This window comes from Puma concolor, chromosome C1, assembly GCF_028749965.1.
Source record: "Puma concolor isolate L17-30 chromosome C1, mPumCon1.1.hap2, whole genome shotgun sequence".
Taxonomy (NCBI): domain Eukaryota; kingdom Metazoa; phylum Chordata; class Mammalia; order Carnivora; family Felidae; genus Puma; species Puma concolor.
The window spans coordinates 138,987,047-139,131,225 of record NC_141674.1 but is presented as its reverse complement, the minus strand read 5'-3'; the positions used below and the strand labels follow the sequence as shown (position 1 = coordinate 139,131,225).

The 144,179-nt window shown below is 36.0% G+C and overlaps 2 long non-coding RNA genes across 2 annotated transcripts; one reads left to right on the top strand and one right to left on the bottom strand.

The window, feature by feature from the left end:
* Positions 1-96,693: 96,693 nt before the first annotated feature.
* Positions 96,694-121,556, bottom strand: LOC147578462 (uncharacterized). The gene is made up of 2 exons (XR_015254286.1): positions 121,434-121,556; positions 96,694-97,947 (listed from the first exon to the last, which is right to left on the bottom strand). It is a non-coding gene; the product is annotated as an uncharacterized LOC147578462 (long non-coding RNA).
* LOC147578463 (uncharacterized) lies at positions 107,762-110,416 on the top strand. Its single transcript, XR_015254285.1, has 2 exons — positions 107,762-107,892; positions 110,181-110,416. It is a non-coding gene; the product is annotated as an uncharacterized LOC147578463 (long non-coding RNA).
* Positions 121,557-144,179: the final 22,623 nt, after the last annotated feature.

The following is a 144,179-nucleotide window of genomic DNA, read 5'->3' as shown; positions in this document are numbered from 1 at the left end:
GTGTGGGAAAAGAAAAAAAGTAATTATTCTATTTTCTCTATTTTGCTTCTAGCTGGCCACACATAGTGAGGAGAAACTGGAGAAATTATGTAGGTAAGTAGCAGAAGGAAAAAATCTGGAAGAGAGACAATACAAAGTACAACATATTTTTATACGTCTTTATACATACTGATCTTCCTCTTTTAATACTTACTTGGTTTTGGATCAGTTAGGATCTTGCAGTGGCATATGACAGAATATCTAATTCAAACCAGCTTAAACCAAGGGGAGAATTTATTGGCTCATTTGTATGAAAAGCCCAGGGATATCCAACCGTAGGCACTACTTAATGCAATGATTCTACTGGGGTTATCTATCAGCCTTTCTCCATCTCCTGGTTCTGCTTTCCTCCACGTTCATTTAATTTCTAGGCGTTACAGAGTGGCAAGAGGACTGCCTTAGCTCTTAGTCTAATTTCTCCTTCATTCAAGATTAGCAGAGAAAAGATGTTTACTCTTTCCAAAGTTAAAACAAAAATCCTTGTCCTTACTATAACTGGTTTGAGTTCTGCCATGAGTCTACTTCTGAAGTACTCACTGCAAGTAGGGTATACCATGTATTTAACTGCAAAAGGATAAATAATGTGCCCATATCTGGTCTAGAGATTAGAATCGGTTTCACCAAGCCAAGTTGTTTAATTATGGGGAAAGAATGATATTCAAGAAAAATTTTAGGAGAATTAGTATCAAAAAATAGGCAAAAGATTTTGGTAAACCAAAATAAATATGTAAACAATAAATAAGCAAACAAATCTATATCCTTCAATGTTTGGGCATAAAATTCCAAGTACAAAATTGTTCTCTCACAGGACTGGCAATGAGAAGTCTCATGTTACCTTGATTTTATTACTTCAGTTTTAAGAGTTAATTTAGTATCATATCTAGAGCATTTTAGCATGCTTTCCTTTTTAAAAAAATGTTTGTTTATTTTTGAGGGGCGGGAGGGGCAGAGACAGGGACAGAGGATCTAAAGCGGGCTCTTTGCTGACAGCAGAGAGACAGATGCGAGACTCATGAACCATGAGCTCATGACCCGAGCTGAAGTTGGATGTTTAACCAACTGAGCCACCCAGGTGCCCAAACATGTTTTTATTTATCCAAGGTCCTCTTCTGCATGTAATAGATCCTTTCAGATTGATTGAAGATGTATGTCTTTTGTCAGCTCAGGGAATTTTCCTGGGTCATTTAATTATTATTTCTTGGGGCGCCTGGGTGGCTCAGTCGGTTGAGCGTCCGACTTCGCTCAGGTCACGATCTCACGGTCCGTGAGTTCGAGCCCCGCATCAGGCTCTGTGCTGACAGCTCGGAGCCTGGAGCCTGCTTCAGATTCTGTGTCTCCCTCTCTCTCTGGCCCTCCCCCCGTTCATGCTCTGTCTCTCTCTGTCTCAAAAATAAATAAATGTTAAAAAAAAATTTAATTACTATTTCTTTTCTTCTATTTCTTCCTGCCATCTTTTTCTATAATTCAACTTAATATGATTACTTTCAGTAATTCAATATAACAAACTTCTGAATTTATGCTTCATTTCTCTGAACTTTTCTGCCACAATTCCTATGTTGTTCTATATTTGTGTGATATTATGGAAGTATAGCACAATGAAATCTTCCCACTTATATATTTATTCTTCAGTTGTGCATTTTCTGTCATTCTACAGATGTCATCTATGGAGGGGTTTATTTTATTTTTATTTTGGCAATCACATTTTTCATTTCCAGAGGATAAAATTAGTTACTTTTTAAAAGTAGCATTAGTATTCCATAATTAGCTTTCTTTGAGTTTACAATTAAGAAGAGATAATTGCTCCCACCCTCACAACTAAAGCAAGCCAGATAATCTACAGAATCATAGTTTGTTTGGTTTTGTTTTAACCATAACAGAGTGAGAATGCAAAGAAAAATAAATAAATGAAATTGAACAAAGCAATGAATATTCCTTGGCAGAGTAGAGAAGCATGGCTTCTTTCATCCCTAGTGAAGCTGGGGGAGAGATTACTATGACAGATGGGTGTAAGGAGAAACTGGCTAAATTGTTAATCAACTATTATTTGTCACATGTGGGCTTGAAAAAGGACAGTAACCATCCACTGCCATAGAGGAGTCTGTGTCAATCTACCCACTCTTTTTCTCTATAAGCCTTCAATTAAGTGCATAGGTCATATGCTGAAGGTTGAGGGCAGGGCACATTAGAAGCATATGGAAACTTTATCAAGTGCAAGGCAGTAGCCCCTTGAAGGATAGGTATAAAACAACAGAGCTGAGAGAGATTTCTCCAAGGTAATACACGTCTTCACCAAATTCTGAAAACTGGAAGGAGGGCGGTAGAGCAAAAAAAGATGTTTCAAAGCATAGTAAGAGACCTATCTCTCCTGGTTTGGAAAGTTTACACTAAGCGTTAAAGCACAAACAGAACACCAATCAAGTTAACAATAATGACAGAAGTAGGGGCATGGTTTATACTGGAAGTAAATCTTACTTCTTTAATTTCTACTGTGCTTTATTTTTGTCATAAAATGGCTTGTATCTGATCAAAAGTTGAAAGATGCACAAAAATGCACAATGAAAGAGAGGAAGTAGTCAATGGCAGTATGCCCAGAGATAGACCAGCTATTGTAATGACCAGACAGAAATGTTAAACTATAAGTTATTAGGGCCTAGTGAAAAATTTAGACATCATGTGAGAAGAGGCAATTTCACTAGGGAATAAAAGTATAAAAATGAAATACAAATACACACTTATCAGAAATGAAGCATATATTGATGGGATTAACAGTAGATGGAACACAAAAGAGAGAAGATTCAGTGAATTTAAAGATAGGTCACTTGAAATTTCCAAACAAACATTGAAAGTTTAAAAAAAAAAAAAAAAAACAGGGGCGCCTGGGTGGCTCAGTCGGTTAAGCGTCCGACTTTGGCTCAGGTCATGATCTCAGGTCCGTGAGTTTGAGCCCCGCGTCAGGCTCTGTGCTGACAGCTCAGAGCCTGGAGCCCGTTTCAGATTCTGTGTCTCCCTCTCTCTGACCCTCCCCTGTTCATGCTCTGTCTCTCCCTGACTCAAAAATAAATAAAATGTTAAAAAAAAAAAATTTAAAAAAAAAAAAAAAAAAAAACAGGAACAAAGCATCTGGTACCTGTATTTGGAATCCCAGAAATACGTATTTAGAGTCCCTGAAGGGGAAGTGAATAATGAGGCAGAAGAAATATTTTAAGATATAATGGGTAAAATTTTCCATAATTAATAAAAGATCAACTTGCAAATCCGAGAAGTTTAACAAATCCCAAACATAATAAATACAGAGAAAACCATATGTAGCCTCACTATCATCAAACTGCTGAAAACCAAACATAAAAGGGAAATTTAAAGAGCATTTAGAGAAGAAAAAGCAAAATATATATGGTGGAGAAATGATACCAATGACAGCTGGTTTCTAATCACAAACAAAGGAGACCAAAATAAAATGTAATAACATCTTTAAAGTGTTTTTAAAAAAATAACTGTCAGCACAAAGTTCTGTGTTCAGCAAAAATATCCTTTAAAAATGAAGATGGGATAAGTAGATTTTTCAGACAGACAAAAGTTGAAGAAATCTTTCTGTAGATATTGTCTATAACAAGTAGTGAAGAAATTTATTCTAGCTATAAGGAAATGAGGTGAGAATGGAAGTCCATATTTTGGGAAGGAATGAAAAGCATGGAAGTGGTAAATATGTAGCTAAATAAAAAAATATTTTTGCTATTTTTTATTTCTGCATGTTTTAATTTACCTTATTATTTATTGATTAAGGCAAATAACATATTTTAGAATTTACAGCACATGTAAAATATATGACAAAAAGAACTCAAAGTTAGAAGAAGAAATAAAACTTATAATACTGTAATGTTTTTACATTTCTTTAGGTATATTATTTGAAGGTAAATGTGAAAAGGTAAACTATATATTATAATCATTCAAATAACATTTAAAAAGTAACACAAAGAAGTACAGCTTAAAAGTCAATAAAGGAGATAAAATGCTTTAAAAAATGCTGATTCACCAAAAAAGGGTGAAGAAAAGAAACACAATGGAATAAATAACAGATGTCAGAAGTATAAAATAAATATGATAAAAGGTACAAAACTATCAATAATTATGTTAAATATATAAATTTATAACACTATGTAAATAAGACAAATGCTTTCAGACTTTCTAAGGCAAGATCAACTCTATGTTGTGTACAAGAAATACACTTTACATGTAAAGATAGCTTCACAATGAAAGCAAAAGTTTTTGAAAAGTAAGTATACCAAAAATAAGAAAGTTCAGACAAAGCAAATTACAAGATAAAGTGTCTTAACAGAAATAAAGATAAAATTTTTATAATAGGGTCAGTTTATTGAGAAGACATAATAATCCTAAATGGACATACACCTAATAACAGGACTTTAACATTGTGATATTGTTACTTATAATAAATATGTGGTCTTTGCCATTTCTGTCACAGAGCTCCTAAAACACATGTAATTTCCTAAGTGATAAAAGCAATGAGAGTGTTTTGTGTTAAAATATTTGACCTTTTGTCCTGAAATAGCTCCAAAGCCATAAAGGTAAAAGTCGTGTCTTGTTATTCATAATAAGCTGCTTTTAATCACACTTGAGTTTATGTTAATGGGTAGACTTTTGAAAAGTCTTTACAGATGGGGGCTCATTGCCACAGGAACCAACCATGATTAGATGGTTGGAACTTTCAGTGCCACTCTTCAATCTCTGGGCAAGGGAGAGGGGTTGGAGGTTAAATCAATCACCAATAGTTAATCACTGAATCATGCCTATTTATTAAGGACTTTGTTAAAAAACAAACAAACAAACAAACAAAGGAATGGGGTTTGGAGAGTTTCTAGGTGAACACATGGAGGTCCCGAGAGAGAGGTACATCTGGAGACGGCATGGAATCCCTGTGCCACTTCTCATATACCTTGTCCTATACATGTCTTCTGTCTGGCTGTCCCTGAGTTATACTCTTTCACAATAAACCGGTAACCTATTAAGTAAAGTGTTTTCCTGACTTCTCTGAACCACTCTAGCAAATTAATAAAGTAAGGGCTACAGGAGCATCTGATTTATAGCCTGTCAGTCAGAAGCACAGGTAAAAAGCTGAATTTGTGATTGGCAACTGGAGTCAAAAAGGAACAGTCTTGTGGGACTGACCCTTAACCTATGAGACCTGACACTATCTCCAAGTAAATAGTGTCAGCACTGGGTTAAATTATGGAACACCTAGCCATTGTATGAGAATTGCTTGGAGTGAGAAACCTCCACATACACATTTGGGGACCAGAGATATCAGAATTAAAGTGTTTTATGAATTGTGAGTAGAGTGTTCACGTAAAGGAGAAACAGGAGCAGTGTTTCCCCCTCTACATTCAGATCACAAAACTTAATACAACTAAAAGGACAAATAGAACAAATCCACAAATATTTAACACCTCTTTATCAGTAATTGCTAGAATGCAATTACGATGTTTATACATTGTAGACCATTTCAAACCATTTCAACCAATTTGATTAATATATAGAGGACAGCATAATCGACAATTGCAGATTACGCATTCTTAGCCATTGCAAATGCAACATTCACTAAAAGTATATGCTGAGTAACAAACCAAGTTTTAATACATATCAAAGGATTGAAATCATATGTAGTTATTCTTTGACCAGTATGAATTTAAGTTAGACATCAGTAGTGGTGAATTATCTGCAAAGGCCAAATATTTTCAATTTAGAAAATGTACATCCAAATAATCCAGAGGCCCCTGGGTAGCTCAGTCGGTTAAGTGTCAGACTTTGGCTCAGGTCATGATCTCACGGTTCATGAGCTCGAGCCCTGCATAAAGGATCTGTGCTGACAGTTCAGGCCTGGAGCCAACTTCAGATTCTGTTTCCCTCTCTCTCTGCCCTCTCCCAACTTGCACTCTGTCTCTGTCTCTCTCAAAATATAAATAAGTATAAAAAATTTTTTAAAAATAATCTATGAGTTAAAGAAGAAATTAGAAATGGAAATAGAAAATATTTCAGACTGAATTATAATGAAAACATAAAAGTTTATGGGATGCTGCTACTGTTAAACAATTACTTAAAGAAATATTTATAAATTTAAATAAATGTATTCTAAAAGAAAAAAGGTAGAAAGTTAACTCTAAAATTCAACCTTGCAACACTAGGAAAAAAGAAATTAAGCCCAAAGTAAGTAGAAAGAAGGAAATATCAAAAATAAGAGCAGAAATTAATGAAATAGAAATGGACAAACAAATCTGGTTCTTTGTAGTCATTAATAGAATTGATAAAGCTGTGTGGCAAGATCGATCAAGAAGAAAGGAGAAAAAACACAACATACCTATTTGAGAAAAAAGGAGGCATCACTACACTTGTAATAATGTATTACAACTGAATCAAGAAGAAATAGAAACTATGAATAGTTGAAAATCTATCAAAGAACTTAGTATTTCAAAAACTTCCCACAAAGAAAATCTTAGGACCAATAGCTTCATTGGTTAATTTTATCAAATATTTAATGAATATATAACCCCTAACTTAAATTCTCAGAGAATAGAGTAGATGGGAGCACTTTCTTCCTTTTTTCATGAGGCCAGCATTACCCTGATACCAGAACCTGATAAAACTATGACCAAGAAAATTAAATCCAATATCCCTTATGATTATAGATGAAAATGCTTAGCAAAATATTAGCATATTGAATCCAACAGTACATGGATGCTGAAGTATTACCTCAGAAATGCAAGTTTGATTTAACATTTTTTAAATGTTCATTTTAATTATATTTTAATTTAATTTTCAGTAAATGTAATTCACAACACTTCAGAATAAATCAGAAGAATGATGTCATCATCTCAATAGATGCAAAAAATTTTTGACCAAGTTCATTCCTTCATAATACAAAGTGTCAGCAAATGAGAATTATAGACAAATATCCTCAATCTGATAAAGAACACCTATTAAAAAATCTTTCAGATAATTTCATTCTTAATAATGGAATAGCTAAGTTTTCCCCCTAAGATTGGGATCAAAGTAAAAATACATGCTTTCACTACTTCCAATTGATATTGAGTTATAAGTCCTAGCCACTGTAATAAAGTGAGAAAAAAAAAAAGACACAAGAGTCAGAAGAGAAGTAAAAGTGTTTTTATTTGCACACAGTATGATTGTGTACGTAGAAAATCCAAAGGAACCAGCCAAAAGCTGTTACTAATAACTAAATTTAGCATGGTCATAATATTGAAGTTCATAATCAAACTTATGTATACTAGCGATGAACAAATAGAAAATTAAAATAATTAACATTTATAATAGCCTTGGAAAACATTGTATAATAGTAGTAAGTTTAGTGAAAGGTTCAAGCAAGACCTCTACACTGTAAATTACAAAACAATGGGAGAAAGTGAAGAAAACCTAAGTAAATGCAGACATAGAGCATTTTTATGGGTTCAAAGACAATATTGTTATAATACCAATTTTCTTCAAATTCATCTTTAGATTAAAAGTCAGCTCATTCAAAACCCCAATAGATATTTTATCCTTATAAATTTATAAGAACATAAAGAATCTAGACTACCCCAACCAATCTTGTAAAAGAAAAATGAAATGGCAAACTTTACAGTATCTGTTTTTAAAGCTTACTATATTTAGTATAAAGCCATATTCATAAATACAGGGTGATTTGGGATACTTGTATATAAATAGAGTCAAAAAATATCTACATATACACAATTGATTATTGAACAAGATACCAGGTGAAATACATACACATACCCACTAGAACTGTTAAAATAAAAATGATTGACAATACCAAATGTTGGTTAGGATGTGAGGCGAACAGACATCTAATACATTGAGTGTTGGAGTGTAAAATGGTACAGACATTTTTGAGAACTGTTTAGCATTTTTTAAAATAGGGTTAAACTTCTATCTACCCTATGACCTTAAAATTCCATTCTTAACCAAAAATACTTCCACAAGAATGTTCATAGCAGCTCTAGTCACAATAGCCTCATATGGAAACAAGTCAAATGTCCTTCAGCAGGAGACTAGATCAGTAATATATGTTGTAATTATATAACAGAATACTATTTTTGACTAAAAAGGTACACAACATAGATGAATGTCAAAAGCATTTGGCTGAGAAATTATATCCTTTATGATTTCATTTATATGACATCAAGAGCAGGTGAAATTATTCTATGGTGATTTAAATCAGAAAGTTGTAGCCTGCAATGTGGAAATTGAAATGAGCAAGAGAACTTTCTGAAATGTTGTAAATGTTTCAAATCTTGTTTTGGTGATAGTTATACAGTATATATGATTATCAAAATTCATCACTGAATTCTTAAGATCTAGGTATTTATTTAAATAAATTATACCTCAATTTTCAAAAACTTGTAGGAGGGTCTCCTGTTTGCTCTATTAAGTTTGTTTCTTCAGGTGTTAATTCTTGTAATTATTAATTTGGTGCTTTTATTTCATGGAGTTGGTTTTCTTGAAATCTTTCATGCTTTGTGGTTTGATAACATCTTTGTATCACAGTCTTTATTTACCTGTATGTACTCTGATTCTGTTTACTATCACCTGATTAATTGTAGGGCAATGATAAGACATGCTGTTGGTGGTATATACTAGCTGCTCATTTCTCAAGAATCTCATTTGAGATTCTCATCTCCCCATGACAGTAATGATTCTGCACTGCCTCTTTGGCCGTCCACACAGTCAATGTTGCAGTCTTCCAAAGATATCTGTTGTTGCTGTGTGTGTCTGTGTTTCTGTGTGTGTTTATTTGTTGGGGGCAAAGAGCAATTGGTTAATCTTCTAAACTTCTTCAAATGTGTTTACACAACAATTCACCCTGATGGTTGCCTCAGCTCTCTGGGTGTGAAACAACCTTGAAGCTCCTTCTACCTTCTGTAGCAGTTTTCTTCATGCATATTTATTTCAACTGCTTTCCATGTGGTGCAGATTTCCTAAAATTTCTGGCTCAAATTAACTCCCTTATGCTTTTCCAGTGCTGTAATGAACTTAAAATTAAGGAAAATGGGTGTGTTTTCTGTCATTTGTGGAGATTTGGATTAGGACGTACAGACAAACACCTTTGCTCTATTTGCCATCTTGATCCAATTCCCCAAGTCACTTTTAATTAGCAGCTTTGTTGTTATTTTACATACTGATGTACCTTAATGACTCTCATCATTACATTTATGTGGCCCTGTATAATGGTCTATTGATCTGGCAGTGACCTGAACTCTTGCTATTTGTAAGGTAGATGTTTGACAAGTTCACAAAGGTAGACGATAAATTGATCTATACGGTACAGTTTGAAAAAGAGAAAATTACTTCAGCATGCTTGTGTTTGCAAGAAATGGGATTGATATTTCAGAATCTCTACCTGGAGATTCAACTCTACAGACAAACAACCCCAAAATGAGAATATAGAAGAGCCCTACTCAAAATCACCTAAAATCTTCCTAAGCAACCTGGCCCCTGACTATTTATCATTCTAATGTTGACTTAACACTTTAGGAGGCTGTGTCTATAAATGAAGGATGTGTTTGTGTACTAAAGTCAAGTGCTATTTGCTGAGTATACTATGACTTTGGTTTGACTTTTTGGCTGATAAAAGTAGATGGGCAAGGTTTTCTTTTATTGTTTGCTTTCACGTTGAAAACAAATACTGCCAAAAACAAGGATTGAAGTACCACAGTTCCCTCTCTGAGCTGTTATTTCAAGGTGGTCCAAAACTCTTATCCAAACATTGGATACTACAAATTCATAGAGGCCAATAGTGAAAAGAGTATTTGGTAGTTCTATATCTTCCCACTGTACACAGATTGTAATATCAAGAGCTGATAGGATACTGAATTCATGAAGGATGCTATTCTATTGACAGCTTTCCATATTGCAGATCATGAAACTGAATGAAGCACAATTAGCAACTTAGGTTTATTTTTAAAAGAATATAGAAAACATTTAATGAAAATGTAGAGCCTTTACAATATAATTTAAAGTAAGTCTATACTTTGGTTATTATGATAAATTGGACTTAAAATCATTTTATCTAATAAAATGTTGGTACTATATTTATAGTTTCTACAAAGTAGTATAACAGACTTCTCTGACCTGATTAAACATGATTCATTGTAAAAAAAAAGGTTAGAAATCCTATATTTCTACAATTCAGCGGTCAATATCTGATGCACTGTAGTATTCCTGCCTAGATATATTATGTTGTAAGATCATATACTCTTACTAATAGATTTTATTTTTATTTAAATTTTTTAAACATTTATTTATTTTTGAGAGACACAGAGCATGAGCAGGGGAGGGGCAGAGAGAGAGGGAGACACAGAATCTGAAGATTTCTCCAGGCTCCAAGCTGTCAGCACAGAGCCTGATGCAGGGTTTGAACTCAAAAACCGCGAGATCATGACCTGAGCCGAAGTCTGACGCTTAACTGATTGAGCCACCCAGGCGCCCCAGATTTTATTTTTATTTAATATCATATATTTTAAAATATACTTAATAGCCCTTTAATGTGTATTAATATGAATAGACACTTGTCCCTTCTACTGGACAATTTTTTCTTTTCTCTTAAAAAATCACAGTGCAACTAACATCTTTGCAAATGAATACATGGGGTATAGTCTGATTATCTCCTAAGGAGTTATTCAGAGAAGTAGAACGAACAGTTTAAAAAGGGGTTGTATAAATGATCTAGTTGTAGTTTCCATCTCTTAAATTATATCCAGGATTCTGCTGGCTATTTCTTTATTCCCTCATCAATCCTTAATGGCACTTCCCTAAAAGTTGAAGATGATCATTTTTCCTTCAGGGTTATATGAGTAGTTGTGCTCCCTTACTGGAACCTATCAACAAATTCCAAGATCCATTTGTATGATTTGAACATTATTTTCAGGCTCCTGAAAACTGTAATCAAGTTATTTCTAGAATTGTTGCTCGAATTTATACTCCCACCCGTGTTACTGTAACCATTATCAGATATGATTATTTCTTTAGAAGTTTTGATTATTGACATTTTTAAATGGCATCTGTGTAGTCTCATTTTAGTTCACATTTATTTGTTTATTAAAATTCACCAGCCATTTGTATTTCCACTTTTATGAAATATATATTTATGCCATTCATCCATTTATAATTTCAGTGGTTTATCTTTTATCTATATATAATTTAGATTAATTAAAAACATGTATAAATCGACATAGATCATTGCCCATTTGTTAAAAATGTTCTGTTTTGATATATTTTAAAAATTGGTTTTATATTGTTTTGTGAAATATATATATATATATATATATATATATATATATATATATATATATATATATATATTGTAGTCAAATGCATAGATTTTCTTTCCAGTTGCTTTTAATCATAAGGAGCATTTAAAATTATTTAAAAATTTTAAGTTATTATTAAGGGATACCTGGGTGGCTCAGTTGGTTAAGTATCTGATTCTTGGTTTCGGCTCATATCCTGATCTCACAGTTAGTGGGTTCAAGCCCTGCATCAGGCTCTGTGCTAGTAGCACAGAGGCTGCTTGGGATTCTCTTTCCCTCTCTCTCTGCCCCATCCCTGATCACTCTCTGTCTCTCAAAATAAATAAATAAGCCCTTAAAAATATTATTAAAATATTTATTGTTGAAGTATATTTGGCATACAATGTTATATTAATTTTGGTGTATACATTATGCAAGGCTCACCAGAAGTATTACAATATTATTGACTGTATTTCTTATGCTTTACTTTTCATCCCCATGACTTACTTATTTTATAACTGGAAATTTGTACCTTTTAAAGCCCTTTACCACTTTAAACCACCCCCCCCACCAAACACACACACACCTCTGGCAGCCACCAATTCTCTATATTTTTGAGTCTGTTTCTGTTTCTGTTTGTTTTCTATTTTAGATTTCTCATATAAGTGAAAGCTTATGGTATTGGTCTTTCTCTGACTTATTTTACTTAGAATAATACCTTCTAGGTCTATCTATGTTGTCACAAATGGCAAGAGTTCATTCTTACTTATGGCTGGGTAATATTCCTTTATATGTCCATCTTTTAATGAACACTTAGGTTGCTTCCATATGTTGGCTATTGTAAATAATGCTATAGGGGAACCTGGGTGGCTCAATCAGTTAAGCATCTGACTCTTGATTTTGGCTCAGGTTATGATCTCACAGTTTGTGGAATTGAACCCCACATTGAGCTCTGTGCTGACAGCATGGAGCTTGCTTGGAACCCTCTCTCTCCCTCTCTCTCTGCCCCTCCCCTGCTCATGCTTTCTCTCTTTCTCAAAATAAATAAATAAACTTAAAAAAGTAATAATACTGCAATAAACATAGGGGTGAACATATCTTTTTTAATTAATATTTTCATTGTTTTTGAATAAATACTAAGTAGTAGAATTAATGGACCATATGGTATTTCTATTTTAATTTTTTTGAGAAATCTCCTTAGTGTTTTCTAGTGTTTAACTAATTTGCATTTCCACCAACAGTTCATGAGGGTTCCTTTTTTTCATATCCTCACCACCACATGTTATTTATTGTCTTTTTGATATCAACCATTCTGACTAGTGTGCGGTGATATGTCATTGGGTTTTGATTTTCATTTCCCTGATGATTAGTGATGTGTTGAACATCTTTTCTTGTGTCTTCTGGCCATCTGTATGTCTTTGAAAAAATGTCTCTTCAGGTCTCTGCCCATTTTTAATAGGAATATTTGAGGGTTTAAGGTGTTGAGATGCATAAGTTCTTTATGTAGTTTGATATTAACCCCTTGTCATGTATATCATTTGCCAATATCTTCTCCAATTCAGTAGACTGTCTCATTCTTTTGTTGACGGTTTCCTTTGCTGTGCAAAAGCTGTTTCTTTTGGTGTACCACCGACAGTTTATATTCTCTTTTGTTTCTCTTGCCTGAGGAGAAATACTTAGAAAAATATTTATATAGTCTATGTCAAAGAAATTACTACATGTGTTTTCTCCTAGGAGTTTTGTGGTTTCGGATCTCACATTTAGGTCTTGAGTTTGTTTTTTGTATGGTGTAAGCAAGTGGTACAGTTTCATTCTTTTGCATGTAGCTGTCCTGTTTTCCCAGCACTGTTTGTTGAAAAGACTGTTTTTATCCCATTGCATATTCTTGCCTCCTTTGTTATAGATTGACTATATAAGTGTGGGTTTATTTCCAGACTCCATTCTGTTCTATTGATCTAGGCATCTATTTTTGTGCCAATACTATACTGTTTTGGTTACTATAGTTTCATAGTATATCTCGAAATCTGGGGTTGTGATACCTCCAGTTTTGTTGTTCTCAAGATGGCTTTAGCTATTTGGGGTCTTTTGTGGTTCCATACAAATTTTAGGATTATTTGTTATAGTTCTGAAAAATATTGTTGGTATTTTGATAGGGATTGCATTAAATCTGTAGATTTCTTTAGGTAGTACACACATTTTACCCATATTGGTTCTTCCAATACATGAGCGTGGAATATCTTTCCATTTGTGTCACTTTCAATTTATTTCATCAATGCTTTATATAGTTTTCAGAGTACAGATCTTTCTCTCTTGGTAAAGTTATTTTCTAGGTATTTTATAGTTCTTGGTGAAATTGCAAATGGAATTATTTTTTTAATTTCTCTTTCTGCTACTTCATTATTAGTATATAGAAATGCAATGAATTTCTGTATATTGATTTTGTATTCTGTGACTCCCTAAATTCATTTATCAGTTATCATAGGTGCTTTGTTTTGTTTTGTTTTGTTTTGTTTTGGTGGAGGTTTTAAGATGTTCTGTATGTAGTATTATGCCATGTGCAAATAGTGAACGTTTTACATCTTTGTTACCAATTTGGATGCATTTTATTTCTTTTCCTTGTCTGATTGCTGGGACTGGGACTTCCAATAATGTACGGAATAAAAATGGTGAGAATGGGCGTTCTTTTTTTTGTTCCTGATCTTAGAGGAAACGCTCTCAGTTTTCCAGCATTGAGTATGATGTTAGCTGTGGGTTTTTCACATATGGCCTTTATTATGTTGTGGTATGTTCCATCTAAAACTAGTTTGTTGAGAATTTTTATCATGACTGGACATTGTGCTTTGTCAAATGGTTTTTCTATATCTATTGAAATGATCATATAGTTTTTAGCCTTTCTCTTATTTGTAATGCAACATGATTGATTTGTGAATATTGAACTAATATTCATATCCCTGGAATAAATGCTCGTATCCCTGGAGTAAATCTATTTAATCATGATGAATTATTTCTTGTTAGTGTATTGTTGGATTTGTTTGCTCATATTTTGTTGAGGATTTTTTCATTTATGTTCATCAGAGACATTGCCTTGTAGTTTTGTTTGTAGTGTCTGGTCTGGGATTCAGGGTAATGCTGGCCTCATAGAATGAATTTGGAAGCTTCTTTTCCTCTATTTTTTTGGAATAGTTTGAGAAGAATAGATGTTAGCTCTTCTTTAAATGTTTGGCAGAATTTACTGTAAAGCCATCATCCTTACTTTTGTTTCTTAGGAGGGTTTTGATTATTGATTCAATTTTGTTACTAATAATGGGTCTGTTCAAATTTTCTATTTCTTCCTAATTCACGTTTGGAAAATTGTATGTTATAGGAATTTATTTACTTCTTCTAGGTTGTACAACTTGTTGGCATATAATCTTTCGTAGTATTCTGTTTTAGTCCTTTGTATTTCTGTGGTGTCAGTTATTTCTCCTCTTTTATTTCTGATTTTCCTTGAGTTCTCTCCTTTTTTTCTTGATGAATCTGGCCAAAGGTGTCAGTTTTGTTTCTCTTTTCAAACAGCTAGCTCTTGGTTTCATTGATCTTTTCTATTGTTTTTTAAGTCACTATTTCATTTATTTTCCATTTGAATCTTTAATATTATTTTTTCTTGTGCTGTCTTTGGCCTTTGTTCTTTTTATAGATCCTTCAGGTATAGGGTAGCTTGTTTAAGATTTTTCTTCTTTCCTGAGGTAGGTTGTATCACTGTAAACTTCCTTCTTAGAGTTGTTTTTGATGTGTCCCAAAGTTTTTTTGGACATTGTTCTTTCATTTTTATCTGTCTTCATGTAGTTTGTAACTTATTCTTTTATTTCTTCATTGGGACTCATTTGTTTTTTAGCAGCATGTTGTTTGCAACATGGTTTTTTTTCTAGTTATTTTTCTGTAATTGATTTGTAGTCTTATACCATTGTGTAGGAAAAGATGCTTGATATTATTTCAGTCCTTTTAAATTTATTGAGACTTGTTTGTGGCCTAACGTGATCTATCCTGGAAAATATTCCCTGTACACTTGAAAAGAATATGTATTCTGCTATTTTGGGATGGCACGTTCTGTATGTATCTGTTAAGTTTATCTGGTCTAATCTGCCATTCAAAGTCACTATTTCCTTATTTTTTTCTCAGCATGATCTATTGATAAGTGGGACATTAGTGTCCCCAATTATTATTGTCTTGCTATCAATTTCTCCCTTTATGTCTGTTAATATTTTCCATATGTATTTAGGTGCTACTATATTGGGTGCACAGATATTTACAATTATTATATCCTCTTATGGAATTGATCCTTTTATAATTATGTAATGCTTTTCTTTGTCTCTTGATACAGTTATGGCTTTTAATCTATTTTTGGCTGATGTAAGTATTGCTACTGTAGCTTTTTCCCCCCACTTCTAATTGAATGGAATATCTTTATCCATCCCTTCACTTTCAGTCATCTGTATGTGTTTTTAGGTCTGTAGTGAGTACCTTGTAGGCAGTATATAGATGAGTCTTGTTCTTTAGTCCAATCAACTATGTCTTTCGATTGGAGCATTTAGTCCATTTACATTTAAAGTAATTATTGACAGATATGGGCATATTGCCATTTGTGTTGTTATTATTATTATTATTTTGGTTGTTTTTGTGGTTCTTTGTTCCTTTGTTCTTTTCTTCTTCTCTTGCTCTCTTCCCTGTGATTGATAACTTCCATTAGTGTAATTATGGGATTCCTTTCTCTTTATTTTTTGTGTATCTATTTAGGTTTTTATCTGTGGTTATTATGAGTTTCACATGTAATATCCTAAATATGTAATAATCCATATTAACTTGATGGTCACCTAAGTTTGAACAAATCCTAACAGTATTACATTTTTACTCCCCCTTCCACATTTTATGTATATGGTTCATGTTTTAAATCTTTTTATTTTTTGTGTCTAGATTAATTTTTGTAAATATAATTGATTTTGTTACTTTTGTGTTTTAACTTCCATACTGGCTTTATAAATGATTAATTTACTGCTTAATCTATGTTTGCTTTTACCATTGAAATTTTTACTTTCAGATTTTCTTCTAGTTATGACATTTGTTTTTTGCTTAAAGAATTTCCTTCTACCTTTTTTATTTAAATGCTGGTTTAGTGGCAATAAACTCCTTTAACTTTTGTCTGAAAAACTCTCTCTTTCAATTCTGAATGATAACTTTGTTGAGTAGAACATTCTTGGTTGTAGGTTTTTTCTTTTCAGCACTTTGAATGTTCCATGCCATTCCCTTTTGGCCTGCAAAATTTCTCTGAAAAGAAAGATCAGCTGATCTCCATATGTTGTTTTCTTTGCATGTAACTGTTTGCTCTCTCTTGCTTTTCAGATTCTTTCTTTTGATTTAATCTTTGACATTTGAATAATTATGTGTCTTTGTGTGGATGTCATTAGGTTCATCTTGTTTGGTATCTTCTGTTCTTCCTAGACCTAGCCTGGATGTCTGTTTCCTTCTCCAACTTGGGGAGATTTTTAGCCGTTGTTTCTCTAAATATGTTTTCTGCCTCTTTCTCTCTCTCTTCTCCTTCCAGAACCTCTATAATGCAATTATTAGTACACCTGATGTTGTTCTAGAGATCCTTTAACCTATCCTCATTTGTATTTTCTTAATATTTACTTGTTTATCTTGAGAGAGAGAGACAGACAGACAGACACCAGGGGAAGGGCAGAGAGAGAAGGGGAGTGAGAATCCCAAGCCCCAGTGTGGAGCTTGATCTCAAGAACTGTGAGATCATGACTGGAGCTAAAATCAAGAATTGGATACTTAACCGACTAAGCCACCCAGGTACCCCATAACCTATCCTCATTTTTAAACTCCCTTTTTTTTGTTCTTCACCTTAGGTGCTTTCTTATATGCTCTCTTTGAGGTTACTGATCCATTCTTCTGCATCCTCTAATCTGCTCTTGATTCCCTCTAATGTATTTTCATTTCAGTTTTGTATCCTTCAATTTCAATTCGATTTTAAAAAATATTTTCTTTCTTTCTGTTGAAATTCTCACTGAATCTATCAACTTTCTCCAGTCCAGTGAACATCTTTATGATCATTACTTGGAATTCTTTATCAGGTAGGTTGCTTATCTCCACTTTGTTTAGTTCTTTTTTCTGAAGTTATGTCTTATTGTTTCATTTGGAGTGTATTCCTCTCTTCATTTTGACTGACTTCCTATGTTTCTATGAATTAGAACAACTACTTCTCCTAGTCTTAAAGGAATGGCCTTATGTACGACAATTTCTGTGTAGACTGCTTGTGCCTGGTGGTTTGTCTGGCTGACTGGAGCTATAGCAGGCATTGACAGGGTATTCTGGGGTGCTCTGCACCAGGGCTACCCTGGTGGGATGGCTGCAGATTATGCAGGCGTAGGCCTGATATGCCTTGGGGTACTTTGTTCCTGTGTTACCTTGGTGAGATGGCTGGAGCTATAGTGGGCATTGTCCTGGGAGTCCTGGTATGCATGCCATGCTGGAGTGCCTCGGTGGGACAGCTGGAGCTTGGGTAGGTGGTTACCTTGGGAGGATGGTTGCATCTGGTGTGCAGTAGGAACTTGGGGCTTCCTGAGGTGGCCACCTCGACAGGGTACCCATACCCTGATTCCATCTTCACTATCAGGTTGGTGGAAGAGCACATACAATGGCTTCCACCCACCCCTCCAAACCTGGAGAACATTATCGCAGTTCCACTAGGGTTCTTTATTTTCTAGTTTGTTCTTATAAACCACGGCTTTTTTGTTTTCTGTGTCTCTGGGTAGCTGGGACTGGTGTGATCAGGCTAGGTAGGGTGCCTAGACCTTGCTTAGACCCTGCCTGGTTTATGCTATCAAGATTGAGTGGGAGCATAAATACTGGTGCTTGCCAGCCCCTCCAACTCCAAAGAGTTTTATACATCAGCTGCTGTTTGGCAGACATTCAAATGCTGGTTCCTTTAAATTCTCATTGCCCTTTTAAACCACAGATCTTTTTTCTGCACCCCAGAGTGGAGGAATCTGCTCCCAGCTCCTCAGTACTGTCTACTCCCACTGCACTTGCAGCTTGGGAAAGGGTTCCAGGAGTTTCTGGGTCTCTGTCTCCCTCACAGTTCTCTGTGTGGTCCCCCTATCTTTCGTTGTGCCAAAGCTGTTCAGTCAACCCTCAGTTCTTCTCCTGGAGGAATGTTCTATATTTGGTGTAGGTTCAGTGTATCCATTGAGAAACTGAGATCAGGGTCTTCCTTCATTGCCATCTTGGACCCTGCCACTTTCTCCATTTAATTTTTAACCTAGTCTTTTGCATGGTGTAGATATTACTAATGTCAGTTAAGTGTTGTATGTTTTAGTAGACTAAGTATGTTCAGTTGTGCAAATTTAAATTTTATTTCTAGGTTCTTCCTTCAAAGAATATCCTATTATACATTCTCTGTTATTTATAATTAACATTCTTCAAATACAATTTCAAAATATTTTACATGCAGTTATCATTAAGTAGTGATTAATGATCCACATGAAATTCTTAAAGACTTGGTAAGACTCTTTTCTTCTCCTTTAGCTTCTACCCTTAGAATTGTTTAATGTCAAAAGACAGGCTATCCCAGATCAGTTTTGTCTTAGGATTCCCGAATCTAAGCTGTGTGATTTGAAGTTACCAGAGTAGGTTCATCAAAAAGTTTGATGACTTGGAATTCTAGGTGCTGAGTTGTTTTTTGCCCAAAGTGGATAGGAAGCTATCCGTTTTCCATTTCAAGCAAAGTGCAGCACAGTTGTGCCCCTGGATCCATCATCAAACACAGCTCAAATTTCAGCTTTAGCTTATCTAAATATAGGCTTACTGTGAGTGACAAGATCCTGGTAAATGGCATTCTCTGCCATCCTCTTTGATATTGTTTCTAGTAGGATGACTCATGGCTCTGCTTTGCCCTAGAAAAAGTTTCATTACACTAGAGAGTTTTCATTGAGTAAAAGCATCATTGACAGTTCAGCTGCCACCCTGACAACCTGGACTGCTACTCTGCTGTCTGGAGATCAAACAGTATTTACTTTTTTAACACTGACCATCTATCTGAAGGGAATTTCAACTGCATTTCTGTACAGTCTAATGCTGTCAGGTGAAAAGACAATTGAAAGTTCACGAATATAGATACAGATACCTTGGTTTCTTGGTGGGACCCCACAAAACTCTCAATGTTAAAACGCTTGGATATTTTGTTGTGCCATGAATTTTTTGAAGAATACAAAAAACTTTACTTCTTTTGATTAGATATTTTATTCAGTTAACAAAAGCATATAAAAACATAGGTTTAATAGAGACCTTTTTGTATACTTGGACATGTAATTACAACACCTTGAGGCATGGGTTTCATTAAAGAAACAATGTTCTTTGGTTCCATTGATGGCTACTCTTTTGAATGAATGGCCTATACCATCAAGCCACTAAATTTGAGTACTTCGTTTCTCATTCAAAAAATTACCCAGTGGCTAGAAATGGACATGATATATCAGTTTAGCCTTTGGTGCAGGTGTCTGTTGTAATGTGATCTTTCTTTGTCTTGAGGGACTTTGACATCCTCATTTCCCATTTGGAGCATCATGCGATTTGAATGTACACTAAGCTGGAAAGTGATTCCAGTGAGGAAGATTATATTTCTCCTTAGCATGTTTACAGAGCACTCAGAATGCTTTTCGCCCAACAGATGTGGAACACAGGAGGCTTCTTGTTGATTCGTTTTATGATTGTGAGGCTAATACTACCTCACTGACTCCCTTTTGTATTTTCATGGATGGGAAGACGTTCAGGAAGCAAGTTAAAAAACGATGTAAATCTTTCAGTAAGAAAACTGTCCTCTCCTATAATCTGTCTTGATTGTTACTCCCTCATCAGTGCCTCACTTTATGTCCCAGAGTTCTTGGAGGATTAGTTGCTCTCACTTTTGAAAACCAGAGATATGGGAGAAATCATGTTTGAAATTTTATTATTACCTTTACCTTTTGCAAATTGGGTCAAATGGGCAGGGAGAACTGTGAAGATCAGCATTTGTTTTATAAGGGCACACAGTGGTTCATGATTATTTAGACCTGTGCTGTGAGGTCAGTCTTCTCCATGTGTTTAAAGTGTTGCCCTTAGATACTCATTCAGTCCATTAGAAATCCGGACCAATAGCCCTAGCCCTCTTCCTGAATGGGTGAAGGAGCCAATTCAGAGGTTGAAAAGTTGGTCGGTTGAGAGTTTAACCCTGCCCAAAGCTGGAATCCAGTTGCCCTGGGTTTCCCTAGGAACCCACAAGGCTACTGACTTTTTAGTCTCCTCTCTCTGACCTCATTAGACTTTGGTAACTCCCAGGCAGTTTTGCCTTCATGGTCCCTTCTTCCACAAAAAACATATTAATAATTTGTTGCACACTGTATTGGTATAAATACAAATATAATCCAGGTTTAATTCATTAATGTGAATTTATTATTATGTCCATTTTTTCTTCTAATTTAAAACAAATTAAAATGAAAAAAATTTTAGGAGCCCATAAAAGTATTATGGGCCCCAGACACTGTGCCTAGTGAATAAGTATGCCCTGCCCTCATATTTTTGACCAAATACATTTTCCTTTGTTCTCTCATTTGAACTGTAACTCTTTCTACTGTCAAGCCCAGACCCTGCTCAAACCCTGCAAAGTATTTTGTGTGGGCTTCTACTAAGACTATCAGCTGCCAAGTGGTGATGTATTTTACTGAGAAAGATGACCCACAATCATGGCTCTGCTATCTAATTCCAAGCGCTGTAACTTGCTAAGAACCTCCAATGCCTCAGTCAGTCCTTGAATCTGACCCACTTGGATACTGACACAGGCCTGGACTATACTTGTGTTATATCAGCTCTGTTATTTGTGCCATCAGATTATTTTCCAATAAGGCCAACCCATAGACAGTCTCTTTTGAGTCTGATTTTCTTCCTTCCCTCTGTCTTTCAGTGGCATTGCAAAATGCCTTAGTCCACTAGTTACTCTCTGACTGCTGGCAAGATGATGCAGGCAAAAAAAGAAATAAATAAAATAAAATAAATAAAGGTAGGCTATTATGAGCAAATTCTGTATTATAGAAAACAACTTTATATTTCTTTGTGGCAATGCAAACCTGAGTTAGAGCTCTGGGTTTCACTATACTATTCCTCCTACTTTCCTTTCTATTTAGCTTCCTGAAGAGTTGTTTATTTCACCTATGACCTCTTTTGTTCATGCGATGAATTTAGTAAACACTTGTTCAAGGCCGCCTTTGTGCCAGGAGCTTTGCCATGGACTTCCTTATTGCCTATGGATTTCAAGAGCGGGTACTCTGGAATTTTGGTTTTAAAATTAGAGTTCAATTATTTGTTTCTGTTGTGTTGTTGGGTCTTTTAATTTTGAAAATAATACATGCTTTTGGGGAAAAAACACTCAAATAATAGCTAAGTATAAGAATGCAGAGAGACAGTTTTGGATGTCTAATTCCCCTAGTTATATTTCTCAAAGGCAATGGCCTTCATCTTCTTTTTTGTCCTTTTCTCTGGCTTTCAAAACTTTGGATTTCTCCTTCACTCTGAAGCATTTTTTATCCTTCAGCTATTATTAAACTACTTTTAACATTTTCTTAATTTTTTACTTCCCTTTCAAAGGGTTTTTCCTATCACTTCTTCTGACCCTCAAATTTTGTTCTTGAGATTTTTTCTAGTTCATATTTCTAATTTACTTGTTTGTTTCTAATTCGGTTCTTTTCATGTGTCTTCAAGCTTAAGGACATGAGCAGTTATGCTTATAAATATGCCGTCTCTACTGTCTTGGAAAGAGCTTTTTTAAATTCATCTGTGTATATCTCCATTTTACAAATCTAAGATCTCTAGGACCCTAATGGTGTGTCTCTGCATTTCAAAATATGTGTTTATCAACCTTTATCCAAAGATCTCAAATATATGACATCTTTTTGCCATGTAATTTGCAGGCAGATGTCCATTTGGCAGCTGGGGGTTCATTCATTCATTCATTCATTCAGTGAGTCATTTTGTAATTTCACGTTTTTATTTAAATTCCAGTTAGTTAACCTACAGTACAATATTAGCTTCAGGTATAGAATTTAGTGATTCACCACTTACATAGAGCACCCAGTGCTCATCACAACAAGTGCCCTCCTTAATACCCATCACCCATTTAACTGATCCCCCACCTACCACTCCTCCAGCAGCCCTCAGTTTGTTCTCTATAGTTAAGAGTCTGTTTTACGGTTTGCTGCTCTCTTTTCCCCACTATGTTCATCTTCTGTGTTTCTTAAGTTCCACATATGAATGAAATCATATTGTATGTGTCTCTCTCTGACTTATTTCATTTAGCATAATACTCTCTAGCTCCATCCACATCGTTGCAAATGGCCAGATTTCATTGTTTCTATTTTATGGCTGAGTAATACTCCATATAAATATAAATATATACATATATATATATACATATATTTATATATGCACACACATATTTGTATATACACACACACGTACACACACGTACACACACACACACACACACATACACATACACACCACATCTTCTTTATCTATTCATCAGTTGATGGATTTTTGGTCCCTTTCCATAGTTTGGCTATTGTTGATAATACTGCTATAAACATCAGGGTACATGTACCCCTTCACATCTTTATTTTTGTATCCTTTGGGTAAATACCTAGTAGTGCAATTGCAGGATGGTAGGATAGTTCTATTTTTAACTTTTTGAGGCACCTCCATACTGTTTTCCAGAGTGGCTGCAGCAGTATGCATTCCATTTTATATGTTGTAGGTGCTGATGTCTTCCATTTGCCCTTGCAGACATACTCTCTCTTCATCTTTTTTCACACTGCCCTTGCCCCAGGAGGCAAGGACTATAGCAAAAAGCTTTCTTCCCTGTTAGCTTACAATTGGGTTTAGCCAATGGGGAGCCCCAGGAAGTTGGAGAGAAGGGGAAATGTGACGTTGGTATATTTATTCTCCAGCATCTTCTCTGCCATGTTGCTATGGGCTGACCATGTTCCTTTGTTGAAGTATACAGCTCCTGCCATGAAGGTTCCCTCGAAGGTTCTAGTAACTGATTCTTTCCTTTTTCCTTCTGGTCTGAGATTTGTAAGCATGGGTATAAACCTTGAGATATTTCATCTCCCTTGTTGCTTTTCCTAAGCTCTTCCCACACTATAATAAATAACCATTTTCTTAATTTCTCCTTAATTATGCAGTTTGAGTGTGCCATTTTTGTTTCTGCCAGGGCCTTAATTTATGTTTTTAAAATCTATTGGAGGTATTCAGAGGATATTCTTTAGGTTTTCCTTTCTTTTACAACATAGATTTTGTTTGCTGTTTGTTTTAAATTCTCTAACTATAATTGTTATCATGGTCTGCCTGCTGAATTCTCTGCCATGAACAGCATTCTGGGGATGATGGTGATGTTGGCGGTGAAAGGAAGATTTTTAATTCTCTGTTTACTTCAGAACATCTTTTCCTTGCTGGGATCTGAGATGAAAACAGCTCTCCCATTGCAAACTTCCATAACATTTCCCATGTAACATCACTAAATATCCTTCTGCAAGACGATCTCAGGATAAAACTATTTCACCACCTCACACCCAGTACAGAAACAGCTAAAATAGCATCTTGACTTAGGTAAGCCTAGTATGACATGGATGCTGACCATCTGCTCCCCATTCACCAACTGTAATAAAGCAATTATCTCCCTCTTTCCATATAATTTAGGGGTGAGAGGAGACACTAGCATCTCCTCCCATTTACATGGAGAAATATGTCCCATTTTGGATTTGTTAGTTAACAGCAGGGACAATTTTGCACATTAAAGTTTTCTAGCAAAAACTCTCTAATTTGTACAATATTTAAATGCTTCTTCTGACATATCTCATGATTTTTTAAGTCACTGTTTGTCTTTTGCATTTTAAATCAGATTCAATTATGAAAATACCTTTTCTTTTCCATGAATATCAGAAGCCGCTACTAACTACTTGTTTGGAGAGAAATTTGAAACAGATTCTACTTATATATTTATTTATATTATACATTATATTTATATATTTTATATGTGTTCTATTTATATTTATGTACTTACATAGAATATGGTCTATTTTTTATTTTAATTTTTTGTTAAGGTATAATTGATGTATAACATACTAGTTCCAGGTATACAGCATAATGATTTGATATTTGTATACATTGTGAAATGATCACCACAATAAGTGTAGTTACCATCTGTAACCATAGAAAGTTATAAAAAAATTTTTTTTCTTGCGATGAGAACTTTTAAGATTTATTCTTTACAGCAATTTTCGAATATGCAATAGAATATGATTGACTGAAGTCACCATGCTATACATTATATCCCTATGTCGTCTTTATTTTATAACTGGAAATTTGTACCTCTTGATGCCCTTTACCTATTTTTCCCATTGCCAACCTCTGTCTCCTTTTGGCAACCACCAATCTATTCTCTGAACATATCAGTTTCATTTTGTTTATTCATTTGTATTTTATATTCCAGATAAAAGTGAAATTATATACTATTTATCTTTCTCTGTCTCACTTATTTCATTTAACACAATACCCTCAAGGTCCATCCATGTTGTCACAAAGAGCAAGATTTCATTCTTTTTTATGGCTAGGTAGTATTCCATTATATATATGATTATATATATATATATATATATATATATATATATATATATATATATATATATAATATATCTCACATCTTTATCCATTCATCAATTAGTGAACATTTAGGTCATTAGGTTGTTTCTGTATCATGGCTATTGTGAATAATGCTAAAGTGAAGATATAGGGTCATAGATGTTCTCAAATTTATTTTTTATTTTCTTTGGATAAATTCCCAGAAGTGGAATTGCTGGATCATATGATAGTTTTAGTTTTAATTTTTTGAGGAACCTCCATACTGTTTTCCACAGAGGCTGTACCAATTTACATTCCCACCAAGAATGCACTAGCATTCCCTAACATACAATATAGTTTATGTATTCTCTTCAGGTTTAGCTTAGTTATTAATTTGAGCCTTCTCATAAAATGTATTAGCAAAATCATTGATCAGCCATCAGGTTTCTCGATGGAAGGTTTATGGCTGGTGAAAAATTTGTTTTCATGTTCAAGAGACCTCCACATGTCCCTGAAGCCCTTACAGTGATTTCATACATAAATGGGATAACCTTTACTTGATGAGAATATTTCATTAGTCTGAACATATCTCACCTTGATCTTGTCAAATAATTGAAGTATTAATTCCTTTCCTTAGATCCTTCAATCATGGACAAAGGAATAGTCAATAAATTCTGTGATTTGGAGGAATGCAAGGAAAGGAATTTTTAATGCTTTGTGGCATGCAAAGCAGTGTTGTGTTTCTGACTGCCATGGCCTTTTAGTCCTATGACATTTGAAAGTGACCTTTAGGCACTATAGGGCATTGATATTTAGTGAGATAATTTCCAAATCAGTGTTATTTCTTTAGATCAGTGGATCATAAACTATGGCCCATGGGCCAAATCCTACCTGTTTTTGTATGACCTGTGGGCTAAGAATGGTTTTATATGTTTGTTAAATCAAATGAAAAATTGATTTTCTAACATGTGAAACTGATAGGAAATTCAAATTTCAGTGTTCATAAATAAATTTTTTTTTAGAACACAAACCACATTCATCCATTACATGCCCATAACTGCTTTCACAATGTAATGGCAGGATTGAGTAGTTGAAGCAGAGACTGCAAAGCTTAAAAATCTCTAGCCCTTTACAGAAAAGTTTGCCAACCTTGATTTAGATAACCAAATGTAGTTTTTCTTTTCCTAAAATAAAAATCTAACTGAAAATCTCTTGGTAGCTATTGAATCAATGATTTTCAAATCATCATACCTTGTGTAAGGTTTTTACCATTAGTTTTATAAAGGATAAGAGGCATGCCAGCATTACTCCCACAGCAAGAGCCATACTTGGGAAGATGATAGAATCACATGAAATTATTTAGAAATCATTCTCTTGTTCGATTATCAAGTATGGCATATGGCACGGGACCTTATATTTGACAGTGCTTCTGATTATCTTCAAAACTTTTATTCACCTCAATGTGGAACAAGAGCAAGATAGGGTGCTAAGCCACTTTGTCTCATATTTAATCTCACCACATGTCTTATGAAGTAATCACAACTGTGAAATAAACACCACTACCCCACATGCCCACTTTGTGTATAAAAGACACATCTGTGAATATAGTATCAATACATTTTCCTCATCTTTGTACTCAAAATGGGCCCCAGCAAGTATGAGAACAGGTGTTTCAATTATGGTCTTATCCAGGACTCTTGATTCTTGATGGACAATTGCACATAATATCTTTATTTGTTTTTTTTTTTTTCCCCCTTGCAATCTAGTTCCCAGCAGGAAATTTACTGAGCTGCCAACTTAAGATCATCTAATTGACTCAGAAAGAATCTGAATGAGTTTCTAAATATCCAACTGAAATCAATTGTGACTCTCTTTATTTTAGGCCCCAGGCAGATTGAAATTGAGACAATAAATGGAAGCACCTCATTTTGAAAGAATGAAAGTTGGCAGCTTCACAGCAAGCACCACATACATACACTCACGTACACCCATGCATATACACACACACGGACACACTTATACACACATTTGCAAGTTTTATATTCAGAAAGAATGCATGACTGGATATATGTTTGGCATTTTAAAATCTCCGGCTTTCTAAGATACATGATTTCAAAAATCTAGAAAGCATTTCATTCAGTAGAAGGAAATATTGAGGAATGTTGGCCGTAGTGGCAGGCTATGACTAAATATTTATGTAAAGACTAAATAATTATGTAAAGACTTTTGTGCTCTCTGGTTATACCAAAAGTCTTAAGACTCTAATTTTTTTTGTACTCTATTTTCCATTTTACTCGGGGAAAGTGTTTTCCCAAGTTCATCTATTCGTATACATTGTATGTTTAAATGCTTTCATTAAATTCCAATTTGTGTGAAATAGAAACAACAAGACTTTCAAACAGCATTGTTATGGGTTTAGTAGCCCATCTGCCATTCTCTCCTCTTTTCCTAACAGAGAAGGAATGACTGTGAGAATAAACGGAGTATTTAACATCATCCCTCAATGCTAGAATTTTAAGTCTCTGAACTTTCAGGGAGGAGACCCGAGTATTCAGTTTTTACTGTGGTTTGTAATGATGATCACTATTAGAAACTGTAATGAGAGGTGAAGCATTACAGCACAAATTCTAGTGAACTTTCAGTAATTACACAAACATACAACATAAGCTACTGTTTTCACAAGAAGGTTTAGTGGTGGGATGCAAAAGTCTGGTGCTGGGCAGAGAGAGATGTTTCATTTCAGATTCTTAAAAGGAAGCTCTTTTTTCCAGCGATGAAGTTCAACAAGCCCTCTCCCTATCCCTCCAAGAGGAAGAGAGGAGTGCTGAAGAATTCCAAGCATACAAACACAACAGTCTGATTATACAGAGAAAAGCCATTTCTGACTCAGCTAGGAAGGCAGAAGCCAGCATTTTGCAAATCACATTGGAGGGAGGAACATCATTAGGGAAAATTTCAAGACAAAGCTTGGACAGAGTTTTTTTTCCCCAAGCCCAGTTTATGCCCTTAGACCAATAAAAACCAAATAGAATGTAGAACTGTGGAGACCACACTAGACAAGAGCACACTGGTTAAGGATTATTTTTAGTTGCTTCTCACTGGAAGTTGATACTATACAATTGCATAATTTTCATAGTTGTGTGTGATTATACTAAGCTAAATGCATTCAAAACAATTTTTTAGAAGATGAAGATACTTAAATACTAAAAATTATTCATTAATAATTGATAATAAGTATTAAGATGATATTTAATCTTGATATTCAGTCTCATATGAAGAATATGAGAATATATGTAAAATTCTTTCCCATTGTCTTCAAATTACTGCACAGATATTGATATTGTAGGTGGTAAAAAAAAATCAAAACACACATATATTTAAAAGAGGATACTGGTAACCTGAATATCTTTTTTCATATAAGCAGGACCTCAGGAGAAGGCAGCATAGTAGGGCAGGGGACACTTAGGCCCTATAGTCAGGCAGGGTTCCAAACCTGGTTCTTCATTATCCATCACCCTAAGCAAGATATTTGGCACTCCCAGATATTATTTCCTTGTCTGTTGCAATGGATGTATTGATTTGCCAGGACTGCCATAACTAACATGCCATAACTACCATGATCTGGGTGGTTTAAAACAATGGAAATTTATTGTCTCTGTTCTGGTGGCTAGAAGTCCAAAATCAAGGTGTCAACAGGTGGGTTCTTCCTGAGGGCTCTGGGGGATAATCTGTCCCATGCATCTTTCCGAGCTTCTGGTGAGGACTGGTAATTGTTGGCATTCTTGGCCTGCAGATGCATCACTCCAATCTATGCCTCTGTCTTACCATGGCATTTGCCTTGTGTATATGTTTAAATCTCCCTCTTTTTATAAGGACACTAGCTTTGTTGGACTAAGGTCCACCCTAATGACCTAACTTTAATCTCATTACATTTGCTATGTCTCTATTTCCAAATAAGTTCACAATCACAAGTATGGAGGTTAGGACTTCAGTGTATATTTTGATGGACACAATTCAAACATAATAGTGGATAATAATCAAATACCTTCCTCACAGCAGTAAGGGAAGGATTAAATAAATTAATGATGCGAAGACCACTGAGCACAGGTTTGTGTCCATGGAAAAAACAGTTTATGAGCTCCCCAAATCCATAATCTATGGCTTTGTATATTAGGCTCTGGGGTTTGTCCACACCACAGCTCTGCTACCAAAGCTCAACTCCACTTGTTATCTTGGCAAATTATTATTATCATTATCACAAACGTGACTTATAACATCACTTCTTCTGCTTGAGCGTGCTCAACTTTTTGCAAAGCTTGATGCTCTTTGTGAACTTTCTCTCTGTTCTAACTATTCAAAGTTCTGCTTGGAAGTGACATCGAGTTGGTATGAACTGGAAATCTGAGTGGCTGTGTGAACACAAAGACAGATGGCAGGATCCCCACTGGAATGTGTGGCCAGCACATGACTGCTATTTGTTTTCACTCTCTAGTAGTCAGCAGGCATACTGCAACTGATTTACTTAAACTTTTCAGGGTTATGGGGCAGTGAATAGCAGGGGTTACGGGGACAGGCTAATTTTTAAAAAGGAAGGAAAGAATCTTATCATTTCTTGGGAACGGGATATATGAGGCAATCTCCCTAGTGAATAAGTAGACATATATTTTAAATGTTTGTTTATTTTTGAGAGAAAGAGAGAGAGAGAGAGAGAGAGAGAGAGAGAGGGAGAGACAGAGAGAGAGGGAGACTCAGAATCCGAAGCACCTCCAGGCTCTGAACTATCAGCACAGAGCCTGACACGGGGCTCGAACTCACAAACCATGAGATCATGACCTGAGCCGAAGTTGGTCGCTTAACTGACTGAGTCACCCATGTGCCCCAAAGTAGACATATTTTAATTTTCAAGATAGACTTGGAGCCAAACTTCTGTTCCCATATAATTCTGACTTATTTAACTTTTTCAATGCTTTCCTCTCATCTTCAGGCTAATTTCTAAGTTTCTTAGCATCCTTTGCAATCTAGTTCACAATCTGGCTCCTGAAACTTTTTCGGAATCATCCTGCAATTTCTTGACTCTCATGTTACCAACTTTCTTGTATTCCTGAAACATGTACAATTTTCCTGTAACAAAATTTCTACAAGCAAAATTTCAGTTTGCAAGTTCGAGCCCCGTATGAGGCTCTGTGCTGACAGCGCAGAGCCTGGAGCCTGCAGTGGATTCTGTGTCTCCCTCTCTCTCTGCCTCTCCCCCACTCATATTCTCTCTCTCTCTCCCTCTCTCAAAAAATAAACATTAAAAAATAGAATAAAAATAAAAAATAGGAGAAATGAGCATTTAACAGTGGATCAGGCAATTAAAACTTGTAAATATGATACAATTTTATCAGATTTTGTGATGTTGGTGGTATTTATCCTCCTTTTTACATCTGTAGTTATAATTACTCATTCTATATCTAATTTTTATTAATAAATTTTTATTATTAGTTTTGAAGAGGGCCTCCTAAATTATATAAGCCCAATAAAACCTAAGTTCACTCCATGGGGCGCCTGGGTGGCTCAGTCGGTTGAGCGGCCGACTTCGGCTCAGGTCACGATCTCGCGGTCCGTGAGTTCGAGCCCCGCGTCGGGCTCTGTGCTGACAGCTCAGAGCCTGGAGCCCGTTTCAGATTCTGTGTCTCCCTCTCTCTCTGACCCTCCCCTGTTCATGCTCTGTCTCTCTCTGTCTCAAAAATAAATAAACGTTAAAAAAAAAAAATTAAAAAAAAAAAAAACAAAAACCTAAGTTCACTCCTGAGTTGCCTATCCTGCCATCTTTGCCTACACATTCTTACATCATTTGCTAGGTAATATTGTCCATTCCCATAATTTTAAAAACTATTTATATACACACTTGCTTATTGATTTGGTTGATTTTGATCATGAAAGAGCTGGGAACCTGGAATATTTTTAAATTACCTTTTTAATTGTTATTAATTTTTTAAATGTTTATTTTTGAGAGAGACAGAATGAGATTGAGTAGGGGAGGGGCAGAGAGAGGGGGACAGAAGGATCTGAAGCGAGCTCTATGCTGACAGCAGTGAGTCCAATATGGGGCTTGCACTCATGAACCACGAGATCATGACCTGAGCTGAAGCTGGATGCTCAACTGACTGAGCCACGCAGGTGCCCTAATTTTTAAATAATAAAAATAATTCCATTATTTTTTTGAAGGGAAGAATTATTTTTAGTTGGCTTGAATGTTTACTTATTCGTATATAAATGTCTGGATATATATACATCTGTATCTCTGTGTCTATATCTATATCCACACTCACACATGTATACACACATATATTATCTATACATCCGTGTGTGTGAGTGTGTGTGTGTGTGTGTGTATGTATATGTGTGTGTGTGTGTATATATATATATATATATATATATATATACACACACACACATTAGATACACATATAAATATTTGGGTATAAATAAACACACATACACAAACATATAAAATATAAAAATAGAAGTTTAAATATAAAAATGGGATCATATATAGGATTCTAATTGTTTTAGAAATATATATAACATATTATCGACATTTTTCCATTTCAGGCAATACAGACCTGATTCATTCTTGTTGATGACAGCAATTTTTAATGGGTAGAACCATTTTATATTATTGGAATGGGTAATGGATATCTCTCCCTCAGAGCCCTATCAAGACAGATAATTACCAGTGACCTCATCCATATGCCACTGCAAGCATATACTTTAATGTGGGATTTAATATGTGGCAAGGGAGGAAAAACAGGAAACTGAGGGTTGATTTGTTAACTAAAGAATCTTAAAAACAAACAGTGGAGTGAACAAGTTTTTCTGTCTGATTTGTGGTTAATTTGGCACTTGACTTTCATTGAAGGATAACATGGATGTAGCCTTGAGGACAATATTTGTCTTGTTTCTAAGGCTAGCAGAATAGCCTATGAATTCCCATTCCAATTTGAAGTATAACCCTTAGAAAATGATCCAACCTCTTTACTCCCCCTCCTGTCTTTTTCTCCACATTTTTAAATTACACAGTAGTAGGATCCTAAAGAATACAATTAAATACGTTATTTCAGGGCTTATGATGATTTGAGAAATAAACAGTTCTTTTGTTTTTATATGTTTAACTAAATTAGATGAGTGCAACCTGCCAACCCCTTTAGCATGTGAATTTTAAGATGAGGCAGCAATTCTGGGGGAAAGGAAGTTTCAGAGGCAGGTGTAGAGACATGGAAGTGGGCTGGAACTGACTGAAAGAAGACAGATTTATTGGCAGGTTGGGAAGAGTCTGGAACACTTGGAAGAGGTTACCGATATTCTTGAGAGAGAAGAGGGACTCCAATTAGTAGCATAGATACACTTTGAATACATTCCAAAGGTTTGCTGTACTGATTCAGAGTTATCAACGGCTTTAATTTGTATGCATACATGTATGCATTATTTATGTCAGTTAATTATGGTATCAGTTCCTTTAAGACTTTGGTTCTTATATATACCCTACCATTGTAGCATTTTTTTCTCTTATAGCCCAGAGAAAAGCAATTATTTTAGGTCAGTACATATCATCCATAAGTAGTAGGCTTACCATCAACTTGGCCTTTGATGCACATTTGTAGATGAATGGGAGGGATGCATGTATGGGAGGTTTAGAAGAGGCTATTAACTATGAATGGGAGATGGTTGGATTTGCCACAGAATAAAACACCCCTCATAGATAGGAAGCAAATGTGAGAAGGAATTAAAGTGTATAAGCAGATAATAATTGATACTTTGCAGAGTGTAAAAATGTGTGCATCACTATATATCTGAATATCTTTTACCTCTTGTACATGCTTGTGGATCTGTCTGCACATGATTATATGTCTATGGTGTTTTTACATATTTATGTGAAGAACAAGTGTGTTCATCCAAGTGAATTCTGAGGCTTCCTCTAGGTCTGGAATTCTATAACTGTGATTCTACATTTTTATTAGTGTTCGCATATATGTCAGTGTATATCTGGTATAAATGTATTCTGTGTCTTTATTTGTTGTACTGTATATGCATGGTTGCACTGCAAGTTAGGGGAAAGAAGTCTCTCCCTCACTCTATGACTTAGTTGGAGTCAGGAAAATGAATGTCTGACTTGCTTTCTTGCTTCTGGCCATGCTTGGAACTGTCAAAACTTGGGAATTGCCATGCAGTGAATCAAAGTTGATAGCAACTGTGATGGGTTTTTCTATGTGTCAATTTGTGTGGGCCACAAGGTACCCAGATATTGGGTAAAAGATTATTCTGGATATGTCTGAGGGTGTTTGGGAATTATATTAACATTTCAGTCGGTAGACTAGTAAAGCAGATTGTCCTCCCCATTGTGGTAAACCTTCATTTAATCACTTGAAAGCCTGAATAGGACAAAAAGCTGACCATCCCATGATCCAGAGCCAACTCTGCCTGCCTGATTGTTTAAGCTGGGGCATCCACATTGTTCTTGCCCTGCTTTCAGACTCAAACTGAAACATCAGCTCTTCTTGGATCTCTGAGACTGCCAGCTTTAGAACTGGAGCTACCTCACGGGCTCTCTTTGGTCTCCAACTTGCTGACTGCAGATCTTGGTACTTTTCAGCCTCCTTAATCACGTGAACCAGTTCCTTATTTTATCTATCTATCTATATACACACACATATGTATATATATTATATATTAATATATATATAATAATTATTATTACTGTATATATTAGTATATAATATATATTATATTATACTTATAATTATATTATATATAAATATATTATTATAATCATATATTATATATTACATTATTATAATTATAATATATAATATAATATATATACATTATTAACACATATTAATAAAATATAATATATAACAATATAGTAATATGTAATATATAACATAATATAATATATAATATATATTTGTATTTAATATTTATGTAAGATATAATTTATATTTTTATGCTATATATAAAATATATGCAAATATAAAACATGTATTATATATTAATATAATAAATAATAAATACAATATATAATACAATGTAATAATTTATATACATATATATATATGTATATATATATATATCTCCTATTGGTTCTGTTGGAAAACTGAGTAATAAAGCACCCAAAAACCCTGTCAGGATGTGGTATGCTTCTGGAAACCTGCTTAGTGATGGGGCTTTGGGAGTGACATTGGGGAAGCCTCAACAGAGGAAAGGAGGAGATCTGAGTGATTCACAACTCCCTCCCACTTCTCTCAGCTGGCATTAGTTAAAGAAAAGAGACAATTCAAATCAGGATTATAGTAGTGTGGACTTGCCTAAAATATGTGTAATGACCTTTCAAACATATGTGAAGAATAGCCCCTAAAATTCTTACACCTAAACATGGCCCATTCAGGAATGAATTATTATGTACCTTGGATAGTCCCTTCTCTTTCTATTTATCCCTCAACTTCACCCTGAAATACAGCTAATTTATTTAAGCCTCTTGTGGTTTTGACATTTCTAAATAATTCAAGTGTAAAATGGCTAGAAATGGGAATAAATTCAGATATTTCTCAGGTCTTATAGAAAGTATTTCTTGGTCAATTTCTAATTTGTTTTGACTTATATAACATGTTCCAAGGCAGATTTTTCAATCTCATGAAATAATATGGGACTAAATGAGATGAAATGTGTCAGTCCTTCTACCTCCTCTCCTATTATGTTTTCCTGTATTTTAACTGCATAAAAGAATGTCAAACTGAAAGCTACAACCCATTCTTGAAGAAACATTGATCCCTTACCAGGACTCCATGACCTGTTTCTGGACTCTTCTAGCCAGGGATTCTTTGGGATTGTGATAAACCACATAGCACTTGCAGAAAAGAAACTGTAATCTGATTATTAAAAGGTGGTTAAATTTAATTCAACACTCAATACCTCTGAGCTTGAAACAGAATTCCTTGGAGGTTCCTTCTGTGACTACATGGCCCAGATCTAGACTAGCACCATTTGTTTCAATGATTTCTTTCTCACTTAAGAATGATCTCTCATGGGGCCTCTGGCTGGCTCATGGGGCACCTGGCTGGCTCAGTCCATAGAGCACATGACTCTTGATCTCGGGGTCATGACTTTGAGCCCCATGTTGGGCATAGAGATTGCTTAAAAATAAAATATTTAAAAAAATGATCTCTTGCTCTGGATACAGGAGACAGCATCTTCCAATGCTTGAGTATTTCATTTTTAATTGTTGGTCTTATTTTTTTATGCCTTATTTAATTTTTTTAGATCTTCCTTATATTTTTATTTTATTATTATTTTTCATTTTAATTCCAGTATAGTTAACATCCAGTGTTATAATAGTTTCAGGTTTACAATATAGTGATTTAAAAATTCCATACATTAATTAGTGCTTATCATAATAACTGTAATCTTAATCCCCTTTCATATCTCACCCATCTACCCATCCATCTCCTCTCTGATAACCCTTAATTTGTTCTCTACCGTTAAGAGTCTGTTTTTTGATTTGTTCTTTTTCCCCCTTTATTAATTTTGTTTTGTTTCTTAAATTCCACATATGAGTAAAATTAGATGGTATTTGTCTTTCTCTGATTTATTTTTCTTAGCATTATATTCTCTAGCTCCATCCATGTTGTTACAAATGGAGAGATTTTATTCTATTTTATGTCTGAATAATATTCCATTGTATGTGTGTGTGTGTATGGTATATATACCATATATATATATATATATATATATATATATGGTATACATATACCACCTCTTCTTTATTCATTCATCCATCCATGGACACTTGAGCTGCTTCCATAATTTGGCTCTTGTAAATAATGCTGCAATAAACATAGGAGTGTATATACCATTTCAAATCATTGTTTTTATATTCTTTAGGTAAATACCCAGTAGTGGAATTACTGGATCATATGGTAATTCTATTTTTAATTTTTTTTTTTTTTTGAGAAAGGGGAAGGAGGGTCAGAGGGAGAGGGAGAAGAATCTTAAGCAGGCTCCATGCCGAGTGCAGAGCCTGACACAGGGCTCCATCTCTCAACTGCGAGACCATGACTTGAGCCAAAATTAAGAGTCAGATCTTTAACCAACTAAGCCACCCAGATGCCCCTATTTTCAATTTTTTGAGGAACTTCCCTACTGTTTTCCACAGTGGCTGCACCAATTTGCTTTCTGACCAACAGTGTAGAAGCATTCCTTTTCTCCACATCCTAGCCAAAACTTGTTTCTTGTGTTTTTTGTTTTAGCCATTCTGACAGCTGTGAGGAGATACCTCATTGGGGCTTTGATTTGCATTTCACTAATGATGAGTGATGTTGAGCATCTTTTCATGTGTGTGCTTGCCATTTGCATGTTTTCTTTGGTTAAATGTTCATTCTTCTGCACATTTTATAATTGGATCATTTGTTTTTTTGGTGTTAGCATTGTATAAGTTCTTTACATATTTTGGATACTAACCCTTTATCAAATATATCATTTACTACTATCTTCTCACATTCAGTGTTGTCTTTTCGGTTTGCTGACTGTTCCCATTGCTGTTCGGAAGCTTTTTATTTTGATGTAGTCCTGGTAGTTTATATTTGCTTTTGTTTACCTTGCCTCAGGAGACAGCTAGAAAAATGTTGCTATGGCCAATGTCAGAGAAATTACTGCTCTCTTGGAGGATTTTTATGGTTTCCTGTCTCATGTTTAGGTCTTTAATCCGTATTGAATTTATTTTTGTTTATGGTATAAGAAAGTGGTCCAGTTTCATTTTTTACATGTAGCTGTCCAGTTTTCGCAATACCATTTGTTGAAGAGACTGTCTTTTCCCCATTGCATATTTTTGCCTCCTTTGTCAAAGATTAATTGGCCATATAATTGTGGTTTTATTTCTGGGCTTTTTGTTCTGTTGTATTGATCTATGTGTCTGTTTTTGTGCCAGTGCCTTACTGTTTTACTTAATATAGCTTTGTAGTATATCTGGAAATCTGGGATTGTGATACCTCCAGTTTTGTTGTTCTTTCTCAAAATTGCTTTGGGTATTCAGGGTCTTTTGTGGTTCCATACAAATTTTAGGATTGTTGTTAAAGTTCTGTGAAAAATTCTGTTGGTATTTTGAGAGATTGCATTAAATCCATAGATTGCTTTGGGTAGTATAGACATTTTAACAATATTCTTCCAATCCATCAGAATGTATGTTTTCTTTTGTATTATTTTCAATTTCTTCTATCAATGTTTTATAGTTTTCAGAGTACAGGTCTTTTCCCTCCTTAGTTTAGTTGATTCCTAAGTATTTTATCATTTTTAGTGTTACTGTAAATGGGATTGTTTTCTTAATTTCTCTTTCTGCTACTTAATTATTAGTATGTATAAATGCAATGGATTTCTGTATTTTGGTTTTGTATCCTGCAACCTTACTGAATTCATGTATCCATTTTAGTAGTTTTTTGGTGGAGTCTTTAGGGTATTCTATATATAGTATCATATCATCTGCAAATAGTGAAAGTTTTATTTCTTCCTTACCAGTTTGGATTCTTTTTATTTATGTTTCTTATCTGATTGGTGCAGCTAAGACTTCCACTACTATGTTGAATAAAAGACATGAAAGTGTACATTTTTGTCTTGTTCCTGATCTTAGAGGAAAAGCTCTCAATTTTTTAGCATTGAGTATGATGTTAGCTATGGGTTTGTCATATATAGCCTTTATTATGTTGAGGTATGTTCCCTGTAAACCTACCTTTTTGAGGGATTTTATCACAAATGAATGTTGTACTTTGTCACGTGTGTTTTCTGCATCTATTGAATGATCATATGGTTTTTATCTTTTCTCTTGTTGATGTGATATATTACATTGATTAATTTGTGAATATTGAACCACCCTTGCACCCCAGGAATAAATCCACTTGATCATGGTGAATGATTTTTTTAATGTATTATTAGATTCAGTTTTTAATATTTTGTTGAGGATTTTTGCAACTATGTTCATCAGAGACATTGGCCTGTGATTTTCTTTTTTTAAATGTCTTTATCTGGTCATGGTATCAGTGTAATGCAGTCTCAGAGAATGAATTTGGAAGTTTTACTTCCTCTTCTATTTTTTGGGAATAACTTGAGAAGAATAGGTATTAACTCTTCTTTAATTTCTATTTCTGTTTCTATTTCAGTTTGGGGAGGTTATATATTTCTAGGAATTTATCCATTTCTTCTAGTTTGTCCAGTTTGTTGGCAAATAATTTTTCATAATATTATCTTATAATTTTTTTGTATTTTTGTGGTGGTGTTTGTTATTTTTTCTCTTTCATTTCTGGTAAGTTCTTTCTCTCTGTCTCTCTCTCTCTGTCTCTCTCAATGACTCTGACTAAAGGTTTATAAATTTTATTCAGCTTTTCAAAGAACCAGCTCCTGGTTTTATTAATCTAGTCTAATGTTTTTTTTTTAAGTTTCCATTTCACTTATTTCTGCTCTTTTAGTGTTTCCTTCCTTCTACTGGTTTTGGGGTCTGTTTGCTCTTCTTTTACTATCTTCTTAAGGTGTAAGGTTAGGATGTTTGTTCGAAATTTTTCTTACATCTTGAGGTAGGCCTGGATTGTTAAGAACCTCCCTCTAAAATTGATTTTGCTATATCTCAAAGATTTATATTGTTGTGTTTTCATTTATATTTGTTTCCATGTATTTTTTCACTTCCTCTTTGATTTCATTTCCTCTTTTTCATTTCAGTTGACCCATTCATTATTTAATAGCATGTTATTTAACCTCCATGGATGCTCTTTTCCAGATCTTTTCTTGTGGTTGATTTCCAACTTCATAGGATTGCACTCAGAAAAGGTACATAGTATAACTTGTATATATGTGTGTGTGTGTGTATGTGTATAAAATTTTAATGTTTATTTTTGAGAGACAGAAAGACAGAATGTGTGTGGGGGAGGGGAAGAGAGAGAGAGAGACAGAATCAGAAACAGGCTCCAGGCTCTGAGCTGTCAGCGCAGAGCCTGATGTGGGGCTCAAACTCACAAACCGTGAGATCATGACCCGAGCTGGTCAGATGTTTAACTGACTGAGCCATCCAGGAGCCCCAACTTTTATATTTTTGAATTTGTTGAGACTTGTTTTGTGGCCTAATATGTGATCTGTTCCGGAGAATGCTTGATGTGCATTTGAAAATACATATATTCTGCTGTTGTAGGACTGAATGTTCTGAATATAACGGGTAGGTCCATTTGGTTCAAGGTTTCATTCAAAGCCACTGTTTTTTGTTGTTGATATTCTGTCTGGAAGATATGCCCATTGATGAAAGTGGGGTGTTAAAGTCCCCTACTATTATTGTATTACTTGTACTTATTGTATTATTGTATTACTATCTGTTATTTCCTATATATTTGTTATTAACTGCTTTATGTATTTGGCTCTTCCCATGGCTCTTTCCATGCATAAGTATATACACGGGCATCTGGGTGGCTCAGTTGGTTAAGCGTCTGACTCTTGATTTTAGTTCAGGTCATAGTCTCCCAATTTTTGAGTTCAAGTCCCATGTCAGGCTCAGTGCTGACAGCGTGGAGTCTGCTTGGGTTGCTCTGTTTTCCTCTCTCCCTGTCCCTCCCTGACTCGTAATTTCTCTAAAAAAAAAAAACAAAAAACAAAAAACAAAACAAAACAAAACAAAAACAAAAACTTAACAACTCAAAAATAAATATATACAATTGTATCTTTTTGTTGGATTGTTCCATTTATGATTATATGATGTCCTTGTTTGTCTTTTGCTCCAGTCTTTGTCTTAAAGTCTATTTAGTCCAAAATAAATATTGCTACCATAGGTTTCTTTTCACTGCCACTTGCGTGATAGATGTTGTCCCATCCCTTCACTTTCCATCTGCGTGTTTGTTTAGGTCTGAAATAAATGTCTTGTAGGCAGCAAATAGATGGGTCTTGCTTTTTTATCCATTCCATCACACTGTCTTTGGATTAGCGTGTTTAGTCCACTTGTATTCAAAGTAATTATTTATAGGTATATACTTATTGCCATTTTGTTACTTGTTTTATGATTCTTTTGTAGTTCTTCTGTGTTCCTTTCTTTTGTTCTCTTCTCTCATGGTTTGTTAGCTTTCTTTTGTGATATTTTTGGATTACTTTTTCTTTTCTTTCATATCTATTACTGGTTTTTGATTTGTCATAACCATTAAGTTTGTGCATAACATCTAATGCATATAGCAGTCTAGATTAAGTTTATGGTTGCTTAGATTTGAACCCATTTGTTATTCCTCTACTCTCCCCCACACATTTTAAGTATATGGTATCATACTTTACATTCTTTTATTTTGTAAATCCCTTGACTTATTTTTATAAATACATTTACTTTTACCACTTTTGTGCTTCCTACCTTTCTCATTCCTCCTTAGGGTCTTTCATTTCCATTCAGAGTCCCCTTTAATATTTTTTCTAGGGCTGGCTTAGCGGTCATGAATTCCTTTAACTTTTATTTGTCTGGGAAACTCTGTCTCTCTCCTATTCTGAATGATGGCCTTACTGGATAGAGTATTCTTGGCTGCAGTTTTTCTTTTTTTTTTCTTTCAGCAGTTTGAATTTATCGTGTTACTTCCTTTTGGCCTGCAAAGTCTCTGCTGAAAACTGAGCTTACAGCCTTATGAGCTTTCTCTTGTATGTGTCATCTTTTGTCTTGCTGCTTTTAAAATTCTCTCTTTATTCCTACTTTTTGCCATTTTAAATGCTATGTGTCTTGGTATGGATCTTCTTATGTTGATTTTGGGGGGCCTCTTTGTGCCTCCTAGATCTAGATATCTATTTGCTTCCCCAGGTTTTGGAAGTTTTCATTTATTATATCTTTTATTAAGTTTTTTGCCCCCATTTCTCTCTCTTCTCCTTCTGGAATCCCTATAATGCAAATGCTTTCACTGAGTTCCTGAAATCTATTTTCATTAATTAATTTATTTTTTTTCTCTTTCCCATTCAGCTTGTTTTCTATTACTCTGTCTTCCAGGTCACTGGTCCATTCTTCTACTTTCTCCAGTCTACTGTTTATTCATGCCAGTGTGTTTTTTTTAATTTTTTAATGTTTATTTATTTTTGAGAATGAGAGAGAGAGAGAGAGAGAGAGAGAGAGAGAGAGTGGGGGAGGGGCAGAGAGATTTGGAGACACAGAATCTGAAGCAGGCTTCAAGCTCTGAGTTGTCAGCACAGAGGCCAACACAAGGCTCAAACTCACTAACCAGGAGATCATGACCTAGCCGAAGTCGGACACTCAACCAACTGAGCCACCCAGGCACCCCAGGCTCCAATGTATTTTCAATTTCAGTGATTGCGTTCTTCAACTCTTACTTGTTCTTTTTTCATTCCTGTACATTTGTTGAGGGTCTCCTGAGGTCCTCCAGTCGTTTCTCAAGTCCAGTGAGTATCTTTATGACCATTCCTTTAAATTCTCTACCAGGCATATTACTTATCTGTGTTGCCTTTAGCTATCTTGCTATGATTTTGTTCTGTTCTTTCATTTGTGACATATTTCTCTGTCTCCTCACTTTGTCTAACATTATCCATCTGTTTCTATGTGTTAGGAAAGTCAGATACATCTCCTGCTCTTGAAAGTAGTGGCCTTATGAAGAAGAGGTCCTCTAGTGCCTTAAAGTACAATATACCGTGTTCACCAGGATCTGGCACTTCAGGGATGTCCTATGTGTGTTGCATGAGCCCTTTTGTTGTTGCTGAGTCATGTTTGCCTTCAGTCTAGTCATCTTCCCTAACTTCTTTGCCTGTTGTGGGCAGGGTTTGGTCCCTGTGTTTTTAGAGTGCAAGTATGGGGCCACCTTGGGCTTGCTAGAGGTGTGGTTGCACTGAACTGCAGGAAGCTCTCCTTATGGTATCCCTTGGGAGCATTTCATTTATGGGTGGGGTCTGCAGTCAGACCAGATGTCTGCCCCCAATGCATTGCTGAGGCACAGGCAAACTGGTGTATGTGGTTATATTCCACTCCCCCCAAGGCAGGAATTTCTTTGAGGTGGTGTTGGCCCCTGTCAAACTACTTTCACACTGCCAGGCTTACGGTACCACTTTGGATGTTCTCTGGCCAAGGGTGTATCAGAGGGGACAGGTGCACCAGACAATGTAGGTGCAGAATGCATGGTGCCAGCAAGGTCCATGCTGGTCTGTTGTGGGAGAGGAGCTGCAGCCACCTAGGGAAAAATGCTGATGTTGGCCAGGTTGGATAGGGTGGATCCACTGAAGCGTGAGGGGGCAGGACATGCTATCAATGAGCGAGGTGGAGAGTGGTGGTGCTGCACTGGTTCCCACAGGGGTCCGTGTAGTGAGGCAGAAGGCAGGAGAGTGAAAGGGCAACTGCCAGCTCTTTTGTTCTTGGAGAAGTCTCCCAAATTTACCTGCCCCTTCCAGCACATGCTCTGAAATTATTACATATGTTTCCTTCCTATATAACCCAGGTGATTTTCAAACTGCTGCTTCCATGCTGTATCTCAATGGCACTCTTTGTTGTGCTGTCTCTTTAAGGGCAAAGACTCAGTTTCCTATTGCTCTCTCAGCTTTTCCAGAGCTGAGCCCACTGATTCTTAAAGTTTCATATATTAAGCCCCACTGATTGTGAAACCTCATGAAACCAGATCCCTCTGGTCTTCAAATCCAAATGTTATAGGTTTATTTTCTCCCAGTGTGTGCATCCCATGGCTGGGATGTCCAGTGTGTGATCCCCTCCTTTTCCCTCTCTGATCCCACAGCATCCCTACTTCCCACAAACAGTCGCACAGGTCCCTTTGGCTCCTGACCACATCTGTTCCCTTTCCTATTCTCTTCAATACGAACTCTTTTCTACATTTAGCTGTGGAGAGTATGTTCTGCCAGTCTTTAGATCATTTTCTGGGTTGTTTATGCTGATGTGGGTGTTGTCATGTTGAATCTGTAGGATGAGGTGAACTTAGTATCCTCCCATTCTGCCATCTTTCCCAGAAGTCCATGTCTTACTTTAAAAGGGAAATGACAATACCTAACTGATCCCTTAGGTCTTTGGAGACATAGCTCTAAGCTTCTAGGCTTCTCTACCCCTGTACCACTCTCTGGACTTCATCCACCAGATGTGTGTGTTTGAAACTTGATGGGCCCCTGCATATGACATTGGATGTAGAGTCTGTAAACTCAGATGTCTAAGAGGGTCACTTAAGTGACATAAATGGGTGTGTATATCCTTGTAGCGATGAGGTTGATGAGCTGTAGAACACATGTTCTGTCAGAAGAAAGCAGGGAAAATATGAGTTTATGTGAAACATTCCAATTTAGAAATAAACTTTTCTATATCAAACATCTTTTAGAAGACATGGGCCAAATTTTAGAAATTGGATTGAGCTCATGATCCTCTACTTTGTGACCTATGTTTAGAAATAATCTTTTCTTTAACATGTTCTATGAAGTGGAATAAAATGTGATGATAACTATGTGAATGTACTAGAAATTTCTATTGAAGAAATGTTCTAATCTTTCTCAAAACAACTTTTCCTTGCTTTCTTTTGCCTTCTATCTTCCTTTTTCTTTATTAAAATAATAACATAAAGATTTCATCTTGCTGGCTAATCATAATGTGGTTATAGATTCTATTATATATATGTATTACATGAATATTAAATGCATACATATGTGTATATAATGTCGAAACATAGTTACATATATTGTATAAGAACTATCATATATAATAGCTAATCATATATATTTTTTAAGTTTTTTGTTTGTTTATTTGTTTGTTTTGAGAAAGAGAAAGAGAAAGAGAAAGCATGTGAGCAGGGGAGGGTCAGACAGAGTGAGAGAATCCCAAGCAGGCCCTGTCTGCATGGAGCCCAATGTGGGGCTCAATCTCACGAATCTGTTAGATCATGACCTGAGCCCAAATCAAGAGTCAGTCATTCAACCAACTGAGCCACTCAGGCACCCCTAGCTAATGATATATTTATGGTGGTTTGAAATATACAATTATTCCTCCCACCATCTCCTTTATTTAGAAATCATGTATTTGGCAATACAAGCATTTAAAATATAATTATGGACTTGGGAAAAAGAGTTAAAAAAACTGTCATAGAACCTCTGCACTTTCTTTGAAAAGAAAAATAATTTTCGTCTTCTAGACAATGATGTATAAAGTAGGGTAGCCCATTGGAAGTAGCACAGTGGAAAGGTAGGACAGCTAGGATGATTCCTTAGGAGTTTGCACATCTAACTTTCCAAAAGGAGGTGGGCAGGCATTAAAGCAGGCCCAATTACAATGTTCTTAAGTAATTTGAATTTAATGCCTTTCCAGTTTTATTGCCCTCACTGTTGTAATACCAGGCAGAGTCTTCCTTATTTAAATTACATGCCAGGATTTTGAAGGCATTTGAATTTGCATCCCTTGTGTTAAATAGCATTATAAAATTGGGGGGGAAAAAGGAAGACCTCTGCAGAGATAAGTGCAAAAAGTATTTCACAAAAGGAATAAATGCCAACTTATATTTTTCATTTGCAAAGACTCATTATCACCCACCTTTCTGGGTTGGACAAGATCATGTCACACCATACCTTATTTTCTTTCCACAGACATCTTTCTTTTTTAAAGCAATGGCCACTAGGCCGCTAACTGTTTCTTGAGATTACTTTCATTCATTCTAAGTCCGGGTGAGAAGAATCTTCCCAATTGGCCTGGCCTTGCTGTCCTTCAGAGTGCAGAGCATTCTAAATTTGCGCACATGATGTGTGTGTGTGTGTGTGTGTGTGTGTGTGTGTGTGTGTGTGTGTGTGATTGTATTCATTTCCAATGCCTAGTACAGTGAAAATTAGTCAAAATAAAGTCACAATAATTGAAGAAATTAAATTTTTATTGAAATGCTAGCTAGCTTTTTCAGAATCCCCTTCCTAAATAGTACAGACAATTTATAATGACATAGCTAGGGTTTTATCCTAGATGTTGTTACTCTAAACTATATAGACTTCAGCTCAAAGTAGAATCAGATTAGAGCTGCTGCTGGCTCAGTGAAAGACTGTACCTCTGATAAACCCTGTTTACTAATCTTTCCCCTGTGCTAAAACCCCTTTGGTTGCCCCCTCAACGTTCCTGAAGTGAGGAAGTGACTTTTCACCCTGTACTGAGGGCTCTTACCTCAGGGGTCCTCCGTATTCCATAATCACTTTTGCAGACCTCTCCTTCAACTCTTGGAGATCCCTCAGGGTGGGAAGGGCCCTTTCCTATCTGGTCTAAAGATTCCTCCCCCTGAGCCTCAGAGTGTCCTATAGTCACCTTTCCGGAAACCCCAGCAGAGATCTCTCCCTTGGCCCAGGCCTTTCTGTCAGACGTAATTTTACTAGTGGGTGGTTGAAGCTTCTTTTGTCTTTCCACATTGCCCAGGTTTTTTTCACGTATTTAAAATCTGTGTCTAATCATAGCCTTCTTAGAAGTCATGGAGTTCTCAGAAGGCTGGCCATGACACATCTCATGATGACTAGAGTGTCTCATCAGATTCATCAATTACTACTTTTACTACAAGTCTCTGATGGGACATGCCCGATGCTTCTATTTCTACTTCAGAGGGGTAGGGGCCTACTTTGCCAGACCACACTGGGAAAGGTAGCTGAAAATCAGTGAGTGATTTAACCCAACAATTTTTCGAGTTGTGTTTCCTGAAAGCCTACTAATGTCCCAGAATAAAATAAACTTATGAATGGAAAGTCACCATTTATATAACATATTAAAGGCCCTGTGAAGTCCTTGTCATTTTTTATACCAGTTATACCCCAACTTAACTGCCCATGGAATAATCTTTGTTTTTTCCCTAACAGAAGTACCTTTTAACATCTTTTAATACTCTATAGACTACTGATGAGGAAACAAGGATTTAACGCTTTATGGTGTCATCTTGCAGTATTACTACTTTTCCCACTCAGTACCCTCTATCGCCTTCCTAGATGACTGTTTCCCTCCATTGTCTCTCTCCTCAAAACTGCAGTAGCCTTTCCACTCTTATTCTGTACTAATGACTTGATTTTTACTTCACTCACTGAGAAACTAGAAGCAATCAGAAGAAAACTTCTCCATCCTCCATCACCCAGTTTAGCACATGACTTGCACCTATGCCATATATGCTCTTCTCTCTTGTTATTGTATTACCCACATGCTGATGTCAGGCGATGCTACAAGTGACATGGTGAAGTCCATCCTTTTTAGCTACCTGAGACCTTTGTTTCTGCACTGATGCTAGTTCTCTCTTGTGTCATTACTTTTTCATTGTCTACTAGATAATGTCCCAGCATACAAACATATTATACTATCTCTTATATTAAAAACAAAAAATCTCTTTCTTGATTCCCATATTCCCTTTTAGCCAGTACCCTTCTTCACTACTCTGGTTTACAGCAAAACTTCTTGAAGGAATTTTCTATATTTACTATCTCTACTTTATCTAATTCCATTCTCTCTTTAACCTCCAACCAGGATTTTGCCCTCAGAAACTGTTCTTATTTGGCAACATGATCCCCACATTGCCAAATCAAATAGCCCTCACCTCCTCATTTACTCAAACTCAGCTTTTGACCCAGTTGATCTTTTCCTCCTTCTTGAAATACTTTTTTTTTCCCTCTCACAGTGCACACAAAAGGATCTAGACATTTTGTTATTACTGGTACAGCAGGTAGTGTGACCTTTTTCTTTGCACCAGTTCCTCTTATTCTCCAAGTTCCATGGGGGTGTTGCAACAGCAAGCATGAGTGGGTGATGTACACGAAATAGTCTGTGTCCCAGGTCTGGAACTTTGAGCTCAGAAGACCCCCATCCTTAAAAGTGGCTACTAGCAAACCTGCCTGACCTTTGCCCTGCAGGTCCTGGTCTGTAAGCAAATCTGCTCCTTGCCCAGAGGGAGACATTATCTCTATCTTCCAAAGCTGTTTGCTATACAAATACCCTTGAAAGTCCTTTCAAACAAAGTTGTCACAAGACTTGTAGAAACATCATGGAGAATTGTTTCTCTATCAATACTCCTGTCTGGAATTCTCTTCTCCCAAATATCTACATGGCTTTCTCCTTTATTTCGATCAGATTATTGTTCAAATGTCACTCAATTAGAGATGCCTTCCCTGACCACCATATCTCTCTCCCATTCTTTTCAATTTTCTTTGTAGCCTTTAGCTCTGTTGTATTGCTTATGAATTTAATGCTATATTAGCTATCTCCCTTATTAAAATGAAAGCTTCACAGTATCCAGAACTTTATGTACTTGTTCACTATTGAATCCCCAGATCTTGGAATAGTACGTGACAGAATAAGTAATCACTGAGTAGTTGTTAAATTAATATATGAATAACATTGCTCAGTAACCCATTCACCTCCTCAGTTTTTTGGGATGAATGGCTCCAGTGCTATCCTCATTCAAGGCAGTGAGATTTTTTTAATTATATTCTTTAAAAATGAAAAATAAATAGCTTAACCACAAAGAGAACATAAGTGTATATAATTTGCAACCAAAGGAAGAATAATTAATCATCCCTCTGTGAATGATGAGTGTTCTCTGGATCTTGGGTGACAATAAAGGGAAATGTATAATACATTTTAGAATAATTTCCAACAAAAGTGGCTAAATATTTTTAGAGAGCCTTAAATCTTTAAGAAAAGCTTCAATTATCAGTAAAATTTACTAACACAAACTATAACTTTATGTAATTAATTTGGAGAATGAATGAGTTCTCTATTGGATTATCTGGTTCAGTCTCTGACAGAACATGCTAAAAATAAACAATGCCTTTGCTATAACCTAGCCTTGCAACGTGGTTAAAAAAAAAAAAAGTACACGAAATTGATTCACACAATTTCCAGTGAATGCAGTTATGAACAGCAGCTGTTTGTCCTAACCACAGAATCCTTAGCAAGTATATTTTTTTTATTTTTAAAAGTCTCTGTCCTCTTATTTATTTAGGACCCAGGTTCTGATTCCATTCAGATACTTGGCCAGTTGACCTGTGTTGATCTGACTTCTCACCTGCCAGGCAGCAATCATTTAGTCCTTTATAGGGATCTAGGCAGTCTTTTTTTTAGCTCTCAAACTTAAGATTTTTTTTTTCTTTTTGCCAGTAGAGTTAGCTAGGTGTGAAGTTGATGAGCTGCTACCCATTATACACTAGTTCTTCAGTGGATTAGAAGCTCAGGAATAGGAAGACCAGATTTCACCAGCAGCAAACTAGGAAGCAAAGCTCCAGGGCCTATGGCTGCATCACTTATTGAATCATCCTTGTGCCTGGACAGCAGGCAGGCTGATTTCAGGCCACCATATGGGTGTGAGGCCTGTGTTCTTCTCCCGGACTTTCCTCTGGGTGCTAATTGCTTTAGTGAGAGAGACTGTGCAAAGCAATTAAACAGCCCCGTTCTCCCACAGTCCTACTTCTCAGAAGCTAGGGGCTGGGAGAGGGCTCCTGCTCTCCCAGTGGGTTGCAAATTGCTCAGAGTGAATAAATACATTTGTTCACTTTTCAAACTGTGACCAGCCACCTGGTCTCTTGTGTTGCTCTCAGAGCAGAGAAGGCAGATGACGGGCTCCTAGTCGCTGAACTCCAGCCTATAAAAATGCTTCACCGAGCTCTGAGCTATTTTTGCAAGGACATCTGTTGCCAAAAAAGAATTTTAATTAAGCAAAAACACATCTCTGTTTTGTCCATGGCAAGGAGGCTTGTGAAAGCTTTCTTGTCTCAGATGCATGCTAAATCTGGAGAAATGAAAGCCTTAAGGTATTTTGTGAGGGGTATTTTGCTGCTCAATTTGAGGGACACAACAGATTTTCCATGGGAAGGAAATTATTGGAAGTACATGTTTGTGCTTTTCAAAATAAGGCCCAGCCTGCATTAATAATTAATTATGCGTAATATAATCTGACATGTTACCCCATGGTTTGATAAAGTCGAAAGCTATTTCCACAAGGCAACTTGCCAGTTCTTTTGCTCTTGCCCAATCTTCTTTCCAGGTGATATTCATCATTTTAACATCAAGCTTCCAGAACACCACATTAACACATAAATTAGAGGACCCAATGCTGTGCTGGCTGATATAACTAGTCTAGAGAAAATTGTCCAATCAGAAAGGAAAAAAAAAAGTAAAGTTATAAACGCAATCAGAAAGCAGGTTGTAGACATTAATACTGCATATATTGCTCAAGATCGGTTAGAAAGGGGAGGAGGCAGCCTTTCTCTAGTTTTCATAAAAGCAATTATATTGGGTATTTTTTTTTTCCTTCTTCAAACACTGACATAATGGTAGATAGAAATCCTTCAAATATGAAACTGATTCTGTAACCATATACCCTTCAAGTCCCTTAAGTGCCTTTAGGGGCACCCTCTTTGGCAGCACAAGCATATGAGACAGGCTGATTATAAGGGGGCACTTTCAAGTAGCAAGTACCAAGGGAGATTGCTGGGCGCCATGGGGGAATAATTCCCTGATAACATTAAGACTGTTTCTGGCCACTTCTATTATTGGTTGGGTCACTCTTTGCCCTCTTGAAGGGTGGACAGAGATCATTTAGGTTAAGGCAGCAAGGAGTTTATATTTTTGTATGATAGGATCTTTGGAGACAGGAATTGGACATTTACATTAAGGATTAGAATAGAGAATCCCATGTTGCACATCAATCTTAGAATGTTTCTCTATACTCTGGAAATGCTCTGACAATTCACTACTCACTTTTGGAGAATAGCACATTATAAGGGAAAAAAAAGAATCTTATTTCTCAGCTCTCAGCACACACTCATTTTACATAAATCTCCCTACTGGACTGTAATGTTTTTGTTTTTGTTTTTTTTTTAATTTTTGTTAATCTTTATTTTTTGGAGACAGAGAGAGAGAGAGAGAGAGAGAGGGTGTGGGAGGGGCACGGAGAGACACACATACAGAATCTGAAGCAGGCTCCAGGCTCTGAGCTGTCAGCACAGAGCCCGATGCGGGGCTCAAACTCACAAACTGTGAGATCATGACCTGAGCCGAAGTTGGACACTTAACAAACTGAGCCACCCAGGCGCCCCTGGACTGTAGTTTTTATGTGTTCTATTCCAGCATAGTATTCCATATTGATCCACTATGTTTTCTTTTTTTAAAGTTTTCCTCTTAGAGAATGTGGTTATTTTGTTTATAATTGCTAAGAACCATCCACCTCCCTAGCTCTTCACAAGATTTAATTTTGTTCTACCTATTCCATAATATAAATAAATAGAACATGGATCTCGCACGTCCCAATCCCTTTGCCTAAAGAAATATTTATGGAATTAAAATATGTATCAAGGATGTGTGTATATACATATGTATGTGTGTGTGCATATATATATGTATGTGTGTATATTTATTTATTTATATATATATATTTATCACTAATTATTTCCCCAATTACCAGTTTTGTGATGATTTTTCTAAGGACGTGGATGATAGTTGCTTGTGAACATTTAATTTAAAATTTGGCTTTCAGGGCACCTGGGTGGCTCAGTCGGTTGAGCTTCTGACTTCGGCTCAGGTCATGATCTCATGGTCTGTGAGTTCGAGCCCCCCGTCGGGCTCTTTGCTGACAGCTCAGAGCCTGGAGCCTGCTTCGGATTCTGTGTCTTGCTCTCTCTGCCCCTCCCCTGCTCGTGCTGTGTCTCTGTTTCAAAAATAAATAAAATACATTAAAAAAATTTAAAATTTGGCTTTCAACCTAGTTTTCTTTAGGCTTTGGGCTTGCCATTTCTTGCTTTTATTAGTGAGGACATTTTGGTCATGAGAGGAATCTAGTGGAAAGAAACTTAGGAAGAAAAGGGAAATTTATTAACTAACAAAATTGTCAAGTCCGAGGTTAAAGGCTTCAGAGCTAAGACCTCCATCAATCATTGGAACTCGGTCTATTCTTCCATTTGTTTTCCTCTATGATAACTTTTCTTCAGGTGGGTGTTTCTACATAATAGTGTCAAGCAGCTCCTGCCTCAACTTACCTTTGCGGGACTTTCTTTCCTATGGTTCTACCAAAGGCCTAGACTCTTGGTACCATTGTCAGAGCACAGCCTGTTGTGGATTGCCGAGGTTTATATTTTGATTCTACCACCTAAAAGCTAGTTGACATATGGAAGGAAACTCTCTGTGCTTTAGTTTTCTCATCTGCAAATTAAAGATAATAATAATTCCTACATTTTAAGCTTGTTGAGAATATTAAATAAGTTTATGGCATATATGCCAAACAATAAGTTTTAATGATCATTATTGCTAAATGCTATCCATGAACTTTATTATTATGATCAGGAGATAGAATACATTGATTGGACATAACTGGGTCATGTGTCATCTTTAGAGACTTAGATGAAATCTTCTCCCAGTTAAACCACTAGAATCTATGATCAAAAGGGAGTAATTTGGATGTCTCTTATCAGACAAGGTAAAGGATGCCAATAATCTTAGTAATTTATACACCTAGCTAAGGTACTCTCCAATATTGGTATCACTTGGAATCTAATTAAGGAAAATGGTAGAGGTGAAAATATTTTTAAAATGACAAAGCACAGTGAAAATTCCATGTGATTGGGTCAATGACATGTTCTAGAGACTCAGTAAAAACATGACATTGTCCCGAATCCTTAAAGTGTATACAGAGCAGATCTGGCCCCTTTTGTCATGTACTTCACCATATTATTAAGAATACAGACATTTAGATACAGATCTGACACGGATTCAATAAGAAACAAGGACACAAGAGTCATATAAACTAACAATATTGAGGTTAACAATTATTAAGAAATCAGAGTAGTTGGTTGTGATCAGATTTTCTTTTATTCAAGAAAAACATTTTCTAATGGAAATTTAAAACCACCAAATAAGAAGTATTGAACAATTAACTCCCTTAATAATTTTTCTACACCTCCATAATATTCAACTCAAAAGATCTATTATTACATTGAATCTAAATTAAAGAAACAATTAATCCACTTAACCAGCCATCAAAACATTTAACCCGGTTTAGGCACTGTGGGCACTTTACTCAGCCAAGGTATGAAACTTAGTCATGCTGCTTTCTTAGGAGTGATCACAGGGCCATACCAATTTCTTGCAGAACATCAGAATCTTTTGGAATGACAGGATAAAATGTGAGGAGAAGCCTTTATGTCCATCTTCAGTATCCCCTCCTCTTGCTCAATGTGTTTTCATGTATTACAAGTGATCTGTTTTTTTCATTTTGTGAATATGTGATAATACATGGAAGAAATACTTAATGTTTTAATGATTGACCATATTTATTCATGCACTTTTGAAGGCAGTCTGTTGAACTATTGATATGGTAATGTCAATCAAGATTATCTTTAGGAAATCTCCTGCTAACAATACCCATGTATTGTAAAGATAAATTAGCACAAAAGTGATGGGTCCTTGGATGGCTGCTGTGTCTCAGAAACAATCTATATAAAGAATACAGCCTAGTCTTCAGTTAGGCCATGCACTTTGCAGCAGCGAATGTTTTAGTATCAGTTATTATATTTATAGGAGTTGCTAAAGCCATTACATAATTAGAGTCTCAGCTACACTATATTTTGTGTAGCTTTATTATTATAAAATAGCCTCTTCTCTCTCTTTCATCATTATAGTAATAATGTGAGGAAAATAGAGGCAGTAGCTATTCCAAGGGGTGGTTCCTGGGAAATCATCAACCATATTCATATAAAGGCCCCCAATAAAAAGGCATGCTCTGTAAAATATATTTTCAATGTAAGTACAGCTTCTAGTCAAACCACTCCCAAGTCACTCCAAATAAATGTTCAATATAAATAAAAACAGTGTCTCAGCTATGTAGACTTGGTTTCAAGACAGATTCCCTGGTCCTCTGGTTCCAACCTGATAGCTGCTTACTGCCACTCTAAAGAGAAATTGTGGCGCTACTATTGGATAGAAGCAAATAGTGTAATAATCACTTTAATATTGAAGAATATGGAACAGACTGGTCCAAACTCAAATGGGGACTTCTCTGTTCTTTTTGACTCCTAAATGTGATTAGGAAACTATGCTGTAGGTTTTAGTATAAGAAACAGAATATTCAAGATGTTACCTAGCCACAATTGGGATTAAGCATGGGTAGGATTTCCCAAGTTACTGAAGGCTGTGATCTTATCAAAATTCAAGTGAAGGTGATCAGACTTCCAGAATGGTGGAGTAAAGACCTACAACAATTCACTCCTCCATAAAAGCAACAAGAGCATTGCAAAAATTATCAAAATCAACTTTTTCAGAATTCTAGAAATTAACCAAAGTCTTAAAACTATCTACAGAGAGTTTATCCAAGAAACCCAGTGACCTGTCTGGAATGTTAACATACCCTGTTCTAATACCTCTCTCCCTAGTTCCACAGTAGTCTTGAAAAGCAGAAGCCTAACAACCACAAGAGAGGGCATAACTAGTTTGGAGCTCCCCAAAATTCAAAGAACTAAAGGAAACCATGTCTATATAACTAAATAAAAACAGAAGAGTATGAGAATGACATCTTGCCAATAGAGAATATCAAAAAGATAGAAATTATTTTTTTAAAAACTCAGCAGTTGAAAGGTGTAAAATACATGAAAGGAAAAAAAAATTCACTGGAGGGGCTCACCAGTGATTTGAACTGAAAACTTTCCAAAATTGGATGAAAAACATTAATCTGTACATCCAAGAAGCTCAATGAACTCCAAGTAGGATTAGCTTGATGAGATCCACATGGAGACACATTATAATCAAACCGTCAAAAGCACTATTTAACATAAAAGTAGACAGTAAGAAAGAAATGAAGAGATAAAACATATATAAGACATAGAAATAGAAAAATGTCATCTGTAAATCCACCTTATCAGTAATTATATGAAATATAAATGGATTAAACATTGCAATCACAAGTCAGAGATCAGAAGAATGAATAAAAACATTATTTAACTACATGCTGTCTACAAGAAACACTTTAGATTCAAAGATACAAATTAGTTTTAAAGGAAAAAAAAGATATACCATGTGAAAAGAGCTGGAGTGGCTATACTAAGATCAGACAAAATAGAATTTAAGACAAAAAATTACTTGAGACAAAAAAAGATATTTTATAATGAAGAAAGTGTCAATCCGTTTGGGAAAAATCACAAATATAAAAATATATGCACCTAACAACAGAGTCTCAAAAGACATGGAGCAAAACTGATAGAACAGAAGGGATAAATATATCATTCAGACATAATTTTTGAAGACTTCAGTATTACATTTTCAGTAGTGAAAAAACAAACTAGATTGAAGATCAAATGTAATGATGCTCAATATCATTAGTTATTAGGCAAATAAAAATAAAAACCACACTGAAGGAGGATTCTGGGAAGATTGCTGAGTAGGAGGCACCAGAAATCAGTCTCCCCACAGAGAATAATTGTACTGGCAGAATCTGACTAATGTTACTAATTTGGAACTCTGTAGTCTATTGAAATCTTCTAATTTCTAGGAGAATGCTTGGACAGTAAATTGTCATTAATTTTGGTCATTTTCAGCTCTTAACATGGTAGTAACCACCTGTCTCCCATTCCCAGCCATATGGTAGGGAACTTATGCATGTGTTTTTGGAGCAGCTTGTCCACAGCGTATGGAAGCCAGAGTGGGCAGTAAGGACTCTGTCTTCCAAATATTGAGGACGTGTACTCTTATCATTAATTGTTGCTTCTGGTTGTGGGGTGCAGGTAGAAAGTTGGGTAGCCCTTGACAACAAGGGCTTACAAAAGCCACTCACCCTCTAGTTATAGTGAATTCCAGGGGATTTAAAGTGTTGGCATGCTTTTTTTCTTCCTTCATTTTTCTCTTTTTCTGATTTTATTTAGTTTTTAATTTTTTAATCTTTATTTTATTTTGAGAGAGAGAGAGAAAGAGAGCATGTGAGCAGGGGAGGGACAGAAGGAGAGAGAGGGAGAGGGATGGAGAGAGAGAATCCAAATCAGGCTCCATGCTGTCAGTGCAGAGCCTGATGCAGGGCTTGAACTCACAAACCATGAAATCATGACCTGAGCTGAAATCAAGAGTCGGATGCTTAACTGACTGAGCCACCCAGGTGCCCCTTTTCTCCTTTTATGTCTAGATATTTAAGGACAAACACTCTGAAAAATAACCACATATATACGGGAACTTAGAAATTCACCATGCTACAGGTACCTGGGTGACTCAGTCAGTTAAGCGTTGGACTCTTGATTTTGGCTCAGGTCATGATCTCATGGTTCATGAGTTTGAGCCCCGCATTGGGCTCTGCACTGAAGTGTGGAACCCACTGGGATTCTCTCTCTCCCTCTGTCTCTCTGCCCTGCCCCTCCTAAAATAAATAAATAAATAAGAAAAGGAAAGAGAAAGGGAAAGGAAAGTCACCATGCTTGCCTAAGGAAAGATACAGTCTCAAAGAAGACCTGAGAAGACCTTAAGTCTATACATCATACTGGCTGGTCCCCAGAAGACAGCCATTCTATAATAATAAACAGACAAAACAAAATGGTAAACTCTGGGGAATGGTGAAAACTGGATCCCCAGTTACCACATTATGAAATTCAAATGTCCAGTTTCACAACAGCATCAGTAAAATCACAAGACATACAAAGAAATAAGAAGGTATGGCTCATTTGAAGCAAAAAGAAAAAAAAGAAAAAAAAAATCAACAGAAACTCCCTGAGAAAAACCAGATGGTAGACTTAGGAGGCAAAGAATTTATTTTTTTTTTTATTATTTTTTTTAACGTTTATTTATTCTTGAGACAGAGGGAGACAGAGCATGAACGGGGGAGGGTCAGAGAGAGAGGGAGACACAGAATCGGAAGCAGGCTCCAGGCTCTGAGCCATCAGCCCAGAGCCTGACGCGGGGCTCGAACTCACAGACCGCGAGATCATCACCCGGGCTGAAGTCGGACGCTCAACCGACTGAGCCACCCAGGCGCCCCAAGGAGGCAAAGAATTTAAAACAACTGCCTTAAACATGCTTGAAGACCTAAAATAAATGGAGAAAGTCAAGAAAATTATGTATGCACAAAACAGAAAATCAATAAAAAGAAAACATTAAAAAAATAAATTCTGGAGCTGAGAAGTACAATAACTGAAATGAGAAGTCACTAGAGGGATTCAAAAATTTACGTGAATATGCAGAAGAAACAAAGTGAACAGCATCTGTGGGATCTGTGGAATACCATCAAATAGACCAACATATGTATTTGGAGGATCCCAAAAGCGAGAGAGAAGGGCAAAACAATTATTTGAAGAAATAATGGCTGAAAACTCCCAAATTAGATGAAATACAGCGATTCAGGTATGCAAGAGGTCCAACAAACTCTAAGCATGATAAACTCAAAGAGAACCACACCAAGGCACATTATAATCAAACCGTTGAAAGCCAGAGACAATGAGAAATTTGGAAGCAGCAAGAGAGAAGCTACTTGCCACATACAAGCGATTCTGAATAAGAATATAAGCAGATTTCTCATCAGAAACCTTGGAGGGCAGAAGGAACTGGGTGAATATATTCAAAGTGCTGAAGGGAAAGTATTATCAATCAAGAATTTTATATATAGCAAAAATGCCCTTCAAAAATGAGGAACAAATTAAGACATTCACAGATGAACAAAAGCCGAGGGAGTTTGTTACCACTAGACCTGCCCTACCAGAAATGCTACAGTGAGTCCTTTAGATTAAAATGAAAGAACACTAGATAATAACTTGAAGTGCTAGGAAGAAATAAAGATCTCTGGTAACGACACATACATGGACAACTATGCTATAGTTTGAGTATTTGTGCCCATCTCCCCAATTCATATGTTGAAATTCTAATGCAAAGTGATGGTATTAGGAGATCAGGCCTATGGGAGACAGTAGGTCATCAGGCAAAAGCCCTTATGAATGAGATTATAAAGAGACATTAGAGAGATCTCTTTCCCTTTCCATCATGTGAGGACATAGTAAGAAGACATTAGCTATGACCCAGGAATAGAGCCTTTACCAAAACATGACCATCCTGGCACCTTGATCTTAGATCTCCAGACTCCAGAATGAGGAGAAATAAATTTGTTTTATTCACAAGCTATCCAATATGTGGTATTTTGTTACAGCAACCAGAACTGACTAAGATTATGAAAGCTGGTTTTATTATAACTTTGGTTTGTAAGTCCACTTTTTTGTTTTCTATATGATTTAAGAAACTAATGCATAAAAATAACCATTAGCCATGTTTTAATCATACAATGTATAAAGATATAACTTTGTGACATCAATAACTGAATGGAGTGGGGAGATAGCTGTATAGGAGCAGAGTTTCATACTGATATTAAGATGGTATAAATTCAAATTAAAGTCTCATAACTTTAGGATGATAAATGTAATCCCCATAGTAACCACACACACACACACACACACACACAAAACACTAGCTGTAGAAGTGAAACTTATAAAGGCAGAAGGTAGAATGTGGCTGCCATAGGCTGAGGGGAATGGGAGTTATTGTTTAATGTGTACAGCATTTTAGTTTTGCAAAATGAACAATCATCTGAGAATAGATGGTGGTGATAGTTGTACAACAATAGGAATGTACAATGAACTACACACTTAAAGATGGTTAAAGTGATAAATTTTATGGTATGTATATTTTATCACAATTTACAAAAAGTAATTTTAAAAATGCACTGAGATACTACTTCATACCTGCTATGAGGCTAAAACTTTAAAAAGATGATAACAAGTGTTGATGAAGATGCAGAGAATTGCACCCCTCATGCAGTCTTGATGGGATGATAAAATGGTTTAGCCACTTTGGAAGGATAAACTCCTAGCAATTCCTCAAAATGTTAAACATAGGGGACACCTGGCTGGCTCATCAGAGCATTGACTCTTGACTTCGGCTCACATCATGATCTCAGGGTCATGGGATTGAGCCCTGCATTGGGCTCCATGCTGAGTGTGGAGACTGCTTAAGATTCTCTCTGTCTCTCCTTCTGCCTCTCTCCCCCACCTATGCTCTCTCTCTCTCTCTCTCTCAAAATAAAAAAAATGTTAAGTATAGTGTTACCATATGATACAGAAATTCCACAGTTTTTAGTTATATAATCAAGAGAATTGAAAACATGTGTCTGTACAAAAACATGTCATGTACGTGATTGTTCATAGAAGCATTATTCATAGTAGTCACATAATTGGGAAAGAACCCAAATATACACCAACTGATGAAATGGACAAGCCACATGTGGTATATTCACAAAATGGAATATTATTCAGCCATAAAAAGAATGAAACATACTGCAGTAGTTATGACCCTTGAAGGCATTATGTTATATAAAATAAGCCAGGCACAAAAGACTGACTGCATTATTCTATTTATCTGAAATGTCTAGAACAGTAAAATCTATAAAAATAGAAAGTAGATTCTTGGTTGTGAGGGGCTTGGGGAAGAAGAAATGGTGATGATTCCAATAGGTATGGAGTTTCTTTATTGCAGTGATGAAAATATTCTGAAGTTAGATAGAAGTGCCTGTTGTACTACTCTGTGAATATATTAAAATATGCTTAATTTTACACTCTTAACAGTGTGAATTTTATGGTATGTGAATTATATCTCAGTAAAGCTGTTATTAAAAAAAGATTCACATGAGACTGAGAATTTCACTGTTAGCTCTTGTACAGGAAACCTTGGCTGATGAAACAAACAAGTGATGTTAGTAAGTAGTGGTATTTATTTTCCATTAGGAAAATGATTATAATTTCAATAGAGTAATTACATAAGGTATTAAAATAGTTTCTCCTTTTCGCCCCCAGATGTGATGGTTGTTATTGCATAACTGAATGTAGATTTGCATAAATTATACAATGTAAACCCTTTCAACCATATCTGGAACAGGGCTTGTCAAGGGCAGAAATGAAGGTACAGGCTTATCTTGGTGAATCACAAGACTGAGCCAGATACACCCCTCTCTTTGGTATCTGTTTTCTCACACACCCATTTCTCAATAAGAATTTTCAAAGAGTTTAGAGATAATTCCATGAACCAGGCCCAATAAGGAGAACCAGGCCAAGTTCTTGCTGCCCAGAGAAAGTATCTTAAATTCTTTTTTTTTCCTGGCACCTTAGTATGATTCTTATCTTGGGAGTTAAAACTGCATGTGCCAATTCCTAACAATTTTTATGGTATGGAGGAAAAAAATCTTGGCAAGAAAATCTGCAAGTATGATGATGGACCCTGAAAGAAACTGGGGTGAGGTTCAGTAAAAGGAGGGTAAGTTTAGAGCTGAATGGAGACCTCTTTGCCACTAGCCTAGAAGTGAACCACACACTTCTCTGACTTTTTCCCTTGCTGATATTGTGCTTCCCATGCACAGTCAGCATGAAAGTGCAAGTCTGTTTGAAAGTTGCTTTGGACACTGTTTGGATGTTGTGGTTTTGTTATAAGTATATGTTTGTTTTTTAGCTTTCTAAATTTTTTCTTAAACATTTCTCAATCCACTGTTCAGTTAAAAAGTGAATTTAGGGGCACCTGGGTGGCTTAATTGGTTAAGTGTCCAACTCGTGATTTCGGCTCAGGTCATGATCTTATAGTTCATGCGATTGACCCCCATGTCAGGCCCTGTGCAGACAGCATGGAGTCTGCTTGGGATTCTCTCTCTCCTTCTGTCTCTGCCCCTCTCCTGCTCACACTTGCATATGTGTTCTCTCTCTCTCTCTCTCTCTCTCTCAAGTGTAAATAAACCTTAAAAGATACTTTAAAAAAGTGAATTTATATGAAAATTTTTCTAAAAATATTTTTCTAGTTTTTTGTTACTGATTCATTGGTTTGAAAACAATGAAATTAATATATTGATACAACTGTATAGTCAGACTATATATACAGACACACACACACACACACTAGGGCTATATGTGTGTGTTTTAAAAAACAGAAGATGGGTATCAATTTGGAAAGTATATTTATGTCCAGTAGAATAATAGGATAATTAGTGTTTTCTGTGTCTCTAAAATATAAAATTTATATTTAAGTTCAGAGGGCTGAGTAGGGCCCAATCACTATGGAGGTTGTATGTGCTGGTTCAGCACTGTGATCAAAATTTTGTCTTTTCTATTGATTTTCCTGTGAGATTGTTAATAATTCCTTCTATGTAGCCAATGATGTAAGGTGATAGAACCTAGGGGGATAATTATAGCCAAAATTAAAGAGGTTAAGTCTTAGATTTCCACTTCCAGAGTTACTACTACTGGAAGTCTTGAAGGGGATACTGTATACATATAAGTTCTTGAAGGCTGTTATCACAGGCCAAGACCAGTAGGTAAAGACAGCCAGAACAGAAGCACAGGTGAATGAGTATTGGTTAGGAAAGTGTCCAAGAGGAAGAACTGAAGCTAAATTAAAACTGATCTTGAGGGCACCTGGGAGGCTCAGTCGGTTAAGCATCCCACTTTGGCTCAGATCATGATCTCACGGTTCTTGAGTTTGAGCCCTGTATCCGGCTCTGTGCTGACAGCTTGGAGCCTGGAGATGGCTTCAGATTCTGTGTCTCCCTCTCTCTCTACTCCTCCCCAGCTTGTGCTCACTCTCTCTCTCTCTCTCTCTCCTCTCTCTCAAAAATAAACAAACATTAGAACAATTTTTTTAAATGATCTTGGAGAAGGCAGAGATCCGTGAAAAGAGAGGGCTCAGGATAGAAGTCTAAATTGACTGACAGAAATCCAGAATGAACCCTATACAATGCTAGCCCTGAGGAAAATAGACTCAGGGCTAAGAAATGGAAGTGAAGACACAAAATATAATAATCAGAGGTCAACTGCAGGTGAGTTTGGATCAACATCTAGGTGTAGTTGTTAGAGGTCAGCAAAGCATGGAAGCAGGCTGAAAAGCACATAGAGCACATACAGTAGAGGAGCCACTGTCTATACCCACTGAGCTCTATCCCTTCTTTCCTGGGGGTCTTGGAGAGCTATGAGATTGCATGTAAGAACTGGGGCTGTCATCACCATCACCATCATGGTTTTCACCATTTATTAGTAGCTAATTTACATTCCAGAAAGCAAAAACCTAAACACATATTGTTTAAGCCTTGTAAGAGTTCTTTACTTTTAATTTTATCTCATTTTCATATAAGCAAACACAAAAACCCCAACAAACTCAGCAGACTTAGATAACTTGCTCAAAGGTATATAGGTAGTAAATAATGAAGCTGTTACTCAAGGCCTCATCTATAATCTGTGTCCATAATAACCAGACACTGTCTCTTTCGCATCTCTCTCCCATTAGTTTGAGAGACAATAAAATGCAGTAGGAGTTGCATAAAACATAAAAGGAGCTTCCCTTACCTTTGTCTTAGGTAGTCATGATTATGGTTTGTAGACAAAGCGGTAGAAGGATGTGAAGAGGGGATTGACATACAGTAGTCCCCCCTTATCTGTGGTTTCAGTTACTTGCAATCAACTATGGTCCAGAAACAAATAATCCTCCTTTGGATATTTCACCAGGTCAATAGTAGCCATACTCTGTGTCACAGTGCCTACATCATTCACCTCACTTTATGTCATCACATAGGTATTTTTTCATTTTACATTCATCACAAGAAGAAGGGTGAGGACAGTCTAAAATGATACCTTGAGAGAAACAGAGAGACCATATTTCCATAAGTTTGATTATATTGTTATAAATGTTCTATTTTTATTGTTGTTAATCTTCTACTGTGCCTACTTTAAAAGTTCGACTTTGTCATAAGTGTGTGTGTATGGTAAACAAACACATGGTATCTATAGGGTTTGCTACTGTCTGTAGTTTCAGGTATTCACTTGAGGCCTTAGAATGCATCCTCCATGGATAAGGAGGGGCTACTATACTACAATTGGTAAGCAGAGGTTGTTCTGCTAATTAGAACTTAAAATGCTCCCCATACACCTGTATTCTGTTTTAGTGTATGTAGAGATGGGGAAGCATATATAACCTACACCACTGTATCCTGAGCTCAGTCAGAGCTGGAAGGGTTGTTAGGGACTCCCTAGCCCAGCTCTCTTACTGCAGTAAATGGCTTCCAAACTCTATTCCATTCTGGATAGAAACTTCTGCCAGCCTTTTCAAACTTCAGGGCTCCCAGGCAGAGGATGTTTCTCTTTCTTTGGATCTTCAGATTTTTCCCTATGGCTATGAGAGCAATGTTTATATTTTATCATGCATTATTGTTCACAAATATGTCACTTTTCCAATAACTATTGGGGTTACAAGCTATCTAAGGGCAGACATTCTCTCTCAAAACTTTTTTTCTCAATACCTATTATCTAACAAGGAGAGAGTTGTAGTTCTCAAAATTTACTGAATTGAACTTCATATACGACTAAGTTCTAAAATATTAAGCAATTTACCTGCATCACATGTAGATTCATGAAATATTTCTCCTACTCATAATTTATAATGTAGTCCTATGACCCTCATCTGAGGTTAAGTATTTCTGACTCTTTGAATGAGGTACGTAAAGGGATATGACTTTCTAATCATGCTCCTCTGAGCATGCTGTTATCATTCTCAGCTTATTCTCCAGTGTTGTTTTTCTGCTGTATTGGCATCCACAGGAAAAGGATGGAATTTTTAAAATTTACTTAGCACAGCACCAAACATAGGGCTACTTTATTGCCTTTTGTCTTTCATGAAAAGATCAGAACCCTAATTCAGGAGAAGCTGAATTGATTCCTATACAATCTTTTAAAAAATTTATTATTGAAGCATAGTTGACATACAATGTTATAATAGTTTTGGGTATACAACATAGTAATTCAACAATTCTATACATTGCTCATTCTCATCATGGCAATGTAGTCATCATCTGTCACCCTACAACATTATTGAAGTATTATTGACTATATTCCTTATTCTGCACTTTGTATCTCTGTGACTTATTTATTTTATAACTGGGAAGTTTGTACCTCTTAATGCCCTCTACCTATTTTCACCCATCCCTCTACCCATCTCCCCTCTGACAACTAACTCTTTGTTCTCTGTATTTAAGATTCTGAGCTTTTTGTTTGTTTGTTATAGAGAGCTGGTGACAAAGTTGGAATTAGAATTTAGGGATGTTTTTAAAGCTCTAACCATGTTAAACCATGTCCTGAATAGTCTCAAAAAGAGTTCAAAACAAGTACATCATGAATATAAATGCTATGAACATAAATGCTTTAGAAAGCAATGTCCACAGCCAAACCAAAAAGACCGTATATGTATATATATATATAATTTTATATATGTTTTATGAGTATGGAGAAAGTTGTAGATGATCATTCTATATTGTTTGTTTTGGAGAGAGAATGATGGGATTAGAATAAATTTAAATTAGAGATTACTGACTTTTTTTATTCCAATTTCTGTATTTTCCCACAAAAATTAATTTAAAAATTCTGAATCTTCATGGAATGAATTTTATCTTTGAACACATTGTTTGCATTGTGTGGGGCCATATATTATGTTCCTTTGCTATAAGGAACAGAAATGACTCAGTCTAGCACATGTAAAGATTTGCTATATTAATAAGTGAGCCATGACTGCGTGGGACCCGGGGACAGGGGCACAAGTACAGCTTGGCTTCCCAGAAACTTAACCCAGAGGGTGAACTCTGTATTCAAGAAGACTTTCAGAACTTCAGAAGAACTGCATGAGCCTTACTCTTGTGCTCATTTTTAACACTAGAGCTACACTCCCTGAAGTATCTTTGATAACTGTCTCACTATGAAGTGACAAATTCTTTCTAATTTTCTCAGTTAAAATTCCTGAAACAGAGAGAGAATTGGATTCACCGAAATAATCTCTTGGTGTGACACCTTATAAAACATTATTCTTTCTAGTGTATGTGGACTACAAAGATGTCTATCAGATGCCCACTCTCCTGATGCAACCTGCTGCTTGGGAGGTAGATTTCTGTGTTAGAAAAGTAATGTGGATGTGGGAAGGATAGGGAAGCCGTTGTCTAGCTCTTGCTTTTGGTAAACCCATTCAGTATTTATTTTACTTGTCTGTTTTAGCCCCTGCAGAAGGAATATTTTTATGCATGTGCCTGACTTGTTATTTCTAGTCCTGTAGTTATTTCTTGGCTCTACTTCTTGCTTAACTATCATTACATTCTACTGAGACTGCTTCTGTAAACAGTGTAACCATCATCAGACTGCAAGTTCTCTAAGGAATGGGATTATGATTGCTTAATGTGGTATCCCAGGCATCTATCTAGCCAGCTTATAGGAGATAAACAGCAAATATTATTTAAATGAAGAGATGGCCTCCAGGATAACCGGAGAATTCTTTGAATTTGTTAAAATGGTTTCCAGGAGCCTGAGTTTATTCCTCTGTTAATTTGTAACAGATAATTGTATTAGTGGTTCTGCAACACAACCTGGAGCCCAGCAGGTCTTCAGGGTGTTGACATGATTCTGAGTACCTTGGAAATGGTTATGAAAAAAATGGCAGTGACTAGCAAGGTGGGGCTGGGGAAGCATGAATGAGGTGGGATTCTGGGTAACTTGTTGGGATTGGTTGCGTAACATGAAAGGCAACCTACTCATCTGGAAATGTAATGCAAAAAGAAGTCTATGCAGATCATATCTGTTTCTGTCTCTGATCTGGAACGCTCAGAAACAGCTGTCAAACCCTGCTTAGGACTCATTCATATTCTGCTTGTGATATGAATCCTAAGGGGGCGATGCCTACACAATCACGGCATTGTTCCAAGCAACACAATAAGCTTGCCATAGCCTTGGGCTCTCACGCACATACTGATGGCTACATACAGAGACACCGGAGCTGTCTGAAGGGCCATTTTCTTTCTGTAATAGTTTTCAGGATACTTTTAAATGTCACCTATCAGAGTTTAGTTTCTTCCCACGGTACCTAGCCTGGGAAAGTATTATTCAGGGTTCATTTGGGTGGGAGGCATGACGTCAGTGTAAAGTCACAGACTGCCTAGGGGTCAAGACTCCCCTTTGTCCCTAATCCCTGGTTATGCTAGATCAGTCAATCTTCCTGTTTTCTAGCCTATTAGGAAACATGTCAATGGCATGAAAGAACACAGAGCCCACATCTGTTTTAGCTAAAGTCATATAAAGGCAATTCATAGTAGCTTAAGTCAATGACATTTTAGGAAGTATTTCAGTTCTACAAATCCTTTTCAGGATGCATCTAACATACACAGCTTATACTACAGAGAGGAAAGTAAAGGAACTCGGGTAGAGGTAAAAAGATGTGTTTATTTGTAAAGAGTGTACACAATTATTGGTAAGTGGTAGTGAATGGTGACAACGATATGGATTTTTTTAATGTTCATTTTTATAGAGTCTGCACATGCACATGTGCATGCATGTGGGAGAGGGGCAGAGAGAATCCCAAATAGGCTCCACACTGTTAGCACAGAGCCCGGTGCAGGGTTCAGTCTCACAAATGGTAAGATCATAAGACCTGAGCTGCAATCAAGAGTCAGACACTTAACTAACTGAGCCACCCAGGTGCCACGATATGGATATTTTAAAGAGAAATTTTGACTCTTCTGTCTCAGCATTCTGGACAAATAAGGCGAAAGAATTATGCTTAATATCAACTTTTATTTCTCAATAGCTTTATGTTAAAGAGCATAAGTTTTGGTGTTGTAAAAAACTGTGTTTGAATCCAAACTTGCTTATCAGCTGTGAGATCGTGGCTTAAGGGTAAGAGCCTGAGTTTCCTCACATGTAACAGGGATAATCAAATCTCCCTTGGATGTTTCATGTGAGGATTAAGTACATTGAAGTGAAGTATTGAGGATAGCCCATGCTATGGTGATTGCTCAATAAATAGTAGTTGGTAATAAAATTCCATTTGGAGAATATTGTTCTACCTAGGTCCCACCTGCCTGCCGTCTTAGTCTTATCTAGGCTTTCATAGAGATTTTGATCGATGGGAATCTGCAAAGAAACATCGAACCAGGGCTTGCTTCCTAACAAATACTAGACACCAGCACTGACAAATGATCTGGGGAAACAAGGCCTTATTGAAGCATTGACTCTGAACCTCATCATGGCTGGTGGCAGTGCCTCATTGTAAAATGTGGAGTTAGTACCCACTCTCTTTGTCTCAATTCGGTTTGAATGACTTAACAGATACACCCACAGATGTCTGTCAGGCTTGGAAATACGTGTTACCACATGCCCTGTGTACCACTATAAAGAACCTTTTTCCTTGCCATCTGAATTTGTCTTAAGTTGCTTTAAGTGTTTACTGACATTGGTGTTATGACTTTATTCATCAGCTTTGTGAAGTTCTGGCTACTGTTTCTTAGTTTCCCAACTGTGAAACTTAATTGTTAAATTTTAAGCACTAACTTCAGTCATTTCCAACTGTGAATTAATTAATTGGCTCCCATTCTCTAAATTTCTTAATATATAAACCAAGGACTTTAATTGTGAGGTGATGTATTTTAAATATCCTCTTATTCTTATGAGGATATATATGGCACAGTATAGTGGTTAAAAGCACAAACACAGGGGCAGATTGTTCAGGTTCTAATCCCAGAACTACCGCTTACTATGAGTGAAGCCTAAGTCAAGTTACTTAACCCCTTTGAACTTCCAGCTCTTCACAGAATGCTTATATGGATCAAATGAGTTTATATGAATACTAAAAACAGTTCCTGAAACATAGTAAGTGCTACAGAACTGTTACTTGTTATAATTATTGTTGTGCATATAAAATAGGCTTCCTTTTCTAGGAAAGAGCACTAATCAAACTGTACTCACAATTACCATTCAGTTCTAAAACCTCAAAGGTAATTGACTGGATCTCCCTGATCATGAGCAGAACTGGAGGTTAGGCTGTCATCTGTAGAGCTAAGGATGGTGGAATCTTCTTATATTAAGAGCTGTGGGTTTGCTGGATACAAGACAGCATGACATGTTGAAAATAATTGGAATGTTGAAGAATGGGATTCAGACAAGTCACAAAAACAAGTTCAGCATGGGAACTGTTGTGAGAAAGGTTTTGGAGGAGAGAAAAGAGTCATATGCATCATAACAGAGAATTATGGAATGTCAGCAGGATCTAGTCCCATGAAATTTTAAATGTGGCATGTGGGTGGGTTAACTACATTAAAGGGAGAAGGGATAGAGCAGCCCTGATGAACCACCAGTTCTTTTCCCTATTTGCTTAATTCGACACTTCCTTTAGTTCACCTACTGGAAAAGTCTTGACACATTCCAATATATTTCTGAGACAGGAAACACTTCCCCTTGGCTATTCCTATGGCCCACTAAATCAAGTTCTAAGTTGGTCACGGTGTTCATAGGGGTCCAGGACTTCTTCAAACAGTAGCTTAGCAGTTGTAGATGAGGAGAATTTTGAATCATATTCTGCAATATTTGGAAAATAATAAATAATAATTTGTGAAGATAAAAGATTTCAGAAATTACATAAAAATTAATCTCTTCTGCTACTATAATTTGACACATACTATGTGCTGAGTATTATAGTAGTTTTTGCCTATCATCTTGATCCTTAGATCAACCCAATAAAAGGTAGATATTATTAGATTCTTTTTTTCATATGATCAGCGTACTACTCAGAGAGATTATATTATTTGCTACAAGACACCACGAACTGACTCAGTTGAAAAGGACCATTCTGAAATAGGTAGGGGACAATAATGAAGTCAGTGGGGCCAGTTAAAAGGCTACAGCAGCTCTACATAAGACATTATTATAACTTAAAGTAAGGTGGGAACAGTGGAGATGGTGAGAAATTGTCAGATCCTGGATACATTTTGAAGGTAGATACATTTTGAAGGAATTCCTGGCAGAATGGATGAGGATAAGGGAGAAGGTAAGGAATCAATAAGGAATCTAAGTATGTTGGCTTGAGTAAGTAGACAGTTGAAACGGCACATCTGAGATGGGAAAGGCTGCAGGGTACACGGGTTTGAGAGAAAGAACAGTTCTGTTTGGGACCTGTTAAGTTTGAGATGTATATTAAAAATCCAAATGGAGATGGCAAGTAAATCATCTGAAACTCAGAAGTGAAGTCTTTGGTGGAGATAGAAATTTAGGACGCTATCACATAGAAATTTTTAGAGACACAAGCCTTGAAGCAACTACCACAGGTGGCTGAACAGAGAATAGGACCAAAGATGGAGACTTGGGCCACACTTCTTAGAAATTGGGGGGAAGAGGCGGAGTCCACACCGTTGAATGAGAAATAATGGCCAATGGATGGGAGGGAGAAAAAAAGATTGTGGCAGCCTGGAAGCTAAGTGCAAAAAGTATGTTAAAGAGAAGGGAGGTATTTAAGTGTGTCAAAATACTTCTGTAGATCAAGATGAAGGGTGAAAGTTGACCATTTTGACATAATAGCATAGGGTTCATTGGTAATCTTGAAGGAAACTCTTTGATACGTGGGACTCTTTGGGAAACAAAGGTCTGATTGGATTAGATTTAAGACAGAGTGGGTGGGAATATTTGGAGGCCCTGAGTTAAGGATGAAGAGATAAGCTATTGGAATTACAAGGTTGTACATTTCCACAGAGTTGGGGGAGGTGTGTGTGAAAGTGGGACTTTGACCTTGATCCCTTGATCAGTTCATTATGACACATCATCCTGACACTTGTACAGATTAGACTTGTATGTTCATTTTTTCCTCTCTTGTAACTACCATTGAAGAAGTCACAGTGTAGTTGTAAACTATGTCATTATTCCATCCTAAATCGAGATGTGTTCTGAGTTTATCATATTATGGTAGACTGTAGAACCCCCTCTGACAGAAAGGCAGCAACCACTCCACTGTCAAGGTTCCTCTGATTGGGGAATGAAAATAATTTTTCCAGAAAATGGAGCCTAACTGATCATCTAAATAAGGTTGAGGACTGTCCTATAGCCTGTAGGGCTAATATCAGGATCTGGACTTCGCTATCAGGGCATTAAAGGATCAGGAGAATAGTGTTGAGTCTATTAGTGGAAGAGAAACATGAGGAAAAAATAAAGATCTAAGACTATTGCTTATGACTGTGCTCCCTAAAATAATGAATAAAGATCTAGGAGAGTGGGAAACAGCAATACATATAATCTAATAGATGAGCAGATGCTGTTTAGGAAGGCAGTTTTTAGGTGAGGATTTGATTATGTCTTCATCATTGTGGTCAGTGACCTTCATGGGCCAGTGATAGGCTACTTTACTAATGTCAGGATTAAAGCCACTCTTTTTTCTCATTAAGTGGATTTAAATTTAGATAAGTGTTGCCATGTATGTTTATAAGATCTCCACTAGATTACAAACTCTTTGGGAGAAAGATGAGTTTTTTTTTTCTTTCTTTCATGAGTTCCCAATTTACCTATGCAGAAGTTCTGAAGTTCCTTTTCTTTCAGTCAGCATTTCTGATCAGTCCTCTCAACATGTGATGAGCAGTTGGAGGTGGCAACTGGGATGGTAATCTGATCACTGGGAATGGTTGGGCAGAAATTATCAGTTGTTGTCTCCTCAGTTATCAGGGAGTGCCACGGGTGATTTTTAAGATTTTATTTCTCTTGGGGATTTCTTCTTGGAATTAATTTCCTCTTGGGGATTAATCATTGCTTGTCATGTTTTCTACCAGAAGAGATTTATTTCTCACCAAGACTGAAAAAAAAAAAAAAAAAAAAAAAAAAGAGCTCATACATTATGCCCTTTACTTTGTGGTCAAGATCATGTTTTTGGGTTTCTTGCATATCAAGACAGATTACCACTGATGAGCCCACCAGGTTCATGATATTTACTTATTCTAATGGCTGTAACTATTATATGAAGTTATAAATTAATAAACTTCTATTTTATTTAGAAGCTACTATTTTCTACCTCCATCTCCAGGATTTCATTGATTCAATCAACAAATATTAAAATATTGAAAGAAAACCCCTAAATCCATAAGGGTTATCTACATTAAAAAAAATTTTTTTTTTAATGTTTATTTATTTTTGAGACAGGGAGAGACAACATGAACGGGGGGGGGGGGGGGGGTGTCAGAGAGAGAGGGAGACACAGAATCCGAAACAGGCTCCAGGCTCTGAGCTGTCAGCACAGAGCCTGACGTGGGGCTCAAACTCATGGACCACCAGATCATGACCTGAGCTGAAGTCGGATGCTTAACCGACTGAGCCACCCAGGCGCCCCTGGGATTATCTACATTTTACATAGTATGAATGTGCCATTCTTTGTGTTTCTTAAAACCTATTTTCTATTGATAAATATTTGGATTGTTTCCAGTTTTTACTACGATAAACAATGGTGTAATGAATAACATTGGAAATATATCGATTTGGGCTTTATTTTAGGAATTCTTTGATTTACTTTTATTGATCCTTTGTTGTGTGCCTTTTAAATAGCTTCTTCCGCGAATATTTTCCCTCTTGACTGCTTATCTTTATTAGATCTTATTGGTAGCATAGACTATTCTCTGGTACAAACAATATTAACACTATCAAAGCTGTGATTACCACTAAGACTTCCATAACAGCCAGCTAAATAATACACATTCAGAACAAATGATCTACTAATGCATAGCCCTCTTTGTCTCAATACCAGTTGCTATGTCTAACATTCTTCATTGTGTTAGTGGCATAATTTGGGGTTGTCTTTCATTTGTCTGAAAGAACTTTAGGAAAAGCCCAGAGTCTATTAACCTTAGGAGGGCATGTCTATCTCTCAGAGATGGTGTGAAAAATTACTTCTAAAGTTTGAAGCTCTTAGAGAATGATGTGTTTTTAGAAAGAAAAAAAATGGTGTATGCATTCAAACATTAATATGGGTATTATTTTAATATGTTAATATAATATTTTAAGGTTCAATTTATAATTTCTCATGTTGCTGCCCTATTTAGCCTTCTATTTATTTTTTAATATTATACACTCAAATATCTGGACTGAAAACTGGTAAGGGATGGTTATTACTAAGCTGAACCCTCATCTTCCCATCATTGTGCAACTGTTTCATTTCTTAATGAAGAAGTATATGAACTTTAACATGATCAAATATTCATCATATTCTATCAGAAGCCATTATGTGTGTCACTAATTTGTTCTGTGCTTCTCATACAGTGAATCCTAGGATTGGTGGAATGATGGGTTAGTAGTAGAAGCAGAACTCTTATAGGAATTATACCCAATACCCTATCTTCCCATTTTACTTAGTTCAGAGGCCATTAAAGCTAGGAGTAGTGTTTGGATTATTTGTTGTTGGTATGCTTTCTAATGAAGGGAACTGGAGGCTGAAAAAGCTCAGGGACAATGAGGTGATGACTTTTCCTCCCCCTTGCTCTCATAAGGTTGTGATACCTAAGCACTGTAAGTTTGGTTCAACAACCAAAAGAATGGCACACCTATAATCCTTCTTAAATGGAAGTGTCCAGGGCATAGATTATATAAATTCTTTCTAAATAGTAATATAAGCCCCAGGTCTAAAGGGATTGTGGCAAAGCACAAAATTAAGTCTTGTCACACTCTGCACAGTCAGTCACATTGCTTACCATGTTCCTTCTGTTGGGTTAGGTGGGGTCCACCCAAGAATGCAGCACTGATACACTTTATCTCCTATTGGATTTGTGGCCTCCTCACTTGAACTAAATTTCAGAATATTTTCTAAACAAATCAAGAATCTACTATGTATGTTTTTGTTTGTTTGTTTGTTTGTTTGTTTGTTGTTGTTTTCCAAGCTCAAGTTCACCTGAAATGCTGAATTGATATTTGAGGAAGTTGTGTTGTTCCACTCAGGTCAATTTTGAGCCTGGTTTTAAGTTTTTGAATCAGATACTGTAGCAGTGACTTTCATCTCCTTTTCATCTTTAGTAACAAATCTGTGATATAATTTGGAGTGCCATTGAAGCCGTTTAAACTGTGATTTCCAGTCTTACAGGAAATGGTAGCTATATAACAGTCTGACAATTGAAAATAGAAGTAAAATTATTAAGTGAGACTTCCAGGAAGGTTAAAGGAAAAAAAATGCGAGGTTTTACACACATAGCCTTTGTAATTCATTCCTATGGCCTGGAATGTAGATGCGATAGATGGAGCTCCAGCAACTATTTTAGAGTGTCAATGAGATGGAAAGTCACATACTGAGGATGGTTTGAATAAAACCCAAACCTGTGTCTTTGAGAACCACAGAGCTGATAATTAACTCTGGACTGACTAGCTGTAGAGTTCTCTTATGTGAGGCAGAAATAAGCCTATACCTTGTGTAAGCTATTTTTAGGTTTTCTTTTATATGTAACTTTCTTGTTTTGTATGTTTTTTGGTTTTTTGGTTTTTGTTTTTGTGTTTTGTTTTGTTTTGTTTTTGAGAGAGATACAGCATGAGCAGGGGAGAGGGGCAAAGGGAGAGAGAGAGAGTCTTAAGCAGGCTCCATGCTCAGCATGGAGCCCGACATGGGGCTCAGTGCCTCAACCCTATGATCATGACCTGAGCCAAAATCAAGTCAGACACTCAACCAACCGAGCCCACCAGGTACCTTGTAAATTTCCTGTTTTGTTTTTTTTTATGGCAAACCAGAAACACAGTAGCCAAAATAACAGAAATTTCTTTAGCTCAGGAGAGGCTGGATTTTTACTGTTCATATATGACATAAATACTCCTGAATATATGTTGTATTGCCTAACCAAGAAAATGGATTTGATGTCCTGTCCTAGCATCAAATATGGAAGGAAGGTTGCTTTTGTAATTGAAATTTTAACTTGTGGCCGTACTTTCTGGGTACCTGGGTGTATTCTGATTATCATTGAAATATCTAGCACCATCAACAATAACACCTACTTTTTAAATTAATCTTTTCCCATTTTTCCTAATTTCCATGTGCAGTACTGTCAAAAAATATATCTGTAGCCAATAATTGATTTGTTATTCACATTTGACACTGGCCAAATAACCAGCCATTGATGAACATAGTAATCCCCTACCTCCTAGAAAGTATAAAAACTGAGCCATACAAAAACACTGGGGTTGTACATGTGTAGTGCTCAGAACAGTGACATATATATATAACGTTTTGAGAACAGTGGAACATAGTTTTGCATAATTTTGTATAATCATTGGGTCTTAACATGTGGAATTTTAAAAATCAGCAGGGTTGGCACTGGGAGAGCCAGGAGAGCAAGAGGAAACTGAGTCCCACGCTTAAAGAGATAGTACAACAAACATCCTTACTGTATAGAAGCAGTTGTTTGGAGGGGCACCTGGGTAGCTCAGTTGGTCAAGCATCCCACTCCTGATTTCAGCTCAGGTCATGATCTCACAGTTTATGGGATCAAGCCCCATGACAGGCTCTGTGCTGACCGCAAGGAGCTTGCTTGGGATTCTCTCTCTCCCTTTCTCTCTGCCCCTTCTTCGTTTGTGTGCATGCTCCCTCTCTCAAAATAAATAAATAAATACATACATACATACATACATACATACATACATACATAAAAATTTATAAAAAGCAGCAGTGTGGAAAATCACTTGGAGTATACAGGAGGGAGATTTGTTTACTAATCACAGAGCATGTGCTGGAGGGGAAGGGATCATTGGAAGACTTCTTCAGGAACAAAGGAGCTAGAAGGTACTTTTTCCCTCCCTTCCCCCAGCCTAGACACATGGACACCTTTGGGAACCAATACGGTACCAACGCTCTCCACTTAAGTTGCTCCCAGTACACCCTGCCCCTAAGCTCTCTTGTGGATATGCACCTTCCAACTCACCAACCTTGCAGGAATTTGGGGTGGCTGCAGGTTCCCTATGGAAGCTACCAGTGCAAATCTTACTGGTATCATCATCCTGCAGACCTGCCACCTGTAATGCATCCTTGGCCCGGAGCCCATCCAAAGTGATGCCATAAGCCTGTCAGTCTGCAAGCAGCCCTGATGGGTAAGTACCACTCCAAAGTGACTCCTGCCCTGGGGAGAGTGGAAGATAACCATTCACACCAGTCCAGCTGTGACTGGCAGTGGACTGTGGACCAATAGCTGGACTGAATACAGGCCCTACACACCAATGAAAGCTTCTCATGAAACAATACAAGGAAAGTGCCCTAAAGGTTACTGTTACTGCTTCTTTGGCAAACACCTTGTCTGTTTCAACTCAAGCCCAAGAAAGTCCTGAGTGGCTCACTAACAAAAAAAGACCAAATCATGCCCATAACTGGCTAAGAGAGCCATTGCAGATTACTGGACCGAAGGCAAATATAGCTCAGCCACAATAATAGGGTGCATAGAACACACATAGGATATACTGCTGAAGGGCCAGATTCTGGTGAACAGGGGACCCTGTAGTGCAGGGCACTACATAAGGCAACCAATTCTTCTTCATAAGGCAACCAATTTTCATAACAGAAGATAGAACATATAGAAACAGACACAGAGAGTTAGACAAAATGAAGAGACAGAGAAAAATGTCCCAAATAAAAAATGGGACAAAATCACAGAAAGAGACCCTAACAAAACAGAGATAAGTAATATGCCTAATAGAAAATTTAAAGTAATGATCATTTAAAGTACTCTCAGAACTTGAGAAAAGAGTAGAGGACCTCAGTGGGAACCTCAAAAAATAAATAGAAAATATAAAAAAGAACCAATCAGAGATGAAGAACTCAGTAACTGAAATTTAAAATACACTAGAGTGAATAAACAGTAGACTAGAGGAAACAGAAGAATGCACCAGTGACCCTGGAAGACAGGGTAATGGAGAGCAATTACAAGAAAAAGCAAGAACAAGAAAGAGAGAAAAAAGAAAGAAAAATGAAAATAGACTTAGAAAACTAGCACCATTAAGTGTAATAATATTCATCTTATAGGGATCCCAGAAGGCAAAGAGAGAGAAAAAGAGACAAAAATTAACTTGAAGAAATAATAGCTGAAAACTTCCATAATTCAGGGAAGGAAAAACAAGTCCAGATTCAGGAGGTACACATAGCCCCCAACATCAACATAACGAGCTCCACACCAAAACACATAGTAATTACAATGGAAAAAAGTAGTGATAAAGAAAAAATTTTTATTTAAAATTTTTTTAAATTTTTTTTTCATTTTTGAGAGACAGAGCATGAGTGGGGGAGGGGAAGAGAGAGAGGGAGACCCAGAATCTGAAGCAGGCTCCAGGCTCTGAGCTGTCAGCACAGAGCCTGACATGGGGCTCAAACCCATGAACTATGAGATCCTGACCTGAGCCAAAGTCTGATGCTTAACTGACTGAGCCACCCAGGCACCCCAAGAAAAAAATTTTAATTGTCAAAAGAAAAGACAATTACATACAAGGGAAAGCCCATAATGCTATCAGCTCATTTTTCAGCAGAGACTACAGGCCACTAAGGGCATAGCATGATAAACTCAAAGTGTTGAAAGAAAAAAAAAAATTCAGCCAAGAATACTCTTGGTAAGGCTTACTCTTTAGTAAGGCTATCATTCAGAATAGGAGAGAGAGAGTTTCCCAAACAAAAGTTAAAGGAATTCATGACCACTAAACCAGCCCTACAAAAAATATTAAAGGGGACTTTGAGTGGAAAGGAAAGACCACAAAGAGGAGTAAGAAAAGTAGGAGGTAAAAAAGCAGTAAGAGTAAGATTAAGTATACCTGTAAAATCAGTCAAGGGATTCACAAAATAAAAGGATGTAAAGTATGAAACCATATAACTAAAACATGAGGGAGTAAGAGTAAAGAATGAGTTAAACTTAAGCAACCACAAATTTAATATAAACTTCAATATGTATAAAATGTTATAAGTAAATCTTTTGGTAACCACATACCAAAATCTTGTAATAGATAAGCAAAAAAACAAAGGAAAAGGAATCCAAGTATATCACTAAAGAAAGCCAACAAATCGCAGGAAGAAAGCAAAAGAAAGGAACAGAGAAGAACCATAATACAAGCAACCATAATACAAGTAAAAAAAAATGATGTAAGTACATACTTATCAATAGTTACTTTGAATGCCAATGGACTAAATGCTCAAAAGACATAGGGTGGCAGAATGGATGAAAAAGCAAGACCCATCTATACTCTGCCTACAAGAAACCCACTTCAGTCCTAAAGACACATACAGATTGAAAGTGAGGGGATGGAAATCCATTTATCATGCAAATGGAAGTGAAAAGAAAGACAGGGTAGCAATACTTATATTGGACAAAATAGACTTTAAAACAAAGACTAGCAAGAGACAAAGAAGGACACTGTATAATAATTAAAGGGGACAACCCAACAGGAAGATATAACAATTGTAAATATCTTTGCATCCAACATGGGAGTACCCAACTATATAAAGCAGCTAATAACAAACATAAAGTCACTGATGATAGGAATACAATAATAGTAGGAGACCTTAACAGCCACTTGGATCGATGGAGAGATCATCCAAACAGAAAATCGACAAAAAAAGGCAGTGGCTTTGAATGACACCTTGGACCAGATAGACCTACCAGATATGTTCAGAACATTCCATCCTAAAACAGCAGAACACACATTCTTCACAAGTGTACATGGAGCTTTCTCCAGAATAGATCACATATTAGGCCACAAAACAAGTCTCAAAATGATCAAAGTCATGCTATGTCTCTTTTCTGACCATAATGCTATGTAATTAGAAATCAAACACAAGAAAAAATCTGGAAAGAGCACAAATATATGGAGGTCAAATAACATGCTATTAAACAATGAATGGGTAAACCAAGGACTGAAAGAAGCAATTAAAAAACCCATGTAACCAAATGAAAATAAAAACAGAATGGTCTAAAATCCTTGGAATGAAGCAAAAAACTGTTCTAAAAGGGAAGTTTATAGCATTACAGGCCTATCTCAAAAAGCAAGAAAAATCCTCAAACATCTTAACCTTACACCTAAATGATTTAGAAAAAGAAGAATGAACAACACACAAAACCAATAAAGGAAGAGAATAATAATAAAAAAAAGATTAGAGCAGAAATAAATGAAATTTAAAAACAAAACAAATAAAAAGACAATAAAACACATCAGTGAAATGAGGAGCTGGTTGCTTAAAAACATCAAAAAAATTGATAAACCTATAGCCAGATTCTTTAAAAAAAAATCAGGACGGGACTCAAACAAATAAGAAATGAAGCAAGAGAAACAGCAACGAATACCACAGAAATACAAAGGCTCATAGGAGAATATTATGAAAAACTATATGCCAACAAGTTGGTAAACCTAGAAGGAATGGATAAATTCTAAGAAATATATAACCTCTCAAAACTGAGTAAGAAAGAAATAGAAATTTAAACCGTGTGATCTCACAGTTTGTAAGTTTAAGCCCTGTGTTGGGCTCCATGCTGAGAGTGCATATCCTGCTTGGGATTCTCTCTCTCCCTCTCTCTCTGCCCCTCCCCCACTCACACATGTGTGTGCACTCTCTCTCTCTCTCAAAATAAACATTTTTTAAAAATTAAAGATGTCTTTTTCAATTTAATTCTCTTTGTATGCCTTGCTTTTTTTTGTTTTTCTCTCTAGCTATCTTTCTCCTTGTGAAGTTCAGATTATATTTATATTTATGAATTATTCACTTAAAGTCCTTTTCTCTAAATTTCTTTTTCTAAATTTCTCTTATATTAACGATAACTCTCTAATTTTGTACTCTGCCTATCTTCTTCATATCATCTTTTTGTTCTGTCTACTGACCACAAGGTCATAAAACTGAAGTACAATATGACTTTTCTTTTTGCAAAAACAAACAAATGATGGTTTTTCAGTTCAAAATAGTTGTCTTAAAACATTGCACCTTTTGTCCCTCTCCAAGTTTTAATAAAATAACATGCAGCAATATAAAAATAATACGTCATTGGTGTCACAGAAAAGCTAGATGAGCTATTATTCTCAGGCCAAAACAATTAAATGATCTCTGTAAGATAATAAGCAGATGTAATCAGTTCCAAAATTTGTTACTACAATTTTATTTTTTTTTTTTTATTTTTTTTTTTTTAAATTTTTTTTTTCAACGTTTTTTATTTATTTTTGGAACAGAGAGAGACAAAGCATGAACGGGGGAGGGGCAGAGAGAGAGGGAGACACAGAATCGGAAACAGGCTCCAGGCTCCGAGCCATCAGCCCAGAGCCCGACGCGGGGCTCGAACTCACGGACCGCGAGATCGTGACCTGGCTGAAGTCGGACGCTTAACCGACTGCACCACCCAGGCGCCCCATGTTACTACAATTTTAAAATAGATCTCGAAAATTATCCAGGGTCAAGAAACTGTAGGCTGGTAAAAGGAGATGGTTCTAAAGAGTGGGCCACTTAATGGCTTTCTCAGTACCTCTTGCTAAGATGAGCTGGTTCCATTATTTGTCAAGTATAAACTGGAGAACACCTCACTTGCCAAGTACATCTGGTAGTCCTAGACCAAGTGATTCCAAGAATGAGTACTTAAGGCTATCAAAACTGTCCAGTTCTCTATCCCACCCAGAGCTGCTAAGAGGAAAGAGAAACTGATAACCAGAAGAATAATTGCCAACACTTGTTAAAGAAACACCAGTAAATTTATGTGCTCCCTTTCACCTCCTGTAGAAGCACACCGTCGCTCAAGTTCTTGCAGTCAGAATCTTCATTCTCTGCTCCTGGAAGAACTATTTTCACTTGGAGTTAGGACGTATATATGATTTCCTAATATATAAATAAGCCAGGAAAGCTAAGTGCATGAAGGAAAGCCACACCACATGCAATAAAAGATACAGAATAATAAGGGAAACATTTGGTGATGAGAAAAAATGGTTAAATTAATACACATGTAATTATTACCCCCAAATAAATTTTGGAGACCTAAGAAAGTGCATTAAATCTACTGAAAAATGATATCAGATTGCTATACAAAGGAAGTTCTCCAAAATCATGAAATTTCGACACGATCATTGATTTAAGAGAAGATGTAATAATTAAACTGAATACCAGAATATACACATCCAGTGTATGAATTAGTGAAATAAAAAACACCAAGAAGTTATTTTAGGAAAAAAAAAGGTAAAGGAGAGAAAAGATATGAAAGAAACATAAGGAGACATAGAAAATATAGTAACTTTGGGATGCCTGGGTGGCTTAGTCCATTAAGCATCTGACTTTGGCTTAGGTCATGATTTCACATCTTGTAAGTTTGAGCCCTGTGTCAGGCTCTGTCAGAGCCTGGAGCCTGCTTTGGATTCTGTGTCTCCCTCTCTCTCTGCTCCTCTTCTGCTTTCAATCTTTCTCTCTCTCTCTCAAAAATAAATAATAAAACATTTTTAAAAATTAAAAAAAAGAAACTACAGTAACTTCATTATGAGTGAAAGAAAGGGTTTAGAAGAGATAGAGGGAAAGCAATAGTTGAAAACATAGTAGGAGAAACCATTCCTGAACTGAAGACAGATTTGCCTTAAGATTTAAAGAATTTTTGGGGCGCCTGGGTGGCGCAGTCGGTTAAGCGTCCGACTTCAGCCAGGTCACGATCTCACGGTCCGTGAGTTCGAGCCCCGCGTCAGGCTCTGGGCTGATGGCTCAGAGCCTGGAGCCTGTTTCCGATTCTGTGTCTCCCTCTCTCTCTGCCCCTTCCCCGTTCATGCTCTGTCTCTCTCTGTCCCAAAAATAAATAAACGTTGAAAAAAAAAATTTATAAAAAAAAAAAAAAGAATTTTCAGGATATCAATAAGAATAAAACAAAAAAGGAATATCCAAATTCTCCCTGGTGAAATTTCAGAATACCAAGATAGAAAATCCTATCCCTCCAAAAAACAAAATTTTACTTTACTATAAAGGATAATCCTCATACTGACATCAGACTTCTCATCTATGGTACAGGTGGTAAAGGACAAGGAAGGAAATTATTCAAAGTATTGAAAGAATGTAATTTAGAACATAGCTTTCTTTTTATATTAAGTTAAACTAACTTTTGAGAGCAGAGGCCAAGGAAAAGATGCTCATAATAAAAGGATTAAGAGAATTTATTACCAACAAAACAACTGGAAACAAATAACTGAGGTTATACTCCAGAAAATGTGGAAAATAAAGTTCTAAAATGCTTTCTAAAAAAGTGCATAGAAAAGATTGATGAAAATTAGAAATTAGTTATGTTGAAAATTTTGTTTGGGATGAAGATTAATTATTGGACAATTTTTAACTTTAATGTGAAGTATATTAAAATATTTAACTAAATAGTGATGGTACTTGATGAAAAGAATGAGTTCTATAACTCATGGATATCAAACATAAAAATCATAAAACCACCCAATTATGGTAAGGCATTCCAAATTCAAGTCAGTAATTAGACAGTAATACCAATCATTGTTACTGTTCAAATTAATTGGTAGAACCTAACCAATATAAGTTTATACAACACAAATAGAAAAAGCAAAAACTGTTATATTTGTGAAGTTGACAATTGCCTACTTAGAAAATCCTGAAAAAATAATTGAAACACATTAAGACTCTAATTAGCATTCACACATTTTATATCCATTTATAAAATCAATAGCTTGAGTAATTACCAATTAGGAACTAATAGGAATATATAATTTATATTGTATTAATAAAATGATAAAATATATAAGAAGGAATTTATGAATTAAAAAGTACAAAGGATAATAATAGATTACTATGAAGAAAATGTAACTTTATTTTTAGTTAACATACAATGTTATATTAGTTTCAAGTTTACTAATTAGTTATATTAGTTTCAAGTTTATTTAGTGATTCAACAATTCCAAGTATTACTTAGTGCTCTTCATGAAAAGTATACTCTTTAATCCCAATCAATTATTTCACACATCCACCTACTCACCTCCCCTCTGGTAGCCATCAGTTTGTTCTCTACATTTAAATCTGTTTTTTGTTTGTCTCCTTTTTTCCTTGATTTTTTTTTTGTTTGTTTCTGAAATTCCACATAAGAGTGCAATGCTAAGTGGAATAAATTTCACTATCTGGATCCACCCATGTTATTGAAAGTGACAAGATTTCATTCTTTTTTATGACTGAATAATATTCCATCATGTATGTATGTATATATATATATATATATATATATATATATATATACCACCTGTTCATTACCCATTCATCTACCCATGGACACTTGGGCCTCTTCCACAGTTTGGCTATTGTAAATAGTGTTGTAATAAACATAGGGTATTTATAAACACTGTCATAGGGTAGTTCTATTTTTAACTCTTAGAGTAACTTCCATAATGTTTTCCATAATGGCTGTACCAGTTTGCATTCCTAGCAACAGTGCACAGAGTCCTTTTACTCCACATTCTCACCAACCCTTGTTCCTTCTTGTGCTATTGATTTTGTCCATTCTGGGGGCGCCTGGGTGGCGCAGTCGGTTAAGCGTCCGACTTCAGCCAGGTCACGATCTCGTGGTCCGTGAGTTCGAGCCCCGCGTCAGGCTCTGGGCTGATGGCTCAGAGCCTGGAGCCTGTTTCCGATTCTGTGTCTCCCTCTCTCTCTGCCCCTCCCCCGTTCATGCTCTGTCTCTCTCTGTCCCAAAAATAAATAAACGTTGATTTTGTCCATTCTGATAGGTGTGAGGTGCTATCTCCTTGTAGTTTTGATTTGCCTTTCTGTGATGAGTGATGTTGAGCATCTTTTCATGTGTTTCTTGGCCATCTGTAGGCCTTCTTTGGAGAAATGTCTATTCATGTCTTCTGCCCATTTTTTTATTGGATTACTTGGTTTTTGGGGGTATTGGGTTGTATCAGTTTTCTATATATTTTGGATACTAACCTTTTATTGTATATATTATTTGCAAATGCCTTCTCCCATTCAGTAGGTTGCTTTTTAATTTTGTTGGTTGTTTCCTTTGCTGTGCAGAATCTTTTTATTTTTATGTAGTTACAATAGTTTACTGTTTGCTTTGTTTCCCTTGCCTCAGGAGACATACTTAGAAAAATGTTTCTATAGCCAGTGTCAGAGAAATTACTGCCAGTGTTCTCTTCTATGATTGCTATGCTTTCAGGTCTCACATTTAGGTCTTAAGTCCATTTTGAGTTTATTTTTTTGTATGTTGCCAAAAAGTGATCCAATTTCATTCTTTTGTATGTAGCTGTCCAGTGTTTCCAACACCATTTGTTAAGGAGACTCTCTTATTCCAATGCATTTTCTCACCTCCTTGGTGGAATATAATTTACCACATAATCATGGATTTATTTCTGGGCTCTCTATTTTGTTCCATGATTTATATGTCCGTTTTTTGTGAAAGTACTGTATGGTTTTGATTACTACAGCTCTGTAGTGTGTTTTAAAATGTGGAATTGTGACACGTTCCATTGAATTTTTCTTTTTCAAGATTGCTTTTGCTATTCAGGTTATTCTGTGGTTCCATACAAATTTCAGGATTGTTTTCTCTTTTTCTGTGAAAATGCTGGGTGTTTTGATAGGGATTGCACTAAATCTGGACTGCTTGGGTAATCTGGACTTTTTAACAATATTGGTTCTTCCAGTCCATAAACATAAAATGTCTTTCCATTTGTTTGGATTGTCTTCAATTTCTTTCATAAATATTTTATAGTTTTCAGTGTATGGGTCTTTCACCTCTTTTGTTTAGTTTATTCCTACATGTTTTATTATTTTTGGTGCAATTGTAAATAGAATTGTTTTCTTAATTTCTCTTTCTGCTACTTCATTGTTAGTGTATAGGAAATGCTATACATTTCTGTACATTGACTTTGTATCCTGTAGCTTTACTGAATTTTTTTTAATCAGTTCTAGTAGTTTTTTGGTGGAGTCTTAAGGGTTTTCTATATATAGTATCATGTTATCTGAAAATAGTGAACATTTTATTTCTTCCTTCCTAATTTGGATGCTTTTTATTTCTTTGTTTTTGTTTTTGTTTTTGTTTTTTCTCATTGCTGTGGCTAGGACTTCCATGTTATGCTGAATAAAAGTAGTAAGAGAGGACATCCATGTGTTGTTCTTGGGGAAAAGCTGTCAGTTTCTCAGCATTGTGTATGATGTTAACTATGGGTTTGTCATATATGGTCTTTATTATGTTGAGGCATGTTCCCTGTACACTTTCTTGGTGTGTGTGCGTGTGTGTGTGTGTGTGTGTGTGTGTGTGTGTTATACTTAGTCCAATGTACTCTCTGCATCTATTGAAATGATCATATGGTTTTTATCCTTTCTCTTGATGATGTGATGTACCATGGTGATTGATCTGCAAATATTGAACCGCCCTTGCATTTGAGCAATCAATCCTACTTGATTGTGGCAAATGAATTTTTTAACATATTGTTGGATTTTGTTTGCTCACATTTAGTAGAGGGTTTTTGTATCTATGTTCATCAGAAATATTGGCCTGTAGTTTTTCTTTTTCTCTAGGTTATTTATCCGGTTTTGGCATCAGGATAACACTGGCCTCATAGAAAGCATTTGGAAGCTTTCCTTCTTCTTCTCCTAGTTTTTGGAATAGTTTGAAAAGAATAGATATTAACTCTTCTTTAAATGTTTGGTACAATTTCGGGTGCCTGGGTGGCTCAGTCAGTTAGGCATCTGGCTTCAGCTCAGGACATGATCTCACAGTCCATGGGTTTGAGCCATGCATTGGGCTCTTGTGCTGACAGCTCAAGCCTGGAGCCTACTTTGGATTCTGTGTCTCCCTCTCACTCTGCCCCTCCCTTCCTCACACTCTGTCTCTCTCTCTCTCTCTGTCTAAAAAATAAACATTAAAAAGAAAATTTAAATATTTGGTAGAATTCACCTGTGAACCTCTCTGGTCCTTTGTTTGTTGGAATTTTTTTTTCCTGATTGAATCTCATTGCTGGTAATCCATCTGTTCAAGTTTTCTCTTTGATCATGATTCAGTTTTGGTAGATTTTATGTTCCTTGAAATTTATCCATTTCTTCTAGGTCTTTGAATTTGTGGGCATATATTTTCTCATAATGCTCCCTTACAATACTTCATATTTCTGTGGTGTTAGTGGCTATTTTTCCTTTTTCATTTGTGATTTTTTAATTTGAATCCTCTTTTTTTAAATAGTCTGGCTAGAGATTTATCCATTTTGTTGATCTTTTCAATGAACCACCTTCTTGTTTCATTGATCTGTTCTATTGTTTTTTTTTATTTATGTATCATTTATTTCTGCTCTAATCCTTATTATTTCCTTTCTTCTACTAATTTTGTGTTTTGTTCTTCATTTTCTAACTCCTTTATGTATAAGGTTTAGTTTTTTGAGATTTGTCTTGCTTCTTAAGATAGGTCTGTATTGGTATAAACTTCCCTATTAGAACAGCTCTTCCTACACCCAAAAGATTTTGGATCAGTCTGTTCTCATTTTTATTTGTTCCCATGTAATTTTAGGCTTCTTCTTTGATTTCCTGATGGGACAATTCGTTGTTTAGTAGCATGTTATTTAACTTCCGTGTTCATGCTCTTTTAGATTATTTTCTTGTGGTTGAGTTCTAGTTGTGTAGTGTTGTGGTCAGAAAAGAACACTATGACTATGATCTTTTAGAATTTATTGAGACTTGTTTTGTGGCCTAATATGTGATCTCTTCTGGAGAATATTTCATGTGCACTTGAAAAGAATGTGTATTCTGGTGTTTTAGGATATAATGTTCTGAACATATCTGTTAAGTCCATCTGGTCCAGTGTGTCATTCCCAGCCACTGTTCTCTTGTTGAGTTTCTGATTGGATGATCTGTCTGTTGATGTAAGTGGGGTGTTAAAGTCCCCTACTATAATTTTATTACTATCAATTAGTTCATATTTGCTATTAACTGTTTTATGTATTTGAGGACTTCATATTGGTTGCATAAGTATTTACAATTGTTATGTCTTCTTGTTGGGTTGTCACATTCATTATCATATAGTGTTCTTGCCTCTTCTTACAGTCATTGTTTTAAAGTCTATTTTGTCCAATATAAGTATTGCTACCTCAGCTATCTTTTGACATCAATCTGCATGATAAATGTTTTTCCATTCCCTCACTTACAGTCTGCAGGTGCCCTTAGGTCTGAAATCAATCTCTTGTGGGTAGCATATATATGCATCTTGTTTTTATGTACTGTGTCACCCTATGTCTTTTGATGGGAGTATTTAGACCATTTGCATTCAAAGTAATTATTGATTGATATGTAGGTATTACGATTTTATTATTGGTTTTGTGGTTGTTTTGTATATTTTCTCTAATCCTTTTTTCTCTTGTTCTCATTCATGGTTCATTGGCTTCCCTTAGTGACATACTTAGATTCCTTTCTCTTTACTGTTTGCATATCTATTACTTGGTTTTGATTTACAGTTAACATTCAGTGTATATAAAACATCTTCTGCAAATAGCAATCTATATTTAAAGTTGATGGTCACTTCAGTTTGAAACATTCTTTACTGCTACCCCCCCTCCAACACATTTTAGTAAGTGGTGTCATATTTTACATCCTTTTATTTTGTGAATACCTTGACTTGAGTTTTACAGAGTTTTACTGCTTTTGTGCTTCCCAATTTTCATACTCTCACAAATGTTCTTTTGTTTCCATTCAAAGAGTCCCTTTTAATATTTATTTATGTATTTATGTATGTATGTATTTATTTAAATTTACATCCAAGTTATTTAGCATATAGTGCAACAATAATTTCAGGAGTAGATTCCTTAATGCCCCTTACCCATTTAGGCCATCCCCCTCCCACAACCCCTCCAGTAACCCTCTGTTTTTTCTCCATATTTAAGAGTCTCTTATGTTTTGTCCCCACACTGTTTTTTTTATATGAAATTTATTGTCATATTGGTTTCCATACAACACCCAGTGCTCCTCCCAACTCCCCACCCTATTTTTATATTATTTTTGCTTCCCTTCCCTTATGTTCATCTGTTTTGTATCTTAAAGTCTTCATATGAGTGATGTCATATGATATTCATCTTTATCTGAGTGACTAATTTCATTCAGCATAATACCCTCTAGTTCCATTCACATAGTTGCAAATGGCAAGATTTCATTCATTTTGATTGCAGAGTAATACTCCATTGTATATATATACCACATCTTCTTTAGCCATTTATCCATCAATGGACATTTAGGCTCTTTCCATACTTTGGCTATTGTTGATAGTGCTGCTATAAACATTGGGGTGCATGTATCCCTTCGAAACAGCGTAACTGTATCCCTTGGATAAATACCTAGTTGTGCAATTGCTGGGTCATACAGTAGTCCTATTTTTAACTTTTTGAGGAATCTCCACACTGTTTTCCAGAGTGGCTGCACCAGTTTGCATGCCCACCAGCAGCGCAAAAGAGATCCTTTTTCTCCACATCCTTGCCAACATCTGTTGTTGCCTGGGTTGTTAATGTTAGCCATTCTGACAGGTATGAGGTAGTATCTCATTGTGGTTTTGATTTGTATTTCCCTGATGATGAGTGATGTTGAGCATTTTTTCATGTGTCGGATGGCCATCTGGGTGCCTTCTTTGGAGAAGTGTCTATTCATGTCTTTTGCCCATTTCTTCATGGGATTATTTGTTTTTTGGGTATTGAGTTTGATAAGTTCTTTATAGATTTTGGATACTAACCCTTTATCTGACAAGTCGTTTGCAAATATCTTCTCCCATTCCATCAGTTGCCTTTTTGTTTTACTGATTGTTTCCTTTACTGTGCAGAAGCTTTTTATTTTGATGAGGTCCCAATAGTTCAGTTTTGCTTTTGTTTCCCTTGCCTCCAGAGACGTGTTCAGTAAGAAGCTGCTATGGCCATGGTAAAAGAGATTTTTGCCTGCTTTCTTCTCGAGAATTTTGATGGCTTCCTGTCTTACATTTAAGTCTTCCATCCATTTTGAGTTTATTTTTGTGTATGGTGTAAGAAAGTGGTCCAGGTTCATTTTTCTGCATGTCGCTGTCCAGTTTTCCCAGCACCACTTGCTGAAGAGACTGTCTTTATTCCATTGGATATTCTTTCCTGCTTTGTCAAATATTAGTTGGCCATACGTTTGTGGGTCCATTTTTGGGTTCTCTATTCTGTTCCATTGATCTGAGTGTCTGCTCCCTTTTAATATTTCTTGTAGGGCTCATTTAGTGGCCATGAACTTCTTTAGCTTTTGTTTATCTGTGAAACCTTTTATCTCTCCTTCTATTCTGAATGATAGCCTTCCTGGATGGTGTATTCTTTGATGCAATTTTTTTTTTCTTTCAGCATGTTGAATATGTCATGCAACTGTTTTCTGAACTGCAAAGTTTCTGCTGAATAATCTGCTTATAGCCTATGAGTTTTCCTTTATATGTGTCTCCTTTTCTCTTGATGCTTTCATTTTTTTTCTTTATCACTACTTTTTACCATTTTAATTAGTATGTGCCTTGGTGTGGACCTCCAAGCGTTGATTTTTTGGGGGAACTTCTGTGCCTCCTGGATCTGGATAGCTGTTTCCTTCCCAGATTAGGGAAATTTTCAGCTGTTATTTCTTCAGATAAATTTTCTGCCCCCGTTTCTCTCTCTTCTCTTTTTGGGTTCCCTATAATGCAAATGTTGTTATTCTTAATTGGGCCACTGATTTCCCTAAGTGTATTCTCATTTTTCATAATTCTTTTTCCTCTCATTTGGTCAGCTTGCTTACTTTCCATTACTCCAATTTTCAGGACATCACTTCATTCCTTTGCTTTCTCTAGCCCACTATTTATTCTATCAAGTGTATATTTAATTTCATTTATTGTGTTTTTCATCTGTTTTTTTTTTTTCTTCTCTGTTTAGGGTCTCACTGAGATCCTCTATTCTTTTCTCAACTTCAGTATCTTTATAATCATTACCTTCTCATGGCATATTACTCATGACAGTTTGCTTATATCATTTTCTGTGGCTTTTTCCAGTCCTTTCATTTTGGATATATTCCTCTGTCTCCTCTTTTTGTCTAACTCCTTGTGGCTGCTTCTGTGTGAGAAAGGTCAGCTACATCTCTTGTTCTTCAAAGTAATGGCTTTATGAACAAGAGTTCCTATAGTGCCCTGCAGTGCAGTGTCTCCTGTTCCTGAAGATCTAGAGCTTCAGAGTGGCCTCTATATGTGTGGTGTATGCCCTGCTGTTGAGTCCCGACCTCTGTTTCCCTCAGTACAGTTGTCTGCAGCTGGTATCTTTGCCTCTTGTGGCCAGCGTTTGGTCCCTGGGCAGGAGGGTCTCATTTTAACAAGGTGTGCACTGATATGCTTGTGAAATGAGACTTCCCACTTCTGCCAGAACTGAGGTCCCGCTAAATACACAGGTTGTGAGTTTTGGGTGAGTCTTCTGGGCAAGGGCACCTCCCGCATGGGAGATAAAGCAAGAGTGACTGGTAAGGGCAGATCCCCTGAAGCATGGGAAGGTGAGATTTGGTATACGCAGGTTAGGTAGTGAATGTTGGTGATGCAATGTTTATGCAGATGGTCATGTGTTTATGCTGAGGGGTGAGTGAGGGAAATGTGCTCTCAGCTCCTTTGTTCCTAGAGGGGTCTTTCCAGGACCCCTGCTTCTCCAGACCATGTTCTGAGATAAATAAATAACCCTCCCTCCATTATGGCCTTAGTGTTTTACAAACTGCTGCTTCTATGTTGTATCTCTGATAGCTGTTTGTCATGCTGTCTCCTTAAGGGTGAAGACTCCATTTCCTAATGCCCTCTGGATTCTCCCAGAGCCAAACCTGCTGATTTTTATAATTCCAGGCTTTAAGTCACAGTAGTTGTAAGAACTCACAAAATTCGGCTTGCTTTCAAAGCCAAATGTTATGGGGATTCCTCTTCCCTGTGTGGGCTCCACAGTGTGACAATCTGTTTCTTGCCCTTCACTGCACCCCGGCCTTCCTTCCAACTATGGACAGCCACAGTCTGTTTCACTCCCAAACCACATCTTCACTCTTCAGAACTTCTTCGATGTGGACTTTTCTCTACCATTAGTTGTGGAGTTTGTTTTGCAAGTCTTTGGGTCATTTCCTGGGTTATTTACACTGATGTGAGTGTTATCTAGTTGCATCTGTGTGACAAAGTGAGCTTAGGGTCCTCCTATTCTACCTTCCTCCTACTATGAAAAATTATGTGGCAAAAAATTGGACATCCTAGAAGAAATCCTTCAGTTCCAAACATACAGTCTTCCAAAACTGAATCAAGAAGAAACAAAAAATCTAAGAAGACTAATTACTAGTAACAAAACTGAGCCAGTTAAAAAAAAACAAAAACAAAACAGAAAAAACTCCCAACAAACAAAAGTCCAGGACCAAATGGCTTCAGAAGTGAAGTCTACCAAACATTTAAAGAGTTAATACACACTCTTCTAAAATTATTCCAGAAAAATAGAAGAGGAAAGAAAGCTTCCAAACACATTCTCTGAAGCCACCATTACCCTGATACCAAAAGCTGACAGACACTACAAAAAAAGAAAACTGCAAGCCGGTATCTCTGATCAACACAGATTAGAAATATTCAACAAAATATTAGTAAACTTAAATCAACAATACATTAAAATTCACCACAATAAAGTGGTATTTATTCCAAGCATGCAAGAATGGGTCAATATATGCAATATATCACAATCGATGTGAAATACCACATTAACAAAACGAAATGTGAAAACCATATGATCTTTCCAGCAAGTGCCGAGGAAGCACTTGACAGAATTCAACAACTGTTCATGATGAAAAATCTCAATAAAGTGACTTTAGAGGGAAAGTACAACACAATAAGGACCATATATGAAAAACCCCCAGATCACATCATACTCAATGGTGAAAAACTGAGAGCTTTTCCTCTAAGATTGGGAATAAGACAAAGATGTCCACTCTCATCATTTTTATTCAACATAATACTGTAAATACCAGCCACAGCAATCAGACAAGAAAAAGAAATAAAAGGCTACTGAATTGGTAAGGAAGAAATAAAACTTTCACTATTTGTAGAGGACATGATACTATACATTGAAAATCCTAAAGACTCCACCAAAAAACTACTAGAAGTAAATGTTATATATTAAGTTCATTGATAGTACTTGATAAAAAGACAAAAGAGGAAACACTGAATAAATAGAAAGATATATGATATCTGGAGGTAGGATTTACTATTATAAAAATATCAATTCTCAACTTAATCTCTGATTTCAAGTTATCCTTAATTAACATCCCACTAACAATGCATTTTTTCCTTTATTTAGAATTAATGTTTTTATGTTGATATGATTTTAAACTTGTAGAAGAATTTACAAGTATTCCCATTTACTTTTCAGTCAGCTGCCTCTTAATATTTACATAGTTAGAATATTTATCAGAAGAAATTAACCTTAGTAAATACTATTAAATTAAATATAAAACTTCTTAGATTTCACTGATTTGTTTTTCACAAATATTTTTTTCCCTCTTCCAGGGTTCAATATAAGATACTACACTGAATTTAATTATCATTTCTCTTAATCTCCTCTCGCCTATCAAAGACCTTCAGTCTTTCCTTTTATTTCATGGCCTTGACACTTTGAAGAGTCAGTTATTTTGTAGACTTTCCCCCCAGTTTGGGTCTAATTGAAATTTTTTTCTTTAGTAGATTGTGGTTCTGCATTACTGGGAAGGATACCACAGAGGTTATATGCCTTTTTCAGTGCATTATGTCAGGGGTACATGAGATTGATATCTATCACTGGTGACATTGACCTTGATCATTTTATTAATTGGTATCTACCAGGATTCTGCACTCTAATTATTTACCCCTTTGTAATTAAAAATTTATAGAGTGCCGTGTTTGAGTATTGTTTCTTAAGCTTTACAGTATCCACCAAAAACATTGTTTTCCAAAATTAATCATGTCTTTAACATTACTTTATTATGATCATATTATTCATTTTTTCTTCCTCAAGACACTTAGTTTGTCTCTACTTAAACTTTCATCTATTAATTTGAAATCCTTTGGTGTATCTTGCCTACAGTAACTATTACCATGGTATTCTCACAGTGATTTTCAGTTGCCTCCTTACATTTGTTAATTGGTATTCTTCCATAAGGAAGAGTTGTCATTTTATTTGTTTATTTATTTATTTATTTATTTATTTATTTAAATTTATATCAGTGTATTATGGGCTAATGAATATTGTATTATTTGAGCTATAATACAATATTATAATTATTTTTTTGATCAAGATGTTCCACCATTGACTACTACTAGAAGCTTTCAGGTTGGCTCTATGGACTTTTGATATGTTACTTTCTTTTTTTTAATGCTTCCTTGCTTCCTGCCACCACAAGATGCTTTGGGTTCATCTTGTCTTTTACCTGCCTTGGCTTTGGACTAAATCAGTTCTCCAAAGAGCTCTCTTACTAGAGAATGGTTTTTAGAAACCAAAATCTGAAATCCAGGTATACTCATTGCTACTGGGGTGTTACTATTTCTAGTCCTGTCAGTAGAGTTAGGACACACACACACTTGTGTATACACACTTGTATCTATATTATGTGTACATTTTAACCATACGTCCATATTGACGCCTTTGCCTCTTACCTAGCACTACAGGGTTCATTATACTTTCCTTCTTTAACTGTAATTACTTACTTTGGCATTTGTTATCTATAATACATTTACTTGTTTGTTCAAGTATGAAAATGAAGTAGAATTAGAATTTCTAACCCATATCTGTGAAAAACAATGTACCAACTCCACTACAGTGTTTGAGTAAAAACTTTTCTTAATCTTTAACATTGTAGTATCCAAAGTACTATTTTCTAAAACTTCTTAATCATCTTATTTCTTCCCATTCCTTTTAATATGGCTGTGTGATTTATTTGCAATTCAGTTATATTCATTCGTCAGAGTTTTTATTCCATCTTTCTCTTCCCCCTAGCCCAACAAAAATTTTGGTTGACTTATTTTTTAAAAGTTTAGATGCAGTGATTTTTACACTTTGTGGTTTGTATTTATCTGATAAACATATACAGTCATGTATTCACACCCATAGTTTCCCCCAAATTTTCTTCTGTTGACACCTCTCATCAACCCCCAACCCAGCAACTATGTTTGCCTTCTCCAGAATATCACATAAATGGAATTAGGTACTATGTAGCTTTTTGGGTTTGACTTCTCTAAGTTAGCAAAATATATTTATGATTCATGCATCTCATGTGAAATAATAGTTTGCTATTTTTATTAATAAGTAATATTCTCTTATATGGATATTCTACACATTATTTATTCACCAGTTGAAAGAGATATGGGTTTTTTCCCTCAGTTTTTGGTGCTTAAAAAGTTCCTGGAAGTATTTGTATACACATTTTTTGTGTGAGCATGGTTTTTATTTCTCTGTGGTAGATAACTAGGAGTGGCATAGTTGCATACTAAGTTCACAAGAAATTGATATATTATTACCAAATTGATTCTAGCATTTTGAATTTCCAGTAACAACTTATGTGCGTTCCAGTTGCTCCATGTTCTTGTCAGAATGGTATGACAAGTTTTTTTTTTGTTTTTTTCTTTTTTTAGATATTGTAATAAGTACGTAGTATTATCACATTGTGGTATTAATTTGAATTACCCTATTTCCTAATGTTGAACATCTCATGAACTTAATTGTTGCCCACTTATCTTACTGAAGGGTGTGTTTAGATCTTTTACCCACTTTTCATTAGATTGTCCATTTAAAAAAAATTTTTTTTAATGTTTATTTTTGAGAGAGAGAGAGAGAGAGAGAGAGACAGAATGTTAGCAGGAGAGGGGCAGAGAGCAAGGAAGGCACAGAATCTGAAGCAGGCTCCAGGCTCTGAGCTGTCAGCACAGACCCTGACATGGGGCTTGAGCAATGAACTGTGAGATCATGACCTGAGTTGAAGGTGGATGCCTAACCGACTGAAACACCCAGGTGCCTGTGATTGTCCATTTTTTTTAACTATTATTAAGTTTTGAGGGTTTTTATATATTCTGGGGAAAAGTCCTTTTTTCATAATTGTGTAATATGCTCCAAGCCTATGGTTTGTCATTTCATTTTCTTAACAGGATCTTTAATTTTAAAGAAAAAAATAATTTTAAAGAAGTTCAATTTGTTTCTTTTGTCGATAATTTTGACGTTATATACAAAACCTCTTTGCCTAACCTAATGTCATGCAGATTTTCCCTGGTGATAATTGTTGATTATTCTTGTTTCTTAGTGGAGATAGAGAAGAAGGGCAGACAGTTTCTTGCCTTTTCACATAGCTGCTTTTTCCTATAATACACACTTCCTAGGGCTTGGTTCAAACTTTTCTGTGAGTACACCCCATGCGATTTATGAAGAGGCAGCCTGCACAAGGACATAAGTAATTTCTATGGTCTTTATGGGTTTCTCACTGTTCTGCCAGCCAACACTCACCTTTACAAATTTTTCAAATGTACTAGTTTAACTTTTTTTTTTTAACTGTATCTGGTTCCTGTCTATCTAAAGTGAGTGAATGCTTGCTCTCCTGTCTCCCTGTAGGCACCATCTCTCTTTAGATGTTTGGAACTATGCATTGGACCTCAGCTCTATGATGGGCTCAAAAAAGTTATAGTTTTGAAGTTAATCTGTCTCTTTTTTGTTGCAAGTGTAGGTGTGATCTTTTACTTTTGTGTCTCATGTGGAAGATGTAATTACCCACAACCATTTTTAAGAAACCAGATTCCCTGATGTCCTATAAATGAAAAATACTAGCCAAAAATATGTTTAAAAAGAACAATAAGGTAATAGTTTCCTTCAAACATATCAAAAGTTACCTTATTATGTTTTATTTTTTTTTTATTTTTTTTCAACATTTATTATTTATTTTTGGGACAGAGAGAGACAGAGCATGAACGGGGAAGGGGCAGAGAGAGAGGGAGACACAGAATCAGAAACAGGCTCCAGGCTCCGAGCCATCAGCCCAGAGCCTGACGCGGGCTCGAACTCACGGACCGCGAGATCGTGACCTGGCTGAAGTCGGACGCTTAACCGACTGCGCCACCCAGGCGCCCCACCTTATTATGTTTTAAATAATATTTACTATGTTACATAGCTACCTTAAATAAAACAGTGTGATTTTGGTAGAGAAATAAACACAAGATCAATGGAACAGAATTGATTTTTCAGAAACAGATTATAAATATGATAATTTAATACATAATGAAGAAGATATTTCAAATCACTGAAGACACACATTGTTTACTAAAAGATTTAGGGACAATTGGATATCCATTAGAATAATAAATTACATTTTATATATCACAACATTCACAATAGATTCCAAATCTACTAAGGATCTAAATATAAGGGAAACTAACAATAAAGGTATTACATATATGAAATTATGGGAAAATGTTTTTGTAATCTTGGCATGGAAACACTATAAGGAAGACACTACAAAGAAAATGATTGACAATTCTAACCAACTAATATTTAGAAATGTCTGCATAACATAAAATACCATATATAGAGTTTTACAAACAGGTACAGGACAGGAGGAAATATTTTCTTTTATTAACTTTTTCTAATTAGTAAGAAAATTAGTATGAAAACTGCCAATTAGGCAAATAAAATAATTGGCAAAAGATGTAAAATGACAATTTGCAGAACTGAAATGGCCAATAAACAAAGGATAAGATGTTCAACTTCCTAACAATCAGGGGGAAGGGGGAATTAAAATGATAAGATATAAGTTTTCTTTTTTTTAATTAAAAAAAAATTTTTTTTAACGTTTATTTATTTTTGAGACAGAGAGAGACAGAGCATGAACGGGGGAGGGGCAGAGAGAGAGGGAGACACAGAATCCGAAGCAGGCTCCAGGCTCTGAGCTGTCAGCACAGAGCCCGACGCGGGGCTCGAACTCACGGACCGCGAGATCATGACCTGAGCCGAAGTCGGCCGCTTAACCGACTGAGCCACCCAGGCGCTCCAGATATCAGTTTTCACTGAAAAGAATGGTGATGAACAATTTTTGTTGATGACCATGAATGGACATGGAACTTTTATGTACCCTCAATGAGACAGTATGTTTAAAATGCCTTTTAGGAAGTTAACTGAGCAGTATCTTTCAGACTGTAACATATTTTTCTAAAAGCCTGAGTTCTTTTGGTCACAAGAAACAAATCCTATTTAAACTTGCTTGTGCCATTCAAACAAATTATTGACTCTTTCAACTGAAAATTTCAGTTGAAAGGAATTGAGCAAGGGAACATTGGCTTTATATAAGGCTTGACCTGCAAGCACCCATTTCCTTCTGATTCTCAGCTCGCCCTTCTGTCCTATGTTTGCCTCCGGCTATGATACTAAGATGGTGTTATAAGTTGAATTATGTCCTCAAAATGCATATGTTGAAGTCCTAACCCTAAATATCTCAGAATATAGACTTTTGGAGATAGGGTTTTTAGAGAAGTAATTAACATGAGGTTTCCAGAGTGGGCCCTGATGCAGTATGATTGGTACCCTTACAAGAAGTGAAAATTTAGACACAACTCACACAGAAGGAAGACAATGTAAAGACCCAGGGAGAGGATAGCTATCTACAAACCACGAAGAAAGGCCTGAGGCAGATTCTTCCTTCATAGTCTTCACGAGGAATCAATTTGCCCACACCTTGCTCTTGGACGCCTAGGCTTTGGACCACTGAGAAAATAAATTTCTGTTATTTGTGCCACCTAGTTTGTGGTATTTTGTTATAGCAGCGCTAGCAAACTATTACAGATAGCATGGACATCTTCCAGGTCTATGTAATTTCTGTACATGTACAGTAAGAAAGAATATCTCAGAATTGGTATCAAAATCCTTGAATTTTATTTTTATTAGAACCGTTATAAGACATGTGCCATCCTCTAGGTTAATCATTGTTGTGATCAGAGGTATTAAATGGGTTCATTGCCTTAGCCTGTCCTAAGATCCACTTCTACTGTAGTCTGATGCCCCAGTAGCAAAGAGCTTGAATGGAATATGAGAACTCCTGCAAATGGAGGAGCAAGGAATGGATGCCAGGTAAATGCCTTCTCTGTTTTCCATCCTTCAACTGCTCTCCTCACTAACAAAAGGAAATAGTGGTATATATGTCCAAAAGGCCTGTATGAGCTTTTTTATTAGGCCATTCATTCTTATAATGAAAAAGTCAGATCAACCTCAGTGTCAGCCAGTAGAATGACTGGCTCATCTGTGATGAAACCACAGAATGGATTAGCATCCCTTCTATGCAAATGTTAAAAAGAATGGGCTGTATTTACATGGCTTGAAATGGAAAGCTCTGTATGACCAAAATAAAAGATGTGAGTTGTGCATAATATTTATAGAATGATGATAATTACAAAAACAAATTATATTTCTGAATATACATATAGGTATGTATATAAATTGTTTTAATGTGTAGGATACCTACCTAACTGGCAACAGCGGTTATGTCAGAAGAAGGGTGTAGGGTTAGGAAGAGTAACTATGGGGACTTTGGCTTTGTGGAGGGTTTTCTGGCTATTTATGGGAATACGTTCAGGTAATTAGTACTTGTAACATTAAAAAATAAAGTGCTTAGTATCATATCTTGAATCTAGAGAGCACTTAGTAAATATTAACAGTTATTATTATTATCAAGAATAGGTGAGAACTTCCCAGTCACATTCCTACTGACAAGTATAAATTAGACCAGGGAAAACAGCTTGGCAAGAGGGCCAGATGACATATATATAATGTGTACATGTGTGTATATAAATGCACAGTATAAGTGTAGAAAGTCCTTCACCAAGCTGGTAACTATAATTACCATTGGGGGGGTAATTAAATAGGGAGGAGATGAAGGCAGATTTCATTTTTATTCTAACTTTTATATTTTTTAGCTGTTCATAAACATGCATCATTTTAGTATTATTTGTAGTAATCAAAATTATTCTTCTGTAATCCCTGGTTTGCTTCTATAATCTATATCTTCATTGATTTAAAAACTAATCCCAGCAAGGGAGAACAATTTGCAAAAGCATTTATTTGAGTCCTGTTTGTGTTCCTATATTCTGGGCAATTGAATGAGAATGAGGATTGTTTGTCAAACCAGGACCAGCTGGGATTCTCTGGCTGACTCCCAGGCGCAACTGTGAAGAAACGGATATTGGGTGCTCTCCCACCTCGTCAGGAGCAGCATTTCTCCTGTCTGCTCTTGGCACCCCCTAGCATCCTGTGCCCTGCTAAGGTGTTAACTGACAACTGACAGATTTTACTAAGAGCCTACTCTTCTCAGTAGTATTTGCATTTTAAAAGTTGACTTTAAAACTTGAAAAAAAAAAAAAAGCAAAATTCAACAACAAAAAAACACACAAACTTCTAAGATTTGAGGCATGAAGTTCCTTCACAATAGCAAGTTCATACCACAAATCTCTCATCTTTAAAGCAGATAAACAAATGTTCTCCTGACATCTGAGTTCCCATTAGCTACCATCTTGTGGTGATACATTTTTATGCAAAATTTACTATAGAACAGTTCATTGTGGTCATTCTACAACCACCCAATCAGTACAATTCCAAAATAACGTGGCTTTCACCTTCTTTCCTGAAACTGCTCTCTTTAATGTGCCATCATTAAGATCTAATTGCCAGTTTGAGGGACTTTTTTTGAATTTAATTCAGTACTCTCTAGGAGAGAGGTGTTAGCATTTGTCACAGTTTTTAATTTGTCTGTTTATCTGTCCCCCCACCTTAATAGGGAGCTTCTTATGTCTGAATCTCTGATCCATTCATCTCTGTATCATTGTTTTCTTTACAACACTTAGCCCATGATAATGCTAAAAATAGATATACCACCTGATACCTGCTGGAAGATTGGATGATTTGGGAAGCCCAGTGCTGATCACAGAGGAGGCATGAATGAAGAAAGTGCAAAAACACGACAGGTGTGGGAGTTTTAGACTGAGGATATAATTTAAGCAGGTAAATTCTCCTCGCAGCTCTTCCAGGATGCTACTGATCCATTCTTCAGGTGGCCTCTGATTATACAAATTAGGAAGACATGTAGGTTCAGCCAGTGCAGGAAGCAAACCTCATTGAGGTTTGACTGCAAGACAGGAGTTTCATTTCCATCATGACACTGGGTAAAATATAGGAATGAGAGAGAAGAAGAGCGTTATTCCAAAACAACAGCAAGAAAGTAACTTCAGTGTCCAAGGTGTTATTCATACATTACTTTTATCCTATCCCTAACAAAACAGGCCAGGTCTCTTCAATACTGTAAATATACTTAAATATTAAAGCAATAGAATTGAAGATGGCTTTAAGTCACTTTTAATGACCTTCCAAGCAAGTCCCGAGCTCTGTGGAAGAGGTAGGTGCAGGGTTCAGCTTTGAATGTGAGTTTTCAAAATGCTGTAATAAAGACTACCACTTCTGAACATTATTCCACAACCCCCCCCAATCTCCTGTAGGTTCCTATTGTTTTAGTCTCTAAGGTGCAGATCATGTTTGGGTTTGTTCTGGGAAGGGATAATGGGTGGCAGGAGGGAGGACTTCTCTATGTCTGCACACAGGTGATAACTATGCTAAGATACACTGACTGTCTTTCTCTGAACACTTCTGAATTTAGAATAATTGTAACTTTAGCCTGCTTTGTGACAGAAATAAAACCATTGTAATAGAAATGTGTCATAAGATCAATGTCTTCTACTTCTAAAACAAACATCTTTCCTATGCCTCTGTGTTTGTTTTGCCTTTAGAAGTTGAGTCCTTTATCAAACAGTAGGAGACTATTATCTGGTGATAATGTATTTTGATTCTATTGCTGTTCTCTCAAAGCTGGTTTTCTCTGGGCCCATCTTTCTGGTATATTTGTTTAATGACATGTTTAAAAATCTTTGTAAGAGATGTATTAAAGTGACAGATATTTTATATTGCCAACATAAACCACAATCTTCAAGGTTGAAGATAAACTCCATCCTGGTCTCAACTACTATATGCTTTAAAGCTCTTAGCTGCTTTTCAAATGCTGGCATAGTTGTCAATCATTCTGTATCATGCTTATAGTTTGTGTGAGGAAGCCATTTGTTAAATTGCAGCCTTCTAAACTCAAAGAACATTCACCAAATGCTTTCAGATAAAATGCCACCTTATTCTGTAAATACTGGGAAACTTGCAAGGAGAAGAAATACCTGAGGGAAACAAAAATTATGGGAGAGAGAAGAATCAATACATTTCTCCATTCTCTGTTAAACTTTTGATAACTAAAAATATCACTTAATTCTGTTTTCTATGCATTTTTGTTATTCTAGATAGAACAGCTGCCACACTGGTGGACTCTGTTAGGATTTTCTTCGTATTCCACCGCTCTTTCCCCTCCTTTTGGTAGACCCTACTGTTCTCTCTAGACAGAGGCTTCAGGATGGCAGAGATACTGAATGGTAAGTGAATATTCCTTCCCCCACCCCACCCCCTTAACAATACTACCAGTCCCCTGCTCTACATTGCTGGTAGCTGGCACCATCAGTCCCATAAATTTTCACAATTCTTCTTTGTACTAACACTTCTCATCCTGTTATTTTAGTCAAATATGCAGAAGACTGAGACTGAGCTTACCTCTGAAGTACCAACTCAAATGTTTATCATTTATTTCCTTTCTTTAACCTACAGGATTGAAGTCCATGGTTGCCAACCAAGAGATAGCACATGTGCACTAAATAGTGTGTGAAAACTTAGTAACTATTACATCTCAGAATGCATAGTATGTATATTTATATGTCATATGATATAAAACTATTATTTTCAGTGTATGTTTACAGTAGGTAAAGCAATATGTGACAAGTTAATAGCTTCTATGTTCAGAGGTGGGAATTGCAAATCATCTCAGAGGAGAGTTCTCATTATGGGAAGATTTACTTCAGTGATTCTTTTTAGTTAAGCAGTTGTAAAGCAAGAAAGTCCTATTGTTCTGGAGGAATCTTGCAATAGAAGCATTTTTTGGCACCTATTTGTTTTCAGAATTGTCTTTTGAGAGAAAGATGACCAGAAGCCAGGATATCGTCTGGTAAGAATGAATGTAATATCCTGGCTCTTATCCTTGAGATTAGAAATTAAGGAAACCTATACGGGTGGGCCAAAGTCACCCAGTCTATCTTAGTCTATGTGGGCTGCTATAACAGCATACTGTAAACTGCGTGGTTTATAAATGATAGAAATTTAGTTCTCACAGTTACAAAGGTGAGGAAATCTGAGATCAAGTCTCTACAGATTAGGTGTCTGGGAATAGGGTGCTTACTGGTTCACAGACTGTCATCTTTTCATTATATCCTCACATGACATAGGGGTTGAAGGAGCTCTCTGGGTCTCTTTTTATGAGGAAAATAATCTCCTTTATTTTAATTTTTTAAGCATAGTTGAAAATTTTATATTAGTTTCAGGTATACAAAATAGAAAATAGTGATTTGACAACTCTGCAGGTTATGCTATGCTTACCAAATGTGTATCAACCTTCTGTCACCACACAACAGTATTACAATACCATTGACTAAATTCCCCATGCTGAACTTTTTACCCCCATGACTTATTCATTCCTTAGCTGGAAGCCTCTATCTACTACTCTTTTACTGCTTTTTAACCATCCCTCCCACTACCTTCCTATAGCAACTACCAGTTGTCTGTATTTGAGTTTGTTTCTACTTTTTGTTTATTTTGTTTTTTAGATTCCACATGTAAGTTGCAATCATGGTATTTGTTTTTCTCTGACCTATTTATTTTTTTAAGTATAGATATATATGTTATCTTTGTTTCAGAGGTATAATATAGTGATTCCATAACTTTATACATTACACTGTATTCACCGCAAGTTATTTCACTTACCTTAATGCCTTCCAGGTCCATCCATGTTGTCACAAATGGCAAGATTTCATTCTTTTATAGCTAAATAATAATACATTTTATATATAGTCCACATCTTCTTTATCCACTTATATATCAGTAGATACCTAGGTTGCTTCCATATTTTGGTTAATGTAGATAATGCTTCAATAAACATAGTGGTGCATATATCTTTTTTTTAATGTTTATTTACTTTTGAGAGAGACAGAGACAGTGACAGAATCCAAAGCAGGTTCCAGGCTCTGAGCTGTCAGCACAGAGCCAATATGGGGCTTGAACCCATGAGCCACAAGATCATTACCTGAGCTGAAGTCAGAAGCTTAACCAACTGAGCCATCCAGGTGCCCCACATATATCTTTTTGAATTAGTTTTTGTTTTCTTTGAGTAAATACCCAGTACTGAACTTATTGGATCATATGGTATTTCTATTTTTATTTATTTTTTTATGAAATTCTGTTTTCCACAGCAGTTGCACCAATTTACATTCCCATCAACAATGCACAAGGGTTCCTTTATTTTCACATCTTCTCCAGCAGTTATTTCTTCTCTTTTTGATACTAACCATTCTGGCATGTGTGAGGTAAATCTCATTGTAGTTCTGACTTGCATTTCCCTGATTATTAGTGATGTTGAACATATTTTTATGTTTGTTGGCCACCTATAAGTCTTGGGAAAAATGTCTATTCAGGTCCTCTGCCCATTTTGTAACAGATTGTTTTTTAGTGTTAAATAAGTTGTATAAGTTCTTTATATGTTTTGGATATTTAACCCCTTATCAGATATATCATTTGTAAATATCTTTTTCCTTTCAGTAGGTTGCCTTTTGATTTGTTGATGGTTTCCTTCACTGTGCAAAAGCTTTTTATTTTTGTGTAATCCCTATCATTTAATTTTGCTTCTGTTTCTCTTGCCTTAGGAGACAGGTCTAGAAAAATGTTTCCATAGCCAATATCAAAGAAATTACTACCTATGTTTTCTTCTAGGAGTTTTATGGCTTCAGGTCTCACATTTAGGTCTTTAATCCATTTTGAGTTTATTTTTGTGTGTGGTGTAAGAAAGTAGTCCAGTTATATTCTTTTGCATGTAGCTGTCCAGTTTTCCCAACATCCTTTTTTGAAGAAGACTGCCTTTTCCCCAATATTTTCTTACCTCCTTCCTCATAGATTAGTTGACCACATAACTGTGGGTTTATTTCTGCATTCTCTATTTTGGTCTATTGATCTATGTGCCTATATTTTTGCCACTACCATACAGTTTTGATTACTATAGCTTTCTAGTGTATCTTACAATCTAGAATTGTGGTAACTCAAGTTTTGTTCCTCTTTTTCAAAATTGATTTTGCTATTCGTGGTCTTTTGTAGTGCCAAACAAATTTTAGGATTATTCTAGTTCTGTGAAAAATACTATTGGTATTTTGATAGGGATTGCATTAAATCCCAGATTGCTTTGGGCAAAACATTTAAACAATAGTCATTCTTCCAATTCATGAGTATGATGTATGTTTTTGTGTCATCTTCAATTTTTTTTTTTTTTTTTTTTGTCAGCATCTTATAGTATTCAGAGTACAGGTCTTTTACCTCCTTGGTTAAATTTATTTCTAGGTGAATGGAATTATTTTCTTAATATCTCTGATATTTTGTTATTACTATAGAGAAATGCAACAGATTTCTGTATATTAATTTATTACCCTACAACTTTACTGAATTTATTATTTCTAATAGTTTTTTGGTAAAGCCTTTAGGAATTTCTATGTATAGTATATCACATCAAGTGCAAATAGCAAAAATTCTACTTTTCCCTTCCCAGTTTGGTTGTCCTTGATTTCTTTTCCTTTTCTGACTGCTGTGACTAGGACTTCCAGTACTGTGTTGAATAAAAGTGGCAAGAGTGGACATCTTTGTCTTCTTTATGATCTTATGAAAAAAGCTTTTGGTTTCTCAACATTGAGTATGATATTAGCTGTGGGTTTGTCATAACCTTTATTATGTTGAGGTATATTTCCTCTAAACCCACATTATTAAGAGTTTTCCTCACGAATGGATGTTGTATTTCATTAAATGTTTTTTCTGCATCTATTGAAATACAATTTTTATCCTTCTGTTAATGTAGTGTGTAATGTTGACTGATTTATGAATATTGAACCATCCTTGTATACCCAGAATAAATCCCACTTGATCATGTTAAATGATCCTTACAATGTATTGTTAAATTCAGTTTGCTAATGTTTTGTTGAGGATTTTTGCATCCGTGTTGGTCAGGGATATCGGCCTATAGTTTTTTTTTTTTTTTTTGTGGTGTCTATGTCTGGTTTTGTTATCAGGGTAATTCTGGTTTCATAGAAAGTGTTTGGAAGCTTCCCTTCATCATCTTTTTTTTAATATTCTGAAAAGAATAAATGTTACATCTTCTTAAACATTTAGTAAAATTCACTTGTGAATCTATTTGGTTGTGGACTTTTGTTTTTTGGGAGTTTTTTGATTACCAACCTAATTTCATTTCTATTTACTAATCTTTTCAGTTATTTTGGAAAACTGTATGTTTCTAGAAAATTATCCATTTCATCTAAAATTTCCACATTTGGCACATAATTTTTTATAGTAGTCTCTTAAAATCCTTTGTATTTCAGTGGTGTTGATTGCTTCTATTTCATTTCAGGTTTTATTTATTTGGGTCTTCTCTCTTTTTTAAATGTTTATTTATTTTTGAGAGAGAAAGACATAACATAGAGAGAGAGAGAATGAATCTGAAGCATGCTCCAGGCTCTGAGCTATCAGCACAGAGCTTGATGCAGGGCTCAAACCCATGAGATCATGATCTGAGCCTAAGTTGGACGCTTAACCCACTGAGCCACCAGATGCCCCTCTCTTTTTTCTTGATGAGTCAAAGGTTTATCAGTATCATTTACCTTTTAAAAGAACCAGGCTTTTGGTTTTGTTATTCTTTTCTATTTTGTTTGTTTGTCAATTTGGTTTTTGTTCTCAATTTCATTTATTTCTGATCTGATCTTTATTATTTTCTTCAATTAACTTTGGGCTTTGTCCTTTTTTTTTTTTTGTTCTTTTAGTTATAAGGTTACACTGTTTGAGTTTTTTGTTTCTTGAAATAGGCTTGTATTTCCACATGCAATATTTCCCTTTTAGAACTCTTTTAGGTGCATCCCAAAGATTTGGATGGTCATGTTTTAATTTTCATATGATTCTATGCATTTTTTTATTTCTTCATTGACTTTCAGTTGTTCGGCTGCATGTTGTTTAATCCAGTTTTTCCTGTGAACAATTTTCCAGTTTTTCCTGTGAACAGTTCCTAGTTTCATACCCTTGTGGTTGGAAGAAAAAAAAAGCTTGATTTGATATCACTTCTCTTAAATTTATTGATTGGTTTTGTGGCTTAACAAGTCATCTATCTATTCTAGAGAATGTTTCATGTGCTCTTAAAGAGAATGTGTTTTCTATAATTTTTAGATGGAATGTTCTACATGTATCTATTAAGACTATCTGGTCTAATGTGTCATTGAAAGCCTCTGTTTCCTTATTGATATTCTGCCTGGATGATCTATCCATTGATATCAGTAAGACGTTAAAGTCCCTTATTATTATATTACTGTCAATATTATTGTATTATATGCTGTTAATAGTTGCTTTACATATTTGGGTGCTCTAGTGTTGGCTAGATAGATATTTACAATTGTAAAACCCCTTGTTGATTTCATCCCTTTATCATTGTTGTAAAGTCTTTTGTCTGATAGAAGTATTGCTATCCTGCTTTTTTTGTTTCCATTTGTATGGAATATCTTTTTCCATCCCTTCAGTCTGTATGTATCTTTAGGTCTGTAGTGAGCATATGCCTGGGTCTTGTTCTTTTTTAAAAAATATCCATTCTGGGGCGCCTGGGTGGCGCAGTCGGTTAAGCGTCCGACTTCAGCCAGGTCACGATCTCGCGGTCCGTGAGTTCGAGCCCCGCGTCAGGCTCTGGGCTGATGGCTCGGAGCCTGGAGCCTGTTTCCGATTCTGTGTCTCCCTCTCTCTCTGCCCCTCCCCCGTTCATGCTCTGTCTCTGTCTGTCCCATAAATAAATAAAAAAACGTTGAAAAAAAAAATTTTAAAAAATATCCATTCTGTCACCCTATGTCTTTTGAGTTTGATTATATATATATATATATATATATATATATATATATATATACATGTATATTTTGATTATATAAATATATACATATATATGTATATGCTATTTTAAAAATTGTTCTTTGGTTGTTTTTTGTATTTCTTCTTCCTTTTTCTCTTGCTCTCTTTCCTTGTGATTGATAACTTTCTTCAGTGTTACACTTGGCTTCCTTTCTATTTTTTGTATATCTAGTATAGTTTTGGTTTGCATTTACCATGAGATACGTATATAACATTCTAGGAATATAGTATTCTTTATTAGGTTTTTGGTCCTTTAAGTTTGAACACACGTTAAAGGTACTTCATTTTTATTCCCTCGTCCACATTTCATGTATTTTATGTTATATTTTACATATTTTCTTTTATATGTTATCTTAAATAACATTTTAGATACAATTGCTTTTATTACTTTTGTCTTCTAACCTTACTAGTTTTTAAAATATTGATCTACTACCTTTACGTTGCTGAACTCTGTTACTTTTGTTAGTGATGAACTCTGTTACTTTTGTTAGTCTGGGACCTCTATTGCTTCTCAGTCTTTTGGTGAAGATCAAGTATAGTCTGGAGAACTCTATCTCTCCTTCAATTTGAAGTGATAACCTTGCCTGGTAGAGTAATCTTGGTTGTAGGTTCTTTTCCTTTCAGCACTTTAAATATATCATGCCACTCCCTTCTACTCTGCAAAGTTTCTGCTCAAAATCAGCTGATAACCTTAAGGGGTTTCCCTTGTTCATAACTAGTTATTTCTCTCCTGTGCTTTTCAGAGTCTCTCTTATCTTTAATCTTTGTTATTTTATTTTTTTTTATTAAAAGTTTATTTAGGGACACTTGGGTGGCTTAATCAGTTAAATGACCAACTTTGGCTCAGGCTATGTATGATCTTGCGTGTCTGAAGTTTGAGCTCTGCGTCGGGCTCTGTGCTGACGGCTCAAAGCCTAGAGCCTGCTTCAGATTCTGTCTCCCTCTCTCTCTGCCCCTCCACTGCTTGTGTTGTCTCTCTCAAAAGTAAATATTAAGAAAAAAAATTTTTTTAAAAGTTTGGGATGCCTGGGTGGCTCAGTCAAGCGTCCAACTTCGGCTCAGGTCATGATCTCACCATTTGTGGGTTTGAGCCCTGCGTCAGGCTCTGTGCTGACAACTCAGAGCCTGGAGCCTGCTTCAGATTTTGTGTCTCCCTCTCTCTCTGCCCTCCCCCACTCACGGTCTGGCTCTGTCTCTCAAAAATGAATATCTTTTTAATTAAAAAAATTTAATTTAAAAAACTAAAACAATTTTTTTTTTTTGAGAGAGAGAGACAGAGAATACCAAGCAGGCTTTGCACTATCAGGTTAGAGCCTGACATGGGAGGCTCTCACAAACTGTGAGATCATGACCTGAGCTGAAATCCAGTCAGATGGTTCACTGACTGAGCCACCCAGAGGCCCCAAGCTTTGTTATTTTAATTAAGTATCTTGGTATAGTGCTCCTTGGGTTCCTCTTGTTTGGGATTCCTTGTGTTTCCTGAACCTGGATGTCCATTTCCTTCACCAGGTTAGGAAAGTTTTAAAAATTATTTCTTCAAGTTTTCTGCCTCTTTACTTGAGGTAGTGCAAAAGATCCCTTAATATATCCTCATTTTTAAAATCCTTTTTTTCCTTTTTGTTGTTCAGCTTGGGTGTTTCCCATTATTTTCTTCCAGATCACTTATCCATTCTTCTGCATACTCAAATTCACTATTTATTCCTTCTGGTATATATACATTTTTTATTTCAGTGTCTGCAATTATTTTCTGTCTTATTATTGAAGTTCTGAGTTCATCTACTCTATATTCTTGGGAATATCTTTATTACCATTAATTTTAACATGTTATCATGTAGATTATATCCATTTCATTTTCTTCTTTTTCTGAGGTTTGTCTTGTTCATTCTTTTGGAGTGTGTTCCTCTCATTTTCTTTAACTTTCTTCTTTTGTTTCTATGAATTAAGTGCAACAGCTACTTCTCTTAAATGCTCAATACTGTGAAGTAATGATCTTGTTCATGGTCTTCCCTTGTGTAGACTGTGTGCCTCGTGACTTTGGCTGACTGGAGCTCTGCCTGTCATGGGCTTGATGTCCAAGGGAATTACAACTGGGGCCACCACTGTTAGATGGACAGAGATGAAGTGAGCATGGCCCAAGGAAGTCCCAGGGCTCTTGGCACAGAAGGCTTCTTGACATGACAACTGAAACTTTAGTGGACAGGGGCTGGGGTAGTCCTGCTACTCTCTGTATAAAGGGAGCCCTGGGAGGACAGCTGAAACTAAACTAGGTACAAGGGGGAATCCAGGGACTCTCCACCCAGAGGGTGCCCTAACAGAACTGCTGATGCTTGTGTAAGTATAAGTTGGATGGTTCTGGAACACTCTTTGCAGGGGGTGCTCCTGTGGGACAGTTGGAGCCAAGACAGGCATGGGTTGGAGGTTTTCGAGGGCACTTTGCTCAGGGGATGCCTTATGGAGTAGCTGGAGCCATGCTGGGTGCAGGCCAGGAGTTCCTGGGATGTTCTGCACAGGGCTACCCTGGTACATAATCTGGAGCTGAAATTTTCCTGAGGTGCTGTATACTGAGGGTTCCCTGGAAAGTTGTCTGGAACCAAAAGGTATGGGCCTGGAGCATTCTGGAGTACTTTAGATTTGTATTACCTTAGCAAGATATCTGGAGCCGCAGTGAGGACTGCCCAAAGGTGTCCAGGTGTGTGCCACCCTGTGGCAGCTTTGGAGGGATGGCTGGGGCTATTGTAGGCTAGTAATTTTTTGGTAGGCAAGCTCTAGGGTAAGCCAGATACTGCTCTTGACCCTGGTATCAAAGTGGAAGGGAGCTATAAACTGTAGTCACTCCAACTCAGTGAAAGTTTCAGCAGTCTCCAAGCCATTTGAAAGAATTAAGGCTGGGATTTTTATGTTCTAGTTGCTGTTTTAAACCTTGTTTGTTTGTTTAATGTTCCAGGACATCCAAGATTGGTGTGGCCTAGAGGCTTGGGCTCGCTGAGGCAGCAGGCCAGCTATGGTATGAGGACCCTACTTCTATCTGTACTATCAAGATGGAGGGGGAACATAAACAGTGGGGCTCACCAGGTCCTCTGACCCAAAGAGAGTTCCAACATCTCCTTAGCCATTTGGGAGGATTTAGGGCTAGTTCTTTTATATTCTAGTTGCCCTTTAATACCATGGCTTTTGTCTGTCCTGGGACACTGGAAAAATCTGCTCATAGGCCCTTGTACTATCCCCACCAACTACAGTTACCAGTGCTAGGTGTAGGGATCCCTTTGTTATCTTGTCTCTATCTCTCTTGCTCTTCTTTAGGTGGTGTTTTGATTTGCAGAATCTCTTCAGCCCTTAATTTTAATTCCAGAATAATTTTCATATAAATAGGTAGATTTGGTGTGTCCATGGAGGTGGTAAGTTCAGGGTCTTCCTATGTCACTATCTTGGGCTCCTCTCTCAGCATTGATCTTTTTTAATGATAGCCCTCATGAACTAATGACCTCTCAAATACTGTCGCTTTGGGGATTAGCCTTTAACATAGGAATTTTGGAGGACATTAACATTCAGCTGATAGCAGAATCCAAGGCTAGTTTATGATAAAGGATACCAAAAGCCCTAGAAGGGTTCTCACTATGAGATAAATGGCTGGTAACCTGATCATAATATGGATCCAGGTGTTTGTTTTTTTTTTAGATTAGAGCTAGCAAAACATGTTTCTGAGCCAGGATGTACCTGCAGGTATTGGACCCTTTGAGACAAGAAACAGGCCAGCAAGGCCATCACTACATAATGTATTAGTGTTCCTTGTATCAGGGTATCATTTATAGTAACAACCATTTGATACCAATATGGCAATAGCCCTGAATTGATAGGATTTTACAGTTCTCTACCTTGTGTTTAGAATATGGAAAGTGAGCCCCAACATTATTTTATAGGGTTCAGAAGAATTTTCCAAATGGAAGCCTACAGTAATCTGAAGATTAATTGGAAAAATAAGAATTGACTGTACTTGTATATCTAACTTATAAAGTGGGTAATACTACTTATATGTGGATATTACCATGATACCCAATATTCAGATGCATTAGCATTAGTGAATATATAGTCTTTTGACATTTTGTATCTTATTAATTAGCAGATGCCATGTGGGAGTTTGGAAAATTACCGAATTATCTTGGAAATTATATAAGCTTTTCCCATTACTCCTCAAAACTCTTAGATATTAAACAAAATAGCTTTGCTTCATCTGGGTACAGTGATAAGGAAAAGGTCTAGATGCATTCATGCCCAGGGAATGGAGAAATCATATATGAAACAATCAGTGGGAATTTGCTAGTCTTTAAAACCCTTAGAGGAATAGAGGTGACAGGTAACCAGGTATATTTGCTAGAGCTGCCTTAGCAAAATATCCCAGACTGGGTTGCTTAAACAACAAATGTATTTTCTTCCAGTTCTGGAGGTGACATCTTTCCTTGGCATTCAGATGGCTATCTTCTCACTGTATCCTCATATGGTCATTCCTTGGTCTGTGTATATGTCTTAATATTTTTTTCTATGGATAGCAGTCATATTGGAATGGGACCTACCCCACATGACCTTGGTGGCAGGCCACAATTCTGCACACAGCACAATAGCTTCAGGAAGATCCAGAGGTTCCTAGCTTTTTCTCCTCTGGACTTGGTGCTCTGTTCTTAGCCCTCAAATCTCTGAAATTTGATCCTGCAGTGTTGGGGCAGGGGTAGTTCAGCTCCTGTTGAATGGTGGAGGAAGACAGGATGGGAGATGAGAGAGAGTCATTAATACATAGAGCTGGTTCAGCCATCCTCAGATCAAAGTGGAAATGACTTTCAACATAGCAACATTTTGCTAGGTCATTATTAGTTTCTTTTAGATGATCTATTTTCTATTTCAGATATGAAATTGGTTAAAATGGCTTTTGTGGGGAGGCTGAGTGTTTTCCACAATAACACAGCATATTCGCTAACAACCGAAAGAGACAAATATTAATTATAAACTAGTCACACAGGGAGTCTGCTTGTACACACTTTTTGTTTTCCCTCGGGGCCTATCATAGTGCTTCTTAAATATGTTTTGATGAATTACATTTTGGTTCACCTAGTTTTACAAAATACCTTCAGGCTTCCTCAGGCTGTGCCCAAATGTCTCTTGTAGATGGTCAAGTTTTACAAACCACGGGAGTGATTCATTTTGTTTTGTTTTTTAATTCTGATGGCCATGATTGATCAGCTAGATTGAACAGATTTTTTTTCATGAATTCATGAAAAAAAATTATACTCTTTTTCTTAACAGAAACAGCTGGTGTCAATGATGCGGATGGCTGAAGTTTTATTTGGAGAACAGCAGTTGGTATAAAAACTCTTCGGCTGCTTGCATTTAAAATACCCCATACAGACACATACCATGGAGAGGATGGCAAGGCTGAAATTTTCCAACATGCTACTTAAACCTAAGTTTAAGGACCAGATGAGCTTGGATTGCACCTGACCATTTTTTTTTTCAATTAAATTTTTTCTCTGTTACATGTACCCAAGATTGATCCATTTGTATGTGGACCTTCTGACTTTTAAATGAATAAAATCATGGGGCGCCTGGGTGGCGCAGTCGGTTAAGCATCCGACTTCAGCCAGGTCACGATCTCGCGGTCCGTGAGTTCGAGCCCCGCGTCAGGCTCTGGGCTGATGGCTCAGAGCCTGGAGCCTGTTTCCGATTCTGTGTCTCCCTCTCTCTCTGCCCCTCCCCCGTTCATGCTCTGTCTCTCTCTGTCCCAAAAATAAATAACCGTTAAAAAAAATGAATAAAATCATTGTATTTCATTTTTAATGAAGGAAGAAGAGAAGAAAATAGGCACAAAAGTCTGAAATAAAAGTTGGGTTAGGCTTCTTCCTAAATTTCATGGGAAATTTTAATCTTATAAGAGATTGAGAAATTCCCAGGGTGGAATAAGATATTAAAAAATAAGGCATATTGTGGGCCTCTTTAAGGAGGAGAATTAATAATGGTAATAAAATAGCTACAATTGTATACTTGCAATCTGCTAGGTATTTTACAAACTTGATTTTTCTAAATAAAGATCAGAGAGGTTAAGTAACTTCCCCATGTTCACAGAGGTAATGTGTTAAATCAAGAATTTGAACGCAGTCTCTGGCTCCAAAGCTCCTGCCTTTAAGCATCCCCTTAACTATTGCACTATGACATAGGTTGCCTCCAAAATGTCCCTTCTCTAAATTAAGATACCCTTAACCTCCTTTGCCTACTTTTTCCCATACTTTTTGGCTCTATAGTCTATATAACTAACCAGTTCTTGCTTTGAACCTTAGTAAGTTTGAAGAAGAAACTAAGCAAAATATAAGGCTCAGAACCATGTGTTAGAAGCCTGATATGGGAGAGGGAAGATGATGCTGAGTTCTGCTCATCCCATAGACACAGTGAAGGAATGTGTACTCCAACTAAAAGACTGGTACCACAGGTATTCCACAGCTAGTGACAGGCCACATTGATAAGGGAAGATGGAAGAAAATGCACTTGGGAAACAAATCCTCAGCATGAATAACCACGAACAGGAGACACATCACAAGCACACAGATGAAAGGGGATCAGACCTCACCCTCGGCAACCCCCCAAGCCCTGGGAATGCCCACAGGAAATAGGAGCCCCCATAATATATGGCTTTAAAAATCAATGCAGCTTAACTTTGGGAGAGCCAGAAACTATAGGAAACCGATACTGCACCCTTAAAGAGCCACATCACTAAATAATTCAGCCTGAGACAGCACAGAAGCAGCTCTTTGAAATGTGCCTGGGTTATACATGAAGGAGATGATTAATTACTAACTTTATCATGTGTGCTAGAGGGGCAGGGACCTTCAGGAAATTTCTTCAGAAGTAAAAGTGCTGGTAGGTACTATTTCTCCTCTCCTCCCCTAGCCTATATATTTAGGTGCTTGCAGAGCTATCACTAACCCTCTCCATCTGTCTTGCTAGTACCAAGTGCCCCACCTCAACGTCTTCCTGAAGATATCCTCCACAAACCTACCCACTCCCATAGGTGCCCCTCCAAAGTGACTCTCATCATGGAAATCAAGAAAGCTAACCCCACACATCACACCTGCAGTTCCTATGCAAGGACTCTGAGCTGGCTGCACAAATTCTGCATCTTGTTACACCCACAGCTATCACACTGGCTCATTGTAGCCAGCAAGGCTAAAGGCCAGCCTTAACTACCTACATTCCCCAGCAATAGTGGCTTAACCACAGAAGGCAATTATGGATAGCCCCTACTGGGAATACACTTGGTTCTGGTGGCCAAAGGGGATTATACCAGAGGACAATTTCTACAAGACCACTACCTTCTAGATCAAGAGGTGTAACTGACCTACCTGATACATAGAATACATGCAAAGAGTGAGACAAACAAGATATAGGAATATCACCTAAATAAAACAAAATCATACAAAAAAGAGCTTAAAGGAGATAAGCAATACATCTGATAGAGTTCAAACTAATGGTCATAAAGATTCTCAGCAGACTTGAGAGAAAAGTGGGTGAACTCAGAAGGAACTTCAAAAAAGAGATCTAAAATGTGTAAAAAAAAAAAAAGAACCAAAGAATTGAAGAAGAAATAAAATGAAAAATACACTAGAGGGAATCAACAGCCGATTAGAAGATGCAGAAGGATGGGTCAGTAATCTGGGGAATGGAAAGTAACCAAGATGAACAGCAAAAAGAGAAAAAAATAACAAATGAGAATAAGTTCAGGGACCACTACAATATCATCAAGCATAATAACATTCACATTATAAAGATCCCAAAAGGAGAAGAGACAGGAGGAGGCAGAAAATTTAGTTGAAGGTATAACAGCTGGGAACTTCCCTAATGTGGGGAAGGATATAGACATCCATGTCCAGTATTCACAGAAAGTCCCAAACAAGATGAACCCAAGGAGATCCACACCAATACACATAAAAATTAAAATTGCACAAAGTACCAATAAAGAGAATTTTTAAAGCACCAAGAGAATAACTAGTTACATACAAGGGAAACTCCATAGTATATCACCTGATATTCCAGCAGAAATATAACAGGCTAAAAGGAAGTAGCATGATGTAAAGTGCTGAAAGAAAAAACCTACAACCAAGGTTAGCTACAACCAAGTAAAACTAATAAAAGAAAATTATTATGAGAGAAAAAATTACTTTTACTATGTTTTTATGTGTAAATAAAATATAAAGCTAGTAGGGAGGTTAAAACACAAAAGTAGTAAATTTAACTACATCTACAATAATTAAGGAATACGTAAAATATAAAGATATAAAATAGGACATATACATAAAATATTGCCCAGTAAAAATTCAGTGCTTTTACAATATGTTCAAACTTAAGTGACTATCAGCTAAATGTAGGCTGCTATACACAAGAGGATGTTATACGTGAACCCAATGGTAACCACAGATCAAAAAACTTTGATACACAAAAATAAATATAAAGGAATCAAAGCATAATAATAAAAGCCACCAAACCGCAAAGGGAAAAAGTGAAGAAGAGAAGAAAAGAACTACAAAAACAACTGTAAAACAAATAACAAAATGGCAGTAAGTACATACATTTCAATAATTACTTTAAATGTAAATGGACTAAATGTTCCAATCAAAAGTAGGCTAGCTAAATGGATTTTTAAAAGACCCATCTATATGCTACTATAAGAGACTCACTTCAGAGCTAAAGACACATACAGACTGCATGGTATGTTTTTTCCTCCTTTTACTCTCAAACATAAAAACCAACCAGGGTAGCCATATTTATATCAGACAAAATAGACCAGAACAAAAATGGTAGCAAAAGACAAAGAAGGAAACTACAATGCCCTTCAAGGATCAGTCCAACTAGAGGTTATACCAGTTGTAAATATCTATGTACCCAACATAGGAGGACCTTAATGTATAAAGCAAGTATTAACAGAAAAACTGACAAACTGATAGTAATAGTAGGGGGTGGTAACAACCTACTTACTTCCATGGATAGATCATCCAGGCATCAAATCAACAAGAAAACTGGCTTTAAATGACACATTGGACCAGGTGGGCCTAATAGATTCATATAGAACATACTATCAGATATAGAATATACATTCTTTTCAAGTGCACATGGATATTATCCAGGATACATCATACGTTAAGACACAATTCTAGCTGTAAGAAGATTAAAAGCCTATCATCCTACTTTTCTGAGAACGGTATGAAACTAGAAATCACAGGAAGAAATATGGAATCAACATTATATTGAGACTAAATAACTTACTATTAAGCAGTAAATGGGTCTACCATGATAAAAGGAAATTTAAAAAAACATGGAGACAAACTAAAATGAAATCACAATAGTCCAAAATGTCTGTTAGACAGCAAAAGCAGTTCTAAGAGGGAAGTTTATAGCATTATAGGCCTACCTCAAAAATAAGAAAAAAAATCTCAAATATTCTAACACCCCCCAAAATTTTTTTGTTTAACAACATTAACATGAGCAAAACCCAAAACTAGTAGAAGGAAATAATAAAGATCAGAGCAAAAATAAATATGAGACTACAAAGACACATACCTAAAAGAGCTGGTTCTTTGAAAAGATAAAAAATGTAAAAGAAATTTAGACTCATCATGAAAGAAGACTAAAATGAATAAAATCAGAAGTGAAGGAAGAGAAACAACCAGCACCACAGAAGTTACTATGAAAATTTATATGCCAATAAATTGAATAACCTAGAATAAGTGGATAAGTTCCTAGAAACATACAATCTTCCTAAATTGAATTAGGAATAGAAAATTTGAATAGACTGACTACTAATAGTGAAATTAAATCAGTAATCAAAAACACCCAACAAACAAAAGTCCAGGCCAGATGGGTTCACAGGTGAATTTTATCAAACATTTAGAGTTATTATCTATTGTTCTCAAACTATTCCAAAAAGTAGAAGAGGAAGGAAAACTTCCAAATTCATTCTGTGAGGCCAGCAGTACCCGGATACCCAAACCAGACAAAGACACTACAGAGAAAACAGAAGACCCATATCTCTGATTAACACAGATGCAAAATCCTCAACAAAGTATGAGAAAACGGATTTTAACAGTACATTAAAAGCAATTTTTCACTGCTATCAAGTGGAATTTATTCCAGGATGCAAGGGTGATTCAATATTCACAAATCAATGTACTATATCACATTAATAAGAGAAAGGATAAAACCCATATGATCATCTCAATAGAACCAGAAAAAGCATTTGACAAACTAAAACCTCTATTCATGATAAAAACTCCACAAAGAAAGTTTAGACGGAACAATTTATTCTCTCCAAACCTCCATTTCTCATATATCAAATGGTGATAATGATGGCTATCACAGAAGTGCAACTCAGAACAATGCATGCTTGCATCTAAGTACTCTTATCTTAAGACATCGGGTTATGCGTTCACTCAGGAACAAGCCAGTCAATACGCAACAGTGTAGAGTTTTGTGTATGAGGTTTGGAAGCCAGATTGTTTTTGACATAGGGTGAGTGAATCTCTCTTTCTGAGCCATAGTTTCATTAACCAAAACCCATGTGTTTTGTAAATAAGCAATGTTGATGTATTGATTCATAGAGAAAAGCTGTCACTAAAGCGGGAGGAATCCCTGTAGTCCATTCCTTCCCGTGAAGTTCAAGACCTATAAAGGGAACTAAGTCTCTGTGAAAATTGCTTAAAGATCTTAAGATTGAGGTAAGAATAATTGGAAGATGTGAAAATTTAATGGCATAACTATAAGATGACCTGATATATCCACCTCAAAATAGTGACTGTTTTGTCACTGACACAGGAATGTTGCAGATACACTGGCCACAATCCATTGCTGGTTATTTCTATATTAAGGATGGCTTCATAAGTAGGACAGGGCTAGGGCTAAAGTTTTTGGTTATCCTCTCTCAGAAATAAATAAGTCTGATATGCCCTGTGAATCTTCAGTTTCCAAATTCAATGGCTTCCCATCCTCTCTACACTTGTTTTTTTTTAGCTATGATAAAGGAAGAATATCGTTAAAATGTCCACTACTACCCAAAGCAGTCTACACTGATAGATTGAGATATCTCAGTAGATAGAGATTCAATGCCATCTGTATCAAATTACCTATAGTATTTCTCATAGAACTGGAACAAATAATCCTAAAATGTGTATGGAATCAGAAAGGACTCTCAATAAACAAAGGAATCTTGAGGAAGAACAAAGCTTGAAGTATTACAATCCATGATATCAAGATACACTACAAAGCTATAGTATTCAAAATAGTGTGGTGCTGGTATAAAAATAGACACATAGATCAATGGAAAGGATAGATAGACCAGAATGAGGCCCTACTTATATGGTCAATTAAACTACAAAAAGGAAGCAAGGATATACACTAGGGAAAAACAGTCTCTTCAACAAATGGCGCTGGGAAAACTGGACAGCTACATGCAAAATAATGAAACTGGACCACTTTCTTACACCATACACAAAAGTAAACTCAAATGGATTAAAGACTTAAGTGTGAGATTTGAAACCATACAACTCCTAAAAGAAAACATAGGCTGTAATCACTTGAACACTGGCCTTAGCAACATATTTATTATACATATGCCTCTTCAGCCAAGGGAAACTAAAGCAAAAATAAACTATTGGGGCTACACCAAAACAAAAAGCTTTTGCACAGCAAATGAAACAATCAACAAAATGAAAATGCAACCTACTGAATGAGAGAAGATATTTGCAAATGATATTCAATAAATGGTTAATATCTAAAGTATGTTTTAAAAAAACTTCTATAACTGAACACAAAAAAAAACTCCCAAGTAATCCAATTTAACATGGATAACATGAATAGACATTATTCCAAAGAGTTTATAAGGATAGCCAACAGACACATGAAAAGATGCTCAACATCACTAATCAAGGAAATGCAAATAAAAACTGCAATGAGTTATCACCTTGCAGTGGTCAGAATGACTAGTATTCAAAAGACAAGAAATAACAAGTGTTAGTGTGGATGTGGAGAAAAGGGAACAATTTTGTACTGTCAGTGGAAATATAAATTATTGCAACCACTGTGGAAAACAGTTTGGAGTTTCCTTAAATAAGTAAAAATAGAAATAGCATATGATCCAATTATTCCACCCCTGATATTTACCCAAAGAAAATAAAAACACTAATTTGAAAAGATATATGCACCCCTTTATTTATTGAAGGGTTATTTACAATAGCCAAATTATGGAAGTAACCCAAGTGTCCATGGATAGATCAATGGATAAAGAAGATATGGTACATACATACAATGGAATCTAACACAGTCATAAATAAAGATGAGATCCTTCCTTTTGTGACAACATGGATAGACCTAGAGGGGATTATGTTAAATGAAAGAACTTGAGATGGAGAATGGCAAATACCATGTGATTTCCCTCATGTGTGCAATCTTAAAACAAATGAATAAACAAACAAAAAGAATCAGAATTATAAATACAGAGAACAAACTGATGATTGCCAAAGAAAAAGGGAATGGGGGATTGGCAAAATGCAAAATGCGGGAAGGGTAGTGGGAGATCCAGGCTTCTAACTATAGAATGAGTAAGTCACAGGAATAAAAGGTACAGCAGAGGGAACATAGTCAATGGTATTGTAGTAGTGTTTTACAGTGACAGCTACCCTTGTGGTGAGCCTCACATAATATATGGAGATATTGAATCACTGTGCTGTACACCTAAAAATAATGTAACATTGTGTGTCAAAAAATTGTATACTCAAAAAAATTTTAAAGAAAAAAAGATGTGGTCCACACACACATAATGCAGTATTACTCAGCTATAAAGAAGAATATCTTGCCATTTTCAATAACATGGATGGACATAGAGGGTATTACACTAAGCGAAAGAAATCAGAGAAAGACAAATACCATATGATTTCATTTATATCTGAAATCTAAAAAACAAATGAGCAAATTTTTTAAAAAAACAACAAAACAGAAACAATATCATTAATACAGAGAATATGTGGTTTCTAGAGAGGAGGGAGTTGGGGAGATGGGCCAAGTAAGCAAAGACGATGAAGAGGTGCAAACTTCCTGTTATAAAATAAGTCACCAGGATGAAAAGTACAGCATAGGGAATATAGTCAATACTACTGTAATAACTTTGTATGGTGACAGAGAGTAACTACATTTATCACGGTAAGCATAGAATAATGTATAAAATTGTTGAATCACTATGTTGTAAACCTGAAACTAATCAAACATTGCATATAAATATACCTCAATAAAAATAAATGATAAAAATGCTAATTCCTTTTTTCCCTTTTTCCTTATATAACCTTATTATGGAAGCTCACAATTACAAATAAAGTTTCCCTAATGAATGAACCTCTCCTGATAGCTTTCTCTAAATTTGGAACACTTTAAATGATGGAAAAGTTATTTTAACATAAATCAGCTTTTCGGAGCCCAAATTGGTCTCTCTATTATCCCCATACCTTGGTTTCCTCTCTCAAGTCATGCAAACGTAGCACACATTTTATTTCTTCTAAAAATTTCTTAAGAATAATACATAACTTGCTACAGTAAGCATGGCAGAGAGACAGGAGACAACCCTCTTCCTGGTCTCTGAAATTTAATAAAATATCATCACCCTGTTTGGATCTTTTTCATATACAATGATATAAAATGACATTTTCTTGTGTTTTCACATTTTTAGGTCAGCGACATCCTATCTCCTAATTAGTGCTCTGTTGCAGCTGTGTAAATGTAGACACATTCCCTTGGTATTTTACTGATACTTTACTGAAAAGATTATTCTAAGATATTTAAAAGAAAATGTTCTTTATCCTCTTTTTCAATTTTATTAAATTAATTTAAAAAATTAAATGTCAGGGGCGCCTGGGTGGCGCAGTCGGTTAAGCGTCCGACTTCAGCCAGGTCACGATCTCGCGCTCCGTGAGTTCGAGCCCCGCGTCGGGCTCTGGGCTGATGGCTCAGAGCCTGGAGCCTGTTTCCGATTCTGTGTCTCCCTCTCTCTCTGCCCCTCCCCCGTTCATGCTCTGTCTCTCTCTGTCCCCAAAATAAATAAACGTTGAAAAAGAAAAATTTTAAAAAATTAAATGTCACATTAAGAATATGATACAACTACATATCCATTAAAGAGGACTGTGGAGTTTTTTTTTTCAATTTTTTTTAATGTTTATTTTTGACAGAGAGAGAGGCACACATACAGAGCATGAGCCGGGGGCGGGGGGGGTGGTGCATAGAGAGACACACACACACATACACAGAATCCAAAGCAGGCTCCAGGCTCCCAGCTGTCAGCACAGAGCTTGACGCAGGACTCAAACTCACAGACCGCAGGATCATGACTTGAGCTGAAGTCGGACGCTCAACCGACTGAGCCACCCAGGCACCCTGAGGACTGTGGAGGTTTTAAAGCATTTCTGCAAAGTCTTTAATACCATTCCCATTAAGATATAGTGTCTAATTTCCTTTTCTTTGAATTGAAGTGGAATGCAGTGGAAGTGATGCTCCACAAATTCTGAGACCAGGTCCTAAAAGGCAACGCTACTTTAACCTGGCTCTGTCTCGGGACATTAACTCTTGCACCCCTGACAGCATACACTGAGGTGTCATGTAGGTGTTCTGAGACATAACTGCAAGTTGAGGTCCTAGGCCAGAACCGCCTAGGACCTCAACCTCAGAACTCAGAGACGGCATCATAGAAAAGCAATCATTTACTAGTATTAAGTCTAAGATGGTTTGTCTTGATACACGGATAACCAGAAAATATTTTAATGCCACACAGAGAACTAGAGAATATTAGATGCCATAGCTAAACATAAAATGTAGGGTCTTCGCTTTGGAACTAAGACATGAGAAGTGGCTGGAGGAGGCTCAATCTGTTAGCAAAAATGTTTGTTGCCTGTTATAATGTCTTGATGAGTTTGTCAGTGAAAACTTAAATAAAAGTGAGTAAACACTTATCAGAAGTTGGAGGAGGGCACCTGGGTGGCTCAGTTGGTTAAGCATCCGACTTTGGCTCAGGCCATGATCTCATGGTCCATGGGTTCAAGCCTCCCGTGGGGCTCTGTGCTGACAGTTCAGGGCCTGGAGCCTGCTTCGGATTCTGGGTCTCCCTCTCTCTCTAATCATGCTCGTGCTTGCTCTCTCTCTCAAAAGTAAATAAACATTAAAAAAAATTGGAGGAAAAGAAACCCTGGTTATGTAGTTGTGTGAAATTTACCAACAGCCTTTTGAAATTTGGAAAATAAATATACCTAATGAACTGGATAATCTGCCTAAGGAAATTTCCAGGCATACTTTTGAATATTCCACCTGATTTCTTCAGCTGGTTATCATAATATGAGAAAAGAGCTAAAGAAATAAGAGCTTTTAAAAAGTAATTAAGTATAAAGAATCCAGGACTTTGGTTTAAAATAAAACAGTTTCTCATTTCCAGTCCCTGTAGATGGTAAACTATTCTCAAGTTAAGAAATAGCTTTCAGGCAAAGATGAGATCCAGGGCACTGCCAGGAAAACATGGTCTAAAAATGACTTTAGAGTAGTTTATAAGACTTCAGAAGGATTTAAAGTGGTGCCTCATATACCTTTTCAAGCAGACAAGAAAGCCACCTAAGAGCACATAAGAGCATACTTCACATTTTCTCTCAATTAAAAAAAATAGGGCTTCTAATAATGTTTAGGGCATTATCCCACAGAAACTTTAGTGGGAGTTGGAGGTAGAAAAGACTTTGCCTCAAAACTTTTTATGTGAACAGCTTTTATTTAATAGCATGAACCCTAAAAATATTGCTTGAAAAATCCATAAAAATTTTAAGAAAATCATACTGACAGAAACACTGCCAGCTTGGACTAAAAGGGAAAGCAATGGTGTGAAATGAAAAGTACTCTTGGTGTACCCAAACTTCTATGGGAAGGAAGCAAGCAGAGAAGACCATTCAGTTATAGTCACAGGTTACATTTTAGGCAAAAGGAAATACAATTCAAAGGGAAAAACCAAGAGCCATGGAGAATTGTCAGACAGCAGAACTATTCCCTAATCAAAGAAATGGTAACATATGCATTTAAGGATTTCAGAATTATAACAGACTAGTTACTGTTGTATATCTCCGTTTTTCTTTTCCCTTCTTTCCCTCCCTATATAAGAATATCTAACTTATGTTTCTCACATCACTGTATTTTGGGTGAGAGGTAGATCATTCGTTTCTTTAAATCACATGTATTCAGATCTACAGTATACTCAAGATGCTATTCCTGAAAAACATACCCAAGGTCAACTGGATCTCATTTAGACGATAGCATCATAGAAATTCAGCCTGAGACTGAAGGTATAATAAATGAGATTTTAGGAGGTACTGCAGAAGTGAGCATGTATATTTCTCATGTGAAAAGAGAGGAAATAATTTGGGCTCAAAGAATGGACTGACAATTCTTCTATCAAAAGGTGTCATCGAATTCCCCTGTCTTTAAGTATGTATAGCCTTGATGACTCACCTTTAGCAAAGAGAATCTGACAGAAGAAAGCTGCATGATTTCCAAGCATAAGTCACTCCTTTGTACCACGTCTCTCTTAAGATACTCGCTTTTGTAATCCAGTTGCCATACTGTGAGATGATCCAAGGCCTGTAGAAGAAGTCAGTTGTAGGTGTTTAAGCTGACCACCACAGCTGAGATCTCAGCTAACAATCAGTATCAATCACTAGACATATGAGGAGGAAGCATTCAAGGTAACTATGGTACCTTGAACTATGGCTCATGGTTACTATCTGACAGCAACATAAGAATACCCAAGAACTAATCTCTGTCAACTTCCAGAACTGAAAGAGATTAAAGTAATCAAATTATTGCTGTTTTATGCCATTAAGTTTGGTGTAACTGTTTTATACCTTTAAGTAACTGAACAGGGATACACACACACACACACACACACACACACACACACACACACACAGAGGGAGGCAGGCCTGGAATAGTCTCCAATGCATGTTAAAAATAAAAAGGAGCGGGGTGCATAGTATGCAATTATTGTTTTATTTTTCAAGTGTGTTGGTTGCGACTTTTTTCTCAGAATTGGTAACTAGGATGTAAAGCTAAGGTAAAAGGGGGGACTTAATTATTTCATATTAAGAATAGAGCTGAAAAACAACTTGGGTCATACCCTTCTCAGGACTTATCTAGCAACAGATGAATGGCTCTGCTATGCTAGTCACCTCTTCCTTATATGTCAATAATTGGGAGCATTTGGGCAGGTATCCAAAAAAGTTATCTGAGTCCTGGATCATTAAATTAGAAATAGAATATCAGACTTTTTTCCTCCCTGCTCAGAGTGGAAATGAAAGGGTATCTTCTCAAATCCTTTTCCCAATCCAAGTGAGAAGGGCTCAAAAATATTTACTTGCAAATGTTGAGTGGTCACAAGAAGGGATGATTGGCATGTTTTCTTAAACTGGGCAACCTGCTTTTGCAAGGGAATTTCTGATCTTCCTTCTATATCTATTTTTGCAAGACTGTAAGAGTTTTGGAGAGGAGCAGAAGGCAGGGGAAAAGGAATGACAGTGTGTTAGTCTTTATACTGGCAAGGATTGTAAATAACCCATGGGCTATATGGACATGTGGAGGGTTTAACCACCTTGATGGTGCCTGATCACTGAAAGCAGGAACTCCAGTAGCAAACAAAGGAGATATAATGAGATATATTGTGAAATGGGAAGTAAAAGGAGATCTGGAAAAATTCATATCTACAGTGTGAAAGCAGAGGTAAAATATTGCCACTCCTATTTGTAGAACATGCAACCTATGCCCCTCAACAGATGCATTTCCCATACAGAGGACTTAGCCAATGAAACCAAAGCATCAGTAATAGCTCCAAATATTTATTATTGATCCTCAACAGAAAAAGGTTATCGAGCCTTAGTCTAAAAAAATTTATATACCCCTGCTAACAGCAGCAAAGAGAAAATTGCAGTAGCTATATTAATATCAAAATATGCTTCAGAGCAAAGAATACTGCCAGGGCTAAGAGGGATCATTTAATAATGATAAGTGGGTCAATTTATCAAGAGTACATAAAAATCCTCATAGGTTATGTATATAACAGTTTCAAAATACATGAAGAAAATCTGGTAGAACTACAAAGTACAATAGGCAAATCTGCAATTACAGTTGGAGATTTCAAATCTTTCTCTCAATATCTGACAGAATATATAGACAGAAAATTAGTAAAGATATTGAAAACATGAACAACACTATCAATCAACCTGATATAATTGACATTTATGGAACACTTCACCCAGCAGCAGAATACACATTTTTTTTTTTTCAAATGCAGACAAAATTGTTTTAAAGATGTCATGTTAGGCCATAAAACAATTCTTAGTAAAGGTTAAAAAAACTCTTTAAAATAGTATATGGTGTGCTCTCTGATCACAATAGAATTATAAATCTGTAAGAGAAGGACATCTAAAAACTTCCTAAGTGGGAACTAAACAACACACTTTTTAAAAAATGTTTATTTACTTTTGAGACAGAGAGAGAGGGAGACAGCACGAGTAGGGGAGGGGCAGAGAGAGAGGGAGACACAGAATCTGAAGCATGCTCCAGGCTTTGAGCTGTCAGCACAGAGTCTGACACAGGGTTCAAACTCATGAACTACGAGATCATGACCTGAGCCAAAGTCAGACGTTTAACTGACTGAGCTACCCAGGTGCCCCAAAACAACACACTCCTAAATAACCCACCAGAATAGAGAAAAACATAAAAGGAAAATTAGAAATGATTTAAAACAGATTAAAAATGAAAAATCAAAATATGTAGGTAATATATAAAACAGTCCCTAGAGGAAATTTTTATGGCATTATATGTCTATATTAGAAAAGAAGAAAGGTGTTAACTCAAAAACCTAAGCTTGTACTGAAAGAAACCAGAAAAAAAAATTTAGACCCAAAGTAAACATAATAAAGGGAATTTTTATGAGAAGAAATAAAATTGAAAACAAAAAATAAATAATTAAAAATAATATCACAAGCTAATTTTTTTAATATTTATTTATTTTTGAGACAGAGACAGAGAGAGACAGAGCATGAGTAGGGGAGGGGCCGAGACAGAGGGAGACACAGAATCTGAGCCAGGCTCCAGGCTCCAGGCTCTGAGCTGTCAGCACAGAGCCTGACATGGGGCTCAAACCCACGAACCGTAAGATCATGACCTGAGCCAAAGTCAGACACCCAACCGACTGAGCCACCCAGGCGCCCCACAAGCTAATTTTTTGAAAGAATCTAAAAATTAATAACCCCCCCAGCCAGACTGACAGGAAATAAAAAGAATTATGAAGATCATAAATCAGACAGTGATAGTCTTTATACATCTTACAGAAGTTTAAAAAATAAAAAATTATCATAAACAACTCTATGCTAATAAGTTCAGTAACTTAGATAAATAGCATGTATCTTAACATACACATATTCCCAAAACTCACTCAAAATGAAATAGGAAATCTGAATAGTCCTATACCTGTTAAAATAATTAAATCTTTAGGTAAAATTATTTCCATTTCGCTAGTAAATAACACTGAACAAATAAAGACATAATACCAATTCTATACAAACACTTTCAGAAAATTGAAGAGAAAGAAATTCTTCCTAGCTATGAGTCTAGGAACAAAACACAAAAAGACATAACAAGAAAACTACAGAACAATATCCTTTAGACACGAATAAATTTTTAAAAAATTATTTAATGATAATTTATTTTTTGAGAGAGAGAGATAGACAGAGTCGAGCAAGGGAGGGGCATAGAGAGGATGACACAGAATCCGAAGCAGCTCCAGCTCCGAGCTGTCAGCACAGATCCCTATGCAGGGCTCAAACCCATGAATCATGAGATCATGACCTGAGCCTAAGTGGGACACTCAACACACTGAATCACCCAGGCACCTGACATGAATAAATTCTTAACAAAATTTTAGCAAAGAAATCCAACACTATATAAAAATGATAATATACCATGACCAAATGAGATTTATTCCATGAATGCAAGTTTGGTTTGATGTTTGAAGAATCTGTGAAATGCATATTAACAGGCCATATAATCATCTAATTTTGCAGAAAAGCATTTCAGAAAATGCAGCATACACTCATAAAAAAAAATCCTAAAACTAGAAATAGTAAGGAACTCCCTTAATCTGACAATGATTATTTATTAAAATGCCACAGCTAACATCATTTTGTTGAAACATAAATATTTTTCACCTAAGACCAGGAGCAAAGCAAGGATGCCCACCCTCAAAACTTCTATTCAGTACTGTGATGGAGGGCTTATTCAATGTAATAAGAGGCAAGAAAAATCCATATTGAAAAAGAAGTAAAGCCATCTTTATTCTCAGATTACGTAATAGTCTATAAAGAAAATATGAAGTAATATACCAAAATACTAATAGAATAAAGTTAGAATTACAGAATATTAGGCCATTATAGAAAAATCAATTATTTTTCTATATACTAGTGACAAGCAATCATAAATTAACATTAAAAATACCACTGATAGTAACGTTAAGAATAGGAAATACTTAGGTATAAATTTGGCAAAAAGGTGTGAACAATTTCTACCCTAAGAATTATTCAATATTTCTGAGAGATTAAAGACGACCTAAATTAGTTAAGGCGATATACCTTGTTCATTGATGAGAAGATTCAATATTATTAACATGACAATTTTACCCAAATTCTTCTGCATATTCAATAAAAACCCAATAAAAATAAAATCAGGCTCTTTTTTGTAGAAATCAGAAAACTGATTATCAAATATTTACAGAAATACAAAAGACTTAGAATATTCAAGAAAAACCCTTTTAAGATAATTTATCTAATTTCAAGACTTGTAAAGCTATAGTAACTAAATATGGATTATTAGAACCGTATAGGATGCCCAAAATAGACACACATATACAGGCATTTTTTTTTTACAAAGATGCCAAAACAATTTAATTGGGGAAATTATCATTTTCAACAAACTGGAACAATTTGGTAACAATAACATAGTTACATAAATAAAACTTTGACCTTTACTTACATCAGAGGACATACCATAATTATTGGATCTAAGAGCTAAGTTTATAAAATTTCTAGTAGAAAATGTTGAATATCATCTTAGAAACTTTGGATTTGGCAAAGGTTTCTTAAATAAGACATAAAAAGCAAGAACTATTAAATAATAAAATCAAGAAATTGCTCTTCAGCAGGAGAAAACTTATGCTCTTCTAATGCTATGATTGTGGAGAACTAAGAGGCTGGGAAGATGGCAGAGTTGGAGGACTCTAAGCCCATACTGTCCCCCTGATACAACTAGTATCAGCATAAATAATGCAGAAAGTGACCCAAAGACTGGCAGAACAAACTCCACAACTAAAAGGTAGAAAAGAGGTGACATTGAAGAAGGCAAAAGGGCAAAGATGCTGTTTGGGAGCAAAACAGACCTTAGCCATCTTCATTAAGGCAGGAACTGGTGGTGCTGTGGAAAAGGGCAAAAAACAGGCTACCACACCAGGGAACCTGCACAGCAGAAATAAAACCCCATAACATTTGACATTGAAAGTAAAAAGGGAACAAATCTCATGATTTCTGACAACCAGTGGAACTGAAAGCTTAGAGTTTTAAAAACTGGTGGACTCAGCTCTGGGAGAGGCCAGAGGGAATTAGGAAATAGAATCCTTACCCTTAAAGAGATAGCATGACAAACAGCAGCAGAGATACAACATGGAAGAGTCAGTTTGAAAAACTCTGGAAGTACATAGTAGGGAGAGTGATTTACTCATCTCAGAGAGTGGTCAAAAGAGGTAGGGATCACAGGGGACTGCTCCAGGAACAAAGGAGCTGGCAGGCACCTGTCTAACTTGCTTACACCAAGCCCTGAACCCCTGTGCTTTAGTAGATCCACCCTTCCAAATCATGCTTTCCTCAGTTCTACTAATGTGGCTTCTTCCCCCAGAAGACCAGCACAAACCTCACCAACACGGCATCTACACCCACAACTTTTGCGGCGGGGGGGAGGAGGGGGGCTCAGGTCTGATGTCAGTGGTGGCAGGGCACATTATGAAGCAGACCAGCACATACCTTGTTACAACATGCTCCACATGGTAGGGAGCTGCCCACCATAGGTAAAGAGAACCTCTGCAGACAACTGGACTGAAGGAAAAAGCAGCCAGGACTAAACAGTAGGGCACATGCAACACACATAGGAAATACTCCCTGAAGTGCCAGCTCCTAGAAAACAGGGGACACTGGACTGCAGGGCACGAATGAACCTCTTCTTCATAAAGCTATCATCTTCAAGGGCAAGAGACATGGCTGACTTTCCTATCACAGAGAATCAAAGCATTAGACAAAATGAGAAGACAGAGGAATATGTCCCAAATGAAAGAACAAAACAAAACCACAGCAAGAGACCCAAGTGAAGTGATATATGCAATATGCCAGATAGAGAATTTAAAGTAATGATCATAGAAGACATCAATGAGGTTTTTTTAAAAATATTTTTTTTAAAAGCCAATCAGATGAAGAGCATAATAAATGAAATTAAAAATACATGTAATAGAATAAATAGCAGGCTAGATGAAGCAAAGGAATGAATTAATGGCCTGAAAGATTGAGTAATGAAAGTAATCAAGTTGACCAAATGAGAGAATAAAGAATTATACAAAATAAGAAAAGACTTAGGGAAATCAGTAACTCCAACAAGTATAATATGTGCATTATACGGATCACAGAAGAAGAGAGAAAGGAGGAAGATAATTTATTTGAAGAAAAATAATAGCTTAAAACTTCCCTAATCTGGGGAGGGAAACAGATATCTAGATACAAGAGGCACAGAGATGCCCCAACAAAATCAACCCAAGGAGGTCCACACCAAGACACATAGTAATTAAAATGGCAAACAGTGGTAAAGAAAAAAATTGAAAGCAGCAAGGAAGATGACACTTACATACAAGGGAAAGTCCACAAGTTTATTCAGCAGGAACTTTGCAGGCCAGAAGGGAGTGGCATGACATATTCAAAATGCTGAAATGGAAAAATCTGCAGCCAAGAATATACAGTAGGGTTCTCAGTCAGAAAAGGAGAGAAAGACAAACAAAAACTAAAGGAGTTTATGACCACTAAACCAGCCTACCCTACAAGAAATATCAAAGGGTACTCTGACTATAAAGGAAAAAACATGAGAGCATAAAAATTTAGAAGCATAAACTCAGTAAAAATAAGTATATCTATAAAAATCAGTCAAGAGATTCACAAAATAAAATGATGTAAAATAGGACACCATATACCTAAAACAGAGGGGGAAGGGAGTAAAGAACTGGAGCAGGGCACCTGGGTGGCTCAGTCAGTTGAGCATCTGCCTCTTGATTTCAGCTTAGGTCATGGTCCCAGGGTCATAGGATAGAGCCCCATGTCGGGCTCTGCCCTTAGTGTGGAGCCTGCTTAAGAGTCTCTTCTCTTTCTTTTCTCTTCTCTCCCACCCACCTCCACTTCTCTCCCTCACTCACGCATTCTCTCCTCAAAACACACACACACACACACACACACACACACACACACACACACAAACACAAAACAAACAAAAAAACCCAAAAAACAAAAAAGAACAAAAAAAAGAAAGAAAATCAAAACCAAAAAAATCTTAAGTGACCATCAACTTAACATACATGTTAAATACAAATTGAATAGTCACCGCAAATCAAAACCCAGTAATTGATATGCAAATAATAAAGAAAATGAAATCCTAGTATGTTACTAAAAAAAAAGCCAATAAATCATGAAAGAGAGCAAGAGAATGGTCAGAGAAAGTTACAAAAACACCACAAAAAAGTAACAAAATGGCAATGAACACATGTATCATACATATCAATAATTACTTTTAATATAAATAGACTAAACACTATAATCAAAAGACATAATGAGACAGAGTAGAAAAAAACCCAGGAGTCATCTATATGCTGCTTAAGAGACTCATTTCAGACCTAAAGACAACCTGCAGATTGAGAGTGAGGGGATGGATGAATATTTGTCATGCAAATGAAGGTCAAAACAAAGCTGAGGTAGCAGTACTTATATCAGACAAAATAAATTTTAAAACCAAGAATGTAACAAGAGACAAAGGAGGCCACTATATAATAATAAAGGATAAATCTAAGAGGATACAGTTGTGAATATTTATGCACCCAACCTGAAAGCACCCAAATACATAAAACAGCTAATAACAAACATAAAGGAACTAATAGATAATAATACAATAATAGGAGATCTTAACACCCTACTTACATCAATGAACATATCACCAAAACAGAAAATCAACAAGGCAACAGTGGCTTTGAATGACACACTGGACCACATGGTCTTAAGTATATTCAGAACATTCCATCCTAAAACAGCAGAAGACACATTCTTTTCAAGTGCATATGGAACATTTTCCAGAATAGACCACATATTAGGCTGCAAGTCTCAACAAATTCAAAAAGATTGAAGTCATCCCATGCATCTTTTCTGACCACAATGCTATGAAACTAGAAATCAACCACAAGTAAATATCTGGGAAGAGCACAAATACATGGAGGTTAAGTAACATGCTACTAAACAATGAATGTATCAACCAAGGAATCAAAGAAGAAATAAAAAATTACATGGAGACAATGAAAACACAACATAAAATCTTCAGGATGCAGCAAAAGGTGTTCAAAGAAGCAGGTTTATAGCAGTAGAAGCTACCTTCAAATGCAAGAAAAATTTCAAATGAACAACCTAACCTCACACCTAAAAGACCTATAAAAAAAGAACAAATGAAACCCAAAACCAGCAGAACGAAGGAAACAAAGATTGAGTAGAAATAAATGACATAGAAACTAAAAAAGAACAGAACAGATCAATGAAACCAGGAGTTGCTTTTATGAAAAGATAACAAAATTGATAAATCTCTAGCCAGACTCACACAAAAAAGAAAAAGAAAAGAGGAGAACTCAAAATCACAAATGAAATACAAACAACTATAAGATAGTATTATGAAAAATTATATGCCAACAAATTAGACAATGTAGAACAAATGGGTGAATTCCTAGAAACATATAACTTACCATAACTGAACCAGGAAGAAAAAGAAAATTTGAACAGACTGATTACCAGACATGAAATTGAATCAGTAATCAAACAACTCCCAACAGGACCAGATGGCTTCGCAGGCAAATTCTACCAAACTTTTAAAGAAGACTTAACACCTATTATTTGCAAACTATTCCTAAAATTAGAAGAGGAAAGAAACTTCCAAATTCATTATTTGAGGCCAGTATCACCCTGATACCAAAGACAGATAAAGACATCACAAAAAAAGAGAACTACAGGCCAGTATCTCTGACAAACACAGATATACAAATCCTTCAACAAAATAATAGCAAACCAAATCCAATAATACACTAAGAAAATCAGTTACCATGATCAAGTGGAATTATTTCCTGGGATGTAAGAGTGGTTCAATCAATAAATCAACATCATACATCACATCAAGAAGAGAAAGGATAAAAACCATATGATCACTTCAATACTTGGAGAAAAAAAATTATTTGACAAAATACAAAATCCATTCATGATAAACAACTTCAACAATGTCAGTCTAGAGGTAACATGCCTTAGCATAATAAAGGCCTTATATGAAAAACCCACATAAAACATCATACTCAATGGGGGCAAACTCAGAGCTTTTCTCCTAAGATCAGGATCAAGACACGGATGTCTACTCTTAACCACTTTTATTCAACACAGTATTGGAAGTTCCAGCCAGAATAATCAGACACAGAAAGAAAAAAAAAAATCCAGATTGTTAAGGAAGAAATTAAAACTTTCACTATTTGCAGATGACAGATTATACATAGAAAACCCTGAAGACTCCACCAAAAAAATACTAAAACTGACAAATGAATTCAGTAGTCACAGGATATAAAATCAATATACAGAAATATGTTGCATTTCTATGCACTAATAATGAAGAAAAAAAAAGAAAAAAGAAATTAAGACAACACTCCCATTTACAATTGCATGAGAAATAATAAAATATCTATGAAAAAACTTAACCAAAGAGATGGAAGACCTGTACTCTGAAAACTATAAAACTCTGATGAAATAAAGTGAAAGCAACAACAACAAAAAAAAAAAAAAAAAAAAAAAAAAAATGAAAAGACATTCTATACAATGGGTTGGAAGAAAAAAAATATTGTTAAAATGTTTATATTACCAAAGGCAATCTACACATTTAATGCAATTCCTATTAAAATACCAACAGCATTTTTCAAAGAACTGTAACAAATAATCCTATAATTTGTATGGAACCACAAAAGACCCTGAATGCCCAAAGCAATCTTGAAAAAGAAGAAAAATGGAGGTATCACAATTCCAGGCATCAAGTTATATTACAAAGCTGTGGTAATCAAAACAGTATGGGACTGGCATAAATGTAGACACGTGGACCAATTAAACACAATAGAAAACTTACAGATAAACTCACAATAATATGGTCAATCTTTGACAAAAGAGTAAAGAAGATCCTATGGGGAAAAGATGGATTCTCTTCAACAAATAGTGTTGGGAAAACTGGTCGACCACATGCAAAAGAATGAAATTGAACCACTTTCTTACACCATACACAAAAACGAGCTCAAAACGGATTAAAGACCTATATGTGAGGCATGAAACCATAAAAATCTTAGAAGAGAGCACAGGCAGTGATGTCTCTGACAACAGCCATAGCAACATTTTTGTAGAAACATCACATGAGACAAGGGAAATAAAAGCAAAAATAAACTATTGGGACTACACCAAAAAAAAAAAAAAACAAAAAACAAAAAACAAAAAAACAAACTTTTGCACAGTGAAGGATATAATAAAAAAAACTGAAAGGCAACCTACTGAATGGGAGAGGATATTTGCAAATGATATATCCAGTAAAAGGTTAGTCCCAAAATATAGAAAAAACTAATGCAACTCAACACTCCAAAACCAAATAATCCAATTTAAAAATGGGCAGAAGACATGAAGAGATATTTCTCCAAGAAGACTCAAAGATATTTGTCCAAGAAGACATACAGATGGCTAACAGACACATGAAAAGATGCTCAACATCAGTCATTATTAGGGAAATGTAAATCAAAACTACAATGAGATATCACCTCAGAGCTGTCAGAATGACTAGAATCAAAACACAGGAAAAAAGTCTTAGTGAGGATGTGGGAAAAAAGAACCCTCGTGCACTGTTGGTGGGAATGCAAACTGGTGTAGCCACTGTGGAAAACAGTATGGAGGTTTCTCAAAGTTAAAAATAGAACTACCCTATGATCCAGTAATTGTATTACTGGGTATTTACCTTAAAAGTACAAAAACACTAATTCAAAGGGATAAATGCACCCCTATGTTAATTGCAGCATCATTTACAATAGTCACATTTTGGAAGCAGCCCAAGTGTCCATTGATAGATTAATGGATAAAGAAGTGTTACATATACACAATGGAATATTATTCAGCCCTAAAAACAAATGAAATCTTGCCATTTGCAATGACAGAGATGGAACTAGAAAGTATAATGTTAGGTGAAATAATTCAGAGAAAGATAAATACCATATGATTTCACCCATATGTAGAATTTAAGAAATCAAACAAATGAGCCAAGGCAAAAAGAGAGAGAAGGAGAGGGAACCAAGAAAAGACTCCTAACTATAGAGAACAAACCGATGGTTAACAGAGAGGAGGAGGGTTAAATAAGTGATGAGGATTAAGGAGTACACTTATTACAATGAGCACTTCTCATTGTACACCTGAAACAAAAGTGACACTATGTTAATTATACTGGAATTAAAATATAATTAATAAAAAATAATTTAAAAATAAAAAGCAAAGCTACTGTTGTGAAAATGAAACAGCAGGCAACCAACTAGGATAAAATACTTGCAAATCACATCTCTGACAAAGGACTTATGTGTGGAATTTGCAAAGAATTAAGACAAGACTACCCACAAGCCAATTCAAAATGGACAGAAGATTTGAAGACATTTCATTAAAAGAAAATAAATAGGGGCAACTGGGTGGCTCAGTTGGTTAAGCGTCCAACTTTGACTCAGGCCATGATCTCGCAGTTTGTGAGTTCCAGCCCCTCATCAGGCTCTGTGCTGACAGCTCAGAGCCTGGAACTTGCTTCAGATTCTCAGGTCTCCTTCTCTCTCTGCCCTTCCCTGCTCATGCTCTGTCTCTCAAAAATAAATAAACATTAAAATTGTTTAAAAAGTAAAATAAAATAAACATATGGCAAATAAGCACATGAAAATACATTTAACCAGGGTGCCTGGGCAGCTCAGTCAGTTAAGCATCCAACTCTTAATTTTGGTTCTGGTCATGATCTCACAGTTCGTGGGATTGAACCCCACATCAGGCTCCATGCTGACAGCACAGAGCCTGCTTGGGATTCTCTCTCTCTCTCTCTCTCTCTCTCTCTCTCTCTCTCTCTCCCTCTCTCTGCCCCTCCCCCATTTGCACAGTCTCTGTTTCTCTCAAAATAAATTAAATAAGAAAATACATTTAACACCAACTGAGTTTAGGGAATGCAAATTAAGTCCTGCTGATGTATCCCTTGATCCTTATTAGAATGGATACAATTTTAAAAGGACTGATCATATTAGGTGCTGGCACCAATGTTGAGCAGCTAGAACTGTTATATACTACATATGGGAATATAAAATGGCACAACTATTTTGGAAAACAGATTGGCAGTTAAAAAAATTTAAACATATACCATATAACCCAGCCATTTTTTATCCTAGGTATTTACCTGTAATAAACATGAGCTTATATCCACTCAAACACTTGTTTATAATTATTCATAGAACCTTTATAGTAGTTATCACTGGAAACAAAATGTCTACCAGACGGTTAAACAAATTGTGGAATACTACTAAGAAATAAAAAGTAAAAAACTAGTGTTACATGTAATAACATGGTTGAATCTTAAAGCAACTGTGTTAGGTGCAAGAAACCAAAAATAGAAGAGTACATATTTCACAATTCCTTTTATATAAAATTCTAGAAGATACAAATTAATACATAGTGAGAGAAAGCACATTGGTGGTAGTCTGTAGATATGAGTAAAGGGAGGGAAGAATGCATTTTGATGAGTAGGAAGGAAATTTTGGAGGTGATGAATGTGTGTATTATATACCTTGCAGTGATGGCTTCATTATTATTAACATATGTTAAGTGGTATCAATTGTACATTTTCAATATACAGATGATCATACTTCAATAAGTATTTAAAAAGAAATTACCAAGAATTATATATCAAAATACAACAATATCAAGAGTTAATGGGTGGATGTATTTGCTACCTATACACTTTACCATGGACTTGTAAGTAGACAATATAATGTGTTCATAAAACTAAAGAAAAAAATATAGACAATGCATTTTTTTTAATGAGCAAATATTTAAATAGGCACTCCACAAAAGAAGATACTCAAATTTTCAATAAACGTAAAAATTTGCTTAGCATTGGCAATTATTAGGGAATTGCAAATTAAAGCTATTATAAGACCCATCAAGACATAAAATTAAAGGAACTGACACCACCGAATCTTCATAAGACTGTAGGGTAATTGGAACCCTTAAACAGTGCTGGTTTGATGTGTAGTGTTACAATCACTTTGGTAAACTACCAGTATATACTAAAGGTAAACAAATTTACCCTATGACCCAGTAATTTTAATTGTCTAACAAGAGACATGTAAAATAATATTCATAATTTCATTCATCATAGCCCTTGTTTAGAAACAGCCAAATGCCAATTTTAGGATAAGAATAGAATATTAGATAAGAAAAATGAATGAGGGGTACCTGGGTGGCTCAGTCAGTTAAGTGTCTGACTTCAGCTCAGGTCATGATTTCATGGTTTGTGAGTTCAAGCCCTACATTGGGCTCTCTGCTGTTAGCACAGAGCCTGCTTCAGATCCTCTGTCTCCCCTCTCTCTACCCCTCCCCTGTTTTCTTGCTCTCTCAAAAATAAACATTAAAAATTTTTTTAAATGAATGAACTCCCTAACATATGAACTTGGGGTCGTTATGATTGATATGTCACTGTAGATTCATCAATTGTAACAACTCTATCGATGTGGCAGAGCATGTTGATAATGGGGGAGGCTACACATAAGTGGGGGCAGGAGGTATATGGGAAATCTCTACCTTCCCTTCAATTTTTCCATGAACCGAAAACTGCTCTTAAAAACACTCTTTAAAAGAAATGAACTACTGCTTACACAACAGCATGGATAAATTCACAAGCATAATGTTGAATGAAGGAATATAGACACAAAAAACATATACTATATTATACCATTCATATGAATTTTTTGATAACTACTGATTAGGAGGCTACAAAATGAAACTTCTGAAGTTCTGGAAATAATCTAGTTACTTGGCTGTATATTATGTAAAAACTTATGAAATTGTACAAGTTTTTTGCCCTTAAGTCGTATTTTGTTTAAAAAAAAAACTGATTAAGTATAAATCCCTATAATGTAAAATCAAAAAACTGAGTTTATGTATATAATTACTTAAAAGCACATACAGTTATGTATATACTTACTTAAAAGCACATACATAAATACAAAGATGGACACGTGCAGGTATACGAATGGAATATTTCTGAAAAAATACACAAACTAATTATAGTAAAAATGGGACCTATACTTGCTTTTCCTATTATATTTTTTTGCATCTTTTGCAAACAGATGGAATTTACATCCTCTATGTGTATTTTCTATTGTAAACAATAAATAAAAGGAGTACAAGAAGAAAACATTAACAAAATATTACATTTTTCTGGAATCTCTTTAACTTGTATTAATCTTTTGCTTCTATAACCTAGGGTTTGAAAAAGTATTAAAAAAATTTTGTAAGTGACCTAAATTAACATGTAGAAAATTGTATAGAATCTGGTTTAGAAATAAAATCCTAAATTCTGTTTTTTTTAATTCTTATTATTCATGAATTTAAGAACATAATCAAGATTTTCTAATAGAACTGTTTCTCAGTGAATTAATTACACCATTGAGAGTCCCTTCATTCTCATCCTAATACATCAAGAACACTTTAGGGAATAAGGAGAATTTAGAGTGTAGGTTCTACTGTTCTATTGTTATGAGGCTGAGCTTTTGCAGTACAAATGGAAATAATGTTTGCTATTCTATCAATTCTTTGAGCTTTTTTCACCTCTTGCAGAGATATAGTTTGGGACATCATTTGGCCAAAACCTTAATTAGCAGTTAGAATCCAAAGGCTTAAGAGGACCTAAACATCTCTGTAAAAGTCAAGTTTGGAGAAATATTCAAACGTGATTGATGGATGTTAAGAAATTACAGTACATTGACCTTAGATTTATTCTCCAGAGAAGTTTTGATCAAACAGAAGAAAAGCATGTGAGTTTCCTTGCATTGGCTCCAATTTAGAGACTCATGTCGATATGGTCTTTCCAGGGATGTTAGGCGCCAATGTTGAAACTGTAATTTAAAGAGCACCAAAGTTAAAATTCACAAGCTAAGGAACAACTTGTTTTCACAGCAATGAGAGCTGGCATGGCAAACACTTCTCAGTGGTGACTTACATACTTATTCAGTGATTTAGACTGCTTCTCTGGCACGGGTCAAATGGCATATTAACATGGGATATAATCCTTTCTCACTCTGTAGGCAATGGCTCAGTGTGATATTGGCACCATATTAAGCTTCATTAACCCTACAACACGTTGCCTTCTTACTCTTGGCACTCTCCTGCAGGCTGCAGGCAGTAACCCATGAGTAATCTGATTACCTACAACCGACTGTAGCCGCATGGAATGGAGGCTGACTACAGAGTGGAACACAATTACAGTCTTTTGAGATTCAATTAGAAAGCTGTTGGTAGAGCTTCGTTTCTGTAACTGGCTCCAATAACCCCTCTTGAACTGCACATTTCTTTAAGAGCTCATAGTAAATAATGAACTTAAAAAGCTTCACCTGTTCTTCATATGCCTTTTAGAATTTGTCCTCAAGTGCATAGCAAACTAGGTTTTCAGTTAGAAACAATAACTATTTCCATAGACTCTACATGGGATTTTTTTCCTCTCTAAAGGGGAAACATTATTCATCTCTTTCACATAATTATTCTGATTTTACTTTTGTTAATGGACATTAAAAATAAATGCTACTTAGCACGGAGGTGAACATTGTCAAAGGCTAATTGTCCTTTAAAACCTGAAGTTAAGAAAAATTTTGCATTTGAAAAAACAAAATTAAGACAAAGACGTTCTAGACTGGATTATGTCATTCTGTGCTGTCTCAAACATCAATTACACTAGATATACAAATCCATAAGATTTCATTCTTTGCTCGCTAGTGGTCTGAATTCCTAATTGCACATTTAAAATGAAGTGGTTTTAAAATGCATACTTGGAAGAAACACATTAGTTAGAAGACGCTTCGTATAAATTAGAACGTATTTGGTAATGGAGTGTTTGTCTATTGAATTATTTTTGCCCCCAAACTTGTCTCATCTTGCTTATTTATTGTGGGATTTGCTTTTTCTATTCTGAGAATTCTAGAATGAATATGAATTTCAGAGACAGACTTGAGCTTCAATCCTGGCTTTGCTACAATCTACAAGATCTTTAGAAGTTATTTAATTTTGAACCTCAGTTTTCTCTATTTTGAAACAGGGAATAAAAAAACCTTATGACAGTGTTGTTGCAATGATTAACAGCACATGATGAGGGAATGGCACAGGGCATGGCATATAGTAAACACTCAACGCACGTGCTTTTCTTACTAAATTTCTAGATCTCACTGGAAACAGCACTGGCTTATTGTAAATTCATATCTTTGTTTTTATCACTATGTATAAGTTATCTGGTTTGATGACATAAGCATCTATTTTTATGTTATGAAACTAGAGAATCATCACTAATTATTGAAATACATTACTTATAGGCATTTATTTCAATCCCTGAGTTTCAGTAAGAGGTATCGGGAGTTTGAGTGCCAATGATATTTTCCTTTTATTCCCACTGTCCTTTTTTCAAAGAAAATGTGAATACACAATCAGCTTATTAAATTCAACCAAGTTCCAAAAACCTCAAGCCAACACTCCAGACTAATGCCAGTTCCTTGACCTCTGTGAGGTAAATGCGTGGAGTCTGAAAATACAAGCATTTTAAAATCTAAAAAGCTAGGCAGTTATAAATGCTCAGAGTATATGAAAATCTTTCTACTTGACTCTGCAGGTAAAAAGCTAGTAAACTACTGAATGCTAAACACTTTCTTCACAACAGTGAAAAGGTATCGCTGAGGAAATCATTTTCCTCCCTTGACTCTGTAGATTACCATGTGTCTGGTGAATGCACACTGCAACTGCAGAACCAGTGTGTATTTGATAACCACTGGTGTGTGAGGCCATGTCACCCATTAGCATCCATGCGTCAGATGGCTTAGTTAAGTCTACTCATCACTTACAATAATTGAATCAGACTAGCACTGATCCATTTTGTGGTCCAACATGACATACCTCACTTTATCATTATCCATAATGAGTCACTCTGTGTCAAGGGAACTGGTCAAGTTTAGCATTTGTTATTAATCACCAGGATTTTAGGGACAGTTTTTCAGTTTTGCCAACACATGTTGCTAGATTTCTATTATTGTAATTAACTATAGCTGGCTCATTAATATAGGAAAGCCAAATGGAGCCCTGAGATTCCAAAGTGTCTTGTTTCAAAGTGAACTACTTTTCAAAGAATAATCCTGAAGGCAGCACTGGCTATATCACCAGGCATGGATATGTCTGGAAGAATAGAAAACTGGTGTACGTTAGTCTATTTATTTTTTATTCTTGTTTTTCATTTGGCCCTTAGGCATGTCCATATCACCAGTGGGAAATCTGGATCAATAATAGTTCAGATGAAAGACATGGAAGGTCTTCTGGGGTTGGTTTTAACTTTTTAAGCATCAGATAAAATAAGCCCTTTTTAAAAAGTACAGAAACTCAATTTGTAGATTGTTTGGTCAATATTGTTCATAACTTTCATGAAAGTATTGCAAGTTTTTTTTTTCTTTTTTGGATCTAGGCCTAGAGTAAAATAATCAACAAAACAAAGCTTGGCAACAAACTGTTATTTTCATTTGTTCCCACATGTTTTCCCTTTTAAAAAAATCTATTCCTTCATCCATAGCTAAGATTCTATTACCCCTGCTTTGACTAACAGATTTCATACTTTTCTGCCTCCAGAACTTATACTCCTACCCATCCTGATTTCTCCTGTCCACATAATTTTCTCTTTTCATATTGATCTTCTTCAAAAATGCCACCAGCAGCCTCCACTTGTCCGTTCTTGTTCTTAGGCCAGTCTCAGCTGATTCTTATGTTTCCTTGACCTCATATCCTGATTCAAGATTTTACTGAAGCTTTTCATGAAGAGCATGTAAAGTTACAAGGTATACACACAAATGGCCTCCAGATGCCCTCTAAACATGTCCGCTCTTCTTCCAAAGTTCCTCTTTTCCCCAGGTACTACATCATCCTTTCATTATTTAGAAAACTCTCTCTTCCTCCACTGCATCTTCACTTCTAATCTGGCTCAGCAAAACAAAGCATGTGCCTCAGCATCTGTGCTGGGTGGGGCTGGGGTTAAGAGTCGTGGTATAAACAATGTATCTCATGAGTCACAAATGCATTATTTCGTCTAATATTCACAACACTCCAAAGGAGGAAATGGAGCATCAGAAATGTTCAGTACCCAGCATCAAAATTAAGGGGCACAGCTCGGAGACAGACCAGGTCAAGCTAGCTCTGAAGCCCTGGTCATTGCACCATACTAGTATGAGGTAGTTTTAGGGGATATTTAAATATTTTGGTAATTATGTATTTACTGTAATATGCATTTAAAATATAATACAAAAAACATGATTTTACATATACTATTACTAAATTTAACAAAAAACAAGTGAGTTGATTCAAACTTGTTTTCATATAAATTATTAAATGATAGTGCAGCTGCCCCACAGATGTGGGAAAGAACGAAATACAGTTGTGGAAATACTATATGACCTTATACTTTTTTAGTTCTCCCAACTGCTCTCTATGGATCTCCATATAGTATTTAACTTGAAAGGTCTCTGTGCTTCAGTGCTATCCTATCTAAAATGTCTACTGGCCCCATGTCTTCTTGCTGAAATCCAGCTTAAATGCACTCCCTTAACACAGCCTTTCCCAAATGTCCCTCTTCTGAAGATCTGCATCCATATACTGACATGGCACTGAGTGTAGTATATGCTTTTTTGACTAGGTTTATTCATATGTTTGTTCTGTCCTTTTTACCTTGTGGTCTGGAGCTTCCTTATTTATATTCCTATAGCTCCCTTTCCCACAGCACTTGACTTAAACATAGGCACTCAGTAGAAGTTGCTAAAGAAAAGTCAAAAAGACTGGGTTCAAATCCCACCACCTGCAATTTATTAGCTCTGGGACCCAGGACAAACAAAATTTGAGTCTCTGTGAGGATTACATAACTTGTCAACATGAATGTCTTAGCAGAGAATCAATATACATTAGTGTTTCTTGTTTCTACTTCCAATATTTTCTGAAAAAAATGTACACAAAAGATTGACATAAAAATTATATTCATTTATTTAAGCTTCACCTCTAATTGTTACATGCTCTTGCAAATAACTTGGGTATTATTTAGATAAATATTCAACAAAGTATCCATTTGCTGAAATGCTCATAAAATTTATATTAGTCGGGATTTATTTGAATGCATGTGACTGAATATCAACCCAAACTTATAGAAGAAAAAGAAATCTTAAAATAGAGAATATGAATGTATGAATATTCATTGTCTTAAGAAACTACAGCCCCAGGCTTAGGATTTACTTTAGATATAGCTTGATCTAGGGTGCACAGGTAATGTCACCAGAGCTCTGTTTCTCTCCACCTCTTCTTTCCCTGTGTTAGTTTTATTCTTAGATACTTTGTTTTCTTACAGCACCTGGCCTACATAGCCCTTTTAACTAGTATCCTCAAGGCAGGAGTTTCTCTATCAACATGTGTCTCATTCCCTTAGTCCTGACGGATTTTTACTGGGTTTTATTGAGTTACATGCCCACCCTAGAAGCAATCACTGTGACCCAGTATGTTGGGTCAATTCTAATTGCCTCACTGGCCCAGGGGTTGGTGGACTGACAGTCCCATCAGCTCCAGAAAAGAATGGATTCAGGATAGACATGAAATAAAAGATACTCTGTCCAAGGAAAAGTGAGGTAGAATGAACACAAACATTCTAGGACTGGTGTAACACATGTTCTTGGCGCTTCACTCATATTCCTCAGTACTCACTGTTCCACTAACATGCTCACAGCATCCTATAGCCCTTAAATTTACCTCCACCCAAGAGCTTTCTTTTGGCCAGGCCAACCTACAGGGCAAGAAGTCAGTGAGGGGGAATGCCCCTGAAGGCATACCTCAACCAATGATTCAGGAAGAACAGGTAGATAAAAACCTCAGCTCCCTCTGTCCTTTATCAAGGTATCTTGGAAGCATGGTAACACTATTTATTGGCTTCTTTCCCTTCCTTGGCTTCTTCTCCATTTTTCTTCTTCCTAAAATGAACTTTCACATTAATTGCTTATGCACACCTCCTAATCTTGGGGTCTGTTTCTGAGGGCAATCCAATCCTTCTCATCTCCCCTCAGAAAACTAGTAAGAAATCTCTAATCATTTCCAAACTTTTCTAGGTAGAATTTTCTCATTGCAATTAACTTCATGAAAATGGAATAGTTATACTGGGATTGTTATTATTTTCTCTGTGATATGTGAAAATAGGAAAAAATCCTCTAGATGAGTGAACATAATGGCTGATAACACATTAGATGGGATGTAGGTGAGAAGCAGTCCTGCTTTTTTCCCCTGCACCTTTTCTTCCAATTGAAAATTTCTTCTTTTGCTGTCATGTTAAAGGTATCTAAGACCCATGAAAGAATTTTAAACCAGGTTTAAAAACACCAGAAAAAGAAGAACAAAGCTGGAGGTATAAAAATCTCAGATTTCAAGATATACCACAAAGCTGTAGTAATCAAAACAATATGGTACTAGCACAAAAATACACATAGATCAATGGAACAGAATAGAGAGCCCAGAAATAAACCCACACTTATATGGTCAATTAATCTATGACTAAGGAGGAAAGAATATTCAAAGGGAACAAGTCTCTTCAACAAATGATGCTGGGAAAACTGGACAGCTACATGCAAAAGAATAAAACTGGACCACTATCTTATACCATCCACAAAAATAAATTCAAAATGGATCAAAGACCTAAGTGTGAGACCTGAAGTTGTGAAGTCCCTAGAAGAAAACATAGGAATTAATTTCTTTGATATTAGCTGTAGAAATATTTTTCCAGATAGGTCTCTGAGGCCAGGGAAACAAAAGCAAAAATAAAACTACTGGGATGACATCAGCATAAAAAGCTTTTGCACAGTGAAGGAGACCATCAACAAAGTGAAATGGCAGCCTATTGTATGGGAGAAGATATTTGCAAATAATATATCCAATGAGGGATGAATATCAAAATATATAAAGAACTTATACAACTTAACAAAAAAATACACAAATAATCCAATTTTTTAAATAGGTAGAGGACATGGGTCCTCTTTTCCAAAAAAGACAGCCAACAAACACATGAAAAGATGTTCAACATCACTAATAATCAGGGCAATGCAAATTAAAACCATAATGAGGTATTACCTTATACCTGTCGGAATGGCTAAAATTAAAAAAAAAAAAAAAACACAAATAACAAATGCTGGCAAGGATCTTGAGAAAAGGGAACTCTGATGCACTGTTGGTAAGAATGCAAATTGTTTCATCCACTCTAAAAAACAGTATGGAATTTCCTTAAAAAAGTTAAAAATAGAATTAACATATGATTAGTAATTCCACTATCTGGCATTTACCCAAAGATTATGAAAATACTAATTTGAAAAGATATATGCCCCCTCTGTTTATTGCAGCATTATTGACAATAGTCAAGATATGGAAGAAACCCAAATGTCCATCAGTGAATGGATAAAGAAGAAATGGTACACACACACACACACACACACACACACACACACACACACACACGAAAGAATGAAATCTTGCCATCACAACAGCACAGATGAACCACAATGCTAAGTGAAATGTCAGTCTGAAAAAGAGAAATAACCATATGATTTCACTCCTATTAGGAAGAAACAAAACAAATGAACAAAGAAACAAAAAGACAAACCATCAAAAAGACTCTTAAACACTGAGAACAAACTCATGCTTGCCAGAGGGAGGTGAGCAGTGGGGCCCAGGCGGGGAGAATAGATAAAAGCAATTAAGAGTACCCTTACCTTGATAAGCACTGGGAAATGTATAGAATTGTTGAATTATGTTGTGCACCTGAAACTAGCATGACCCTGTGTGTTAATTATGCTTGAAAAAAGAAAAAAAAACACTTGACTCAAACATAAGCTCAGTTTTCAAATCTAATGCAAAAGAAACACAATCACTTTTGTCATTCTAACCTGTCACTTGGCAGCACAGTTTATGCTTTGATCCAATTAATTTCTACAAATCAGATGTGTGGAAAAACAAAGATACAATTCATAAATCCAGTGAAATTGTTATCAACTATAAAAAGTAGAGAATATTGTCTCAATTCTCAAGGAAAGTTTAATCTAGTAGCAAGGGAAGACTCAACGAATAAAGAATGCAAGGAATCTGAAAATGTCTGTGAAGGTTGCATAAGCAAACACTTTTGGAGTTTGGGAAATGGAAAATAAAGATAGTCAAGAAGGCACAACCGATGTGAACACGGACAAAATTAGGTCAAAAACATATGTTCTGGCAGGCATGAAATTGATTGGTTTAGCCAATAGGACTTGATTAAGAATGACCTTTTCCAGATGTCCCTTACTCATGCAATTTGCAGATTGGGGATTTTGAAATGTTGCTTTTCGATCACTTGCATTTGGGTGCTGGGAAGGGATGAAGGGGGAGTGAAACTGAAAGGAAGAATTCATGTCAAGGGTTTGGGGAAAATATATGAAGCTGGTGACCTCACTTGTAGCTCTTTCTAGGTCCCATTTGTAAGTTTTTCTTCTCACAGGCCTCTTAA